Raw genomic sequence first — 144,179 nt, 5'->3', positions numbered from 1 at the left:
TTGTGGTTCTGACATGGATAGGCACTGTATGATGAGCAGAGAGGGCAGGCAGTCAGCCGGGCAAAGGTGGGTTCATCTAACTCCACTGCGTAGTAATGGAGGTCTTGTTGCCACGCCTAATGTATTTTAATATTTACATTCAAACACATTGTTCTGTCTTGCTGAGGATTTATATTTTGTTGGTGGTAGAGATGTAGTTACACTGCTATCAGCATGGAAACTGAGGAAACTAGGGCAGTATGGGCGCATAACCCATGTTACCCAATCCCTCCCCTCTGCGTGATAAAACAACATGGAGTTAGTATGATGATTGATGATGATTCAACTTTATTGTCATTACACAAGTACAGGTACAAGGCAACGAAATGTAGTTTAGGTCTAACCAGAAGTGCAATAGCAGTAAGTGCAGGATATACAGTGTAGTGCAATAAAGTATGGACAGAAGCTATCCTAAAAAAGTGTAAAAGTGCAGTGGAAAGTGATTGCATATTACAGTTAGAAGTACGGTGCAAAATGCAAACGTAAACCGTTTGTACTGTAAAGTATCGCAGACTACTTGAAGACTTGCCCAACTCAACGTTGATCCCCCCTCCCTCCCCAAACAGCTGAGCAGGGCTTGGGCAGGGTGTATTTAAAGCACGTACAAGGAAACAAACAAACGGCCTCCTGCAGCATTTTCCACTAATGTAGACTGATTTAATCAAATGGGATGTCAACATTTGCGAATCGGACATGTCCCTTATGGAAACATGGAACTGTGATACAAACATTTCTATTTTGTATAATCAATATAAAGTCAGTTTTGAATTGGGCTACGTCTGGACACGTAAACAAACATATTTTTTACTATTCCAGTAAATGCAATATAACCGGTAAACCGAGAAATGCAGTATAATTGTGTGAAATTAGTATTTACTGATGAATCAGGATATACACATTCCCTGTTAAAGTCAAGTACAGAACATAGTACTAAACTGTTACTAAGGAAACGGGAGCACTATGTCCTGCTGTGTCATGTGGTATCCTAGCTGATTTGTTATTGGTTCTCAAGTTCTGGCACATTGGAGGCGGGAGACGGAAGGATTGGAGAGAAGGTGGTGGTGGTGGTGGGGGTAGAAAAGCACAACGTGTGCTCTGTCGTCCCGACATGGGTGGTGTAGGGACGCGTGTCTTGGCTGCACGCGCCTCTCCCTGTATGGCTCCTCCTGTTACCCTCCTCTCAGTTTGGGTGGGAGGGGACAGTCTGCAGATATGACCAACGGTTTAGGAGAGGATTGAATAAAGGGATTAAGGGAGATGATTACTTATTTGATTCATTTTTCCTGACTTCAGATATCCCTCAGCGAATGAGTCAAACCTGTAGTCCTAGCACCGAAACACAGACTTTCAGACTAGACTGCCGAGCCAGCACTTATTGTCGTGTTTTTTTCTTTCTTTCTTGCCTGGGTTAGCCAACCAGCTCTTCAAGAAGTTACACTTCCTTGTTTCCATTCTTACAAATTGCTTTAAAATGGTCAGAGATTTAATGAAACAAGGAACTCGAGTGTTTTAGGCAAGGAGATTTTCAGGAGGGGTGTAAAGACTTGATTGTGCCTGCATATAGTTATGCTTACTTTGACTAGTCCTTTCTTGAAAAAATACATTCTCTCTCAAACCAAAGAAGCTTTCTAATTTTCCCTTGGAAATTATTGAACATTGGCTGACCTAGTTACTGTCATCTTAAGGCCCGTTAAAATGGCGGTGTTTGTGAGCCCGAGTACACATTGTGTTAGTGCTACTGACTCTTTGGCTCAAGCTTGGGAAACCGTAGAGATCTAGGCTCCTCCCTCCTACTCTTTCTCTCTCCAAGTTCTCCTTGTCTCCCTCCCTCCAGCCTGTCTCACTTTGAACTCCTGAGCCACATGAGCACTGAGCACATGGCTAGCCTGAGCCTCGTGACGTCACCCCCCCTCTCCCCCGCCCAGCCCTGGAAGAACCCTGGCTAAGCCACAGCTCCCAGAGCACCAACTGAAGGGAAGAGAACACAGCCATGAACACAAAGCTTGGTTTACTCAACTCAACTTAATATGTTTGTGCCCCTGTCAACCTGTTTGAAAAGATTCATTTTGCAGATTGCTTTGAATTCACTTGGCCAAGGGACAACATCTCTGCTCATTGTCCTCCATTGTGTACAGAAATCATAGGATTTGGAGGCTTTCCTTTCTCTTCTTCAAACCGAAGTCCTCAGTCTGGACTTTTCAAAAGGTTGTACATTTTCATAAGTGGTTGCTGTGAAGTAGGTTACTGATTTACCCCAGCAAGGAGTGGGCTTCAACAATATACGGCCTTATTTGAGACAGGTTTTGATTTGTGCCAAGACCCCACAGAGCTTCAGTAACATAATACCATTTTATTGAATCTCCATGGCTAGTAGTTCAGCCTACAGTGCAACTACTAGTCGTTTTCCCACAAAGGTTGCCTTATCAAAGTCAGTCACGAGACACGGGTCGCAAGTACCACTTTTTCCAAAACCCAAACATATGGATTTTACATCAAATGAGAGCTTTTGCATCTACCATTGTCCAACCACTCTTCAGTTCCTTGAAGAGATCTGTCGCAGCAGGCATATTAAGGTTTAATTTAATGTGAGGGGCTTTCACTGTACCCAGACAGTGAGCACGGTGACCACTTAGGTCTCAGATACTTTTAACTGTTCAAAGCACTTTAGCTACTTGACAGAGTTTAGCTACTTGACAGAGTTGTTGTCAGCACACTCCTTTTGGCTAAAGTCTGGGTCAGGATAACCATGTAGGATAAATGACAGAAATAATATATTATAGGACAGTTAGCCTTCATCTAGTGGAAGCTAACAAATACATCTCATAGAAAATGGCTCTCAGTCTGATTCTTCTAAAGTCTGCCTATTATTGCCATGGCAGAATAATCTGAAGTTCCTATTACAGCCACCGGCACAGCGAGGAGACAAGGGTTTACGGTTACAAAGCAGCACAAATGGCATTCATAAGATCTCTGTCCTTAAGGCCAATTGGCTCCGCAGAGTAGCATGTCTGCAACGTGGCCACTTCTTAACATTAGCCTAGCGCAGTCTGCTCTGTGTTGCACAAGTGAGTCAGTGGGTGAGTGCAGCCTGCTTTCCTTCCCTCCCCTGCTTGGTTTCCTCGCTCTGCAGGGCCATGTGCTCAGCACTCGCATTGCGTGTGACATGCCTGCGTCTTGTTTACCTACCTCACACGTTGCCATGCTCTACTTTCTTACACAGAACAGAGCCCAGGCGGGTATAGTGCAGTTGACGTGTTTCTGGTTTATCTCAATATCGGTCCTCTAATGAAATGTTCATGGTTGACTTCTGCCTTTGACTAGTTTCAGGTGTAACTACTTGCTCGGTATCGAAGTAGCCTGGGTGTGTGTGTGTGTGTGCATGCGTGTGTATATATACATTTACACTGCTTCCTTAAAAGAGCATTTGCCAGCCGTTGTAGCGTGTTCGTTGTAGAAGAGTTCAGTGGGTCTCAGTGTTTGTGGAGCATGGCTCCCTCCCTCAGACTATGACTCATAGTCCCAGGCATGCACAGCTGTGGCAGGAGCGCCGGATGCTGCAGCATGTGGGCAAGGACAGAGCAGTCAGCAACGTGTGGAACACAGAGAGGACTTGCTTTCCTTGTGTTCTGTTGCACCAGATAATTGAGAAAGAATCCAAACCGGCTCCTGTCAAACGTGTCTGTTCTACCACCATTACAGCTGGTGCGTTGGGACAACATGCGCGTCACCATATAAGGTTGCCAAGGAAACAATGGTGTTTTTCAGCTGTTGCCTTGACAACAAAAGGGGGACTCCGATATTTCATTTGATTAGACAAAGATGCTGCTGTGACAAACCTGAAAGTAAAGTGGTGTGCCTCAAGTGGATCTGATTGGAGCACAGCTCTACAGGCAATCTTTAGAGGTTTATGTAGTTTAACTTCACGCACGAAGGGCTAAACCTGTCACACCACCATCGTGGTTGTATTTCTTACAGACATTATTGCGCACTGTTGTTGTTTGGTGAATGAGGATTGTGTAATCACCTACGGTTTCATCAGCTAATCCAACCTATATAGTACAACCTACATAGTGAATGTATCGTAGCCTGTTGGAAGTTGTTTCTTTTCATTCAAGACAACTGGTTGAGGAGATCAGGCATGGAGATTAGCCATGGTTAGCCCAGCCATCTGATGCAGGGAAGACGGCTGTGTTTGTGTGACTGGAATCACACCAGGGACCGTTTAGCGTAGGGTTTGCGTGATTGACGGAATTGCAGAACAGGTCGTAATCCTGGATGAAGGTTGGAGGCAGGCGCAGAATTAAACAGGCCGCTTATAATCACCTATTTATACTTCTACACAATGTAGCAAATTCAAACATATGGTATGCAGACTTGTACTTGTATAAAGTGCTACATTAGACATGGCTGCATAAACAAAAACAGGAAGTCCAGCCTTTGAGCATGCAGTTTTATTGCTCATTGTGTTACTCTGTGTCTAGATACTGTGTTGGATTGGGCAATGATCTCTCTACACAGTAAAAAGAAAAGAAAAAAGGTTAGGCTTTTGCATCCTATTGGTTGACATGCTAAGTAGTGCTTGAATTTACCAAGCTGATTTAGTCCCTTATATAGTCCGTTTTATAGACTATCATTTTGCTGGCATTGGTGACTGTGCAAGATGTATATGAATCTCCACAACGGCATGTTTGAACCCTATTCTTTAATTGTGTTACTGCTGGCCTGCCCACACCTGCCTGTTTGGTGCTCCTGGGTCAGCTGACTAGTGAGGGGAAACTGGGTCACAGCTCCTGCCTGGCAGCACCTCCCTCTTCCCCTGCTTTACTCCTTCCTGCTCCGACCATGGCCCTGGGTTGCGCAATCTCTCTGATCTTAATTCAACTTTAAAACATGATTAGCAAAACATTAATACTTAATTCGTAAAAGTGTATAAAAATATGGAATTAATTGTATCTTGCTGTTTTAGAAACAACTTCTCAAGCAGTGACAGAAGCAGCCCTGTGTTTTAGTGTTGAATATGTTTGTCCTTGTTTGAGGACTGTACAGATGGGGTTATTTCATGTTGACACATGGGCTGTGTGTAGGCTTGATCATTTTGAAATAAAACGCACCAGTGTGGCATTCTACAGTGGGACATCCACCTCCTCAGATTACGGATGTTATGAGGGCATTTTCTCTCCAGTTCTTTGGAACGTCTTGGTTGTTATCCAAGGCCATGTAGGAGGTGTGGCTCCTCCGTCATGTAAATGGGTAGATGAGCTTCTTTTGTGTTATCGGACAGATTTTTTTATTTTATTTTTCTCTCACGACCCAATAAGTCTTAAAATGCCTAATGCCGTAATTGGTTAAAATGTTTGATGTTAGGTGTGAGTTTTTTTTTCTTTCCTTGAGTTGTTTCTGTTTCTGGAAACAGAACCAGCTTTTGTTTTTGCACCAAACTCCAAAGAGGATTAAGATGAAACAGTCTGAGATTTACCATGTCTGTTTGGCAGGTTACTGACCCCACTTCTTTCCTCCATAAACAGACTTTGAAGCGGAAAGAGAAGGAGTACGAGCACGAAATGGAAAGGCTGGCACGGGAGAAGATCGCCACCCAACAGCGGCTCGCTGAGCTGAAGAACGAGCTGAGCCAATGGATGGACGTGATGGAGATCGACCGCGTTCTCAGACAGACCGTACAACCAGAGGACGACCAGGCTTCAACCTCGACTGCCTCAGGTACATAGCATGGCCCTACATGAGTTCATGGCCGACCAGTGAAATTCACTCCATGACAATTCATGGCAAACGTATTCCTGAAGGTAACTAACATCACTGTTCTTTACATGGCAGAGGGTGAAGAAGAAATCATGGAGGACGACATGGAAGATGAGCTTATGACAGAAGCTCCCACTGCCTTATCCACAGTGCCTCAAGCCATGCATTCAGAGCTGTGCAAGACTGTCACCCCAAACCCCACTACCTCCTCCATCATCAACACACACATTTCCATCCAGCACAAGGCGACCATACCCCAGCCTCAACTTCAGCCTCTGACCCTTCCCCAGTCACTCTCAGCCCACGCTACGCTGTCTGTCACAACTTCAGGTGTCCCTACCACCCCTATCCAGGCCCTTCTGCCTGCTCAAACACACATGGTCACCACACCCAGCCTCCAGCCCACCGTCATAGCCCACGCCGCGGCCTCCCACGCTTCTGTCATCCAGGCAGTCAGTCACGTCATCCAGGCAAGCGGTCACAAGCACTTTGCACACCTTGCCCCTTCGTCAAACTCCATGCCGATTAGTCACATCACAGTACACCCGGTGACCCACCTTGGCCAGCACATGCCCACCATCTACCCCCAACCTGTGGCTGTCACGCAGCCTGCCATGGTGAGCCACATTGCCCACACCCTTACCCATGCCCAGGTCAACGGCACAGCACCCAGCCAGCCTACTGCAGCCATCTTGGGCAAGCAGACAACAGTTGGCACACAGGTTGTGACCCACCACCAACAGCTGGTTAGCCAGACTGTTCTAAACCCTGTGACTATGCCCTCGTTCCCAGTCAGCACCCTTAAGCTAGCGTGAGCTGGTGGAGAAATGGTCCAGAAATGGAGACAGACCTCCAGTCATGTACAGTGGAGACAGACACCAGACCACACTGATGGAAATGAGCTTTGAGCTAAGAACTGGGGCGGGCTGGCAGGCAGACAAAAACAAGTCTTCGTACTTGTTCTACATCATAACCTAGTGGCATTACATCGTGTGACTCGGAACATTCCAAAAAGATACTTATCGGAAATTGTATTTGGTCTATATTTTTTATCATGTGAGGTGTTTAAAGAAAGTCTTTGTTCAGGTGTCAGGATGTGTTGAACTTTGTGATGTCCAGGGCCATCATGTTCATGCAAATTTGAATACAGGGCAGTGGGGGGAATTTAATTGAGGTTCACTTATTGGCCTCAACCCATATCTATAAAAAGATATACAGAAGCAAGATTAAATAACTTTTTTAATAAAAAAAACTGAATACATTCACTCACTACGGTCATTAAGTCTAACATGTAGACCGTGCATATCTATTCAATAAGGACAGTGATGTTGGGCATACCACTATTGGCACCTTTTGCCGCGTTACAGTGATGGACTCAAGGGAGGGGGCAGAAGGAGAGACGTGTGTCAGGATCAGTCGGCGCTCACACTGCCATGAAGGAGCACGTTGTGAATGTGATTTACAGTGACCTCCCCTTTTCCAGAAAGGCACATGGCTGTAGAGTGGAAGGTAAAACATGACCTGAACTCCTCTTTTATGGCCCTGCAGTGCCATGTGCCATTGCGGCGTACCACACAGATGCCCTCTGCTGTTAGAATAGCGTATGTTCACCCAGCAGGGATCAGAGCTACCGTGATGGTCTTGCTTGAGCTTAATGAGCAATCTGAACAGTTGGCTTGAGGCTGTGTTTAAGTCTAAATGAAATGTAGGAGCCAAAGCATTCTTTCAACCACAGATTTCTGATATTTCAGATATGTGAGCAAAAATGTGACTCAAAACCAGGATTAATTTGGCCAGATAGTCACAGAAAATTATATTTTGTGTGTTAACATCTAAAAGTAGATGTCTTGTTTTTCTGCATGTTTAATTATTGAGTTGGTTTATTGGTTGTCTTGTTGAAAGATGTCCCAGTTAGGAGTTGATTGTGTAGAAATGTAATGAATGTTATGGCTAATAATTGGGATATATAGAGAACAACTAATCTTGGTTTACTATGGTATGCTTTGTATACTACACGTTGGTGTGTGGCAGATGACTGTCTAGGGTCAGACAACCACATGCAGGGATGTACCTTTCTGTTACTGGAAATGATCTACCCAGAGGTTTTGTTCTAACTTGATTCAGCTTAACCTGCTAATGTTTCAAATACGGTGCATTAAATTGGGCCTAAATAGGGCCTAATACGTGGGTGCCCTGTGGTAGGGCCTAACACGCTCTTTTGTCTCATTCCCTTGAATAGAGTCGTCCAGTACTACAGGTTGTAATACTCATCCTACAAGCAGGACACAACCTCTGTGTTAGATCCGACTTGTAACTTTTTAAGCACTGTGATCTGCAACACAATGGCCCCTATTAAAAGCATAGCTAGTTTACAACTCAACAGTAAAACAAGCAAGAATATGACCTCGTACTTGCTCAGAATATATGTAATTTAAGTGTGCATCACAGGGTAGGACACAATGTAGATGTCATTCTCATGTCTCTGGTTTTAAGTATTTGATTTAGGTTATTTTGTCTGATCAATTTGATGTGTATGTACAGATGTTTGTATTTTAAGATTTGAATGTTTACGGTTTTTGCATGTAGCTTGGTAATTTCTATACCATTACCTTTTTCTTTTTTTTGGGAGGGGGGGGAGACCATGTACAGTACTGCATACTGGGGGCCACTTCACAGACCTCTATTCATATCGATTATTATATATATAAATATATATTTATATATAAAGTTGTTTTCCCTATGGAGAAAGTTGAATTTGTATATTGCCTGTATATTTTGGGCTGCATTTAAATATGTCAATTATGTATAAACAAAGAGGAAAAAACATTGAATACATGCTTAAGATACTTAATAAATCTTATTACATTTACAAAGCCAAGTCATTTTCTTACAGCCAATCCAGGTTAATGTGTGCGTATCGTCGCTCTCTCCTGCCTCTTCTCTACAGCCTCTTGACTCCTGTTCAAGTGGTGGTTGTGACGTTGGCCCAATCAGGAAACTTGTTCAGGTCAAACATCGCCGTACCCCAAGTGTTGAGGGCAATGTTGGCGGTCAGTACCCCGACTATGTTCAGAACAAACCCAGCCTTGGCCTGTTTTTAGTGAGAAGAACACTTGTAACTGCAATAGCACTACATGTTAACTGGGAGTGTGAGTATCTCACAATCGTAAACTGTTTGCATAAACGTTAGAAAATATCTAGTAAAATGATTTGTTTAAAAAGGGTAGAAGGTCAGAACCTTGTTTTTAGAGATATTGTCAAGAAGAAAAAAACGAATGAAAATATGACTAAGAAGAATATGTGATGCTTTAAGTTTAAGGATAAACCTTCGCGGAAGCAAATGTACATTGCCAATGCGCAAATTGGTCCTACCATGTCTTTGATTTTGAGGTTACTGTAGGAGAAGGCGATGGCATTAGGAGGTGTGGCCACGGGCAGCATGAAGGCCAGAGAGGCACAGATGGTGCAAGGCAGCATGACGTACAGAGGGTGCAACTTCATTGCAGTGGCCTGTGGAATGAACAAGGTCACACAAGGGTCCTAAATATTGAAATATGTATTGATGACATGCCATCTTAAACATGTGTGTTGTTTCCGTGGGCTCATTTTGTAAGTATGTGTGTGTACAGGTGTGCCGTCTCACCATGGAGGCAAGTACAGGGAGGATGAGGGATGTCGCAGCAACGTTACTGGAGCATTCAGTGATGATGGCCATGAGCAGGCTTACAACAAGGGCAATGGCAAAGGGAGGGAGGGCCTGCAAGGGCATCAGACTCTGCCCAAGCAACCTAGACAAGCCAGATGTCTATACACACAAAATATCCAACAAAGTTAGAATCAAAGGTTTACGCAGACCTCAGCATAATAGCAGGCATAACAGCTATATAGCTACATAACAGCAAGGCAAAATATGGTTATCATTGCATATGTTAGAGTAAGACTAAAACAAGGTAAAGAGACAGTAGTTCAGAAATGGTCTTGAATGGTTATTGATATGTGGCAGCAGGTTAGATACAGGTGGACGTACCTCACTGCCCTTAGCCAGTGCAAATCCTCCTCCCAATAGCAAGATAAGGTTCCATGGCATCTTCTTTTGGACTATGTCCCAGGTAATCAGGGTAGATGGGGCTTTGAGGGATATGCCTATGGGAATCAATGAAATGAAAGTGATGGGAGGCACTGATGTTTTATTATAGCGCTTGATGTTTTTGATCAAAGGAAAATGAGGTAATGAAGTAAAGTTCAATCTTTTTACACGGTCAGGGTTATATATGTTCTTTTGACACATACGGCCATTAAAAACACTGGTGCTGAAACACAAAATAGATTCATGACATGGCAAATGCATGGAAATATTTAGATAGTAACCCCTCCCCCCCACACACACAGTACACACCATCAACAAAGACATCCCCACATCTAGGCATCTGAGAGGGGATGATGAAGAACAGCACAGTTATGAATACGGACACTGTCGCATCAGTGACAAACCTGGAGATTGATCAAAAGACAGGGTTGTTCTGAAAAAAAAACCTGGACTCATTTTGGAACACTGATCAAGCTCTTTCTTCAGTAATGTAACACTCCAGTAATGTATTCCAAAATAAGTACTTTTTTAAAAGATTAAAATGTCCAGAAATCAGAAATTATTATGGATAAAAAGGATTGATCCCTCACGTTCTGTCTTTGTTGAAGAGGGCAGAACCCCAGCCAGGCATGAAACCAGGTTCCCTGGTGAGCCAGAGGAGAACCAACAGCACAAACAGCACCAGCACAGAGACCTCAGCGAAGCTCATGCTGCCCAGCTTCTTGTACTCCTTCTTCACCAGCTTCATTGCCACTTTGTCACAATCTTTGTTTGTGCCACAGCCAAAAGACTTCATGCTGCCATATAACAAAACAAACTTTGTTGTTTTGACCGCAACGGTAAAATTCTGGTTGCTATTATGTGATCAAGTTTGGTAGGCTTTGACTTACTTTATACCCAGGTATATGGATTTCAGCCACAACCATGACATCACTAGCATCAGTACCATGTTAGGGAAGGCAAATCCAAACCAGCTAGTAAAGTTGATTATGTCTCCATTATCTGGGAAGAGTCTGTAGGTGAAGGAGCATTATCTTCAGTGAACTGAACATCACATTATACTATAGTTGTATCCAACATGGTTAAACTACAAAATGTTGGAATCCTACCCGAAAAAAATATCTGATAAACTTATATGCTATTCTTGTTTTAACAAATATGGAGAAGGAGAAGCAGAAGTTGTTTGTAGTCGGATGGTTAAGATGAGATCTCGGGAATGGTTAGAAGTTACTTACTCATCAAACTGGCCCTTGAGGATGATGTTGGTGGGAGCTCCAGTGAGGGTGGCAGTACCTCCAATACTGGAAGCGTAACACACACTCAGACTCAGGCCTTTGGACAAATTCAGATACTTTTGCTCTCTCTTCAGCCTTCTCTGCTCTGCTTCTGGGCTCTCCTTAGTGCTCACTGTGGAGAGAGAACCAGTAGTTTAGGAGTCATTTGTGAGGACTAGAGCAATGGATGTCTTTTAACATAACCGTGTTTCTGACAACTTCACATGTTTTAAACATGACAAAGTTTCATGAGCATGCGTAGCAACACAAAAAGTATAACAAGTAATGATGTGCAAAGCAGAGGTCCTAAGTACTCTTCCAACTCTGACACATCAACATCTCTTAAATGTTTCTAACTATGAACTTGTTTTCATTTACAGCAGAGAGAAAATTATGGAAACGCTACCTGTTAGGATGAATTACAATTTGTGATTGGATATTTTCTTTGGTTTTATTTAAAGAAAGAACACAGATGAATTTATGACTGAAGTCATGAATTAAGTAAGTGTGATTCAGGCAGAAGTCTCTGGTTACTATGAGTCCTAAGGTCTCGCCTGAGGTTCTTGAAGCTTGGCCAATCCGCAAGAGATCAAGACTAACCCCATGGTTGCTGTATAGATCTGTATTTTAGATCTGTATTTCACTGGCAAAGGCCTGGATGTAGGAATGTGAGTGATGGCCCAGTGACTGTATGATGTAGATTGTAGTGAAGTTATTCCTACCCATATTGATGCTGCTGTCTTTAGGCTGGAACTCCTTGCTGGCCCGGTCTTCCGTGGTGTCGTCCATCTCGAAGGCCTGGTTCTCAAGGCCTTCAGGCCCAGCTTTGGAAGTCACCAGGTCCATCTCCCTCTCCTCCGCCTGGGCCTCTGTGTCAGAGAGCTGCTGCAGCACAGCGCTGGTAATGGGCAGCATCATGGCCGTGGAGGCTATGTTACTAATCCACATGGAGAGGAAGGCGGTGGTAACCATGAAGCCCATCATCAGACTGGGGAATGGACAGTAGAGGGGGAAGGTAAGATAAAAGGTGGAAAGATGGAGAGCAAAGTAGGACACAAAGAGATTGGAGAGGACAAAAATATTTTACATGTTCAGTACAAATCAGTTTGGTACAACAACAAGAGTATTAATTAATATGTTGCAGTTCAACATGCAAAAGGAGTATCAGATCAAGAGAGGGTCTCACAGAGCTGGTTTCACCCCCATCCCCAACAGCACCCGGAAAGCAATCCTTTTGTGTAGATTTGTGTGCTCCACAGCCATAGCCACCACCAACCCACCGATGCCCAGTACAGTGGAGTCCTTCATGTACTGGTTACACACCTACCCAGCAGGATAGAGTATGGGTGGTGTGAATACATTTTTCTATTTAATTCAAAATCAATATAAATTGATCAAAAGCTCTAACTTTAATTAGACTTCCTGAATTTACTCTGACGTGAATCTGACTCTATTCCCAAATATAGGCACAATATTATCACACGGATAAACCATAAAACTTAAAATATTAATGATTTGAGTGTGTCTCAAGAAGAGGATCAGAAATAATAAGATTTGCTTAGATGAGGCACACCTCACTTGACTCCATGATGCCCATCATGGGGAAGAGGATGACAGGCAGCAGGGCGGTGATTGCCAGGGGGATGCACTCTGTGCACCAGAACAGAGCCATCAGGATGATCACATAGCCACAGCGAGATTCCTGGAATGAAAGGAAATGGCTAATATTGGACTGCAGTATTTGTTCTTTCTATATCCCTCCGAAGGGTGGTTACATGTTTGTTTCACATCGTATCTAGATTTAGATATTAGAAGGAATTAAAAATATTCTTGTTTTCTGTCTGAGTCTCACACAAGCTTCTATGCTGACACTTCCTGGGATATAATCTCCTCATTCTTTTTACAATTGCTGTCTGTTAATTGACAATATTTATGAATATAGCTGGCCCTGGTCTTAATACTCTCTGCTGATCTGTCACTTGTCTCTGATTAATTTAACAGTATGATCAAATATAGTCGAGTGCCAACTTGTAACCCAATCAGCAAAATGTCCTTGTTATTTTATGGGAGTGATAAAATATGTTTCGCATTCAATCATATCACTTCAGAGCCATAAAACCAAATAACTTACTTGTATGTAGTATCTTAGAGCATGGATGTGCAGTTTTATTGCAATGGAGGGCAAAGTATCTGCTAAAATTCTTGTCTTGATGCAAAGTGTTCCTTTTACTGAGTATCAACATTCTATGAAAATTGTTCAAATGTAGCAGTCAACTGCTAAATGTAACAATTCATGGAATTCACGGAATCCATGTAAAGTTGTCCATGACTACAAGAATTACATGATTTAACAAATTGCGGGGTAGGTTGTAATTGTCAAATATATATAATTGTTTATATTATGTATTAATATAAGTGTTTTCTTCTAATATGTGAAATCAGGCAAACCTCTATACAGCCAAGGAGCAGACTCGTCATCCACACACACACACTTACAGTGTGTGTGCTCTTATCCAGAGCAGACGCTCTTATCCAGAGCGACTTACAGTAAGTACAGGGACATTCTCCCCGAGGCAAGTAGGGTGAAGTGCCTTGCCCAAGGACACAAGGTCATTTGGCACGGCCGGGAATCGAACTGGCAACCTTCTGATTACTAGCCCGTTTCCCTAACCACTCAGCCACCTGACTCCCACACCCACACTCAAACCCACACACGTATATTCTTACCATTCCAGGATTGACCAGTGGTAAAGGTAGAATAACCATGGGTGACAATAATATTATCAAATAATTCCGATACCTCCAGAGCCATCTGAGGAAGCCAGCCATGATCCCAGTCTTCTACTGATACTCCTGCACTTTGTTTTACAAGATAAATGGCCACACTATCACATTGTTCGAGTGAGAGACCAATAGATAAAGAGACTGAATTAAACATTAACTTTTTAGCTGGCAACATAACGTGTATTACCATTAGATAACACAATATATATTGATTGAGACAAAGATTCTATACATATTCCATTTTTATTATTGTATCACAACTCATCCAACTCAATCGATCTCTCCTATGAATTTATAAAGTTATTTATTACATAAATATATTCAAAAGTAGTTTGTCAACAAAAAGAAGTCTTTTTTATAAAATAAAACACAAAAACACCCCCTTTCATTCAGAATTGGACAGTCCCTTTGAGACTCAAAGATCAAATGAGTGCTCAAAGCAGGCTGAGAATTTGGCAAACGCTTTGAGGGAAACATCAAGCATGCAAATAAGAAACAGAAGACAGTGCTCTGTGGAGAGAACATTTATGCATTCAAAATGGGAAACAATATTTCAAATATCCTTTCAAGAAATGTAAACTTTTTGTAGTGGTTTTAAGTGATATTGAAAAATTGTACTTGTAGCTCAACCTTTTAAATTATTACCTTGACATCAATATACCCTTTTACTTAAAAATAGTTTGTATTAATAGGAAACTCCACACCACCAAAAACTGATACGACAAGCCTAAGTTAAAGGGTGAACTTTAACTTAAAATTGAGGGAAAATGAAAATTACATGTTTGCTTTCAGCACACCAGCCTCTTTTCTTCCCTTAGATAAATGCATATTATGCAAAATATGACGATATAAGCTTCTCACAGGTTCATGTTTATGAGGGTAAATCTTTGTGTCCACTAATGTCATCACCACCATCAAGAAGCAAGAAGGTATTCAAGAACTTACTTTCAAAACAATAGGCAAGCTTATTAAAGCTGCCCGGTTCTCATATACCAACTGGCCACAGGCAGAATTAGGGTCTCATCATAGTCGCAGTCTACCATCGGGATATATAACTTCTGTTATATTTTTATATGTATACTGATACATATATACAAATAAGACTGTTTACCTCCTCCTTTTGAGATTCTTCTCAGAAGAGTACGTAGCTTCAGGTAAATACATGAATACCCTGTAGAGAAAATTCTTGAACAGAAATGGGTCATTTTTCCAAAAACAACTCTCCTATCAAGCAGTTTATGATGGTATAATCAAAGAGCATACTGAAATGTTAATTTGGTATCTTATTCTTTTTTTTTTTTACCTTTTAAACAACAACAAAAAAAGATCCCATCATACTTAAGAAACGATTCTTGAGAGAATAAAACCTTGCATACGTTCAACTAACTAAGACAAGGAATTTTTCAGTTTTCTGTGCGATAATACAAATAAGAGCAATTATGTGATCCTGTAACAAAAATGTTTAAAAACCTAACATAATAGTAAAGAGAAAAAAATAATTACATTTTATCTGTAAATTCATCAATAATATCAACCTTCAAAAATAAAACACTCGAAAGGGGAAACTGTGCTTCAGACACTAAACTGAAAATATGTGTCTACTGTCAATCAACAACACGTCATTTCTTGCCTAGTGTACCCCACATGATACTGTAAAAGAAATATGAAGTCAAAACGTATCTGACACACAGATAAAATTGTCCATTCTGAAACACGATGACATGGAGGCAAGTGTCAACGTAGTGTTATCAAAAGGTTCAAAACACAAAATTACATAAATTGCAAAAATGTCTTCTTTTGTAGCTTCAGGAACAGGTTAGCTAATGGTGTTGTGCTCTCCTGCCTTGGCAGTAGTTTTCTTGAACAAGTGAAGAGACAGTAGAATAACCATGTTTTGGAAGCAGCACACTTTCATTTTATACTAGCCTCTTGTGATAGTTTGTGCCTCTAATATCTAATAGTAAAGATTAATGACAACTGTGAAGTGGAGGTCTATGTCAGGCAGGGAATACAATGTTTCTGAATTGGAATTGAGGGGGACTATGGGATTGTTTTCCCAGTTATTGGAAAAAGGAGGCATTTACATAGGGATGGGGGTTCTAGTGACCTGGGTTAATAGGCCTCTTTCTGAGTGTGCATCTGTTCCTGGATCTTCTGAAGCATCTCTTGCATTCGCCGTAACTGTGAAGGGAATAAAATATGGGATTAGTAAAACAAACTCCTGTTAAATATAACAATACAGTATTTACATAGTCTAATGAAAATAATTATCGTTTAAAAATGAAATTAAAAAACGGAATCTGCCTGGTGGAGTATGTCAACAGTGCAATGGGGCGGTCCAATCAATATATACATGTAAACTAATTACTGTTGCATGACCACACCTGCAACTCAACCGTATCCAATCACACCAAATGTGACAGCTCGGATCAATGTTAGTTTTGTCTGAAACACGTGTCATGACACAGATGTTTTGTGTCTGTTTCATGCAATTTTCTGTCTTATCGTGTTACTACTGACCTTAAAGTTCTTTAGCTACGACTGGATATTATTATAATATATGTACAGTAACTGTCAGTGAGGGGATAATAAATCGGCCATAGATATTAATTTAACCCAAAATATTTAATAAAATGCATTGAGAATTGCCATGTACAGTAGGCTACTGTTTGTGTGCATATAAATAGACATGTACAGTGCTGTTTATGTCAAACTGACTTACCTACCACACCTTCAAAATCCAAAATAACATTTGTGACAAACTTGTGTTTGCAAAGTTTTAATGATGGTTAAATACAGAAAATAAGAAAGCAACACTTTCTGTTATTTAGAAAAAATGCTTGTGGGGGAGGAAGGGGAAAATCTGTTGGATTGTGCTTGTACACTGTGGGTCATTGTGTGCCTATAATCCATTGATGAAACACATGTTAATGGTTTTTTTTCCTGCAACTGACATGAGAGCTGGATATCCTTACTCCAAATAAGTGTTTGTCTTTCAAGAGATTGTATCCATCATGCGTGACCCACAGCACTACTGCATGACTTTCGTATGACTGGGACAGGGCATTTTTGGGGGCTTGTAAAATCAGTAAACTAGCGGAACTGTTTACAATTTGCAGACAGTTCAAATAAATAAATAAATAAATAATGCCACGGATGATTCCATCAAGAAAGACTATTCTACCTAATGTGACCTTGTATATTCTGGTCCACTCCTACAAGGGTTTGAGGCTTACAGGGCTGTACCTTGACACTGGTCCCGATCTGAAAACATTTGACCTGTAAGATTGTGCTGGAAGCTGGTTGTAGCATTGCCTATCCAAACCTTTCAGATCTAACTAAACGTCTGGGGAGTGGGAGCTAGGAGGGAAGTGTTCGGACAAGCACTTCAGCCACATTTTTGGACATGACAACCAACCATTACAATGAACACAGAAAGCCCAAGAGTGAGTGATTGACAGCCTAGAAAGACTCAGGAGGCTACAGTCCTGTGTGTAAGCCAGGGTCAGAGTCCTGTGTCTAAGCCAGGGTCAGAGTGGGTGTCTGAGTGCTCATGTGAGTCGAGATGCTCTTGCTTGTGAGTGTTTTTGTGGTTGTGGTCCGAGTGACTGTGGTCCAGGTGTTGTACCTCTTCGTCTTTCTCTCGGATCAGCTTCTCTGTGTCTGTGTCCGCCACACCGGGTACCACAGGGATAGGGAAGTCTGTTCCACTCTCCCTGGTTAGCTTACTGCAGAGGCAGACACATTGTGTACAGGACATTCAAGTAGTTTAACATGTGTGATAGAGAGTCGCTGTGGTGCATGCTTGCATTACTGTAAGCGTTAGTCGGAATTCTAGGAGTGTGTGGGTGAGCGTGTGTGTGTTGGGGGTGGATGAGGGGCGTACTTGCGGTTGCGCTCCTTCACCACCATCCGGGTCATGCTCTGGATACACTGGGCTCTGTAGTTCTCATAGTGGGTCTCCCGTGTCACATCCTTCAGGTCCTGCATGTGTGTCCTCACCAGCATATTCCTCAGCTTGACAAAGTCACAGTGTCCAGAGTTTTCCACTGTTGAATGGGAGAAGGAATTTGTTAGAAGGTAGGTGGGTCTCATTGAAAAATACCCCTGATATGAAAATATAACGGACATGTTGGCTTTCATTAAAGCCAAACCATACACTACACTCGATTGCTCACATAATTCCAATGGTATATTATCACTTCATATTATTCTTCAAATGAATGTCCAGACAGTGGATTACCTTCCACTATGCCCCATGGGTAGAGACGCCCCCTCACTCTCTTTCCCTTGGCCTCCACCACAGTGTTGCTGCCAATCACAGCAAATGGGATGCTGTCCTGGAGGAGAGAAGGATCCGCAGAGATGGACGTAAGTGGATTTAGGGAAACAGATGTGTGATGCAGTGATGAAGAGCATGTCTGTTACCATTTCTCATGACCCAATGCCCTCCTTCCCCTTGGTCTCTTTGCTTCCTTCTCTGACATCCTGTATACTCTCCATCCATCCACCCCAGACAGCACCCCTAATGTACCACCATTTTAAAACATGAGATTGATAGATGTAGGAAGTAGCTGACTCTTCAAGGCTACGTAATCGTTAACATTGATGCAGTGGACATGTTATATTGCCCCCTGACAAACGAATCTCTTAACTAAGGAGTTATACCTCCATCTTATTGATTGATTACGTTTTGATTGTCTTTTCCGTGAACGTAACTTATTTTGTTTTCACAGGTCATTGAGCTTTTCTATGAGCGACCAAGGGTTTGAATGAATGTGGCATTATGTGCTGATTTAGCTAAGTCTGATCATACATGGAACCTCATACTGCTCTTAGAATCTAGATTGAAGGAAATGGCCCTGGATGATTCCGGTTGGGGTGAATCTGGTTTACCTTCAGTTCCTGATCCTGCTGCTTGAAGTCCTCATCCTCATCCGAGTCACAGTCAGGGAACTGGTAGATCTTGATCCCATACTGCTCTATCTCTTCTCGGATCTACAAGTCCGGATCAACGGAGGTGTAGAAAAGAGAGAGGAAAAGGGAGCAAGGTTGCAATATAATGCAATGAAGTGTGATTTTCTTCAGGTGTGTTATTTCAATAAAACACTGACATACTTGAATTGAGGATTGTGAACCCATACAGAAGTAGTCATGGAGTCCAAGGTGTCACAGAGGGAATCAAGTTTTCCCATAAACTGGATTACTTGTAGAGTGGTTGCATCATACCTTCATTTTCTTTTTCTTGACCTCAGTAGGGGTGAGTGTGTCTGCCTTTGCCAGTATAGGCACAATGTTGACTTTCTCATGCAGGGCTTTCATGAACTCCACATCCAGAGGTCTGAGACTGGAAGAGATGAACAAAAACCATTAAAACAGTCGCAGGGGTTACAGGGGTCAAATCAAATTGGAAAATGCCAAGACCGAAACAGCTATAGAAACATTGTGATAGTCCACACAATTTAATGATGACATAACGAAATGCATTTATAATTTGTCCATCCGTGGTTATCCTCACAGTGGCCAACAGAGGGAGCTCTGTCCATGTCTATCTGGCTTTGCAGCATCATAACTGTCCTAAAGACTTCCTCCCTCAATAAACAGTGGTGTGAAACGGAGCATTAACATAGACAAAAGTACTGCATTAGCAATCACCATGGTGATTGGAGGGAAAGGTTTGCATTGCACCAGATATAAATCTATCTATTGGTAAGTGAGGGTGGTGTCATGCAATGCCTGCTACATTAGGAACATATAGGGCCTCATGCAACCTTTATAGTACGTACTTGTATTCCTGTACTTTTTTGCACATTCATATTCAAGTTAAAATGTGCAAGAAGGACACAATTATTATGGGTCAGTTTGTATGTGAATATGGGAACGGTTAGGAAGCAAGTGGTCTATTTATCCTATTATATCCTTCTAGTTCAGATAGACTGACTAGTTATCCTGACTAATATGTTGCATTGCCTTAATCAGACCACCATTAGAGGCAATACCGTGAGAGGAGAACGACTGACAACTGATCAGTCTATTCACCTGCCAGTGAAAGTTTAACAGAGACTACAAGAAAAAGGGTTAGCATCACAGAATTAGCCTCTCAATCAATGCTGTACCCATGGCCGAACGGGGAGATAAAGTAGAGGCAGCAGTGCACACGGTTGTCTTGGATGTTCTTGCGGTTGAGGCCGCTTTCGTCCCTGAAGTACTGCTCAAACTGCTGGTCGATGTAGTCCGCCACCGACTTCCAGCTAGGGCGGGGGATACACAGAGACACACCAGCACTGAGGCAATGCAGGCAGACAGGCACCCTGCTAGTTGTTGTTATAGTAAAATCACAGAGCTATGGCTGAAACACTGTAGAAATGACACAAGTGATGTGACTGCAGAAATTGTGTAGTCCATGTGTATAGGCATTTTCCCTCGAGGACTGTGAATGAAAACCAATAATTTCACCATGATGAGTCGGTATCGGGAATTATGTAAAGTGCAATGAATTCAGAGTAAGGATTTTTGACATGTACCATTCAGTGTTGTTGACAGCATCTCCAAAACCTGGGGTGTCCACAATCGTAAGCTTGAGCTTGACACCTTTCTCCTCAATGTCCACTGTGTGCTTGGTGATCTCAACAGTCTGAGTGATCCGTTCTGGTCAAAACACACACACAGCGTGATGGCTACCAAAATACTAGAGCATCTTGGTAGCCAAGTTTGGACAAACGTCCCAAAGATTGCCTCACCTTCAGCATTGAGAAGCTTCCTGTCCTTGTAGAGGTCTGTGAGGAAGAGGCTATTGACGAGGGTGGACTTTCCCAGACCAGACTCTCCTTATACCAGAGTATGGAAAGGGAGAAAATGAATCAATGTGGGAATTAGCAGAATATCTAACTTGTTTCCCCTCCTTTCCCTCCTACTCACCTGCAACCATGAGGGTGAAGTCAAAGCCCTTTTTGACAGATTTGCGGTGCACCTGATTTGGAAGTGTGGCAAATCCTACATACTCCTTGTCTTGGTCCTGAAAAACAAAGACATACCATATTGATATCTCAGTGATTTCTGAAGGGAGACTGTACACTGAAGTTAAGTCACAAGTGAGTAGAAACTTGCACAAAACCATATGCAATTATATAAATTGTACAGAGTTCGAACAATGCAATGTTCCTTCAACATATTCACAACCCCAAACCAATTAAATTGTTAAAGCCAAATCCAAGTCAAAAGAAAAGCAAGCAAACAGTCTTGCTTGAATGAAAATATTTAGCAAACCAACAACATTTTGTGTAAACAAAGAAAAAAATGGAAAACTCATTTCATGAACCCATAGCCTTTCAACCTCCATGGTCAGATGTATGCAGTCATGCCAAACCAATATAGTCTCTCCTTATATCATGATATTACGCTAATGAAGGTCATACAGCAACAGCAGCCATACTAAAAGTCGTTTTCATCATTTCAAAGAAAAAATGCCAAAGTACAAGAAAAACAATTCAGTGTTGAGTTTATACTGCCTTCAAATTGACACTCAGTGGGTCATTTATGAAATAAATGCTGGGGCCTGAGATTACTTGGGGCGGGGGAGCTGCCAACTTATTGGAGGGTTTTCCCTCTCCTTGTCTCCTCAAAATGTCCCTGCAGTTACCTCGGACGTGTCGTACGGGTCAAAGCGGCCCCAGGGGCTCTTAGGCCTTGTAGGGCTGATAGGGGAAGACAGGTCATAGTCCAGATCGCCCAGCTGCAGTCTGGACTCTACACCTGGTTCTGGCTGTGCCCTGCCAGCCGTGGGTGGCCGCAAGAAGGTGGGCGTCCCAGGCGTATGGGGGTGGTCTTCCCCTTCCGCCTCCCGGTCCACTTGGTGCTCGTGGCCGGGATGGGGGTGGCCATGGCCCCCGTTCTGGTGGGGGTCTTGGAGGATGTTCTCCAGCTCTGAGTCTTCCGAGTGGCTTGAGTGCTGGGGGTGGACCAAGTGACGGTGCACAGGGATTGGGAAGGCAGTATAGAGAGATGGTGGTCAGGCAGGAAGGGATATTGAGATGGATGGAGGACAGGAGAAGATGGAACAGGAGAAACGGTAACAGGGGAGTACAAGGATGGAAAGAGAGAAGGATATATAGATTGTTTTGAGTGGTTAGAGACACTATTAACGTTGTAAAGGTAAGCTTTGAGGTTATACAAGTAAGAGAGATCATTAGTAGTATGAGTACATTAATAGGTGGGCCTAGGTACAGTATCAAGGGGGCGGAAGAGATCCAAAGAAACAGAAAGGAAAGAAGATACCGATTGACTCAACTTTAACATAACCCACAGAAACTGAAAATCTTTTCTGATGGGTTGATTTACGAGGTTCAAATGCAGCAGGAAGTAGATCCACGACTGGTGCTGTGCATCAAGCCAAAGCTCCACTTCCAGCTGAGATACTCACCCTGACCAACGCAGATTAAGCTAAACGAACCCGGACGCTTCAACTGCATTCTCGTAATTTAAATGACCTTTCTGACTTTGTTGGCAAAAGAAGGATATATCTGGTTGAAAGTGTATGGCTGGATAAAGGATTCTCTCTGCTAAGCAGTTTGAGCCATGGCAGATGCTGGAGAGGTGCAATTCAATTAAAAAGTAGCCAAGTCACAGATAAGGTATTTAATGGGCTGCACCATAAGGTCAAGAGGCATTGCCAGGATATTCACATTATTAATGTAACGTTTGAACACTGAACAAAATATAGATTTTTTTTTTCTTTCTGAATTTTGCAGAATTGTACCATGAACATTACCGCTTTTCTCTTCCTCTTCCCAAGCCACAAGAGGAAACCAACTGAATAACAATAGACAATACACACTATTCATGTGTTTAACAGCGTCGGTACATGTGAACGTACTTGCGTGTGCATGTTCTAGGTGGAGGCTCAAGTTACCAAAGGTATACTGGTTCCAAAATGCCTACAGGTTTCCCAGCTTGCTTCATACTAAATAATGCAGTGGCATTGAGAGGGCTAGAAGGCGATTCTGACTCCAGAGGACTAAAACAATTAGTCATTCAGGACAGCAAAGTATATAGGGCTCATATCTCTGTTCAATAATTACATTACGCTTTGTTGTGGAATTAAAGTGAGGCTACAAATGCACAGATACCTTTCTTTACTGCCTTCCAAACCCAATTTTACCAGACAAACCCACTTGTCTTTTCTTCAGTGAGCTGATAGTGAGCTGTAAGAGGTTTGGGGGAGGGGGGGGGGGGTTCTGGGGCATCTTCTGGGTACCTGCTCGGCTTCATGATCCCTGGTGTGGTCAGGGGACGGTGGGGCGGAGTCCTGCTCGTCTGAAGATGAGTTAACCTCATGGTCACTGTCCTCCATTGCCACTGGTGCTACAGTGCACTCTGCAATCTCCATCCAGAACGGAACATGCATTTGGAGTGGAGATGGAGGTGGGCAAGGACAGGGTGATGGGGGCGGTCAGGTGAGGGGAGGGGGCAAGGACAGGGTGATGGGGGCGGTGAGGGGAGGGGGCAAGGACAGGGTGATGGGGGCGGTCAGGTGAGGGGGCAAGGACAGGGTGATGGGGGCGGTGAGGGGAGGGGGCAAGGACAGGGTGATGGGGGCGGTGAGGGGAGGGGAGGGGGCAAGGACAGGGTGATGGGGGCGGTGAGGGGAGGGGGCAAGGACAGGGTGATGGGGGCGGTCAGGTGAGGGGAGGGGAGGGGGCAAGGACAGGGTGATGGGGGCGGTGAGGGGAGGGGGCAAAGACCAATTCAAGAAGTGGCAAAAGTGTGAGTGGAAATGGTAGAACAAGTGGAGGGGGGTGGGACAGAAAACCAAAAGAAAAACGAATAAATAAACCTGAAACAATGAATGACACAGACATCTGGATCCCTGGATTCTGCCATAGAAAATGTTTTGGTTTTGGAAGCCAGGATAAGGAAAAGGGCGGTTCACTTGAATAACACACAGAGTGACTGAGCGCTTCATAGTGGAAAGTGCTGAAAGAATTGTGGGGACCGGCCATCTGCCATTCCAGCCAAGCATAGTGTTTTGCATTTGTGCCGTCACAGTGTAGGTTAAATGATTTAATTCTTCCTTTTGGATGCTTGAAACACAGCGTTGTATACAATTTAAAGAGACATATGGATTCAGCTGCAGGTGTGTAACACACAGAATATTTAGTCGTTTGTCGTCATTCAAGGGAACAAAATTCAGTTTACTTTCAACCTTCTCTATTCATTTGATGCACTATTCTTCCTTAAATGTATTATGCAAGGATTCCCATGTAATCCGAACAAAGCTTTTCATGTTATCCCAACAAGGTTTTCAGAGTCATCCTCACAGCTTTAATTGCAAAAGGATTTTGTGCTTAGGGGCTGGAGGAAATTAATAGGTTGAAAGATTAGCGGGCCAATGACCTGTTTTTCTCGGCCATGACCAAACTACGTGATCAATGTTCAATCTATTCTGTAGTGCTGGACAGCCATGTGTCCCACTTCCGGAGGTAGTCAATAGAAGCCTTTGCCTACGCTGGTCCAAATATGGAGTGTTTGTCATCCAGAACAGACATTTACACATAATCCTGTACTTAAACACGGTTATATAGCCAATAATACACTGTTTTGACCAATCGTGTATTATTTTCAAGCTTGAGGGAAAACTTGGTCCCAATAAATACTGTCCCACTAGGTAGAATCCATCTTATCAGTAAAGAGAGAATAGCTACAGGATCAAATGAATACAAATTATAAATCAACTTCACTTAAAACAACAATATTATAAAATATTTTTAACAAACTGGTCCTGTATTTACAACACATTAGGCCTAACTCTAATTGAATATATCAACTATACATTTTTCCTAAATGGCAATGGAAAAACACATTTTCCACATGGTCCCTGAATACATTTTCCACAGGAATAAACTATACCTCCACCAAAAGATAACCTCACCTGCCTTCTTGTAGTACCTTGCCTGTGGTAACCTTTACAGACAGCCTGGAATTCTACCTCTGTGGAACCAATGTTTCAAGCCCTCCCCACGAGCCGGTGCGGGAGATGGCCAGAACCTTGTGCTTTTATATGGCCACCGACACCCCACCCCCCCCAACACCAGGACACAACGTCCTTCAGCCCCATTGAGCTCTCCCACTGCCCCGGGGAAAATCATCATGAGCATTGACACACCAATACGGTATCACACCATCCTTCGTTACTAAACCAATGCTGTGGCAGTAGCACCTACACATCATGGGGAGTGGTGCGTATAATAGTACATTACCACTGAGTTTTAAGTTCTCCATGAGTAAGCCAAAAGGACTAACTGGGTCATGTCATTATGTATTACACTATGATGGAGTGGACTCAACTGACCATCTCCCTAACGTTACACAGCAAAAATAAATAAATGAGGCCTAACTCAACAAAACCATAGTGACGATCACCTCAAAGCCCCGGCAATATTATGCATGACTGTGGTCAGGTAGGATTCTCATTTTACACTTATTTTTTTAGAGCCATTTCCCTTCACGCATAGCACTATTTCAGCTGTCAGGTTGCTGGAGTGTGTGATTATCTGTGGTATAAAAGTCTAAGGAGCATTCGAGCCACAACTGAGAGGGATTTAATATGAGTTTAAGGGATTTCACTGCAGACAGATCTCCCCCTTCCCTCGCCTGTGCTGGTTGCCAAATACAAAACATAGCCTCTCGAGTTCTTCATCCGACACTATGACACAGTCAAAAGGGAACATTTGAGACAGCATTAAACCACTTGTATGTCTACAGAAATGAGTGATTCTCACAGAATGCAACCCATCCCAGCACTAGATCTCATAGAATCCTCCAGCTCACCATCCAGACCAAAACAGGCACCAGATCCTTGAATATGTTGGTTTATTAAGGCTCAATCACTCTGTCTTGCACCACCAAGGTCTGCCTACAAGAATTATGTTCTAAATGTGAACCATGGCAACATCCAAAGAAAACGTAATTATATAGGCTACTAAGAATAAACTCAGATATTAATCTTTCTAGGGACCTATTATTGGAGAAAATAAGTGGGAAATTCTCATATGACTTTTTGTTAAAACACACTTTTGGGCTTTGATGTGTTTACTATGACTAAAATATAATTTGATAGTCACATGAAACACATCACTACTTTTACAAACATTCAGAGGTAGTAACCTCAAACTACATTTTGTAAGTGAGAATTGGTCAATTTATAAATCTAAAATACACTGTCATGAGCCACCCAACAACACTATCCATTTGTCAATAAGCTTACAGTGACTAGCTCAAGCTAACCATTGGAGGTAACTACGTTTGCTGCTTGGAGAATACACACTACAATCCCATTTAGACTTGAGGTCAACACCAGAGAGGAAAGACACTTGGATCAGACCACTCAGATTATTAACTGCTTTAGAAACTTCTAGAAACTTTAGAAACCACCTCTGCCTCGGACAATCCTCCTCTAGACAATGACATAACATGGATGACCTACCTCTGAAATATCAATGTAGTTGCTTCTTAATCTCACACATTGATTTGTGCAGCTAAAACACAGGAATTAAGTAGGCTAAATTACTTTCTCTAGATTGCACAGTAGAGGGCCTTCAGGGGCCTGAACCAGTTCATTAGGTAGGACTAATTGCTGCTTCTTTCACTGCCATTTATTCAGGGAAAAACAAATTAAACTTTGGTAAACGCCTGTGATTACCAATGAGATGAATAGACTACCATTTCTAACATTAATAGGGTATCGCCTCTATGCAACTAAAGATGAACAGATCATGGTACTCATGCTTTCAACTGAAACAAGCACACAGAGATAAAACAGTTGAAATGTAGTGGTGTTCAGACTATATAAACCTACTGGTTCAAGTCCAAGGTGGCAGACTGCTGTCAAAGTCCTTGAGCAGAGCACTTAACTGGAACTGCATCTTGGTGTAGAAAAAAGCACTGCAGAATGCTGCATTTTTCAAATGAAAAGCCAGCAATAGCCATTTCATTCAAAACCTGACCATCTAAGACATTATCTCATAACTACAGGAGTAGTGGACATGGAATGCCCTGTTTTTCATGTGCAAGTAGCTGGCAAGGTGAAAGCAACAACTTGCATATTACACACTACAAAAAGTTCGGAGGAATCAAATCATCTTTAATTAATTTTAATAACCTCTTTGAAGGGCATGTTGTGGGCCATTTCACATGCTTATTGAAGAGTGTTTACCTCTAGGGTAGCTTAAATCATCTCAAAGAGCCCATTGTAGACTTAGCATCAACTAGGCAGGAATGGGAAGCCATTATGGGAAGTGGGAAATGAGAGAGGAACTTTCTGAGGTACTTAAAGGTTGATGGTTTGCCAGAATTGGTCTCAGAGAAACAATTAAAGTAGGCTACATGAAACCAAATTCTATGTAAACAGCCATGCGGCTGGCAACAATACTCTGCTTTGTTAATGTTGGAACGCAGTTGCCAGTTATGAGTGCCACATTGCTGAGAGTAATGTGTAGCATGTATTGTATGCGGCACTTAGAGAACATCCACTTAGCTCTCTATGACATGGGAAATGCAACAGAGACAGCTGAGACAAAGTAACAGTCCAGTATTTTGCTATTGACACTTTGATGAAAGCTGATTTCAACATTAAGGAAGTCCTAAATGGCAGCATTATTTGTACCCTGGATACAATGATGATGGTACATGACTTTGCTTCTAGAGGGATCTGAACCACACTACACTATGGATGAACAGTCCTTTTAAGGAATGTACATTTCTCCCATTGTGAAGGAAACAAGTACTTCACAACATCCGTGTAAAACTCAAGCTTTGTTGTACTGAGAAGACAACACTGGGCCAACTCTTACCAGTACCTATGGAGTTTTTATCATGCACTTTTATTGAAGTGATGCTGACCATTCATCAACCCGCATTCAGCTTTCATGGTCAGAATCTGATTCCCAAGCTAGTTCCGTGTAGAATGTCAATGCGGTGGAATGCTAGGCTAGTGAGGGTTCCTTTTTGCTTACTGAATGGCAGGTGGTGAAGTGAGCATGTGTGCTCTGTGTGAATGCTGTAGTTGTTTAGATCAGTACAGCAGGGCCCTGTGTGAGGCTGCACAGAGAGAGAGAGAGAGAGAGAGAGAGAGAGAGAGAGAGAGAGAGAGAGAGAGAGAGAGAGAGAGAGAGAGAGAGAGAGAGAGAGAGAGAGAGAGAGAGAGAGAGAGAGAGAGAGAGAGAGAGAGAGAGAGAGAGAGAGAGAGAGAGAGAGAGAGAGAGAGAGAGAGACAGAGAGAGAAAGAGGAGAAGAGGCAGACATGCACATAGTGGTGCTATCATAGCACTACATAAACATACAGGGAAAGAAAGCTACACAAATACCATGTAGTGCTTCACTCAAACCCAGAGAAAAGCACCAACAGTGTGAACCCAGACACCTTCCCTCGAGATGACACGATGAAGAAGAGATAAAGAAAGACGACTCTCCATACACTCTGCTCCATTCAAGTACGATTCACTGAGATGAATTAGCAGCATATTCTTTAAGTGTAAAAACACTGTGTCTCTCTGCCCAATCATGTACTGCAGGCCTTGTGGTGCTGTCAATTACAGTCAAATGGTAACATGCAGACAGCCCCACTCTCCAAGACTGTGCACTCTCCCCACAGCATTAAACTCTTCCACCTGATCAATAGAAACATCTTAGAGAACCCAGACAGAATACAAACAATATTCATCAGACCACAGGCACACAGCTGGGGTGCCAAAGGCAATAAAACATGGCAACAACAAGCACCATGTGTTTGGAGTCATGGGAAACGGGCCATTCCTAGCACATCTCATTAAAGCCCAGTTGAGAGATATGTTGGCTGATGCAAAATAATGTTTGACCAGGAGAGTGTAAGCAGCCTGGTTTGTGTCCAGATGAATGGCTGACACTGTGTATTATCATGGTGCTGCATCACTGAAAGTCATTCACAGACATGTGTTCAGGGAAAACTTTGCAGTGAAAAAGCTCTATTAACTAGCCTGTAGGTTGGAGTAGAGAAGTAAACACCCGCAGACCATTACTTCAGACAAACACACAGTCGCTGTCACACTGCCTCAGACAAACACACACACACACACACAAGGGACAAACAGCTAAACACACAGGCCTACCTCCGAATCGCTGTTTGTTTCAGAGTTTGCTGCCATATTCTCCATTCAGGCCCGAATGGTATGCAAATAGATGCTGCCAATAAGACCAGACAAATAAAGAGGTGGACTAAATACTAATAATACTTGAGAGCTTCTCAGTCCTGCTGTTGCTTCCCCACTCCCAACAAGAGCTCATTATGGATTCCCTTTCTCCAGCCTCTCCTATCAAATGTCTTCAAATCTGCATAACCACATCCCTTCCTCTTGGGATGATGCTGAAATAGTCACACCTCTTGTCTGGATGCCATCATCTCTTGTGTGGCACATATTTGCATAACCCCACCCCTTCCCCAGTTCTGTCCATAGTAAGGCGAGTATGTAGATAAGATGCATCTGCGGCGGAGGCTGCTGCTGCTGCCAACGTTGTCTGTCCTTCCTCCAGGAGTCGGGAGAGGCGCCTGCTCGAATTTATTACAACATCTGCCTGTTGCCCTCTGTCCTCGTTTTGCAGAGCCACATCTGTGATCCCCAAAGCACATCCACTGCTACCACCACCCCGTTCCCATCAAAAGCATGTGGAAAATCATCAACGGTGAGCCTACACCTCTCTGGTTCCACTGCTGTGATCACGCTCTGGTGTCTCAGAGCTCATCCTCTGCAGCCTGCATGTGCTCAACACTCTGGCACTGTTCCCACACTCCCAACCCTCTGCCACCCCCCCCTCCCCTCCCCACGTCCAACCCCAGGCCTGTCAGCTGGTGGTACCAGGGCCAGAATGGCACTGCGACACAGCACTGGACAAGTTCTGCCAGTGTGTGTATGTGTGTGTGTACACATTACATGCATTTGTGAGGGAGACAGACTGTACGATGGAGACAGACTGTACGATGGAGACAGACTGTACGATGGAGAAAAAAACACAGATGTAGACAAATGCACTAAAGCTGCAAATCACCGTGAACATAGAAACATATACACACAAACTAAACTGGCTTAGTTTGTGTCACTGAAATGGGCCACAGTACAAAGGTTTCCCATAATCTGGCAGGGAGGCCACGCATGTCCACTAATAATCCTCATTCTTGGGGAATTAGGATTTTGAGATTATGCTATCCCCTTGTGGCTCGTGTAGAGCGATGGCTTTAGATTTAATGAATAGACACCATGGAAAGACGTGGTATTTTGTCCAATTTCCTATCCAGCCTTTCCCCCTGTCCTTTGTTAAAGGCAGACCAGGAGTGAACAGGAAGAAACAAGATCCTCAGTAACAGTCTCATACAGTAGGTTAACAAGTTCACTTAATCGTCCCTGGACTAAAACTGGCAAAGTAGGCTAAGTGGCACAGCTCCGCTTCTAATTTGATGGTGAGGAGCAATGAGCAAACAATTAAAAAAACTGTTAATAACTATATTAGAAATGACAAAACACTGTTCCCTAAGAGATGGTGATATACTTTTAGGGAGTTTTCTTATTACTTTGCAGACGAGTCACAGGACAGGAAAAGCCTTCACCCTTCTCAGACACATTGTGGGGTGTTTATTGTCAGACTAGGACTGGATCACTGTAAATCACTACCAGATCCAAATCTAAAACCCATAGGCTATGTTCCATTGCACAAAGCACATCATCTATGTAGAAAACCTGAGTATCTCTATGTATGGGCTGAAGGCAGAAAAGGATTCCATTCTATGTAGATACCAGTTTACACAGACTTGAGTAGAGTGCCCGGTTTCCTGTGGCAGGGTTGAGTACTTCCTGTTTGGAAAGATAGTGTCTGGTCAGAGGGTTCAAGGACCTCCTTAATAACCTGCTCTGCTGTTCCCTCATAAGGAACAGGTCATCAGGATTTTCTGAGGGGTCTGGTAGAGCCCAAGGGACGGATTTGAAACACACACCCGCTCTTTATAACACACACACACGGAAAACTAGACAAGACAAATGCGGTCTTTACAGCTCTGCGGAGGATATTCACGAACATAATTAAAAGGATACTGCCGTATCCTTCTTTACATTGTACAACAATCTGGCACAGGGCCAGAGGTGTCGTAATGGTCTCCCTAATAAACTTAACATAGAGATCTGAGCCAATGCTGGAATTCCCAAAGCCCCAAAACGGCTCCTGTCAGTTGCAGGCTCTCAGGAATCTGGTCTTCTAACTGGAATCCAAATAAAGATCAGCTATGAGGCAACGAGGGGCCAGTTTGGTGAGGTCCTAGCGAGTGTCCCTGGCAGCCTTAGGGACTGCACAGTGCATTGAGACATTTTCCATGATGACACACGCATTATCATCATCAACACCGTGCCCCATGGGGACCAAGAGCTATCTGGGGAGAGAGGGTGGCGCCATCTGGTGCCCTTGACAACAAACAGCTTTTCCGCCAGTGTCAGTGTACTCATCTTTACTCACACACTTGTGTGCTCTCCAAAAAAAACAAGTAATCTTGTTCAACAAAATTCTGAATCAAAAGGGAGTCGGTGGCTGAGCGGTTAGGGAATCGGGCTAGTAATCAGAAGGTTGCCGGTTCTATTCTCCGCCAGGCAAATGACGTTGTGTCCTTGGGCAAGGCACTTCACCCGACTTGCCTCGGGGGAATGTCCCTGTACTTACTGTAAGTCGCTCTGGATAAGAGCGTCTGCTAAATGACTAAATGTAAAACCATTGCCCTGCTATAGAGTACAACACACTGAGATAAAACATAACTGGACAAACTTTAGCTACACATGATCACATTCCTTGGCAAACAATTGCAATGCACATGCAGTAGAGGTCTTGCACTGCAAGCTCACAAAAACACATGAAGCACCGTAGTACACAAGGGCAACTGATCCCTCAAGCATGGGTCAGTCATGTGATGTGCGTGTCAGGCTAAAGCGGAACCTGAGAGGAATTCCAAATGCTTTGAGAGACCAAATTCATGAATTGCTAACAATTCACTTACAGAATACACCCTTCAACGTACACTTGTGTTGTTTTCAACTCGCATCCTTCAATGCACTGAACACTTTCCCTAGCGTCATAGTTGCTTCTCACTCAACCCCCTTATAAGCAGTGTGAAATAAATTTTGGGCCTATGTACAATGAATGTGTTTTAGGAGAAGTTTACAGTTGGTTAAGAAGCTTGATACAATGAATGTTGATTCAACTCCATTTGGTAGAGATGCCATTTGCAGTTTTATGACACCTAACTAGGAGACGTGAAGTCTAAGAGACGGGAAGTCTGGGTGACCTGAGAGAGTTCTTGTCACCTGGGGGGAAGAGACAGTTGGTCTGAAGACAATGTGGATTCAACTGTATTGTTCTAAGGATTTAACCAATGACAGAAGAGATTTGGTATAGCTGCATGTCTGTAGGATGGACCAATGACTTTTGAGAACTGTCGTATCTATAAAATGGTCTGTTGAAGAATGTTCTGGGGGGTTCAGGGCCATCAGCTGGGTAGTGCTGGTGGGCTGGATTCTCCCGGTTCCATTCTAGAATGCTAGATGGAGCTGTATAGAATTGTCTTTGTGTTATTGTCTTATGTTTGTGTGTCGATGATGTTATGTTGATAACGTTATGTTCAAATCTACGTCAAATAAACATTAACTCTGTACTTCACCCGACTTCAGCTTAAACGATTGATTCTCTCAAACTTCCACGACAGCAGTAACCTACCGGCTACCTCTGTGTGAAAGAATAACAAAGAGGCTCACAAAAGCGCTTAGTGGCGAGCCTACACTTCCTACACTTCCTCCTCCATTCACTTAAGGCCCTTTATCTGACCCAGCTAAGCGCTTCTGTTGGAACGAAGTGAAGAATTCCCTCTCTGCTTTGTTTTTTCCCCCCTCGAAGTGGCGGCGTGGTGAAACAATCGCCTTGTGAGGTTCTGGTGAGGAGGTGTTTCCGTGGCCAGTGGGCTTCAAGAAAGGAAGAGGCCATTGAAGATGTGGAGAGGTGGAGGGGAATATTCCTTATCTTAACTCCAAGCTCCAACACTCACATTCCAGTGGAAAAACTAAATGGGTGAGATGGATTTAACACTGGTGAACTACACATGGTTCATACGAAACGTTAATTGTATTTGTCATTTGTGTTTGCTGAGGGTATAAATACAGTAGTTCTGTGTGTCATCTACACAGAAATGGCTGATCAATAAACCACCAAAATCCAGAAACTCCACCACAGTCAAGGTGGTCTACTACCCAACCAGACCTCTGCTGTGTAGCAGCCTTGGCAGGTATCCCCGTTACTGGGCAGAGAAGGACGGTACAGACCCTGTCATCCATGGCTCCTCCAACCTCCGTAACATGTCACTACCCAGCTTGGGCTCTCTCCTGCCGGAACTCAGCCCACTGTGCTGGTGACCAAACACCGAGCCAAATTATACCTCTATGCACAAGAGCTGTGATTTCCAGCTATGCTAAAGGCTGTCTGGGACTTATTTTAGCCACTTAACATTAGCTGATGTCTCCTGTGGGAGCTACAAAGAAATGAACAAAGAAATGAACAAAGAATTTGCACATACACAACCATAGAAAACCATATGGCAAGTCTGACTATGCTATTCAATAATTTAATTGTTTGGTGTTGCTGCACAATTTCTGTTTCCCATCCTTTTTCCATGGTGACGGGTTAAGAAAATAACATCAGAGCAATCATTACTGCCCCATTAGCAGAGCCATATGGATGCTGGGCTGCTACTCTGTAGGTCCGCACAGCTATGCAGGTTTAAACCCTTTATCAAAAAGCATGATCCTGTTCAAGCAAATCCACACTCACGCTCCAGTCAAATGCCACTATGTCTTCATAAGTCAGGTAAAACATTCTTCAACTTAATTACAGACGTCAGAACAAAAGGTCTGTGCTTCCTTTTTATCTTAAATAATTGCCCCTCAATTATACTTAAAACTTTGACAGACCAGCTTTTCAGACTACTGGTTTTACCATTCGCCCCGTGCAATTACTCAAAGCGATTATCCCATCTATTGGATTTCAGTGACCCACAGATTGCTGTAAAATTGAGTTAGGTAATTGCTTTCTGATCCCCTCCAAAAAAGGCACCTATGTTTGAACCTGCAAGAAAAAGTCTTGGGTCTGCTGGGCCAAACCAGTTGGGAAGGGAGAACAATTTTGCAGATGACACCTGAGAAATGAAAAAGCACACCAGACAAAACAAGCTGAACATCTGTTGGGTAGTGAACTGCGTCTGCCCCTGTGAGAGACAGGTCAGTCTGCTGAGGTTTTCCCTCTGTTACACAGAACTCCAATCTGCCTGTCCATCTCTCTCATTATGTGAACATGAAACCACCTTGTGTGATTTCATGCTCCCTGAGGCCTTTTCAAAACGTAAAACGAGAGGACAGAGTCAATTAGGAGTGAATGATCACAGGAACAGTGTTGCCGTTGTACAGCGTTTGGACTGGACTTCCCGTCTTGGTCAGAAGCAGTTCTCATCTACAGTAATTAAACTGAAAAAAATTAGGTGATTAGACCCAGACATGAAGTAGCCTACTTTCTTAAACTACCAATGTTAGAAACTGTGGATGATGTTCTGAATACACAAAAAGCCACCAAGATACATGTTATGCAGAAAGCTTTATAGATCTTGAGAAGTCGTCATTTTGGAGGGAAATTGTATACTTATACGGTCACAGATCTTCAGATCTGGCAAGCTGCTTCATGTCAAAAGCCAACGTTTTCCTCAGCAACACATTATTGACACACAATAACTCACAACTCCCCCTAAATACGGCATAATGGGCCACTGGGCCAGCCAAACTGTGCAGCCAGCACTCTAAAAATGCTTTTCACGATCAGTATCTGTGTCTGCAGCAAAGTACCTCTGCAGGCAAGCACTACCGCCATTAAAAACAATTCCATTGCTGCTAAGGTGTGCTAAAAACTGCCCACTCATGAAAACAGCCTACTAGCTCAGCAGCACGTGCACACAAGCATGCTCACAAGCACACACACACACATAAGCCTAAAATTGTATGAGTCTACAAAGGAAATCCATCCTTATTTTTCCCATTCTGGATACGGTGTTGTCCTCGCATGTCATGGGTGTTCCATCCTTACACTGTATCCGCTCATCTATCATCTCATGATGTCATTAGAGAGAGCTGAGAGATGAACCCAGATCAGACGGCTGAGGGCCCAGGCAGGGCAGCAGAGGAACACAACACACTGCACCGGACAAGCTGAGCCATTAGGGAAACATTTTTCCAAATACTTTTGTTTTTCCAAATGAATTTTCTTTCCATGGTATTACAATGGCTAGTCTATAATTTTATTACATTGAACTATAAAAAAAAAGCAAAAACATAACAAATGTACCATAGCACCATTTGCAAGGTAAATACACTCGTATTACCACTTAAGTACTTACTAATGAATGGGACTTTAACGCCTGGTTGCGTTTTTGCATGGCACAGGACCTGGTACAGAACAACAAAGAACAAGGTCAATTGTCACTCTCGGATCCTGGCTGTGTCCTCCAGTTTAGCTATAGATTCAGCTAAGGATCACAGTCTCTCCATCATCCACTAGTTTACGATTAAGGACCCCTATTGCCCCTTGACAATATTTGTCTTATCCAACTCCTTGTCTACGCTAGTTGGATCTGGAGTAAATAGCATAACGAATATATAAATGATATAGGCAATCCATATTCCCATGTACAGCCTAGATCATGTAAAGGGGTCCTTAATTCATACGAGAACGAACAGGTCTCAACAGTAGACAATGATGGAAACAGCCAAGGTTGCCCGTTGCAGGCAGTTGTAGAGTTAAATAAACCCTTATGAAGTGGGAGCCCATCTTATAGAGTACTGCATAGAGGTTTAAATCAGAGGGGAACACCAAGCTGAAATCCAGGAAAAATCAATTACATTAACGATGCAAAGTTTAAATAAGCAGGCTTCGTATAAGTCAAAGTACCACCTAGTGTCCACCTTCTAAGTTTACTCTTGTTTAAAAGCAGTTTTTCATTCTGTCTGATATCTGACCCCTTGCTTCCTGTTGCTTCTCCTGGAGTGTCTGGGGTCATCTCCCTAGCGGCCTGCCAGTTCCAGTGGTCACCTCCCTGGTGGACGAAGGTCATGTTCCTAATGAGGCAACCGAGTGACATGCTGCACTATTCAACTTGGCTTTGGGCTCCTGTGATTGACAGTCTAGGCACCACAATAGAACCAGCCCTCCACTTCTATTGCCTTTATATTTGACAACAGCATCAGCAGGGCGATGCGAAATTTTAGTTATTTGGCATCCAAGCCTTTGTCAGGGGGCGATATATGTACATCTGGGCTTCACCTGTGACTAGAGCATAATTAAAAACATGTGGCCCTGGCTGTCGATGCGTTGTCTGATGAATGTGAGACTTTCGTTTTTGCGTGCACATTCTCAGGATTGCCATGCGTTTACATATTTACAGCAGCCTAATTATAAACCTGCTGCCGGATCCAATATAGGTTGAATACATAACTATGGGAGATGCTGAGCTGCACACCACCCATGTGCAGCTTGTAACCAGAGAAATACGCATTAATTACAGTAAGTGCCTCACTTCCGAACCGTCCAGGTAATTATACTGCATGGATCTATGGACTAATCCCACATCTGTACCAGCAGGCAATGAATGCCCACTGTGGGCACTCCTCTGCGGAAGGGCATTGCTGACCTAGCCTCTTATGTCTACTGGAGTGAATTGTCCACTTCCTCCTAATCTCTTGGCCCGTCTTCCCCATCATCTCAGTTTCCTGCTGTAAACACTCTGATCTCAGCCACTCCTCTAATCTTGGTCCACACAGTACACACACCAGAAAAGGCCATATGGAAGCAGCAAACCAACACGTGCCCCATAACACATGCATGGTGTTATACATTGACGACATCTGAACTTTCGACAGCATCTGATTCTCATCTATGCCCCTATTTTTTTTTTTAAGCTGACCTCGAACAGACTTCAAACACACAACCTCCCACAGTATGTACCAACCATAGTTTGTAGACCAGCAACCAGCTACCCTTCTAAGGAGGTACAGTTTAACACACACTCTAAACGCTTCCCGTGTCTGTTACAGCAAAGGCCCATATAACTAAACGACCAACAAAATGTTTAGTCTGTCATGTTGACCTTAGCCTCTGACCTTAACCATAAAGTCTATACTAAATTATACACTGTCGATGCCACATTATAAAACGTTTATTGTTTATTCCTACTGATACACAGAACATCCACAAAGATGGAGACAGACAGAAAGACAGAGAGACAGAAACCCAGACAGACAGGGGCAGGGAGGAAACCACAGAGATATCGTCTGGCTGAAATGTCACAGCGTTGTGTTGTGCCCTCTAATGAGCAAAGGAGGCGGGTTAAACTGTCCTTTACAGCTAGACTCTCCTCCAGCACAGCAACGCACCGTCCAAATCCTTCCCTCTGTCCATCGCAACACAAACGACACGCTACATGCACTTACCATGCTGCACTGCAGACAACACACACTCTTCTAAGTCACTAACAGGGACGATGAGCCAGACGCTCCAGGAATGTACCGATGAATGATCTGATATCTACAGCCTTTTTACAACTACATGCACCGTGCTACAGAAGGAGATACAGAAGATTACAAAAATTGAGCGAGGCACAGAGAGGAGGAGAGAGGAAGGGCAGAGAGAGAGAGAGCTCTGGTTAATGGGATCAAGCTTACCCCAGTACAATAGACTTCAGGAAATACCAGCAGGAGCTGAGAATAAAGTGGACACACAGCAGAATTGACACACACACACACACACACGCACACACACAACCCTTTGAGTATAAAGTTTAAGATCAAATGGTTCAGTCTTTATCCTGTAGAATCTATAGTGTCAAGAACTGGTGCCTTTGGTCAAGCTATTTTACAGCAGTGCAATGATATTAGTAACTGCCATAGTAGAAAGTTAGAAAATGTTAAACTAAGAAACCATTCTTCTAAAGAAAAAATATTAATCGATTACATTTTTATTGTGCCTCGTAAGATTAACCTAATCTTTAAAGGGCAGTTTGACCAACTGATGGAACACACTGACTGGGCCAGACTTGTGTCACTGGACCCCTCTGATGCATTGACCTCAACGTGGGCTACTGTGGCCTTGAATCTGGGCGAAGAGCTGTCACCTTTAGTTTGTTTAGCTAACTGGTACCCTAGAGAGACTGTGTTTGGGTACATTCAGTGGGGCATGATGGTATTTACTCAGCCTGGGCATCGCCTTGGTCCGTTACTGACACTCTGAGCAGAGCTGCAGCCTCGGGTCAGCACGACAACCCTGGCTTCCCATTCAGCAAATGTTGCATCCCATTCAGCAAATGAGACTGTTATTGTATTGGAGGTTGTAGCAGTTCGGTACTTTGTTGTATTACACATTTTATTGATGTATTCTGTAGTGGTTGTATTTAAACTGTAACACTGAATTAAATCAGTGAATGGCTCATGGAAAGAGATTGCATGAGTGAGACAGTTTTGTGGCAATGAGCACAGAGTTAATAAAGTTACCTAATGCACACCCGAAAGGGTGCCACATGATTCTTTAATAACACTCACTAATATCTCATTTATAGCCCCCACACATGCAGTACCAGCGCGATAATGAGAAGTGTTGAAGGGCATCAGCATGAAGGGAGGGGTGGGTGAGGATCCAGTCCTGATATCCAGCAGTTCATATACAGAACAATGTGACCTTTACACACCATGTGAAGTGAACATACACAATTAAAAAACTGAGGGGCTACCACAATATGACACAAGACAATCCACATGAAGTCCTCATGGTTAATCCATAAGAACAATGAGTGATTAATGCTCTGTGTGGTGCCTGAGCATCACTGTGGTAAATTCAATCAAGATGTTTCCTCTTTTCAGATATAGCATCTGATTCCACACATTTGATATAGGATGACCATTGCAAATGATGTTTAAGGTTATTTGGGAAAAAACATTTTGTTCCATTTCTATCAACAGAACACAAACGAACCCTCTGATACATTGTGCAACAATGTGAGATATAAAGTAGGACAAGAATGGACTCAGGCATTCAGCTCATTCAATGAAACTCTGTTTAGAAAAACAGTGATCCTTGATTCTTGGAATAAAGCTTCTTTTCCATAGAGTCAAATCAGCATTGGAGCAAAGAAGTTCACTCCACAACTTTTAACATCTAAATTAGTGAGACAAAACACAGTTAATATCGAGACCTTTTTTCTAGAGGCCACTCTGCTGCCAAGTGGACAGTGGCAGTGTCTGCCATGGAAGCTTTCATGGAAACTGACAATTCGACAGAGTGGAAAAGATTCCAGAATGACCGTGCTGCAAATTTGGGTCAGTGTGGCACCAAAGCGTGTGTATGCGTTTTGAAGAATATGAGAGAACAAATGCAGTATCCATAAGTATGAGAGGCTGGGGATGTCCGGGAGTAACAGTCGGCAAATATTATCAGGAAAATGTCTACACCCTAAAAACACACAAACTGCTGTGGATATGATTTAGGGAGAAGGAACATCCACTGGGGTACCATGTTGTGTTTCACTGTAGAGAACTCAGTCTCCTTTGCGGCATCTCAGTCTCAGTTCAAATCTCTGGCATCTTCTGCTTTATTCTCTCCTTTGAGAAAGAAAGAGAGGGCAGAGAGAGAGAGAGAGGCAGAGAGAGAGAGAGAGACAGAGAGAGAGAGAGAGAGAGGCAGAGAGACAGAGAGAGACAGAGAGAGGCAGAGAGACAGAGAGAGAGGCAGAGAGACAGAGAGAGAGAGAGGCAGAGAGAGAGGCAGAGAGAGAGAGAGAGAGGCAGAGAGACAGAGAGAGAGACAGAGAGGCAGAGACAGAGAGAGAGAGGCAGTGAGAGAGAGGCAGAGAGAGAGAGACAGAGAGAGAGAGGCAGAGAGAGAGCTCAATGAAAGATGCACTCGAGTGTCACACAAAATCAGGCGCTGGCCCTTCGTGCCTACAGGGATTAGCTGTCACAGTGCAACAGTGGTGTACAGTGTGACAGAAGAGAGGGGCGAGAGAGAATGTAGATAAAGGAGAAAGTGAGACTGGGAGAAAAAGGAAGAAAAGAAAAGTGACAAAGACACTTGGAGAAGGACATTAGGAGACAAAAAGTGTATTATAACTGTGCTTGTAGGCAGTTGTTTGGTTCAGCTTCTCAACCAACCCTCCATGGGTGAGAAAGAGCACACAAGATTACAGGCACCATCAGCCTGGGGATGAGAAGAGAGTAGTAATCATAGCAGAGAGACAAAGAGATGGAGGGAGTGGGCGTATTGAGCGACCCTGCACAGCTCAGAATCAGCCATGATGTATACAGCATTCCCATATGAAGCCAAAAGAAAGTGGAGGTTGTACATCTGACAATGTATTAATACGCTTCCATTGCATATGTCAGAGTAATATTGTATTCATACTAACCATACAGTATGGAGTTTAAATGGCAGACAGACAGATGTTGACTGTACTTAAATCCCTTGTGATCCAAATGGCAGATTTGCTAAACAATGTAGGCCTAACGTGTGTCAACACAAAGGATTACAGTTTATGCAGGGGTATAATTTTATCCCAAGCAACAAACTAACAAATATTTACACCAGACTGAGTAACATGCCCTTTTAATGTTCCATGTTCGTTTATAAATGTGAAGCCAAAACTGCAACATGTTGTACAGTATAATTACCAACCCTCTGTGAATCAACCACCAAAAGGACACAGATTTGGAAGGTCAAAATGGAAGCTCCCTCCCATCTGATGCAAACAGATGATCACCCGTGAGCCTACACATTATCGGGCTTGGAGGGGGGATTGTGGAGAGTAAACTGGGAGTCTGGGCTACAGTGAACTGTTAACAGACAGACAGTTTGTGACTTGCCCTAATCTGTTTTTTAGGGGTTCAGGGCAGGCCATCTGTGACAGAAGGGACGACACAGCCCTCAGAGACAGATAAAACATGGTTTGATAAGGAGAGGTCTGGATCAGCCTTGCTCCATGGCAGAAAGAATGGTTGTATATGTGCGCTCACGCGCCTGTGTATGCATTCATAAAAGTACCCGTCTAAACCAATTTCAAAATCAGGGGCCAAGTTCTCATATACAAACTGCCTAGTTGTGTGCTTGTCTCTCTGTCTGCATAGGAGAACTCCAAGTTATTGTAAGTACAGGAGACTGCTGACAAAGCAGAGTTTGCCTTATTAGTGCAACACTGTTTGGGGCCAGAGACATGAAGCAATATTCCAGTCTCAGCCATCAGGGAAGCATATCAACTGAACCACAACTATTTTAGGGGAGAAATAAATGAAATACCATATTACCTTTAGCTTTAAATTCATGGCCCATGAGCAAAGGCCAGTGAAAATGAGTGCCTTAAGATCTGATGGTGTCTGGTCTGTTTTTCTTTCCGTTATTAAAATGAAATGGATTTTAACAAGCTTTTTTTGGACAGTTTAAAGGGATTAAGTTGGTCAACATTTATGATTTTCAAGTCCAGATCTCTGTCAGAATTCCTTGCCACCAGACAGTGGAAACTGCCACAGGGCATACACTGTGATGAAACACAAAACATGGTTACTGGACAAAGAATAATTGGGGATAGTTTGGGAGCAAAAGCATTGAGAAGAATATTCCAGCCTGGGTCTCCTGTTCATGTGACCTTACAACATATGGGTCCTTCTGTAGCAAGAGGTCAGATGACACTAGGTTGTGAGGATTCGGCTGGACTTGGAATTTACATTCTTAACGTGCGACGGAAAAACCTAAGAAAGTCTTAAGCATAGGGACTACTTAAAACATCTAAGCATATTTTGTGAGTTCCAAGCCCACTAAGGTTACTCCATTTGCTAATAAATGCACTCACAAGGGACATCTCAATCACTTGGAAATCTTTCTATGTTTTAAGGCCTCTCTACAGGCATCAGTGAGACACACCCCCCACACACTTTTAAAGCTCCACTCGTGTGAAAGTATTACTTCATTTTAGTCTTTTGATAATCACATGGGGTAGTAGGCTGAAGTCTTTTCCACTAGATTTAAAACTGAAAGTACAAAAAGAGTTGGAGAATTGTAAGTACAGTTATGGAGTTGGGCTACTGACTGGTAGCTAGCTACCTCTTCTGTGGGATTTCAGTTTAAACCGTTTGAATTCCTTTTGTATTTCTGCCACAAAGCTACAGTAGAGGAAAAAACAAACAAAAATGTCAATTCATCATAAGAGGGACTTTTCCTTCTTACTCCCTTCTGGAATTGGAGCAGGAATCTGATTGCTGACCTCCGTCTGGATTCTCAGGCTAACTCTATTAATAGCCCAGACGCTAGCTAGTGCAAGACTCCCAAGCAAGCAAGCAAGCAAGGGCCCACTGCCCACTGCACCCAGCCCTGGCTCCAGCAGGCTGAAAAACAGACCAATTGCATCTGACTCCCAATGTGCTCCATATGCTTCTTTACCATCATACTTGCTTAGCTGTAATGCTGTTGCTGAAACGCATAGGTGTGATGGAAGTTTACTACACCAAAATCAATATTGTGATATATAAAATCACACATGTAGTTTTAGTGATGTGTCCGTGGGGATGGACACCCCGCGTTCTTCCATCTCTCCATTTTAAACTCTGCAGAATCACAATGTTTTTCTCAACAAAATGGTATATTGGGAGCGTGACAGAGTACAAGAATCCTTCAATCTCCTCTCATGGTAATACTTGAGAGGGGCACCCCTCCTGGCATGAAGCCCAGGGAAAACTGGGCAGCACTGGGAGACAGAGATACTGTTCTCCCTGATCAGACTGTCCATTCAGAGTGGAAGACGTGAGCTATTGTCCTGCAAAAGCTGAACAACTTCACAACAACAAAACCCTGAAACCTCTTTTGGGAACATTCACGGAAGCTGGTTCCAATGCTAACAGAAGCCACTGTAAATCACTAAAACTTGGCCATCATGTAGCATAACATCAACAATAACTATAGCCAGACTCACAAAGGATGTTTTTGAACCAGTGAAACTTCCAAACCGCTATAAAACATAAATCTCCCGCATGTTATTATAAATGAAGAGGATGTTTCAGCTTCCTGGTACCACACAGGAATCTTGGAGATTAGTTGGTAGGGAGCTTGCTTTGCATAGTTGTGTGCGTGTGGTTAAACACCCTTAGTGTTTGTGTGCATGTCGTGTTATGCAATGTCAGCCATTCGTTCTCTCCAGGCCCAGTTATTCTGGAACCATTCCAAGAGAGAACAATGCTATAATAAAATGGGTTTGTTTTAAACTGTCTGCCATCTGCCATTTCCAATAAACATGTCATCAAAACTACGTCTTAAGGGAAGTCCTAAATCAGTGTCATACTCCAATACAGTACTCTTAAGGTCGATGTGACAAATATTGGGCCTGCACAGTCTGACATTAGGTCCAATTTTCCATCCTCCAATGGGATTTGTAATCAGATCCAATGTCTGTGGTTTGGGCCACCGTCTACCTCCAGGGTACTCTCTAAACTGGTTGCATTCCAAGGTTACATAAATATGGTGTGTAGACGTGCTGCACAAGAGGGCAGGTGCCAGTCTGCTGTTACTGTGGCAGTAATAGAACAGGTGGAGCGGAGTCTGCATTCCTAAATAGGGTAGGGAGCGAGAGAAGGGAGGAGAGGAGGGCCAGCACTGCAGTAAGATGCTTAGGGCATTACCTTTACTGGTTTTACCTCAAGGAAAAACCCTCATTCCCATTTTGTAGTGAAAGAATAAGCATGGGGGCATTCCATTTACTTAAATTCCAGTTTCTTAAAAATCCATCATAAAAATCAATTTACAAGTCTGAAGCTGGGTATTAATCTAAAAGGAGTTGTACTAAGTGTTACCAAGTGAGCATGCATTTGTTAATTTACCAAATTAACAGTGACTTGTTACAGGAGCTGGCACGGATAGTATTGTAAGCATCATAAGCAGTTTGAGTATTACTTAAAAGCCAAGTCAAAAGCGTGACAGACAGATGAGACCTGAACTAATTGTGCTGTTGGGACTGACCCTGAGTCTTCTCCTCTGGCTTCTCAGGATGTAGACAAGTTCAGGTCAACTGATCCAACAGACAGACAACCTATTTTCCAACACTCGCACAGGCAGACACACGAAACCTTGAGCATCAACAGCAGGGCTGCCCCTGAGGTAAACTTGGAGTTTTGTGACGTAAACCAGTCTACTTATCCAACTGTTCATCTCCACTCCACTGCTTCTTTGCAAAGAGTGTGTGTTTGTGTGTGACATAGAAAGAGAAAATTCAAGAGAGGGATTCAAGTTTTGCTATTATTTTCTTAATCTGTTAACTTGAATTTGTGAAGGGAAGGGTATGCTTTGCATAAAGTCTCCTTGGAATAAGTTTCTTCACTGTGTAGGATTTAAGGGACTTACAAGTCGGGGGTGTTTGAAAAGCTCTCTCACTGATCATCCTTCACTACTTGCTTAGAGCATCCACACATTTCTTTAACAAATACTGCAGTTATTGTGTTATCTTCCAGGCCAATCCCTGAAGTGATGCAGAACAAAATCCATACATGATGAATCAATGCTCTCAGCAATATGATTGCAAATTGCTTGTGAATCAAATGGGCATTAGGACAGTAACCGAGTTATGATGTGATCCTAGGCACGGACGAATACTCTTTTTCTCCAGACAGTATACCCTCCAACAAATGAAAAGCTATAGCAATGTTGGATGTAGTTTATAGTGAGCGGCAGACATTCCTTGCATCAATACAGGAATTTAACATAGGCGCCAAAGTTCATTGGAAGGCAATTTGGACTCATGCTGAAGTGACATTTGGAGGACAGAGATTGATCCGTATACTAAAATACTGGATGGAATGAACACCATGTTTAGTATGTCACGTAAGAATTGCCCATGGCAATGTCTGGTAGTCTTCAACGCTAACGGATGTTTTTCTTGCTCCCCTAAAATGACCAGAAGTCTATAAAGAGATGGGAAGAGGTTTACCTACAGTAAAAATAAGGAAGTCATTAGTTAATTATAGTAGGTAAATGGTAGGGTAGGTCTTTAAAAAAAAAGAAAAGAAAAACATAATGGGCATCCTCTAACTTTTGTGCCACACACAAATGCAGACACACTTCTGTTGTGATGATGGCATGTGTAATTAGCTACAGTATACCTCACACAGCATAAGAACAATGGAGCAACCAAGGACACCAGTGAGTACAGAACCTAAATGAGCATCCTGTTCTGCCAGTCTCATTGTGCAGAACCAGGAGCCCAGTGTGTGTGTGTGTGTGTGTGAGTCAGAGTGTGAGTAAGAGAGAGAGAGAGAGCGAGAGAGGAGATGAGTTTCTCAGATCACCAGTGATGAAGGTGGGTACCCTACCAAGAAAAAAAAAAAGAAGAAAAAAAATAAATAAATACCGAATCCAGGAGCCACACACACCATTTGTGGTCAAGGGTTTTGCTACCGGATAAAAGTAAAGGTCAAAACACCACAGGCATTGGTGTTTGTGAGGAAAGAAAATGAAAGGAATCGAGGAAGGAGAGGGAGAAGAAGGAAAGGGAGAAGGAAGAGAAGGAGACAGGTTCATGGTTTGGGGTCCCAGGAAGAAAGAACCACGCGTTCTCTTTGAACCTTCAATGAGACACAGATGTTGGTGTTCACCCCTCTCCTCCATCCTCTGCTCTCAATCACACGTTTCCCAAATGGCCCAGACCCTACTTGAACGCAAACTCCCTTCAGACTAACACTCTCGTCCACACAGAGATCAAACAAATCGAAGATTCATTGATGTAGAGTCCCACTGTCAATTCAACAGTTGAACATCTCACTAATAAAACCACAGGCCACTTATGTTTAGAAAAATCGAATGAACTTCTTTCTCAAAACAGATTAGCCTACATATATACGGAGCGTCTATGAATTGTTGTTGATACATGCAGCCATCATGACTACCTGAACACCAGTCAGGTACAAACAACAATAGAATGGAATAGCCACTAAAGTTAACTAACAACCACCAGATTGAGCCTGGGGACCTCTCGCACACAAAGCTAGAATCATACCACTAGATTATATACAGTACTTATAAAAATACACAAACATATACTATGATATACTGTAGATAGCTCACACAGTGACAACAGATATTAAACAGTAATTTCAATAAAACATGATCAGAGTTCCAAGTGATGCATTCTCGTTTCAATAAAACTCTACATACTTGCTACTGGACTTGTATAAACATTGAACAGCACAAACAGTGACAGGGTATTTATCTAAATGAGTGATCTAGGTCATTACACCAAAATAACAGTAAACGTTGTGTGTGATAAACCAACTGTTGAAAGAGGAAGGACATAGCTGGGACGATGCCAATGCTGCATTAACTTACAATCCACGGTGACTTAACCTCTGGATTCATATTCATGAAGGTATTTACAAATAATGGCGAGACTAGCTTGTGGTTTGGGTGTCTGATGTCAGGCCTCGGTTTTATAGTAGATTGTGTGTGCATGCATGCATGCGTGTGTGTGTGTGTGTGTGTGTGGGGGGGGGGGGGGGTAGAGATACAGTATCACATTATCTCACGAAAGTGGGAAGGGGGAAGGGTGTGCATGGGAATAGGGCACGCTCTGTGTACAGTCTGTAAACTGTGGGGTTAGATCCATCACACGTGTGTGGTGACCAGGTGCAGTTTTATGAGCCGTCTGTGTGTGAAAAAGTGAATGTGTCTGAGTTTGTGACACTAGTTAGACATGCAATAAGGCACAAGAGTGCACCATTCAGTTCCAGTGGCCTGATCCCGGCTAGTAAGTTCACACTTCTCACTGTATCCAACTGAGGATGTGTCATGAATGTCATGTTTATCACCTGTGTGTTTCCAGTGTGTGTGTGTGTGTGTGTGTGTGTGTCTGCATGAGTGTGTATAAATATCACAATGGGGTGCTGGTGCTGAATTTGGCAGCAAGGCCCTGGAGTGTCTGTGTCTAAAGGACAGGGAGTGGAGGATGGCGACGTGAAGGAAATTACGTTTCAAAGGGCCGTTGTTCAAAGGGCAGGAAATATTCAGGGAACAGATCACATGCACAGGCTGCTTTGACCACCATTGCATGTCAAAAGGGCTGAGACTCGGCACGATGGGATACACCCGCTCGTCTGCAGCTGGGCTGGACTCAAAGGACATATCCGGTCACTCGTGTCAACAACAAATGTGCACACTAACCCAACCTGCAAATCAGCCCTGCACGGTTGTAACTGTGTGTTGCACCCACACATCAAGTTCACGATCACAACAGTACACCCATTTAGCAATATCACATTGTAATACCCATGTGGGTGAACTACAAGTGCAAGTGGCACAATGCCTCCTACTTCTCCCTCAGTCACATTCCTACACACGCACAGTGACGCCTGCACACTTAGTGCTCCTGCGCTGTCTCCATCTGTCATCGTGTCGCAGCACGCTACCGCATTCCACGCTTCAGTTCCACAGAGCACCTTAAATCAGGCTGTCTGTGGAAGTGTGTCTGCTGGGGCTGTCTGATGCCCTGGTACGGGAGGGGATGGTGGTGCGATTCAGTAACACCAGTTGTTGTTTGGGTCCATTAGTGACAAGGTGGAACGCTGGTGTGTGCCGTTTTGGACGTCGCATTCCTTGTGATCTTGATACTCTTGTGTTTGTGGACTATGGGCTTCCAGGCCATAATCAAGTGTGGTTCTGGTTCATTTTTCCTCGCATTTCTGATAAACTCATGCTGCCTTGACCTCTATGGTGATTTTCTCCATCTCCACCTCTACTCCAACTGCTCTGTGATATTCCGTTGCTCAACCCTCCTCACCCCTTAACTCCTGCCCATCTTCTCATCCTCCCAATCCCCCTCTCAGCCTTCTCCTCATCCCCTTCTCCATCCTCCACTTCAGACCCTTCTTTTCTTCTCCGCCCTTCTTATCCATCGCTCTCGCTTCTCCTCTTGGCGCGTCTGGTATTTCCTCCCGCTGGCTTGGTACATCATGGGAGCATCTGGAAGTGTTTAAGGGCGCATCTGCAGCTGGGGAGCGTTAGCCCTTGTTGTGCTGGTTCTGGACGCAGTCCGTCACCTCGTCTCAGGTCCGGTTCAGAGGTATCACACTTGGGTCTACCTTTCAGTTAGAGGTTTTGAGGAATATGAAAAACAAGTATTAGGATGAAAACTGTTACAGGCTAATGTTGGATCAATAAAGCGATCCCAGATCCAGAGAACATGTACAGCACCATGACTCAGGTTAGCTACGCTACGCTGACAGACGCATCTGTCCAAGACAGCCCCTGTCTGAGCCCAGTCACTGGCCCATCCATTCTTATATCCATCCATGTCACACAGAGGCATGGTGGGAAAAAATTGCTAAAGCCTGTGGTGACAGGAGACTGAGTTTATATCCATTATAGGGAATGTTACTGGATTCCAAACGGACAGGCTGAGTATTGGCTATAGCACTACCTCTCATACCATTCAAGATTTAAATTTGCTACTCTGTTTGCCCGATATGGTTGTCTGATTTTGTGCTAAAGGAGTAGTAGCTCATGGTTGGATTTGATATCGAATGTTAAAATCTATCTCAGCCTTGACCAGTGTAATGAGTGTCTCTCTCTGCAGCTCCCATCATCACCACCAGATCCCAAAAACAAGTCAACATATGTCACCGGGATAATCTCTGCAGAGGGAAGCAGACACGTCTTAAGACACATGGGGACAAGATTGACCACTCGACACATTTTGGTTTAAAGGGGATTGGATCTTTTAATCCTCTTGACCTTGATTGATAGACCACAACCAGCTCTCAGAGCTGTCACTGTTTTGAGGGTTGGTGGCACAGAACAAGAGGCCTCTGTGGTTCAGCCCTGTTGGTGCCCTGCTGGCTGGGTGCTAGAACTGCAGTGGGGGCCATGGGAACCAGGACTGTGGGTATTTATAGCCAGGGCCCCTCTGATGGTGGAGTAAGGGGAGGGGTGGGGGGCTTGGCAAGGGGCCACTTCTTTGGGGGTTCAGAAGAATGTCCGGGTAACCCTCTTACCAAAAGCCTAGGGAATGTGGGGATGGAGGTTGGGAGACTAGCACAGGGCTGACGTGGAACATCTGTGAAGCTAGAGACCGAGCCCATGGGCTCAGAGGGTCTAGTGAGCAGGCCCAGTCAGAATAGGAAGGAAGTGCTGAATGCAGGAAGGGAGGCCATAGAAACTATTGGCTTAAGCCTTTAAAAGAACATTCTTAAAAAAGTTATAGCCTACAGTTGGACTAATGTTTCCTAAGAAACTCAGCATCGACATCAACCCTGAGGTGATCATTAGTGTCACCTCTCATTACCAAGGGTTACTGCCATTGACTTTATTGGCCTTGTTAATCCACCCTGGCCTCCCACACTCTCCAGCTATGGCAAGATAGTAAGATAAGAACAGGGTATTTATTTGACGCTTTATTTATTTAAACACTTACTGTATATTCCGTCCTGTCATTCTTTGCTTCTTCCCCCTACACACAGTGTCCATAAAGACAACCATGGCTGTCACAGCTGATCGTTGCATTTCTCTCATCTCCCTAACTCAATTGTTTCCCCCCCACATCAAACTGGGAAAGCCCCAAGGGGGACTGTCACCAATCCAGCCACCAGCACCTCGGTGTCTGACACTATCCACAACACTGGGTCATAGTCACACGCTGCATTTCCCCAGAGTTGAGAGAATTAAGCCCGGGTACATCTTTGCCAGAGAATAACACAAAACGACAGGTTGTGTTACTCTGACAGCCCTGATACACCACCCTCTTAGAACCCCCAAAGCCTGGTACAGAAGAATGACTCCATTGTTTGTATTTGATAGTCTGATTTAGAGTGAGATTTAGTAAGATAATGTAATAGATGCTAGAATTACAGTTTTGGAAATGAACTGTGATGCTTATTATGTTTACTTCAGATGCAGTGTAGCAAAGCATCAAAAGAGATATCAAGTGGAATCCTATTCAGCAGCTTGCGTGGCTGTGACATTTTCACACTTCTATTCATGGTGGCCATGACACAGGTTTGCAGCTGCCAATCAAAAGAAATGCCAGGGCGTGTCTGCAGGGTGTTTACACACACGCACACACACAAAAGCCAAAGAGGGAAACAAACACAGCCACTAAGGAGAAAAGGCAAAAAGACTAGCAGGACACACTACAGTTGCTAGCCTGCTAGCTAATAGGCTAATAAAGTCCAACTATAGCCTCCCTGCACCCTGGCCACAGTGGCAGGCACCAATTGAAGGCGAGGGAGCTAATGGCTAGTTGAGCAAAAGCCACAGAGGAATGCACAAACGTGGGGGGGACAGCAACCTGGGATTCTCATAGGCCTATACCAGGAGACAGCCTGTATCCCTGCTCCTTCAGAGACAGTGAGGAGATCTGTGGTCAGACTCCCTAGGCTTCTGTGCCCGGAGCTGGCACAGCCCTCGGCCAGTGCAACATCCCTCGATGTGTGCATGTATGTGAGTGTGTTTCTTGTGTCTTTTTTTAAACTAAAGAGAGGAAACCACTGCCACCCTCTTACTACACCACACCCCAGAGTCCGGCATGCGCTATAGCCACGGATGAGTGTGTTTACACAGAAGAGTACGCAAGCTGCAGACTTGGTACCTAGATTGAGATACCAAGACAAAGCTTCAAGGCCTAGCCATGGGTGTGTTCAACCGCATTCACAAGACTGGAGACAATAGTAAAAACCTCAATGATAACATGTCATCTCACTTTGTCATAAGAAGACTGCGCAACTCAGTAACTAACTCCCTGGCTCTCTGGAGTCTATGACGGGATCCCTTTGAGAATTCCGCATGAGACGTACCCCCCCCCCCCCCCCTCCTTACACACCCCAGCTTTGTCACGGAGTTTAGGAATTCTGCTGCTGAGGAAGGAACAGAGCTGTCACACCCATACGGATCCCTCCCCTGGCCCCTCCCCAACTGGTAAGACTGCTGTGGGTTGTGTTTGGAAACAACTAAACATCACCCCCCACCTCCCCCTTCATCCCTCCAAGCCCCCAGACCAAACACAGCTGTGGAGCCACTGGACCTCGATGACAACATCCAGAAGGGGAGGGGAGGGGTGGAGACGGATGGCTTTGACACTGAGGTGAGAGGGTGGCTACTGGTATGACTGGTGTGTGTGCATATTTTAGAGAAAGGGAGTGAGTGTGTGTGTGATAATTCATTAGATGTCGCCGCGGGTAAGACTTAGTGTGACAAAAGGTTCAGGATTGTGAGAAGGTTATTAAAACCATCTATACACGCACACTGTTGACAGACAACAAGCCTTGTATATGTACACACACACACACCCTCTAAGTGCAGAGGAGTCTAAATTAAACCTGGTACACCTGCAGCAGGCTGTTCTCAGATGTCACTGAGCGTGGGACATAAAACAAGAAGATCTGGATCAAGCATGAAGACCACACAGCATTTTTGCCACGTCAGGTATGTGCAGACTCCCCTGGGCCTCACAACAAACATCAGTTATCCGCCTTACCACTTTCACTGACAAGCACAACTCTGTTCAGTACCACAATATTTGAATTTGAGGTAATCTTGCATCCAGTGACCTACGGTAAGGACTATGTACCCCACTCAGTGACCCCTATCACCCGCCATGATTAAACCAAGACCGCCGATTGCAGCCAACATTGTCTTCTGTGCATACAGTAGGAGGCTAAGGAAAAGAATGTTGCATTACCTCGTCATCTGGTCAGAGGAACAATGGATGGCAGAGAGGAGCGGAAGATGGTTCCAGTGTGTCAACGGAGGTCAACGGAGACATAGGAAGAAAACAGTTCTAATTATTTACAACATTCGGTAGACACACACAAGCTGACATTCCATCAAATTCAGAGATGACCTACGGTAACAACATATGTATGGAATCACACACGGCTCAGTAAATACGAGTGAGGTTTCACACCTGTGAGCTTTGGCCCTAATTGAGAGAAAAACGATAATAATCTGTGGTGGATTGATGGGATATTAATCTGTGTATAATCTGGCACTGGATTTAACAAACCCTGTTAGAATGTGGTCACAGCAGGAAAAAGAACAGTTTCTTTAGAACAGTTGAAGATGAATACCAGGTTATGGCAGCAACATGTTATCATTCATAATACTGATGTAGTTCAGGTTCTTGTACAGCCTGGTTCATAGCCAACCCAAGCGAGACAAAATCATCTTTTTTATGCTTATCAACTGTACAGAGTCTCAATGTCTGAGAAAGCAGCTGTTTTTGTGTCTATAAAAAGCAACTGGTTGTTGAATGATGACAACATGTGTGTGTGTGTGTGTGTGTGTGTGTGTGTGTGTGTGTATGCTTGCTCTTGAGAATGTGTCAGAGGTTTACAACACATCTTTAAATTGTACATGTGTGTATTTGCAACATATTGCATGCATGTCTGTGTGTGTTTGTGAGTGTAAAAGTAAGTCTTCACATGCTTGCATGTGTTCTGTTCTTGTGCATGCTTGTGAATGGTATGTAAAAAGGGGCAGTGGCTTCTGACATATTTCTAGATTTAGGCTGCGTGCCAGTGACATCAACCCATACGATTCTGAGCCTTCTCAGAAAATGTGGTCTGACTGAAAACGGGGCAGAGGGCTGCTCATGTCAGCTTACCTGTCAGAGTTTGCAGTAGACAGAGGGAGGGGGGGGGGGGGCAATTTGGGACTGGAATGAGGAGATTCCAAATCCCACCATCATTTAGTCCTATCTGAAATGCAGCATAGTTGACCTCCTGCCCAATCCAGTTTCCCTCAATTATCCTCATAGCGGATGTAGCTATACACTGCATAGTTTGAAAGGCACCCAAAAGTCACTCAAAAGGCTTCAATACCATTTATATTCATCCCTTAAATGCAGAATATGTAAGACCCTTAAAACCAAGGCTCTCTCAAAGGACAGACAGAAAACCGTTAATTAAAAGACAGGACACACACAGTCCTCACTGCTTTACTGCACTGTAATGGCTAGCCTTCTTAATTTTTTGTGTGGTTCTTCTCTTGACCTACATGCAGTCTCTTTTACCCAGGCTGCTGTTAGGGAAGCCACAGCGGTCTGGGAAGGCTATGCCTCTCCCCCACGGTGCGTCCGCTGAAGAATGTCCACCGCTAGCCGCTGCAACAGGGCGGATGGTCAACACTGCTTACGTCTCCCACAACTGGTTGTTTTCCCAGCTGGACTTCAGAGAGAAGTCGCATCCTCGACTTTAGCCTCCTACGGTTGGCGTTGTCGTGTTGGGTTAGGGCCATGGTTTATTTGGTTTATTTTTCTTGTGTGACAGACAAACATGTCGCTTGATTACTATATGGGTTGAGAAAGCCTCATTAGACAGGCCTAGATTCCAATTGAGACAATAAGGACAGCAGTTAAAAAATGTATAGAATGGACCCAAATTAGAACTTTGTTCTGAGTAATAGAAATTTGAGATGTAATGGTATATTTGCAAAAAGTACTAAATAGCAAAGAAGTGCATGGCTACACATCAAGGGACTCCAAGTTTACAGGAGGATTAGGCCTGACTAATTCAACTTGCTGCACTGGAGCAAAACAGTACTATCAGCTGACTGTGTTGTCTTGATTTAAAGCACATCTAAAACAACTAAAGGCATAGATTCCACACACACACACTTAATCTTGGGTTGCAAGTCTGTAACCGTACCTCTGAACACGATGTGTCTAAATTAGAAGTTGTGTCTACAGTTTTTTTGTGCATGTGTGTGTGGCCAGTGATGTCAAGGCATTGGCTTCTGTTAAAGGTTCAGCCCCTGCATGTGCTAGGAAGCAACACAAGAAAGATGCAGAGAACAGCAGACAGGTATGCAGTACGAGTTCAGTCTAAATCCAGTCTCTCATCTACATCCATCTACAATGCTCCACTCCCCTTCCCATGACAACAGTCTGGAGCTGCCAGATGTTTCCCAGCCATGGCATCAGGAGTTTACAGATCAAACTCAAACAGATCAAGTTAAGGGCATATAAGGACACATTCAAGCTGATGCATCACAGAAAACTCCTGTAATGAGTTACTGTCCAGATGATTGGGCAGGACAGTCAATACCAGCAAGCCTGTCAATCACTCAAAATATATGCTATTCCTCAGACAGAAGAAGCCATTTTCTGGAATCAAGCTAACCAGTTAAACAGACAATACTACCGAGTGGATGTAGAAAGGGTGTGTGTCTAAATGTCAGGGAGTGCTCTTGTCTGGAGACTGGGAGTGTTAGACATGAGCTGCCTGTTGGTGGATAGATTAGCCCTATAGCTGCAGGCAAGCATAGCACTACACCTATGGTAAGGTCAGCAGGCAAAAAATGTAAGCCTGTCATAGATGATGTGTCTTTGGCCATCTTGGGGAAGCAGTGGACCTAATTGTCGACTGTTTGTTAAGTAGGCCTACAAGACGATGTTGTATAGGCTATTGCCAGTTCTTCCACTAAAGAAATTCTGCTACTTTGGCTATTTGAATATGATGGTCAATTCGGTACCTTCAGTAAGCCACAATGCAAAGAATGCTCTGTTTTAAGTTACAAATGAATATTAATTTAGTGGACATCAGTTCGAGATCGGATGACATCAATGACAGAGGTTTGTATGCTATAGCCAACATAAAACTGCCTGACATTACAGCATGATAAACTAGCGGTAAATGTAAACTTTGTTTCATGCAGTTTTTTAAATGATACTCCGATCAAATAGATTTGACATTATACCCAGTGAAAGTATCCCCCTTCTAGTCAATACCTCGATTTTGTCATCCATCGCTTCCATTTCAAAATAGTCATACAGTGTAATGACTGACAGCGTAATTCTTGCATAACTACAGAATTGCACTGCAATTGAAGCTAAACCCTACGCTTCCCCCGTGGCTGTCCCGTTACTTTTGGTGCTACTCTCTCCGTTCATCCACAGTCGTCTACATCCACATCTACATCTACATCCTCGGCTCAGTCTGTAGTCAATCAATACAATCGTGCTTCTTTCGTTAGTTTGTTAATTTGTTAAACTGTAGCCTAGTGTGGATGCTTTATTTAGATATTGGCATGACACTGTCCTTTGAAAGAACCAAACGTCCAGGTGTATTATTGAAAAATAATGCCGCCCCTTCACCGCCAATGAGAGATAACACGCACGAGACACGCAGAAAAGCTGTAGGCCGGTGATTCAATTTCTAATTAACGCCATCACCTGCATTGAGAATTAACAGAATTTAGCATTGCCTACTCACCGTGGTTGAACATTGCAGACCTAAACCGGTTGTTGGTTAAAGAATTTTCCATTTCGTAAAGTTTCTTCTTAACTCGTAGTCTTAAAACGCTATACCCGGACTCCTATTCAAGTAGGGTAAAATTGAGTGTATTCCCGTCTCAGTAATATTCACGACCAAACATGAAAGGCTTGCTTGAAGATATTTCGAGAAAGTGGTCCCGCTTCAGTCTCTATCTTTTCTGTATCCCTACTCTAACAGTGCGACCACACTGACTACGCCTCCTCTCTGAGTGAGGATTTTAAACGGTGCACCGTTCAGAAGCAAAAACTCCTGCTAGATTTACATGACGTCACGAAGCACAGCCTGCACCACCGTCGGAATGAAAACAATCGCACATGGATGCGCAGGGTGGATAGGAAGGTCACGTGTGCTTGGGACATTTTCAAACATACATATTTTGGGGGTATCCTTGTTTACTCTAACAATTTTCCAGCCTTTATTCACTATTTAGGCTATAAATGTCTGCGAATAGGTCTAACTGTTGGATAAGCCCCTATCTGCGTATCCAACAGTAAACATGTAGCTTATTAGGTCTAAACAATGTGTCTTATTATGTATGTGGATATTGTGTACAATATTCAATTAAAATGCATATTGCTATGCAAATAAATCAAAGTCATGAATTGATTTAAGGAGCAACAGTTTTATTCCAGCTGCAATGAAATACAGTCGTCTCCTTGGATTCTCAATGTTCACGTTCAAGATTAAAGTGCAGAATTGTTTTCACAGCTTGTGTAAAAAATAAAATAAAATAAAAAAAGAATCATAATCCTAAATTATGAAAAATGACAATGGAGGTCAGGAAATATAAATAGAACAAGAGGAAAATTTCATAAAACATATCAGCAACGATATTAAATCCTTTCTTCGGGTTTGAGCTAGTGATACAAAATCAGTTCAAAACAAATACCTTTTAGAGTCGTTGGCAAGGCTAGCTTTGAAACAAAGGCACAGCATTGTTCAGAGGTACGATCCTTTGCAAAGAAGTGCTGACATTCTCATCATCTACGCATCCGTACAAACACGTAACATGCTTGGCATGGCCTGGACAAGAGATGGACTCATGGCTAAGTGATATACATGCCCCGCTGACAACCACATTATGTGTAAAAGGGATTTTTTTTATCCAAAAGAATGCATGCTCATTGGAGACATTCTGCTTATCATACTGTTGTTGAATATTTTCGCGGCATAGAATAAAGTGTAAAGACCCTCCTATTTATTAAACCCTGAGCCAAAAGTATCCGGTCTACCATGAAGTCAATGTTGAGTAAGATGACAGTGGTCTAACAGTGGCCGAAACCCTTTCCTGACATCGAACGGTGAAGTGAAGCAATGAAAAGGACACGCAAACATCATTTGCTAATGACCTGACTGTAGGTAGCAGGCACACCAGGCTTGGACGTTGAACTCTCTGTAGCCTACTGTGGCAAACTGGAAGCAGTTAGGGGTGGTTTCCAGATTGGCAATACAGTAGGATACTGGAGCACTTTTGGAATAGCGAGCTTCAATCCATGAAGATGCTTGATGTTAAAATATAACCTGCTGTTTACAAATTCAGGCAACGACAAGCCATGGATTTCACCCTCTTCTCTAAAATCTAATTTCCATTGGCCTGCAGTTGTAGCTGCAGTCCATAACATGTGCTCCTAAATCTGATACAGTGATTCACATGCCACCAATATGGAAGCGCACATGTAGGCTAAGGAAGATAAGAGACTTTCTTTCTTCTCTTTCAACATTTAAATCCTAAAATGGCTGCCTAACTCTCCAGTTTGCCATGTAGATAATACATTTCCCAGGACCCTAAAATGCAAAGGCTCTATCAGTGACTTGCATATCAACTTGAACCAAAACCAATCACAAGTAGGCCTAACCCAAAAGAGAAAAATAAAAACAATGGCTGCAGATATAGCCATTTTGTAATATAGTGCATATCAAAGTAGCCTACTTAAATCTATACTGAAAGATTTAAGTGGTTTCATATCAAGAGACGCTGTGTTTTTCTTTCTCTTTCAGCCCCTTGCTCTCTGTACACTTTATGTTATTTTTTTGTATTTTTTTGCCTGTTTTTTATACAGTATTTAGCAATAACTTTTGTTTTATAACCTAAAACAATAGGTTGGGTTGGTAGCAGTGGTTACACACCTAGCCAGTACACCATGCAGCTCATATTACAGTGGAAAAGGAGCAATAGGTGATAGACAGACATATAAAGTAAATGAGTTTGATACTGTAAGCAGAACGCGGAAGGGATATAAAGATAGAATGAGTTAAAGACTGATTAGACATTATAAGACAACTATTTTTCTTCAGGGCCATAGAGCACAGAATGTTATGCACAACGACAGACTGAAACAGACATATTTACAGCTAACAGTTTTTTGAGTGTAAACAGTGGATATTCCAAAAGGGAGCTCCACATGGCAAGAGAAATACATTGTCATACACCAGACACATTAACTGGGCACTTATCTACACTGCCTGATCAGAATGGGACTATGAAAATCTAGGATCCAGGCTAGTTAATGCCCTATGAGAATAGAAAGTCCTCAAAACTCAAGAGAGAATTATTTGAGCCTGGGACTCTAACACTTGCATTTGATGCTCTGAAAAATACCTGCCAATTTTCATCTAGCTACTTGATTCTGTGTTAAGCTAATTGATGTTAAGGCTTTAAGCCGCAGAGGGGGAACTATACGTTTAGATGACACTCTTAAAACCATACAAAAGCTTGATTTTCGAGATTGAATTGAACACACACCAGAATGCTAACAAGAGCGCCAGCATGACTTTAACATGCACGTTTTGTGGTACATACATGTCCCCAGCATAATCAGCTACTGCCTGGCTATTATTTTTTTCTTTTCCTTTTTCATTATCTGTCCTTTATTTCAACATTAGCCCAATAAAAATATAGCAATGTGTAGCATACGTATACAAAATATGTCTGTACATTTACAATATTTAAAACATTTACAATATCACCAGCTAGTATATACATAGGTATGAGCTTGAGTACATGAGATTTCACCCCAACTCAAGTGTGATAAATGAGAGGAACAGGCTCACATGAATTGGGAAAATGTACCAAAGTTATGAAAAACGTGTACCTCAAAGTCAAATCAGTGCTACACATGGTGAGAGAGAGCGACACAGCACACAGAAGGCAGAAGAACCACAGAAATACGGACTCCGTTTTTGGTGTGACCAGTAAGAGTTGAGAGGGAGACCAGTTACAAGATTCAGCAAAACTATCTACGGTCATGCAGTTTTAAAGGAGAAAAGAAAAATAAGTTTGAAAACCTAAAAAACTTTGCTCCATTATATATTACATTTGGACTGTGCGTGAAGTCTCAAGTTATGTGTTCTGCGTCACGTAAAAAGGGTCCTTTTCCTTAGCATTTCAAAAGCGGTTTCAAAACAACAAACCAAAACCAAACCGAATCAGTCACACAGAGGAACACTTGCAAACACACAACGCACAAATACTCTGCAGGGACGCCGAGACAAAGGCATTGCTTTGCTGAGGCCACTGAATCTGCTTGGACATCATATTTGTAAGCTTAACAATTGCGAAAAATCTCTGGCTTTTGATTCCAGATTTGATGACTTGATTTGGGATTTCAAAGCTGAGACTGATTGCAGCAATGTTTTACAGCATACTCAAGCTATGGTAGTGAAATGTATTTCTTGGTTTAAGTTGAATGAGTGCAATTCACACTTGTGTTTTTAACACCTCCGTTCACCCCTGAGTCTATAGACCTTGCCAGTCTATACCAGCCCATGCCAGCTCATGCCCACTCTGGCCAACCTGGCATGCAGAGGTACTGACAGATCCTGACACCCCCTTTTGGGCATTTCAATGTATACACTCTATTGCCCAAGGTAGGCACTACACTCCCTAATGCCTGCCACAACATGGCACCTCTCCTTTAGCCCACCCTTGAAGGGTTAGCAGCAGCTCGTCTGCTCTGGCTCCCCGGTGCTACTCAGGCTGCTCAGGGTGAGGGTGCAGGCCGTTCTCTGCCCGCACTGCCACCTTGGTGTGGTTTTCCCAGAATGCCTTGTGCATCTTGTCCAGTTCAGACACGATGGGGAGGCGCATCTCCAGGTGCATCTTCAGGTTCTCCAGCCACTCCTCTAGCTTGGTGAATGCGGGGCTGTGGAGAGACCAACCAATCAGAAAGCCTTTCTTGATATTTAATAGCAGTGAGATCACTAACACTGTATTGTCTTTGTTGAAGTACGGTATGAACTTCCAACACCGATACAATATGCCCCACAGTGTGCTATAACATAGTAGGACCTAGTAAAAAAAAAGTACCTGTAGCCTCCAGATGCTACGTTTTTTTTGGTCTCACCGTTTCTCAGCGTCAAGGTCACAGCACAGCGCAGCCATGGGGAAGAAGGCCGGTGGACAGTTAGCGGGACAGAAGTGCTCCAGAAAGCCTGACACGTTCAGCCCAAAGTCCCCAGCCCTGGGTAGGTAGTCAGGGTCTGCATTCACCCGGCCGATGATCTGGGTGGGGAGAGACAAACAGGTCAGGGCCAGGGGTTAAAAGCAATGGGCAGAGTAAGTAAGTATTTTTGTGTAGTCATTAAGAATGACGAAAATAATCAGATTGTTGGAAATGTGCTTTACTAACAAAGCTAGCAGATGTGGGGGTCAGATGGCTGAGCGGTTAGGGAGTCGGGCTAGTAATCCGAAGGTTGCCAGTTCGATTCCCGGTCATGCAAACTGACGTTGTGTCCTTGGGCAAGGCACTTCACCCTACTTCCCTCGGGGGGAATGTCCCTGTACTTACTGTAAGTCGCTCTGGATAAGAGCGTCTGCTAAATGACTAAATGTAAATGTAATGATATTGATTCTAACAATAAATGAGGCATGACATAGTTGAATCATTAGCAATTAAACAATGCTACTAATGACTCATTTCATAGCAATGCCAAGCTAGAACGTAATTTACGTAAGGCCAGGAAACTCACTACAACAAAGGAGAGCGTGAATCCCTTCTTAACAGGATCAGCCTCAATTCAGATACATAGATGAACCACCAGAACACATAGCAAAATATTCTACCCAGACCACCACAAACCTCCCCTCTCAGTCAGTGGAACGGCCACATAAAGAGAAGGCCTCTTTCTCCTCTCTAATCCCAGATGCTTTTGGAGTCTCCGACTAATGATGTCCATGTGGAGAGGCTACAGCGATATTTTAAGCATTTTAACAGAGCCAGAGCCAGTTGAAGCATGATAGTTACCATGCTGCTGAAGTTCTCAAACACTCACACTCAGACGAGCACGTTCAGATTTCCAAGACTTGGAATATAATCAATAATTATTCTGGGTTTATTTCCACATTAGAGTTGTCAGGACCGCTCACCTCACACAGCATGATGCCGAAAGAGAAGATGTCCACCTTTTCGTCGTAGCTCTTTCCTGTGTGGGAGAACGTTGCATAGGAAAATGTGAGGCAATTGACGCTTTGAGGGTACCTCCGTGATGTGGGTTACAAAGAATGTTAGTATGACATTTTTGTGAGGAATCTGATCTCTTTAAAGACACGCTGAGTAATTGAGCGGCAATTCATAGTTATAGCAGGTCAACTCTGGGATGCTGCTGCTGCCTTCTAACCGAGAAAAACACTGTATGCACACACACATATACACACACACAGAACCTTAACAAACAAATACACATTCAACACACAACCCACCATGGATCATCTCAGGGGCCATCCAGTAGGGGTTCCCCACCACGGTATATCTCTTCCTGCGGTCAGGTTTCTTGAGGCCCTGGAGTTTCCCTGACAACAACTTGTCTTGGTTCTTGTCCTCCACCATGAGTCGGGCCAGGCCGAAGTCTGCCACCACCACGCTGTTGTTCTACAGGAACAGATGAGGGGAGAGTCAAAGATATGATCCACCACTCTTAGCAGCGGATACAGGGATTGAGAGACAGTGGAGTATTTTACATCTAACAGCAGAATAAAGCTGTGTCAGTAATAAAAAAAAAAACACATTTATAAAAGTTTGAGTAATCCCAGATGACATTGTGTGTGTATATTTGTGAAGGAGAGAAAGAGAGAGAGAGACAGACAGAAAAATAGATAATTTTCATATCTATGTAGACTTTAAAACATACAGCGGAGAGTACTGTCTCAAACATTTCAACACTAAAACAAATACTTCCACAGCCCTTTAGGCTGAACATGGTATAATCAAAGCTTTTCGGTTTTCTGACATCAGCTGTAACAAATTCGTCAAACATCATCTGTTTTCACAACCTTAGGTGTGGAAGTTTATTCTATTCTACATTGTTGAACTCATACGCCTGCGGTTGTTCATATCTACTGTCATGTACCCAGACAAAGGCTTCTCTGTCTCTCTGGATTAGGAATCCCTCCACCTCTTTCACTGTCAGATGTCTGTCATCAAGAGACAAACCTACAGTATGTCATCTGGACGGACAGGTGCACTGTCTAAATCCTCAAAGAAAACACACAAACTTAACAGACTCCATATTATCTCTCTTTCTATTACACACTAACACGCACAGATACACACTTAAATGCTTGCACACACACTTCACGTCCTCAGCTCTCACCTCTCGGACCAAACAGTTGTGTGAGTTCAGGTCTCGGTGGATTATGTTCATGGAATGCAGATATGCCTTTTGATGGTGAAGAGCAAGGGAGGAAGAAAAGAGGAAAGAAAGGAGATTTAGAAAATAGAAGTCAGGTTTAAATCTCAATCTTAAATCCCTGAACAGACTTGTAGTGTTTCTCTCTCTGTATCAAACACTTGGCATTCACAAAGCATGTTCTCTAATCCATAGTCATGTGCAGCATTAATCACAAAGCCTAAACCAAAAGGCTGCACTCTGACAACCCAATTCATGCTGTCATTGTTTCGTAGGGGGGAATTCTGCAGAGCCTAAGATGAATGCTCTTGTTGCACCTCCCCTATATGTTCACTAGGGGGCATAATGAGGTTAATATTACTGCAGAGTGGATGAATCACTGCACTGCAGGTCCTGTGTCTGGTTTTGGGGGTGCGTTCACTTGGGGCAGTGTTTTTTTCTTACTGTCCTTTTTTTGTATTATTTGGGAGTCGGGTCATTTACTCACCATGCCCGCAGCAATGTCCTTGGCAAAGCTCACTCTCTGGTTCCATGGATAATTACTGTCCTGCTCAGATATAAATTAGAGAAAAGATTTAACAAAAAATGACAAATTAATGTTTCACTAATTAACAACTTTGAATTCTTGAAGTCTTATAGACACACAGGGACACACACATTCACCAAACTGACCACACACACAAGCCGTCTCAAACCAACGGAGGCACAAGTAACAGACAACTCAAACAGCCAAAATGGTCTTACCATTTTCTTGATGATTTCCCTCAAAGTGCCTCCTTTAATGTACTCAGCTATGAAGTTGAGCCTCTTGTCTTTGTAGAGGACCCCAATGAACTTGAGTACATTGGGGTGTTCCAGACAGCGCATGACCTTAACCTGGTGGGTGGAAGATGCACACTGTTAAACAGAACTTGACTCTCGACACCACTGACATACTCTGAGCTTATCATAATTGACCATTGTTTTGTTTTGAGGTTTCAGCAAGCATTGAGGAGTAACACAATGAGCTGGCCAAGTGTATTACAGAGTGTAGGGTACTGGCCACCATTGTCAGTCTTGGTGGATATTCAGGGTCAGGATGACCACAAAGTGCAGTTTATGAAATATAATGTAATGTTTGAATCACAGGCTTGCGTTTCCACTTAAAACATAAAAGTGTCCCCACCCTCATTGGGTTACCGTATGAGAATGAGAGGACCGTTCATCCTATGAGCAAACAAACAAACATACCCTCTGACCGCCCAACCCCTCTGCCCATCACACACAGTTATTCTCAACCCAAACACACCCAACGTCTGCTTCGACTCATACCGTTAACCCTCTTAAGCCTCCACACATTCCAGCAGGTTCTCCTTCTAGGCTGTGGCTAGCTTACTCCAGCTCTTGAGGAAACACCAAGGGCAACGAGGGAAGCATGTTCACGCTTCTAACTCCTGTAATAACTCTGCCAGCCATAAAGAATAAGAAGACCTCCCACTGGCAAACAACTGCAAGAATGTTGGGGTGAGGTTTTATTACTGTAAGGTTTATTAGAAGCCTGTCTCACACCAATTATCAGGGAAGGGCTCAGTTCAGCTCATAAAGTAATCAGACACAAACAGACTGGGGAGCCTGTTTTTCTAACTCTAGCTTTTGATGCTTGGTCTCAGGATAGACATCCGGCTGTTTGGGTCTGGTGTCCATTTCAAATTGCAGACCAGCAGAGTGTAGGCTGTCCATTTCTTCTCCTCTGTTTTCCTCTCCCAAAAAAAAAATCATTCCGCAAGCAATACCAATAACAATTCTGTATCTTCCCTGATTATCAAGTCAACGTAATGACAGGGCAGAGAGACATCGTGTGTGCTTTAAGATGAGAGGAAATTAGTCTGACCTACAATAATAGACTTTTAGGAATGTCCGTGCCTCAGACCAGGAGGTCCCACATACACTTCATGATCTAAACGTCCACTCCCACTAATGACTGACTTCACTTAAACCAGACAGACACTCCCCCTAGATTGTAGATAGATAGTAGGCCATGGAAGGACAGAAAAATGTGGGCACTGATCTTGGGCCATGAGTCACGACCAGTCAGGCAGAGATGTCTGACAGAAACAGATATGCAATGCCTTGGGAGGGAGACTCAATCATCAATGAAAGTCACAAAGTCATTCTTCAGGTTTGAGGAAGCTGACAAAGTTACCCTGGCAACAGCAAATGATGGGAGCTTACGAAAGAAGCACCGGTTACAAACATTTATGGAAGTAGTCACTCACCTCCTTGAGGAATGTCAGCTGTGTTTCATCATCAAAGCGAATCAACTCCTTCATCACCATCACCTCGCCTGTCTCTCGGTGTGTCACCTGGAAAACACACACAGTGATCTTATCATCCTGTTCCATCATGAAGCACAACCGATCAGCATGTAAGTAAAAAATGTCCAGAAGTCGGTTCTCCCTTCTGCCTAATGCACACATAATTGTTCCCTACTTGAGTGACTCTTCCCAACAAACTTAATTACAGTATGCTCATCACAAATGTGCCACAATGGTGCCCCCTTCTGACTGCTTGATTGCATGCAGTATAATACCCTCTGGGATTGAGACAGGATTTTGGACTTAATTGCTCCCATCCATCAGCTGTACCTTGATGGCCTGTCCGAAGCAGCCTTTTCCCAGCACCTCTCCGTGGATGAGGTCAGAAGGTCGGAAAATCCGGTGCATCCGATTGGATACGACACGGAGAGACTCTGAGCGATTTATGTCTTTCCTCTGTGAGAGAGGGGATACCGCATTGCTGGAGCAAGGAGACTTATCAATGCTGTAACTCCTCCTGGTGACAGAGAGAGAGAGAGAGAGAGAGAGAGAGAGAGAGAGAGAGAGAGAGAGAGGACACACAGAGACTTCCTCTGTCAGACAGTATCAGCAACAGGCAGCCATATTTACTTCATGGTGTTAAATGCATCTGTCAACCCTGTCATAAAGCATCGCTCCAGCAATTAGCTCCTTAATGGAGCTAATTAGACCCAGCATCAGGGTCTGGCAGGGTATGGCAAGGCATCAGTGAGATAATCAAACATTTACACATGTACACTTATCACTCCTTTTGAGATAACCACTGAACATGTGACCCAGCTTGTATATCTTTTAATTCAACTATTCAAACATAGAATGGAATATGCTTTTTTTAAATTCCAAGATAAATGTGTTAAAATGCAAGACAAATGTGATTCAAAACACAAATAAACAATCTCTGCTCTAAACTGTGGTAGTCTTATTCCTCTACTGTGTGTGACTTCATGTACGTTACGTCATTCTGGTCCTTACGTGATCATTCGTGAGCGCAGGTTGCTGATGTCTGGGTTGGGGGGCTGCGTGATGGGCAGGATGGGGCTTGGCCCCTCGGACAGGGGCGTGCGGAGGGGCCCGTCCACCTGCTCCTGCCCCTGATCATGGGGGTCGTGCTCGATGGTCAGCTGCAGCAGCCGGCTGGTCTCCTGAATAAGGAGGTCGATCTGAGGCAGAGGAGAGTCAACATTAGCACAATGAATGGTTATTTGGTATCGTAGTATGACTTACTGTAGAGCACTTAATATGGCACTAGCATGTGTAGCATGCTAATGCTAAGTTCGATAGCTGCTGAAGATAAAGAGGAGGTTGTTACCTCATCCAGAGGAACATTGTGGATGGGCGTGCCGTTAATCTCAAGGATCCTGTCTCCAACATGGATGGTGTTCTTCACATCAGGGCTTATACACTCAGGGTCCACCCTGAGGAGGGGCACAGGGAACCAACATCAGTCACCTAACAAAATACATCTGGTGCAAATGATGGTCAATATTCTAATATAGTAGATTACAATCAGGACTGTGTCACATCCTTTTGATTATAAAGGTTTTGCGATGGGATTCATTTTCAATTAATAAAAAACGTTATCTACCTCTGACCAGCTTTTCATTTCCTTGTCAATTGATACATTTAATAAGATAAAGTCCCCACCCCAAACCCACACCACAAACAAATCAGTCTGCAGTTGCTAGTTGCCTGTTAGTGCTCTGGCCGCTCCACCTTTGAAAGGCTCGGCGGGTGCGTACTCACTGGGACACTCTGACGGTGGGGCAGTTTTCGGGGCTGTAGCCGTTGGGGCTGACCGGCTGGTCGATGGCCACCGAGATGCCCCGCTTCCCGTCAGTGGAGGCCGGGATGGACACGAGGGTCACGGTATGAGGGATCCTGGAGCACGGGGAGTCTGGCAGCGACACCGGGGTCACGATGGTGTGGTAGTAACAGTGACCGCTGAGGGGAAAGAGGGGACCAAGTGGAACAAAACCTGTGTTACTCATGAGTCATGGTAGGGACCCGACAAAGACTGTTGCTGTCGTTTATTTGCTTTATGACCTTAAACAATCCATCGTTCTGATTATTGCGTCACATTCCATGAATGGATGTAAAGTGACTTAACATTTATAGGGCGAGTCAATCTATAGTCAAACACATCCCTACAGACACTGATGGACAATGGCTGCTTTGTGAGTTTCCATCCCTTCAGCCTCGTGTCACTGTGTCTACCCAGGGTCTGTTCCTAGTTCTGCCTCCGGGCCACAGGGATCACGCTACAGAACAATGATACTCAGGCAAACAGCCTGATTCTACTGAGAAGATACAGACCTTTAAGCAGGGAATGTTCTGAGCAAACTGTACTGTACTATGCCCAGCTTGAGGATGAATGAGAAAAGCCTGTGTATTAATTGTGTGTGTGCGCCAGAGACAACAGACTGTGCTTGTAGGGGGAGAGAGCATAAAATGATACGAACGTGGTGTGAACTTTGTGTGAGCGAGTGTGCCACCAACTCCTCTTTTTCAAGACAACATCCCCAGAAAACACACAACCTGAGAGGCGCTTATTATATTATATCCCAGCTGAACGTGCCTGATTCCACCTGCAGGTGGATCACAGACTTCCTGTCTGACAGGAAGCAGTGCGTTAAGCCGGTGCTGATGGACTCCCGGTCCATCAGCACCGGATCACCTCAGGGCTGCGTCCTTTCTCCTCTGCTCTTCTCCCTGTACACCAACAGTTGCACCTCCAGTCATCCGTCCGTCAAACTCCTGAAGTTTGCGGACGACACCACCCTTATTGGGCTCATCTCTGGTGGAGACGAGTCTGATTATAGGTGGGAAGCGGCCAACCTGGTGACCTGGTGCAGCCAGAACAACTTAGAGCTCAATGCTCTTAAGACAGTGGAGATGGTTGTGGACTTCAGGAGGAACACAGCCCCACTCACCCCCATCACCCTGTGTGACTCCCCAGTCAACACTGTGGAGTCCTTCCGCTTCCTGGGCACTATCCTCTCCCAGGACCTCAAGTGGGAACTGAACATCAGCTCCCTCATCAAGAAAGCACAACAGAGGATGGACTTGTACTTGTACAAGAGCAGACTGCAGCGTATCATCCGCACTGCTGAGAAGGTGATTGGCTGCAATCTGCCTACCCTCGAGGACCTGCACACCTCGAGGACCCTGAGGCGAGCGAGGAAGATTGTGGCCGACTCCTCCCACCCTGGACACTCCCTGTTTCAGTCACTCCCCTCCGGCAGAAGGCTGCAGTCCATCAGGACCAATACCTCACGCCACAAAAACAGTTTCTTCCCTTCCGCTGTTGGCCTCTTCAACAAGGCCAAGGGACCACACTGACTCTAATGACTTCTTGCTTAAAACACACTGCTTTTTGCACTGCATTACAAAATGGTATCTTGTACATTTGTATTTTTTGTAATATTTGTATTTTTGTATTTTTATATTGTAATTTACGGCAACTTATATTTTATTTTATTGTATATTTAATTCTATTCTAATCCCACTTAGTACTGCTAGTTTATGTACCCTTAGTATAGATAGTCCACATATTTAAATTTTAGGTATATGTTTATTGTATGTACCTTCCTGCCAAAGCAAATTCCTTGTCTGTGCAAACTTTCATGGCGAATAAATCCCATTCTGATTCTGATATCCATCTTGGCTGCGTTTTGTCTGCTCACCAGTAGAGTTTGGACCTCTCCACCAGGGCGTACGTGTCTCCGTCCCCGATAAAGGCTCTGCAGTTGAGACAGGTGAAGCATTCTGGGTGATACTTCTGTTCCCCTGCGACCTGCAGAAAAAAACAGAGAAGGAGGGGTTAAAGGTCAGATAAACAACGTCATCAGAACAACAAAGAATATTCTAAAATTAGGACAAGATCCAGGGTAAGAGAAGGTTTATGGGGACTGGGGAGTATTTTTAGTTCAATCACAAGCAGGCTGACTTGGCAGATATCTAAGGGCACTTCTTGGCCAGGAGTATACTGTATACAAGTCATCTCATCTCATGATCTCAGTCATCGGCAGCTCAAATTGAGTCAGAGAAGAAAACTGAATTATGGGCCGAAACAGAGCAGGAAACGACGGATTAACTGAAAAGATCAACAGCTGTTGATAATGGTTGAGAATATCTGTGGACTTGCTGTTGGCTCAGCTGCTAGCAACAAAAGTTCTGTAGTATTGTGTAAAGTATAGGCCATGTCTAACAGAAACTCTTTATCAAAATACAACTAGGGTCTCGCTACTTAATCTTCAAGGCTCCAGCCTTTCAGTTTTTTTCAACCACACTCCCTGATCTATGGCCCCAGCAGAGGTTCAACCTTGTGACCTATAGAGGTTCTTAAAGACCAGAGGTTGAAGACCTGCAAATAAAACCCTCCAGTATCCTACAATCCATTGGGGTTTTCTCTTGCTCTGTTATTCCCTGCAGTGGAGGGATTTGGGGGGGGGCACTCAGAACCGCAACAATCTGCAATTCTAATTCTCCATGTTCAAGAGGGGGTTGGAGGTGTGAGATGGGAAGAGTCTTAAGGAACAAAAGAAGGACCCATGAAATATGGTGTGTGTGTGTGGAGGGGGGGGGTGTGTGCAAGGTGATATGCTTATTGGGTTCAATTTGGAGGAATTTAATTTATTCAGAAACAAATAAAGATGGCTTTCAACAAAACAGCTATGGAAAGGTAAAGAAAGGGAACATTCTGGTGCATCTCCCTTAATGTGAGTAATAGGCCAAACGGTCTGAAAGAAATCAAAGAGCAAATGCAAAACTAAAAGCTCAATCCTTTAAAACAAACCATAGGGAATAGACCAGAGGTAAAAACAGGAAAAAAGAGCAATCAATAAAATCTATGTCTGTATCCTTCTGTCTGCCTATCCCTTCGGGGAGCGCTCCCATGGCAACCACTGAGAACACACACACCGAGAGCACCTCCGGGCAACTTGGGGGAAGTCAGTCGAACATGCACATTCATTAATCAATTAATATGTAATTAATCTGGTCACGTCCCTCAGGCTATTTAGAGAAGGATGTGTCTAAAACCCTCCATCTGTGCATCCCCTCATGTGGCCAAATACTCTACCAGATAAAGAGATAGACAAAGAGGCAGACAGGAGAGCAGAGGAGAGGGGAAGAGACATAGAAAGATTTACTTTCTGATCTGTTTGCTTGTGAGGCAGAGACGGTTTGTAGAAGACAGAGAAAGACAGTGGAGAGAGAAGAGAGAAAGACAGTGGAGAGAGAAGAGAGAAAGACAGTGTATAGAGAAGAGAGAAAGACAGCGTATAGAGAGTGAGGAACAGAGTGATAGAAAGAAAACAAGAACAAGAGAGACAGCGAGCAAGACTTCCTGACCTGCATCTGTACCTTGAAGTCCCTTCCTGTATACATACAGCACAGAGGTCAGGACAGAAACAGAGAGAAAGAAACAGAGAGAGAGACAGAGAGAGAGAGAGAGAGAGAGACAGACAGACAGACAGACAGAGAGACAGAGGGCCCGATCTTGCACCCAGCGCAATTGACTTTGTCAACGACGCAAGTATCATTCCTAGTTTGCACTCGACGCAAAGCGGACTTTTCCCTCCACAGACGCACGTCGAAATGACCTTGCGCTCCCGTGGGCGGTTCAGCGAAAAAGGAGGCGTGTTCCGGCGCAAACGTTCCCTGGTGCTATTTTGCAGTTTCCGAAAAACAATTCCGCCACTGACCAGGAAAAACGTGGTCTAAAGTCAATGGCGCATTATTCAGATGCTATTTTAAGGGCGCAAGCTTGGTCCGTGCACTCTGCTGGCGAGGCCAGGGTCTTCTTTCTGCGAAGCTACGTTACATTGTTTTGATTTATGGCGTGTTACATTTCTTCAATGTTTATAAAAAGATTTTCATGAGAAATCTCCATGTATGTGAACATGATTTTTAACAATTGTGGCAATTTTCTCCCACGCCTGTTTAACCGAAGCTAATTTGGGTGGGTTTTGTTCTCCCATCTCCATCAGAATCAGAATTCGGTTTATTCGCCATGTAGCCTATGTTACACAAACACGGAATTTACTGTGGCAGGAAGGTGCAAACAATAAACATATACGGGTCTTAAATTAAGTAAAAAAGTACAATAGTTAAACTAATTCCAAGAACTAAACAATTTAAAAAATTAAATATAGGGTAGGCTATATAAAAATAAGAATTTGAATGAGCAGCATGAGCGGGCAATTTAGTGCAATGAGAAAACTGCTCTGCCTTTCCCATACAATGTCACTTATCTATCTGTTACGGCCCTGACTAGAACGTCGGTCTCCTTGGCTGTGAACCGCTCCTGGCGTGCGCCTGACAAATCCGCCGTTATAATAGCAATCCACCATGGAACAAGCGCTGTTCTTAAAGGGAATGTGAGATGACGCTCTGATTGGTTTATTGCACGTTACGCCCGAACCACACCCATTAGTAATGTAGCTACTTCGGACCTACCCATTTTAGATTTGCGCCAGGCGCAAAGTCATTTATCCCGCCGGCAAAATAGCAACCGAGCCGGAGTCCCGCCCATAAAGTTACTTGCGCTTTGCGTTTTGATACTTGCGTTTCAGATCGTCAAAATAGGGGGGAGAGAGAGAAATGAGAAGGTATGGGCTGTATCATTTGGTCTGTATTGCAGCAAAGACATGAGGAGACACAGCAGGCGACTTCTCCCTTTTTTAATTGGAGTTGGATTATGAAAGTAAAGCTGTAAACAGCTATTACTGGCAGACATGCTTACAGCTAGTAAAGATCATGGGTAAACAAACAGCACATCAAAGTACAGGGGGGGGGCAAGACTGCAATAGAGACATCAGAGTGAGTGATGTTTTCAGGGATTTTATATGGTATTGCAAGTCTAGCTTCTTTTGTCAAAACTTGGCATACTAATAAAGATATATATGTGGGCCACCTCAGAGAGGAGAGGACTGCACGTAAAGGAAAAAAAGACCCTCCACCCCCCGCACGCCCACCATGGCTGCCATTTGCTGTCCCCCGCCCTCACCCTCCCGAAAGGCTCACTGCAAACACGCACACACCCACACTTCACCCCGACCACAACTGACAACCAACAGCTGCTGGTGCACACGCACTAAGAAGAGACTCACACATCAAAGGCTTCAGGGGAAGAGAGAGAGGACTTCGAAAAAGACTGAGAGAATGAAAGTGAGAGATGTATAGAGGGAGAGAACATAAAATAGATAATAACAAGTGTTTATGTATCAATGCAGAATACATCCTACACCAATACGTATTGTTTACATTTTGTTGAAACTCTTAAAATGTTGCATCAGACCTACAGACAGAAAAATGAAAAGTTTGGAAGGTTTGTGAAATGTTTCTTTAAAACAGTGATACTGCAGCACATTGTTTATCCGTATCTGATTCCTGTTTCAGTAAGAATACAGTGTGTGTGTGTGCACACGTAAGTGTGTACTGGTCATGTGGTGCACAGGGGCCCTTTACTTAACACAAACCAAATCATAAGCACATGTTTCTCTGAGGATGACTGAGGGGGGCGGATAGTACTTTCCGAGGCGAATGGGGTCAGGTCGCCATGACGAAGCATCTGGAAACAGCATGTGGGACTGTTACCATGCCAAACAGGGGACGGTGACATCTTTAGTGAGACCCTATAATGAACGCAGTAACCATCAGAGGCTTTTGAGAACAGACAGTTGTATAGCAAATTTGTGAAAACTAATTTGTATCTATCTCAAATTGAACCTATTTTGTAAGGCTTTATAAAATGATACTGTGCACGGCAACCTTTTTTCTAGTTTCTTTGTCTTTTGTTTTCAGTATTTTTTCTTCATTTGAGAGAATGCAGTCAAAGATGTTGTCTTGTACAATGACTCCCCACTTTCCCTACCTCTTTACAGTTGAACAGGGTGATCTGCTTCAATAACCAAATGATTGCAAAAAATGTCCTTGAAGTTCAGGCTACAAAAAGTTATAGACACAAATTAATGGGTGACGACAGTACAACTGTAATCTAATACGGTTTGGAATATCTCTAACATGTCATTCAAAGGTTGGGGAAATGTTATAACCCAAGATGCATTACTAAGATGAGGCAAGGTGGAGAATCTATTACGGTTAGTTGTGTGTGTCAGTTTGTGTGTGTCAGTGCTTGTTTCCAGTGTTGACCGTGGAATGTGAATGACCACTATTGGCCCAATTAGGGAAATGTATGACTTACCCAAGTGTCACAAGTTCTTCAGTTTCTTAAAAAACACTCAATGAGAGGTACTCTCAACGTAATCTTTCAGTAGCAAATACTTCCATTTAGTCTAACCAAGGAAACATCAACTTTGCCACCTAATTTATTTTAGTTTCCTTAATGAACTGTCAAAGAAAGATAATGGGTCAACATTAGTTTCTTGCTGATACTATAGGCTGTAATGCAATGTTGTGTTTGTGTGTGTGTGTGTGTGTCTGTGCAAAAGGAGACTGTAAACACCACACACAGAATGTCCACTGATGTCAATTGTCTCTATGCAAACAATAACCAGACCCCTGACATCACACCTACGAGGACAGACGTGTAACACTGATATCATGCTAACACCTTGATATGATGACGCTCTCTCTTTACCAGCTTGGGTGGGTGTAACTAAGTTATGGGAGACCTGGAGTTGATCAAATATGGATTTGATCCCATTGAATTGAATTCAATTAAACATGTATTTTCTTAATCTAATGAGACATTACTTCTAAATCAATAGCTACAAAGCTAGTTTACTACTACTATACTCACAAGTTGACATATTATGTACAAGAAAACACTCAAAACACTGATCATTTCAGCAGTGTGTGCACTGTGGCAATTTTACAGTTCCCATAAAGGGAGGGGAATTCCACATCCAATGCCATTTGTGCCATTTTAGGACTCAAATCTCTTGTAGAAATGACAGATGGAAGATATACTTGCCTGGAACTCAAACAGAACTGCTGCCTTAAATCCTTTGGCTTCATCCGAAACCTGAACTTAATAGTTTGGAGCATGGGGAAGCTTGTAGAGCTTGTAGAATTGAAGAGGATAATAATCTCAGATTTCAATAATCAAGGTTGGCTCTTCCTGCCAGGCTACCTATTCTTGTGAAAGGGCCTTTATTATATGGATCTTAATTTGGAACCAGGGCAAATATAATTTAAGCCACAGACAAAGGAAAATAATGAGTGAGAGAGAGAGTAAACCAGTAAAACAGTGGGTCGTATTGACGCTTGTTCAGTGGGAAAACCCCCTCTGCCACTTACAGTATGACAATGCCTGAGCTTTGGCGCTGTCGCTAATAGATTCAGCATGATTCCTCAAACTTCCACAATAAGAGCTTCCATTGGAAGGGTTCGTTTCCGGCTCAGACACAGAGGAGCTACTGTACTGTCTCTCTATGTCAGCTGTGTTGTACTGAAAAGGTAGAGAGGGCCACAGTACCATCGTCATTTCAGGCATTAGCTATCCATCTTTGATGGATCCATAGCTTGCCTTAGAGCATACTTAATCTAGGGTAGGAACTGGACTAAAATAGGATTTATAAAAAAACATGCCCAGCTCATTACTTTTTCATGAAATCAAAAATTGAAAGATGTCTTTAGAGCAATGCCTGCAACCTCTGCAACCTTTGCAATACAAAGATACTGTAGATGGATAATTGTACCTCAAATTCTACAGTACACTTCTATAATAACGCATAAGAGAGAAACATTTTTAGATTGAGAGGGGAGTAATATAAAACAAATACAAGATGAAGAAGCAGCAGCCGGCCAGCCCACTTGAGACTCCCTCCCTGAATGTCTGCTTGGTTGCCTGTCTCTGCCGGCCGGCTAACCGGGAGACCGTTTCCCCCCATAACCTAAGGATAAGAGAGACCCTTACCTTCTTGTCTCTTCTCCACAGCCTGAGACAGCAGAAGCCCCAGAAAAACAAGTCTCCCACCATGACAGTGTTGCCTTGCAGTTCTCAGCCAAGACTAGTTCATTTTACACCACTGTCAAAACAAAACAGTGGCAGCAGCCAAAATGAGAGAGCGAGGAAGAGAGAGCGAGAGGGAGGAGAGTTGCCCACGCCTCTGCCGCTGAGCTAATTTCTGAAACGATATCACTGCTCTTCTTCCCCCTCCCCTCTCCTCCCCACCACTCCCTTGCTCCGACAAGCGGCAGCAGCTTTCTCTCTCGCTCTCATTTTCAATGACCTCATTGTTTCCGGCTTGGCCACACCCACCCATGTGCCTGCTGGCACTCTCTCTGATATATTGCAGACCCCTCCCCACCCCATCCTCCTTCTCCTCCCCCTTTCTCTTAGTTCCCCCATCCTCCTCTATACCCCAAACATTTCTAAACCCTCATCAAAGCTCAGGCAAGGATGACAGGGAATCACATTTAATCCTCTGAAATGTGGAAAAAAAAGGACTAACCAAGCCCTCACATGACCATGTCACCTCATACGGCTACATTTCAAAGAAAGGCTTTGGGAAAGAACATAATTTAGCATTTAAAGCATGCTAACCAAAAAGGAAGTTAAATATAACCAACCGCAACCAACACCCATTTCTTACACCCATTTTTTAAATAACATAACATGTTATGTATAACAAAACATAATAGCAAATATCAAATGTAAAATACAATATAAAATCATCACCCTCAATATAAAATGATAGTCAGTAAATTAGGGGACAAGCAAACGCATACCCCAAACCATAAAACACCATCTAAAGGGATTATGTCCTTCTACTCAGAGAATCTTTAAGGATGTGTTTTCTTTCTGAACCAGTCCGCTGTGTGCACTGTAACAGAGATCTTAATCAATGTTTTCCGGCAGACTGACTGTCCCGCTCTCCTATTAACTTCCTCCCCCCACCTCTTTATCTCTTCCTCCCTCCGTCTCTCCCATACCAGCTGCTGCTGGGGGCATCTGACTCGACAGATATTAATAGTGTCAGACAGTGGCGTCCATTGGCACTGGCTGTTAGGCCTTATATCAAAAACACGCAGATAATTTTGAGAGAGCCAGGCTGGCCGCAAGACAACAGAAAACAGGTCTTGCAAGGTTGGGAGTCATGGCGCATTTGTGTTTAATAGGTGGTCACGGTCAAACAGCTAACCCGACAATCTACAGTATCACTGGAGTTAGCGACCAGTTCAACTAGCTATAAACTGAGCAAGCAGTCAGTACAGTGGGGCCTGTGTTAGACTGTTGGTCAGCTTTAATAACTTTCTGATCATAGTCAAATGACAGTAAAAGCTACCAAACTGTCTCAATCAATGCCATGTTCAAACGTGAACCAGGTACTTTTTTTTTATACAGCCAGAAAGATGTGGAGATTGTTGAAATATGATCCTTTACTTGCTTAACTTCCCTCTCTGCGTGGTTAAGCCGACAGTGTGACAAAGTATCAAGGGACCATTACATGACCGTCTTCTTGGAAGGAGTGATGAGGCAGAGACACACAATGTGCTGGGGGGGTTCTCTGGCTCCAGTTACCAAGTGCAGGTTTCAGATGCTAACAAGGACTGCCTTCTGAGAATTACACACTTACAGCGTGAGGGGAAGTTTCACCATTAATAACTTTCCTTCCAGGTAGTTTCCAACAAAGAGGAACTTCTGATAAGTTTAAAGAAACTGCTTTCAATTTCAGTATAGGGCATGAATGTGCATGTGACACCAAAAAAATCCACTTTATGATGGTCATGATGCATCTGAAGTAAAATAAAATAATTAAAACAAAATACAACAGCGAGTGTCACTCTTAGGGGGCACTCGGGGACATTCTCAAGAGTGCGTACCACTAAGGCTAAGTCCTAATGCCTGGTCTCGGTTTACCAAACTCAAATCCAACAACAACCGTGTCTCTTTCCCAACACTCCTTACAGTCTTATCTGATCCAGCCAATGCAGACAGCTACAGTATCAGACATTAACATAAACACCCTTAACTCCCACTGAGGAATGTGCTGTCTCACACAAGTGGGAGTTATAAGATGTTTCTAAACCAGGACTTTACTTAAGTTGCTTAAGATGGAAGGGCCTTGTCATTTCAGATTCAAACGTCATCACAAATCTTGAGAATATTTCCATGTCTCAATGCCTAGAAGAATAGTGGACACAGGACATTTCAGAAGTACAAACTGAAAAAGAACATAGCTACTGGGGTTCATTAATAGTCAGCAGGTAGGCAACTTTGAGGATTCAATTAGTGCTGCTGGCCCAGTATCAAGCTTATAAATCACCTTTCGTAGGTGTAATGCATCACTGGACCTCCCTACAGGCCTCGACGCAGAGCTATTCAAGGTTGGAGATGTCAACACACAACCCAGAGAGGGGGCAAACGGTTGAGAGCAGACAAGCCCTGAGTCTTAGAACAGATGAACCTTTCGTAGGTTCTTCATCAACAGTACATGAATAAGGATTGACCCCATGAACACGAAAACAACACACACATTTTACAGAACGTATTAGCTAAGTTACTGCACAAAGATATACTGTAGCCAAACAAGTAAAAAGCTGAAGTGGGATGACGCTAATGAAAAAGCACTCTGTTGTCTCTCTGTTCATTCTGCTCTGCCGCTGCTCCCTAATCGATTTAACATTTCAATCAGCAGGCTGAGTCATGCCCACATTGCATCACATTGTTTTGGAATGTTTTTGCTGAACAGGATCCAAGGACCGAAACAGTACCCTCTTTCACTCACTCCGGACGCTGAAATGGAGTCTGCTTTTTCTTCCTGGCGTGGTGCCAAGGAGCAGCGTAGGACAGTTCGACGGCGCCACACACCTTGCGTGCTGCGATGACGAGGCCCAGGGTGGTCGAACTTCATCTGACCCCACACGTCCTCAACGCGACTGGTCTGACGTCCTTACATGATAAAGATTGGGTGACTGTCACAAACTGACGAGGTCGCGGCCGCCAATCAAACTCCGAGGGGACGGGGACCTATAAATCCTCGGCAGAGAGGACGCCGGTAAGGTGGCCAGCCGGGCGCTGTCTTTTAGCTCACTCATTTACTTGAACTCCTCTGGCCTGGCGGCTTCATTACTGAGATTGCACTGCAGAGGGCAGGTTGTGGGCAGATTGTAAATGACACAGCCACACAAACACATGCGGATTTGCGCTTACTTTAAACACACATAAACGTCAAAGTGTGGTGGATATAGAAAAGGACACATGCCATACACGTACTGTCAGGGAATAAGAGAGTGGGTTTGATGCATTCCCTTTGAGAGGTGTGTGGCTGAAAAGTATGATAGATGCCTCACAAGTAGAGCAGTGTGTGTGTGTGTGTGTGTGTGTGTGTGTTTGTGTGATTATGCTTGTGTGTGAAATATACCACCACGCATTGGCGAAAGACAGTCCCTGATTTTGAGAAAAAGAGTAATTTAGTTATTTTCAGAGACAGAGGTCAGTGAGGGGAAGTGACCTTTCTTCACACGATGACAAGAAGCCATCTTTAACCAGGAGAGATGTGCCACATGACTAAATAGCATCTTAGTTGTTATTGAATAATTAAAGAATCAATGGATAACCTAGTTATGATATCCCGAGTTTATTTTTATTCTTTATCCTCAACTACCCAATCTTTGAACCCCCAAACAACTCTGCATGCAGCCTGACCACAATTATGATGTGTCCCCTGGTATCAAAGTCATTATCATGTCAAAGATACAGAAAACAAGCTAAGGACCAACCCTTTGTACACAATTCCTGAGGAAATTCAGAAAGTTAGCTTAGAGATCATACTGTACAGTAGCTTAAACAAGAGTCTGCATTTCAGAAATAATTTTCTGTCTATGAAATTTTGGACTCATGTCTATTATCTTAGCACAGAGGCTAGATCTAGGCATCTAGATTTTCCTTGGCGCTGCTACAGAAACTGCTTTGCAATACAAAAGGACCTATTTCCATCTCTAATATACTTGGCTACTCTGAGGCCCACCACTCCACAATAAACATTCATTCACTGCAATATTTTACACTTCACGCTTCACAATCAAAATTGACAATTTGGCTTCAAACGATTTTACACTGAGAAATGATACTCGGTGCGTACATTTCACCTCATAATTAACATTTCATACGTGCTAGAATCACTTTTTCTTTTCGTGAATATTTTATGCAAAGCAGATGGAAAGGTGTGCTGTCGATGCAAAGCAGGTGCATTTCCAAGCACTCTGCTTTGTATTTCTATTGTATCACCTGTCAATATTAACTGTACAATTCTGGTCTGGGCAAGAACAGACTGGGAGTTGTGAGACTCCACAAGCATGCAGTCTAAATCACATAGACAATATTACTGTACATTTGGCGGCTTATCAAGATATAAGGACGGAAATTCTTATTCATGGTTAAAAGTTAATAGACAAATATCCGTGCTTCCAATCCACACCACTGTGTGCCAACCATCCAATACTTTGGGCCCGATCTTGCACCCAGCGCAATTGACTTTGTCAACGACGCAAGTATCATTCCTAGTTTGCACTCGACGCAAAGCGGACTTTTCCCTCCACAGACGCACGTCGAAATGACCTTGCGCTCCCGTGGGCGGTTCAGCGAAAAAGGAGGCGTGTTCCGGCGCAAACGTTCCCTGGTGCTATTTTGCAGTTTCCGAAAAACAATTCCGCCACTGACCAGGAAAAACGTGGTCTAAAGTCAATGGCGCATTATTCAGATGCTATTTTAAGGGCGCAAGCTTGGTCCGTGCACACTGCTGGCGAGGCCAGGGTCTTCTTTCTGCGAAGCTACGTTACATTGTTTTGATTTATGGCGTGTTACATTTCTTCAATGTTTATAAAAAGATTTTCATGAGAAATCTGTATGTATGTGAACATGATTTGTAACAATTGTGGCAATTTTCTCCCACGCCTGTTTAACCGAAGCTAATTTGGATGGGTTTCTTCTCCCTTCTCCATCAGAATCAGAATTCTGTTTATTCGCCATGTAGCCTATGTTACACAAACACGGAATTTACTGTGGCAGGAAGGTGCAAACAGTAAACATATACAGGTCTTAAATTAAGTAAAAAGTACAATAGTTAAACTAATTCCAAGAACTAAACAATTAAAAAAATAAAATAGGGTAGGCTATATAAAAATAAGAATAAGAATTTGAATGAGCAGCATGAGCGGGCAATTTAGTCCAATGAGAAAACTGCTCTGCCTTTCCCATACAATGTCACTTATCTATCTGTTACGGCCCTGACTAGAACGTCAGTCTCCTTGGCTGTGAACCGCTCCTGGCGTGCGCCTGGCAAATCCGCCGTTATAATAGCAATCCGCCATGGAACAAGCGCTGCTCTTAAAGGGAATGTGAGATGATGCTCTGATTGGTTTATTGCACGTTACGCCCAAACCACACCCATTAGTAATGTAGCTACTTCGGACCTACCCATTTTAGATTTGCGCCAGCCGCAAAGTCATTTATCCCGCCGGCAAAATAGCAACCGAGCCGGAGTCCCGCCCACAAAGTTACTTGCGCTTTGCGTTTTGATACTTGCGTTTCAGATCGTCAAAATAGGGGGGTTTAAGTAGAAGTCTGATCATGTCTTCATACGTCATCAGCATTTTTTCTCACCTACTCTGGTCTTCTTAAGTAAGGAGGGCCCTTTCACTAGTCACCTGTAAACCAACCTGAGAAAGCGGTGTCATGCATGAGGGTTCAGTTTCCGCTGTGTGTGTGTGTGTGCGTGTGTGTGCATGTTGTGGAGGAAAACGTATCTGCCATGTGTAACATTAGCCCTGTCTATGACAGTGGAAAGTGGAAGGTGAGGACAGATCAGGGTTCTAGTTTGTTTGGCGGAGGGGCCCTCTTACCATGATCAGGCCAGTGGTGATGGGGTCATTGCAGCCGTGGCACAGCTCACCGAACTTGGCCCAGTAGTCTTTCTTACAGAAGAGCCGGCCCTCCTTCTCATAGTACCAGTGGGATAGGGAAGCACTGCACTCACAACATCTGACAGGGAACCAATAAGAACAGAGGCAAATGTTAGAGACATATGTTGGTCAAATTAAGCAGAAGTAGAATATGATTGTTATTCTGTCACAGATACAAAAGGGAAAATGTTTAAAGAACGTGGAGGAAAGGTTGATGTGGCTTTTCTACAATCACCTGTAGGTGCATCCTTAAAACAAAGCGTTATAACGGAACTCAAAAACGACAATAACACATTTAAGGGGCCTGAAAGTTCAGTCCAGTTTCATCACTGCAGGTTGCTGTCACACCCCCACAAAGATGTCAAGAAGCAGTGAGAAAATACAGAAAACACAACACAATGACCAAACCTTGAAATAACATGGCGTAAGGACCTGAGCACAGACATATTCACACAATTACTAGTACTCTAAACACTACACCCATTAAAATTACACACGATTCCCACCGACTTGATCTTAGGAAAAAAGAGGATTAACACTGTGACTGATGATGATCCATGTTGTTAAGTTTGATCCTATCTCCAATGGACCATTTTATCCTGTAAAAGATGAATGGAATGATGAGCAAGCCTATTGGGAACGGATGACCACAGATGTGACCACCTGACTGGGGCACTGTATGAGGTAGATCTGTATAGTATGAGGTATATCTGAGGTATATATTTCATGTTTACACAAGACAGATTAATTACATCAGCCCCTCCAACCTGTGTATGAAATAAGGACAGGAGTGAAAGCATAGCTTAATGGGTGTCCAGTATACAGTAGACTACAGCTATGTGTGTGTACTACATGTCGGTGTGTGTGAGTCCTCCTCTATCTGAGGCAGCGATGACTAACCCAGTGTCTCCAGTCTCTCCAAGTGGAACCTCGTCAGTCAGTGTGGGTCTCCCTCACCCCCCCAACTCCCCCTCACCCCCCACCTCCCCCTCACCCCCCCAACTCCCCCTCACCCCCCCACCTCACCCCCCCAACTCCCCCTCACCCCCCCACCTCCCCCTCACCCCCCCAACTCCCCCTCACCCCCCCACCTCCCCCTCACCCCACTCGTGCTTATAAAAATAGTGAGGATCGATAGGAGGAAACCAAGGAGACGGCTGGAAGTCCGTCCCCATCTGCTGCCTGTGGACCTTGTGTTCAGCCCGGGGCGGGCCAATGGGGAGGGAGCGGGGTAAAGTATGAGGGAGGCTGGGGATAATTAAGTGTCATATGACACTTTGGGGGTCAGAGGTCACAAGGTTGCGGAAAGTGAGATCTGTAGATCCTGCAAGTATCATCAATCATCTTTTGAGTTTTCCAAGAACTATCTGCACTGTGCAATGTGCTTGCATGGGACTTGCTCAGAGACACACAGCAGTCCCTTAATATTATTAAGAGTGCTTGATACTTAGTTAGTGAAACAGCATTTAGAGGCTGGGCTTTTCATGTGGTTGTAGACGGAAGTGGGTCAAGGGTAGTGAGGGGACACACCCTGTCATCTCAGCAGGCCAGCCAGGGAGCCTTGCCGTGTCATCTCAGCCCTGAAAGGCTGCTCACTGCAGCAGGCCTCCTGCTGTGGCAAAGTCATACCTGGGGCTGTTTCACACACACACACACACACACACACACACACACACACACAAGCAAGCGCACACACAAGCAAGAACACACACACACACAAGCAAGCACACACACAGAAATATACATAAGGAACCAAGCACACATGCACACACAATCTCCTATAAAATAGTAGCGGAATATCAATTGTGTGAGTGAATGCATGACTGATTTAAGATGAACCACTGCTGTTACTGATTAACCATTAAGAATCATTTCAATAAAATGGAAGGTATGCCAAGATGGTCAGGATAGTTTTTATTATTCAGTCAAACACTTTTTTGAGTTTCATTCTTTTGAGAGCTACCATGCGTGTATCCATATGTCTTTATGTGTATGACTGTATGCATGTGTGTGTATGTTTGCGTGCTTGTGCGTGTTTGGGCATGTAAGAGGATTATCTAGTTTGAATGACTCCAAGAGAGGCTTGTCTTTCATGTAACCATTGGCTACCACTCCTAAAAGCACTGATTGGAAAACCATGGCCTTTCCCTGAGTTTTCCAATTTTACTACAAAATACAGAAAAGATCGACAGAACTTGCATGACTGCATGTACCTCAGATACATCGCAAAACCATTAGCCCGCACTAAGTAAATACAAATGTTCACACATGTTCATCTCTGAAACTACAGATAAACCACAATGGACATAGAGATTATGATTATGGATGTATGTGGTGGTTTGTGTGGTGGAGACACAAGACTAGGTGCTCAGTGCTGCAGCTGCATGCGCCAAGCATCAAAATAATTCTGCTCTCAAACACTCAAGTACAGAAATGAATCAACAAGGGGCCCGATGAGGTCAAATTTGCATTCTACCCACCAAGTATGCAAAAACTGGACGGCTTCTCTAAAACCATAAAGACAGTGACTTACTAGAGGAGAAAGGGGAAACTGGAAGAGGAGCGAGAAGGAGGTTGACTAAAAGAACAGAGCGATAGGAGAAAAAGGATATGCAGGAGAGGAGCACAGCTGCAGGGATGGAAAGAGGGAGATGGAAAAGTGCAGCGAGGGGTGAGAAAAAGAGAGAGAGAGAATATATAAATCAAGAGCAATGAGGATCACAATCCAGACACCCAACAGTTGTAGATCCCAGGGGCACAGGGGTGACCAAAGAAGGGGGTGGGGGGGGGGGTTGTTAAACCTGGCCTCCCTTTTCACCCCTCTTTTCCCACATTGAATCAGTCAAAGTGCCTCAGAGACTAGCAATACAATTACACTAAAATAAGGTATGTTTGTAACCCTTCACTCCATGCTCCTTGACCATCCTCTGCCTCAGAGCCAGACACGTCAGGTCTGCCTCAGTGGAGACAGACAGACAGGCAGGCAGACAGGCAGGCAGAGCACTGATGAAAACAGTGCTTTAAAACCAGAAAAGGAATGATGTCACAGCCTGTCTGATGGAGTGACAACAATGGGGTAAAAAATAAGTTCTGCTATTTTATATAGATGGTGAAAGACAACATACACTGCCATCCACTGATTAGCACAGAATATAAACAAATATTTAATACTTAACCTTCTTAAGGCCGATTTATACTACTCCGACTCCGTTACGGACAGACAGACGGACGGAGTTGGACGGATTCGTTGAATTTATAGTACTCCGAAGGCTGTGGGTGCTGTAAGTCAGACCTAAATCCTTGGGAAAAATCTATGTGGTTTTTCTATTACTCATTATGTGCCCAATAGATTAAGTCATTAGGCTGTTGGAATGTAATTCAGTCTTAAAGGCTGTCTATCCAATTTATTATGTTTACATGGTTGACCAGGTCAATATTCAAAGTCAATACACAGAAGATGAATGTATAATATGATTGGCTTAAATCCATGGCTTGTATCAGGTTTGAAATATTATTCCCTAAGGAGATGTCACCAAAGATATAAGATTGGGTTACATAGTGTATTGATGAAGAAGGCAGAAATACACACACACACACACACACACACGTGCATACAAACATACATACACACACACATACAGTAAATGGATGCACACACACACTCTCACAAACACAATATCCATTTAAGCAGGGTCCTCCCTTATTTCTCAGAAAGGTCTGGTGAGTTTCAGACTGAGCTAACATCCACATCTGGTTTACCAGTGCCCCCCCAGGGATGAGGCCAGGGACCTTTCCCACAGAAACCAAACCTGTGCCACATCCGACACCCCCTCACAGTATTTAGTACACCATGCAGTTCCTATGAACAAAAACAACCAGTAAGAACAGAACATATTTGCTTAAAGAGGCAGAGCAGTGTATTGCATTTTCCATTTGCAGATAATAATGAACACACCTGACAACAGACATCAGTCTACTCGCTCAACAGTAATGATTTTAGCAGGGTGTACTTCCAAGAAGGTCTTCCTCCCATTGCCTGTGTATCGAATACTGTACCACCCTGACTCTGATGGAGGTTGTGCGATGACGTGAGAGATCAGTGGAGGAAGTGTTCTCTGTCCTAGGTGGAGCGCGGAGGAAAGGAAGAGGACTCCGCCAGAGAGGCGGTGACAGCATGCCAGGGTGACTCATTCAAGCGGCAACATCCAGCAGAAGGCCGATATCTCTTCTCTCATTCCTTTTTCTTTCTCTTTCTGTCTCACACACATACACACACCACAAAATACACTGTAGGATGAGTCTCATCCATGTCAAACCGTCAATCACATGTCTAATTTAAATATATATGTATAAATATATATGTCAGAAATACAGTAAAGTCCTTGGGATTGATCACTCAATATTCTATAATTCAGTCAATTTGAATCAGGAAAAAAAGACATCATTTTAGGAAGCATATTGACTATGAAAAAAATAATTAGATTTCTGTATAAGTGGTCTATTTGTCTGTCTACAAATCCATAATGCTATTCATCTCAGTACTATATAGAGCTTGTTGTTGTTGTTGCTGATGATGTTGTTGTTCTGCTGTCAGTGGGCACCCAAGCTCCAAGGAGGTCCAGAGTGAAACCCACACCAAGCATGTGACTGCTGTGAAGAAATAATATGACCTTTAGGAACCAAGAGAGAGAGCAAGAGAGAGAAAGAGAGAACGAGAGTGAGGGTGGGTAGGGGGAGAGAGGAGAGAGTGTTGGGGGGGCAGGGCAGGGGCTCAGGACTGTTTAAAGAGCTGTTGGAAACCAGATGAGGGAAGCACGCGGAGAGGGATAACCCTCTCCTCCTAGCCAGTAGACATCCCTGTGACTCCCCCCTGTGGAAGGCAACACTCACACAGGAATGGGAGGGGGGGGGGGGTATTCCCAGAACAGTGCCAAGAAAACTTTCTTCAAGAAACAAAGGTGAACTGGGGAAATGGAGTCCAAGACAGAGACAGACTGAGCCTCGGCCTCAGGGGTCTGACAAACTGTCAGGCTGGTCATAATACAGGTATATTTCATTCTCATTTTTGTTGAGAATGAGAGGTTTCACTACTGGTCCTAGAACTAAAGACATCCTACAAGGCTGTATAGCGCCTGCCCTGGGTAACAACAAAGCTACACTCAAAGAGGGGGACATTTCCCTTCATTACAGTCTCCCCCACCAACCCCCCACCCCCCTACACAGAAATTCCGAGCCTATGATGTCATCCGCTCCAGCTAAAAAGAAACATTACCTCATCCTCCTTGTGGCCCCTCCCCATTGGGCAGCTTCAAACTCTCTCGGGGCATCCCATGGCCAATCAGATGCGGACACACCTCCCTCACCCCTCTCCCTCCCCTTCGCCTCATCAAAAGCAAGCTCAGCAAGGCTTGTGCCGGCATTAACCCCTCGAGTGCCTCGAGTGTTGGCATGTTGTCGGCACTTCCCAAGAACAAAAAGAGAGCTACAGAGCATGGCCATATTGATGCAGTGAGAAAAAAAACTGACCCACAGTAACCCTCCCTGACTGAGCTCTTCAGATGGCTGCTAAATGGGGGCCTTTGTTGTCTACGGAAAACAGTTTGTTTGTGTTTTAGCACCATGCATAATATTCAGCAGGGGCGAAGCAGGTATGGAGGGAGCTAGATAGCAATCATTGAAGCGGCCCTCAATAGTGTGGATGCCGGCAGTTTCCTTTGTTGCTCGCTAAGCCCTGACTGACTGGCTTTCAGCACGTCTATGCACATTCTGTCTGGGGCCGGACACAGACTGAGAATGCTGGGTCTCACACGTTGCGACCACTGATAAACAAGTGGTGTTACTGTTCTCTCCATCGATGGCCCACCATGGTCCTCTGTCATACAGTTCTGGTGAGAGCCAACGGAAGCTCAGCTCAGCGTCACAAACCTGTGGAGACCTAGATGTGTGGCATGAACTGATGTGTCCGCTGCTGTAAAAAGGGTGTATTGTTGGAGGTCATGCATTATTTAAGTTCAGAGTCGGATCAAATAGGCTAATTATCCAAATGGAAGAGAGTGACACATCTAGATGTAGGCATGGAGGGGTTTCAGAGATACTTTATCATATTGAGATATAGTAGCTGAAATGTAAGTTCATTTACGTAAGTGTGATAAAAGAATTGTAAGCTGGGCCAAAGGTTGGTGGTAATTTTAATGGATAGATACTTATTCAAAGATTTACATTTCATCTTTGTAAATGCCAACTGAGGTAAATGTTGGAAAGACACATACAGTCCTACTAAAATGTAATTCTAAAGAGCACAGAATCTAGTAAGTGATAACCTGGCCAGTGACCTCAGTCTTTCGGTAATACCCATGAACAAAGTGAGTTGCTGAACTCATTTTAAGGAAATCCTTTTAAGAAGCTTTAAACTCATTAGCAAACTCCATAGTAGCCACATTCCTTCACTTAATATTAGCCTTATGTAGGGCAAACAAAGCCCCTAAGATCACGGGGACAAGCCAGAAGTAAATCACAACATGAACTACAGGCTAGAGCCTGCTAGAATTCGGGGGGGAAAATGGGAGAGGTGTCTCTGACCTCTATGAGCAGCTGAAGGACAAGGGGAGAAAAACAGGGGTGGAGGAGGAGAAGAACGAAGGAGAGAACAGGGAAGCAATATTGCCCCGTCCATCATCCCTCCATCCCCCTTAAACAGTCTCTGCCAAACAAATCCACCCTGAACAACAATTCATTAACGCAGCGCAGCCGTCTGCTCCGCCAGGACAAAGATGAAACAGTGAGTCAAGGATGTGAAATGAAAGAAATAAACGAGGAGATTTAATCCCATCAATACAGGGATGTTAAGTTCCCTGGCTGATCAGGCCGCCAGCCACCTGCCAATCACAAGCCCACATAGCTACGCTACCCGGTTCTGCTTTTCATTGTCAACTACAGTAGCAGCTGGATATTAAGGGTAATCTGCTTTGATGGGAACAGACATACCTGAGACCAAGCACAGGAAAAGCTGTTGCTTCATCAGATTGAATCACACAGCATGTGAACTTCTGTCCATGGCTGGCTAGTCTGCATAACGTTTTTATAAAGTATTGGTATACTGCAACACCAACTGATTCCCACATCTGTATAGTACAGTCATGGCCAAAAGTATTGGGAGCGAGATACATTTTGTGTTTGCAAAGCTTGCTGGGCCTTGGCATAAAATGACTGCTAACACAATTTCAGTAAGTCATATCATTAGCACAGGGGAAAGTGTGAACTAGTTCTAGCCAGGTGAAATCACTCTATCATTCTGATTGGATTTTAAGAGCAGATTGACTGCTGTAAAAGAGGGGACTATTTGCATATATTGAAAATGTTCGCCCCCAAAAAGCTTTAAAAAAAATGAAATGTGCCTTATTGTATTCCAGTATTCTGCATGTGAAATCATTTTCCTCAAATACTGAACCAGCAAACTCTTCAAAACACATTTGTCATTGCCAAAACTTGTGGACACGACTGTACACGCAAGTATGACATAAGCTGTAAGCTTACACTTTGAATGACAATTCAGTGTCCTGAACATACCAAATAAGCTGCACGGTTCACCATTGGGATCTATAAAACCATGGAAAACACAATTTACAGCTTTCTTTTTAAGAGGGGCAACTTTCGAAGAACAATTTCTCCAAGATTGGTTGCCTGGCATTAAGCAACATGCCTATCTACTGACACACAAGGCATAAACATGTAACAAAGAGAGCAAGCTTAGACTGAACACAGAGGGGAATGTGTTTACCACAAGCACCAAAATGGTTGCACAAAAAAACTAAACTAAATCCTGCTGTGGGGTGTAGGGAATCTATAATACTCCATAACTAGTGCCCTATTTACTGCAAAAGACAAAACAACAATACAGCTCACACTGCTATTACCTCCAATCAAGGTGTACATGCTCTGAAGATTCTTTTCAGACCCCCTTGCTGGGCAATGCAAATTGGACAGGAAATGTTAGCTTGGTATCTCTCATACACACTGACAGAGTACAAACGGAAGCTGCAAATGTCAGTGCAGTATGTTTCTCAAGCTGGAAGTTGCTGTCAAATAGAGGGGGGGGGGGATAAGTCCAGTTAGGATCAAAGTCGCCTGTCAGAAACTAGAGAGACAGCCAAACTGAGGAGGAGCTTTGTGACAAGTGTGTACGAGTGTGTGCACACTTCTCCTGAACCAGACTAAACAGACAAGAAGGCAAACACAGTGCATAACGGTAAACACCTATGCTGGGAACTACGCGGCCAAAAGACACGGCCAAAAGACACAGCCAAAACATAACCTGCTAACATAAAGTATATATACTGGAAGTTACAGCCTTTTATTACTCGACCGAATGATGAACTAAATGAAGGAAGTAAAACTGGGACTGGCCTCACACCCAGTCTAACTCATTAACTGTCACTCTCAGGAAATCATAGTAGTTAAGAGAACATGACCAGCTTTCTACACGGTAGCACACAGTTCCTTTCAGTTCCACAGTGTGTAAAAGCAACAACACAACAGTAAAGTTCAGACACTAAAGAACTCCTATAATAGTTCCACCATTATTCAATTACAATGTTGGAAACGGCAAGCAACAGGGTGGATATTTCTTATGAGTATGATAGACTACAAGCATCCAAGCTCATGGCTCATAATCAAGAAGCAAACTTACTTCTTTCCCCTGATGCGGTTCCTATAGCGTTGGTCCCTTCGCGACATGTCTCCCATGAGAGAGAGGGCCTTATTGTGACACCCAGGAAGCAAACTCATGTTAGTGGCACCACGGTACAGAGCTAGAGGAGTAAAGAGCAGCTAAACCTCCACACACCACCACCACCACCAGTGACACAACCCTGAATGCGTCTCTCCGCCCTCCCCCCATCCTCTTTCTGTCCGTTTCTCTTTTCGCTGCAGCTGCATTTGGGGGCCTCTTGTTTTTTTCATTTGCTTTCCACTGGTTTCCGGTCCTTTGCCCTCGCTCTCAGCTTCCTTTGGGAGCGGTCGCGACCCCATAACATCACAGCCCTGCCCTTTCCTTCTCCTCATTCCTCCCTCCTGCCCTCAGTCCCCCTCGCTTTACCAGCATATACCATCATGCTGCAGCAGAATCAGGGAACCTCCATATCTGTAACCTGTTCTACACATTTCCTATACTACATGATACTGCCCACTTCACTGATGCATCAACTCCGCTAGCAAACGGAAGAGCTAATTTCCTGATTCGATCCTTTCAACCTACTTTCATTGTTTCCGTATCAGTTTACCAACCTTATTCGAGGACTCTGATATTCTCCTTTGCGAGGATTTAATCTGTGTCTCCTCAGCACATCAGACGAGGGGTTAGGCCGAGGCAGCATTTTCTTCAAAACATTAAAAGAAGGAAAATAAGGAAGAAAAACGTCTACTTTTGAAGATTCAAGATCTTTTTGAAGGAGCCTTTTTTTTCCCCCTCAAAGTTCAAACCAGATTTGAATGAAAGCGTATTTGTATCTTCGGAGCACTGGAATAGTCCTGAGGATGGTAACTGAGCTGATCTCCTGTATACCTCTCCCAGTTGGTTTCCTGATTACGGATCACCCAACGCAGTTTTGCTGTTGCTCTGGATTCTCAGTTCCCATCTGAAACACTTGAAATCCCCCTACTCTCATAGAGGAAGTCAACACTTTTGCATCTCTGTCACGACACCCCAGGTGACTGAAAATCCGAACCCTGTACAATTACTTCTCAAGCCATGATTAGTCCTGCTGTCTAGGGATGTGTACCACTGTTAACCGTTAGCATGAGATTGTTACTGTACCATACTACGTACAACATTAGCACTGTGGCACAGTCGATGACATAGAGGGGTATCTTGAACCCTCTTTTCTACAGGAACACCTGCACTCCTTCTCTTGGCATGCTGCCAGTTTTACTAAGCTGTGTTTTTTCTTCTTGACTGCATATGTGCTGACTCATTGTGGCTGTCAAACTGCACACAATCCTCTTTCACAAGAAAAATCATTTTCTCTATCCACAAACTTCTTCAAAAGCCATACAGCCTTGTGTGAACTAAGCGTTTATCTAGGTAATTGTACAGTAACAGAATGCTATACGCGCCTTTGTAATTTTTCTTGTAGCTTTAAGTCTTACCTCTTAGTAAAGAAAGCCTATGTTCCCCTATCGAAGTAGCATCTTATTCATAATGCAGTGTTTTTTTCAGAGGAGACATCCTAGCTGCAGATATGAGTCAGGGTGTAGCCACAGCAGAGGCAGAGAGGAATGTGTCAAAAGAATCTCTTATCGACGAGGGCAGTCGGAGACTGAGCTTTTGGTGCTTGACCTTGAGAAACACGTCTTTCTTTCTGTCCTAAGATTCTACAGTGTGTGTCTATTCTGTTGCAAAATCTCTCCCATCTTCAGCCAGTACACGATTAACAATTTAACTTAATGCATGACTCACATCCTGTGATCCAAGTGTGAGTATGATCCATGTGAAACATGTAGCACCATGCAGAGGTAAGCAACATGCACACTATAGCAACAGTGAATACTTTTAATGACTTGCAGAATTACCAAATTGCTGAGACTAGAACCTGCTATCCATTTGTTAGCCCTTAGGGGCTGGAGAGCGAGTGGGCCAAGGTGTTCACAGGACCAGAGCCAGTTAACGACGTAAGACAGAAGACCTGCATCTGCACTGTACTGCAGCAAGAAAAACCTGCAGACCTGAAGCACAGGGGTTGGGCACCAAAATCAACAAGTAAAATGATGCTTGTTAAAAGCATCGACAATTTAGGCCTAACTGCTGCCTATAGAAGAACTGACTACTATGTGGAGATGTCTGCTCTTTTCAAGCAAAAGTTACAGAGGGGATAAACATTATATCATGCAGTTTTTTCACCTGATATAATGTGTATCCCCTCTGTAACCTTTGCTGTCTACCAGATGAGTTACAGAGGGGATACACATTATATCAGGCCGTTTTTCACCTGATATAATGTGTACCCCCTCTCCTAACATGCAAAGAGTCTGTCCTGCCATCATGTGTGTTCTTTTCTGTGTTCTTTTGGTCACAATGAACAACCTGATAATTTGTAGATTAGGGGTGGAACAATATATCTTGGAACAATATATCGCAATACTACATTTTTACAATATGTATCGTAGAGTTATGGCAATATTTTTACAATATGACATCCGTTTGATCCTATTGGTTGAGCTACCAGCGTGCGACCGACTCTGCACCTGCATCATGCGTGCATTCATTGCATTCACATAAATCTTTTGAACTTATTTTAAACAGAAATCTAAATATCGTGATACGTATTGTATCGTACACCCAGTATCGTGATACGTATTGTATCGTGAGCTGAGTGTATCATTACACCCCTAATTAGGAGTACTAAGGAGCATATCTAAGAAGCATATAAAAACAGCAATTTGAGAAGAATCCTTCCAGCATAATTTAATTCCATCAGCCCTTGTCCAACTGGCCGAGTGCAGAGTGCGTAAACTAAACTCTATCATTGATGTTCGTGAGTGTGGTTATAAATAAATTGCCTTAATAGCTTTTTATCCGTTAAGCAAAAAACAAATAAAGCAAAAATAACTTTCTAAATGCACCTACTAGCTGGGTTCAGGGAGTACTTAGTCAACTTCCCATGGTGCTTGCTTGAGTGCAGGGTTGACAGGGTCCAGCCTCACACTGTCAGAGTCCGAAGGGCAACCGACCAATAGGAGCCCGTCAGAGTATTTTCCCATGAAGCCTCTATTGCTGCCATTCTTTGAAAACAGGACATATACTTTCACCCCTGGGAATGACAATTTTCTACAATTAACTCTGTGCTTCTCTCTCTACCCCATTGTTCTACCTTTTCATTTTGACTGCTTTAACTGCTATCCCTGCAATAAGTGATTAGTTCGGAAGGAATATAAAATAGCGACTGAAGAGCCTTTTGCTCTTTCAATGTTAAGCCCATTTTTCCTGCATTGGTAGTAGGGACTAGGGGACGTGGGCAATTTTTTGCCAATTTTCCGTAGAAGTCACCAGCTGGAGAGAAAGCTGTTTTAACACCCCTTTACCCCACACCACCCTCATCCCCCCACCCCACCACCCACAATTTCCATGTAAATCCCCCTCCCCAAGGAATCTGGAACTGGGTCAGAAAACTATTACTTCCATTTTCCAGACAGGGAATTTTGTAACAGAAGGCTTCATGAGTTCAATCTGGGAAAGCTATAGCCATTTGGTATTGGCGATAATAATGGCCTTGGTATCTGTTTGACATTCAGTCTGTGCATACGGTATTAGTGGTTGACGGTATGCGGGGACAGAAGGAGGGTGAAGTGAAACCCTGCAGTCCCACACTGGGCTCAGGTGGATGACATCCAGCACTTGGTCATGTGAAAGAGTAACAACTTCTTCCCCTTCAAGACACACACCCACATGCAATAGAATATGCTTGCTTGAATATACTCTGCCAACAGTCACACCAGAGCGCAAACACGCAAAAGGCACACACACGCACACATTAAACACCCGCACAGAATTTAATACATAGCACACTACCCCCCTCTGGGCACCCAACAGAGTCCTTGGTTCATATCGAAGAGTGGCCAGATGTGGCTGTTTCATTGGCCCATCTGTACACTCTCACACCAAGACACTCACACACTCAGAGATAAAGACTCTTGCTTCCCATATTGTACGCATAGCATTAGCGGCGGATCAAATGCCACACACACGCGCACACACACACAGCGGACAAAAACCCCAATGCCTCCTCAACTCTCCCTAGTGACCCACATGTCCTTCTCAAATCCCCCCGTTTCTAAAGTCCAGCACTGAAAGTCTCTAATGCAATTCAAGCACTGAGGCCTGTGAAGTAACTTCCCCTGCACACAAAGGACCCAGAAGGATGTCCCCCACGAGGACAACCACGAGCTGGCCAACACAGAGCCCACGTCATGGAAAACCAAAATGGCTACATTATCACTTGAGATTTCAGAAAAATATTTCATTTTCAAAGAGATATAATAACAGATGCATGAAATGGCTACTGACAGAGTAATAATTCATCTCAATGAGATTTACTCTGAGTAAGAATAACTGATTTCATCTTTTGCCTGTGTTTGGAAAACCAGGTTAGACAGCCTGCAGAGGGAGGGAGGGACGAAGGGTGAGAGAGAGACGTGTTAAAGTGTGAAAGAGAGAGGGGGAGAGCGGGGAGGAACAGGGAGAAAGTGTGAAGAAAGAGGGAGGGGCTATTACATAAGAACAACAACAAAATCCTATTAATACACAGGAGCTCCCATGGGTTTTTTGGGAGGTTAAAAGACAAAAAAGCTGTGTCAGTTAATACATTCTCCGTGTCCTCTTAATTGGCTTATCAGTATTAACAACGGTTTTGCAATCAAAAGCGCAAACATCTTCCTCACCTTCATTGTCGTTCCATCAAATCTAGATCACTTGGCAGAGGTTGACACTGTAATGTCTCCACAGTATGTGCTGCTTTTACTCACAAGGGCATGGGTTTTTGGTGGGACCAGTTGTTAGGTAAATGTATCGGTCGACTAAAATGTAATCTCTGCTGGAGGGATAATAACCATTGGCTATTAAATTGGTCATTTAACATAGCTGGTTTAATTTACCACTACCAAACCAAACAATGATAAACACTAGCAGGATGAGCAAATTCACAAGCATCCTGTCATGTACAGTGCACAACAGTGCACAATGTAATTTACTTCAAACATCTCTCGCCACAATGTGTTTATTCATCTTCTGCCACGACATTGACAGAGAGCACTCTGGGAGATTTGAGATGGTAAACTAAATCAATGTGTCAGTTGTTTATGGTCCCAATCGGCAGTACTACTTGTCCACACATACAATAGTCTACACAAACGCGCGCGTGCGCACACACACACACACCCTAATAAGGTCACTTTGGGTGCAACTCACTGCCCCAAACTCCAATTCAGGAGACTAAACTTGTCTTAAACTCTTTACTCAGCACTAAAACTCCTACCATTCATAAACTGCTGGCAATGAGTAACAGCAATTGTCAGGGGAGCATACAGTAACAGGAGGCAAACTGAGAAAGGATTGAGACCAGTGGATGAATTAGCCATGAACCATCTGAGTTAGGACAGTCAAGTAAAAAATGACAGATTTCTAAAAGAGTGAGGCTCAGCAGCACTTATCTTCCTGTTTGTTGGTCATTTCTACACCGAACAATGATGGTGAGCAGACTGCAACCGATGACACAGTCCATATCACGCCTGTGGCGTGCTAATTGCTAACATTGGGTTGTTGAACCATTTACTGAGTATGATGTCAACCTTGAGGCTGTGTGTTGTCTTCTCACATTGAAAATGGGTCCAGACTCAAACAAAAAGGCATTCAGCAGACTCCTGTTAGTCAATCTAGAATTCTTCTCCCATGCAGGAATATAACTAATCGGCTGAATTGGAAACAGAGAGTTTGACTACAAGCCAAAAGTGTGTGTTATGAGAGAACTTCCAGGGGGTCACTGAGACTGGTATGAGGTTTCAGGGTTGAAATTGTGGTTTGTGTGTGCGTTTGTGTCTATATGTATGAAGTAGAAACCGAACTAGCACTGTATTATTGAATGAACTAGAGTGGTTGAAGAGAGTGGTACTGTAAGGGATGCTTTACAGAGCTGGTCCTAATTGATTTACACATCTTTCTCTCCCCATGTTCTCTTCTCTCTTCCACTTTTACCCTCAGCATGCACCTCTCTAATTCAATGAAAGTGGGGATCATTTGCGCAAACCGCAAGACTGCGTCACTGACGTTTTATGTATTTTCATTGAAGGATTTTCCTACCTAATTTGTCCACTCAAAGAATTATAATGGTGTATACTGCACAGTAAACTCAACAGACACTAAAGACACTGAGCTCACTTGCATGCCAAGATGAGTCATGTAGGTTTGGCACCAGTCTTTCCATCACAGTGACCAAAAAACAGCTGAGCAAACACAAGGCTTGATGGGATATTGAGAAATAAATAACAAATGACAGGAGAGCTTCTCACCCAAAAAATAAACTTGGGTCATGACCACAAACACAAAAACAAAGTGAACTCTTTTTTATGCTGTAAGCGAGTTATTTCCCTTTTCCCCTGAAATTTAGTTGAAGAAAAAGGAAAATAGGGAGAGTGGTTTCCTTTAAGCTATCCCAGACATTAAAGGGGTAGGTGACAAATTGATTGAAAAAGAAAACTGCACACGTGCACTTACCATGTTCAAAGACTACTCCTAAGCACACATCGATTTAGTCAGGCACTGCACTGTCTACTAAAGGCACAGTATTGTACAAGGTGCTGGGCTCACTCAGAGATTTGTTGGACATCTGAAAAGCCACTTGTTCAGTCCGTGTTAAATGAACTGACTAGGTCAGTGAGCATTCCTAGCTAGCTCAAGGGCAGATATCATGTTAGACTGGAACTCAAGGTTAACCGATGAGGGTAAAGTAAGCAGAATGGGTATGTGTTGGGTAAGAGTGAGGTTTTCACTGAATTATGAGCCTATGGTTGACAACACCAGTTGAGTAGGTATGCAGTGACAAATACATAAAAATGGAAGACTGTAACCCAGTTATAAGAATTGCCCACTTAAGGGTTACTGCTACACTCACTTGAAGCAGACTGTGTGCCAGTCAGTGTTGAGGGCCTGGAGGTACTGCTTGTCATAGATCCTCAGTCTGCATCCTGCGCACACGGGCAAGCTTCCGCCAGCTGAAGGACAAACACGCACACACAAACACAGAATAATATGGTACATTTATGGAAGAGGCCATCAACTAATTACACAAGTATAGAAGAAACGTTTCGTTTTGGTTTCATTTCAATGTATTTTAACCCCTTCACTAAATAATTGATCAGTACTGATGACATAGGTTCTTGCCAGTGGAACTATATCACTCCTAAATACATGATCTAAGGTTTTTTACTCCAATAACCATTTTCTTTGCAGTGTATAAAACTAAAGCTGGCTAGGGAGAAAAGTGAGTCAACTAGTGTCAATCAACAAAGTATCCGACATCTAAAAATAGTTTTCCTGAAATGACCAATTTTTCAGTTAGGCCTATGTTTGGTAATCAACATTGGCCCATCATGGATAACGGGACTATGGGACACTTTGAGTAATGTGGTAGTTTTCAGTGCTTGAAGTGTAGTGTTGTGCACCCTTTGCATCTTTTAATAGTGGTTGGTGGTTAGTACAGTAGGCCTATGTACTTTGTCAAATTAAAACAAAATGATGCAAATCAAGGAAGACATGGCTTAGCCCGATCACTGAACATTGTGCTCTGCTGTATGAAGTGCAAATATTAATTTGGACAATTGTATTTAAAGTTCTAAATGGAACAGTTCTAAAAGAAATAACTGCTGCAGTGCAGTGTACTTAAAATATTCTCAAATGAGAATTAAACATCCAACTGGAATTGCCATTCTGGCTCTCACCAACTAGCACTGGCTCATTTGCCTAATGGTTCAAAGAGACAGTCTTGCTGGAGTAGTTTTATTGATTTTCCAGACCAACATATCCAGTCTGCCCTAATGTCTTTGTCCACCATTATTGGTGCCTCTCTCTGACAGTTCTGGGCTCCCTGGTGACCAGTGATCCCTCACTAGTGCCAGATTGAGATCCATCACACCCTGACACACACAGAGTCAGCAGTCAGGAGTTAAGAGTTATCTATCATGTTCACTCAGTTCTGACAAATGGTGACAGTCAACCTTTGGGCTTGTATCAGTCTAGTCATAGACTTTGTGATTTTCAGAAAATACAAAATACAGTTGTTGAGTTTTTTTTATGGGAAAACAAAAACATAAACCTGAACCTAAAAATAACCAAAAGGTATTTTAGACAAGTTACATTTTATATTATAAAGAAATCAGCTATTCGAACTAAATGCTACTTAAACGAACTCATAAGGCCTACCTTACTTTTCACTGGAAACCTGCTGGCCAGAGTGACGACTGTGAATGACGACTGATTGCCTTTAGCAAGTGTTTCTCTTTTAAACTTTGGAAATTATTGTTATAAATTCACAAACGCTGTTGTTACGACATATCAATACAGTACAATGAATTGGGTAAGGGTTTGTTTGATATCGTTCATTTGAGATTTATTAGAGCAGCAGCCTCTTTCGTGTTATTATGCAGTGTTGTCAGTCTGAATGCTATCTCCGACAGAAAACCAGTTTGGGTTTTGCTGTACAACAAGGTTAAAGGGAACATTCGGAAGATAGTATGACATTGCCTCTTCTGACTCTCAATTATTAGGCTACTTGTACGAGGAATGAGAAAAATAATAGGTTATTAGCTGGAGCATCAAGTATTGAGATGCGCTTACTAAGCATCCCGCCCTGACACATGCCAGAAGACAACCGATGCTATTTATTTTTGTACAACTGCGTGGATAGATAAAACTTGAACTCACCTTCCTCCTCTCCCATGCGTTCGTCCTTCCAGGTACAACAGAGCAGCATCAACCTCATTCACTTTCCGACCCGGAGCTCCGTGAGAGCTCTGATGAACAGATAACCGGTCTCAGACTCCGACCACAGCCCAGCAGTCGTGAGAGTTGGTTACGTTTATCCTCGCTCACAGCTTGATACTGCCTTGGAGGATATGCGGCGATTCATTTGCAGAGGATGGGCCAATGAACCATTGAAGATGCTAGGGAATGGAATTTATAGGTTGGCCAAACGACAACAATCCCTGGAAAATGCATGAAAATTCGTCTGCGCAGCATACGCAGAGTTCAGAGGATGCGCAATGCACCCATTCTATAATCAGTAAACTTATGCTTAACTATTTGTATGTCTTAAATTCACCACTACTAGGTACACGAGCAGTCAATTACAATGACAATGTTGGTCAGATATATTTAGTATATTAACTATGAGAATATGAATTGGCATACCTTCAGTTCCAAAACGAATGGAACAATTAATAACTATCAAACTATAGTTTTATTACTATTTTATTATACTATTATTATTATTATTATTATTATAATGCCCTAATGTCAATGGCTATATAAACCAATCAAGGGGAACAACTGTTGACAAAGATATGCTTTTAACTAGCAAAGATTGTCCATAAAACAATTGAACATGTGAGACAATGAAGTATATTTTCCTTAAACATTTTATTTTGTTATTCAATAAAGCAAATAAATGCCAGGATTTCCGGAAATTTGTCACATGTGCGTTGTGGAAATAAAAAGTGCAAACCCCCACAATTCCTCCTTTTTGTTTAAATAAGATGAATAATGTCCCATGGCACAGAGGACACAATCTAAACCAGTACGGCTCACAGGCAGTTCATCAACAGCACCGATTATAAGAACCGAAGCGAGTGAGAGTCCAATTACAAAATACAGTACACATACAGGAAAGACGTGGGAGAATTTTGTAACAAAGCAGATATATTTTTGGTCAGTGGGCTTTCTTCAATATAAACGAATTCAATCCCATTGAAGCTCACCCCTACATCATGTAGAATATACACACAAACTCACACAAAAAGCTGTTATACAGTATTACAGTTCTCAAGAATGAATAAATGCATATGGAAAGCATGTCAAAAAATCATCATGACTGTTTTTGTCATATTTTAGAGAAGTCGTGATGATAACTTTGTAAGTATTGAATGGTACAAATACCTTTCAAATTTTAATGAGACAAATTGCAGTATGGGAAACTACAATGACTAAAGATATAATCTGACTAACATACTGTAGCCAAAAATACATTGGCACTTCATACATACATAATGTACAAACAACATATTAGTTATTTTTTATTTATTTTTACTGTGACATACTTTGAACTAAAAACACAAAAGAAATGGAGTAAAGACCAACACTATATGGATCATTACACAGCTAAAACCTACATGATGAATGTGTTATCGAACACATTTGGATTGTCATCATCTTACCATGTTCAAAGCTATAATGCTCTTCATACTCTACAAGTTTGGAAACATGGAGGTAAGGTTCTGAGGAATACTTAACCGTGGCACTTAAAATGAAAATTGGCAAAGTTACTGGTAACAGATGGGCAGCATGAAAACTACCCACTCTCCCTGCTGAAATCTACCCAGGGCTAGAAATAGCAGCAGTCATAATATGGATCCAGAGGCAGTCCTGAAAGTGGCCGAAGTTTATCAATACTTTTACATGCTTCTGGGAGCTCAACCCTTTGACTTATTAGTATCATGAATCCTTAACAGTGGAACATGCCGTATGTACAGTAGACACTACACTGGCGGCAGTGAGTCCACTGAGACTGCAGTGAGCGGGAGTTTTAAAATGACAACTGTCTGCATACAGAGGACCTCGCTGCCTGCTGGCACAGTCAAGTAAAGGAAGGGATTTGTTCACATTCTCGCAATATCTATGGAAACACACACACATACCCACATACAAGCACACAACATGCACATATACACTTTGTCCTATAACCCCACATAGACAGTGGTAAATATAGGAGGACTGTAGAGTACTACTGAATGGGGAGCATGACAGACATTATAACAGCCGATGAACAACCATTATAATGATAAAGGCACAATCTATAATACTGGTCACACCCAACGTGTGCACAAAGTCTGGGTTGGTAAAAAAACAATGCTTATGTCAAATAAGTACAAAATATCTTTCCATACCAATGGGGGAGTTTTGCATTTAAAATGTACATTCTAGATCCTGCAGTAGCACCAATGCTGCTTGAGGTCACTTTGCATCACGAGAGGTGTTCTACTTCCTCCTCCCACAGTATTTGCCTTGGCATCCAGGAACTCCTCCTGTAAGGTGCATATACATTAGGGGAGGATTGTTACAACTCACAAATTGTAATTTGGCAGCATTCAGTCGGTATGACTTTTACCGACTGGATGCTGAAAACTAACCTTTTCAAAAACATATATTTAAGCTCAAAACACGTGTTACCTAAACTGCAAACTCATTGACTTCATAGGGCATAGTTTGGGAGCATTTGGGATGAGAAATCAGTTGAACAAAATGCAACTACCTTGCTACCAAGAGTCAAATCAAATCAAATCAAATTTATTTGTATAGCCCTTTTTACACGCAAGCATGTCACAGAGGGCTCACAATAGATTCCTACCTCTATAGCCTCCTCCTCCAGCACCTCCTAGAAAGCTTTGGAGTGGTCCATATTTGGCAGCTTTGGCTGAAACAAATGTGGAGAAAAATGTTAGCAGTACTGTTACATGTTTGTGTCTTGGGAGGTGTTTCCACATCATTTGTATGTTAATGTTTCAAGTGCACTCATTAGTCAAGAGCATTTTGGCAAAGTCATTATAGCCACATGTGCTGAGTACAAGTATCCATTAATATTTGGGATTCGGGTGGATGATGGATTTTGCTCAGATATTTAAGGTGCCCTAAAGACCTATTACAATCTCCAAGTCACATAATGCTTTCTAAACTAGCTGGTGCAGTTATCTAAGAAACCATGTTTTCTCCTGAACTACTGTAATCCCACTGACAATAATCTTCCATGCTAAATAAAAAGAAGATTAAATGACGCTCCGCTCGCAATCTGCACTGACTAGCACTCAATGTTCTGTTACCCTAGTGTAATCTCCAAATAATCTGACACGAAAGTCAGTGAAGAAATGAGTGAATTTAGGACAGAGAGGAAACTGAGGTCAGTCACACATCAATTTGAAAACCTCGACAGAAAAATGTGATGTCATGTCTGGGTGGGTTTTTAAAATAGAAAACATTCATCAGTACCTTGTTGAGGAGTTAGAGGAGCTGTAGCACCGGCACCATACCCTACAATAAACAGACAAATTAGAGGGGTAGTAACATGAGGGTATTGGCCAAAGGACATTCATTTCTGACTGGTCCAGGAGGATTTTCTAAGGCCAAGAAGCTTGTTACAGTACTGACAGCCTAATATTACTTATAAACTAAAGAAACATTTCACATCATAGTTACTGCTGCTTTGTAACTAGTAATGTGTTTTCAGCCCACCGAATAATTCTCAGAAGTTAAGCATGCGTTTACAGCAGGTGTCATTTAAAAATCTTTGTTGTCAGATTAATAAACCATGTACTTGTTTGATAAGGAATAATGTAATATGAAACAATTTGGGCCTTTTCAATTTTAATATAAGAACAAACTGGCAGTTGCAGGTGATTTACTTTCTGCGTACAACATTTTGCTGCACTGAGTCACTGAGTCACATGAACAACGGATTTTGATGGAATGCGCAATTTAATTAAATGTAAAAATGGGAAACAATTGGCTACTAGAGGAACTAAAGGGAGGAAGAGGGTGAGAGAAAGGGTCCTCTATTCTTAAAACACTACATAAACAATTGGTCTTTACACGCTTTGAGAACCTACAATACGATAGGTTCCTCGTTCATAATTGGAGGAGCAGAAACAAAATCATGCATAGGGGAAGTTAGCGATTCTGAACAGTTTTGGTTGATTCCCCTCACTCAATATCTCAGTTGGTGTTAGCTCAGGTCCATTGGACTGTCAATGTTACCTGTCTGTTGGCAATTTGACAATAATCCACCTCCTGATCCATAAACAGTGAACATGGACAGTTAGGAACTCGTACATACAAGATGCCAAACATACAAGGTTTTAACATAATTCATCTTTCTAATGACTATTAGAGTGGCCTGCTGTCACATAGGAAGGGAAATATACTGTTTCTATTCTACTGGTTGAATGTTTACATACAGTAACTATATATACTGTATAGTATCAACTCAGCATAGACAGTTAGTAAAAAAAAATACTATGTTAGGAACAAATCCATCCAATCTTCATCCAGCAGACAATATAAATCTGTAGATTCAAACCACAAACTGTGAGGTACACTCTTTTTTTGTAGTTGAGGAAGGTGGTAACATTATGTTATCCCTTTGAGAACTGCTTTTTGCTCATCCCCTCCTGTTCCTATCTCTATGAAAAATGGCCCTCCTGAGTTGTCTCTGCAGCAGAGGTCATTGATTTATTGCACACTGCACAGACCTCTGGGCTCAATATACAAAACACGGTCTTCAGAGTTCACTATATAACACATAGTCCTGAGGGTTTACGACAGGACTGTGTCCTGTTCTCTCCGTCTCAAACCAACTATTACCAAAACTCTGTAAAATACACATTCATATCTACACCCTTCTCATAGGATAAACAAATCAAATAAATAAGAGTGCTGAAACAACAGATATGTGTTTACATAAAGAACACACAGTCCATCTGACTTGCATACAGGAAGTTTATGTTGTAAACCTTACCTGGGAATGCTTGTTGAGGGTAGCCTCCGCCGTAACCTGGTACTACCCCTGCCCCTACGATATCAACAACAAATTTATCAACAATGAGTTATACATAACAGTGCAAAAGACATAGCCATGGCCTGATTTTAAAGGGATGTATTTCCACATACTACAGTATGGGCAAAGCACTTACATGGATACAAGTTTATAACATGTATCAGGATTAAGGAGTCTCTGATTGGGCCACCATTGTGCGGTTCATTTGTATAGTATTTTTAGAAAAGTGGAAAAGTGTTTCGAACAGTATTTATGAGGGGCGCTCTTTCAGGGGCGAGCTTTAGACAAGTGGGAGGTGGATTACAGCTACAGACTGGCCATTTTGCTGGGGGCTGAGAGAGGGGAGAGAGGAGTCTGTACAGCCTGATAAGACTCTGCCCTCAATCAGAATGGAGACAGACAGGAAGAGGGGACTGTTATGATCCCAAACATGACTTGAAGGCCAACTGGTTCAAGCTTTGAGAATAAGATGATTTGACTATGTGCCTGGTTTGTGTTACTGTCTTAACAGAAGCACCAAAGTAATGCAGTGTGCATAATGACCAAATACCAGGAGGATGGTTTTGAAACAACCAGGGTGGAAATGAGAGTGTCTCTTACCTGGTTGGTATCCACCAGCAGCACCCAGATTACCATAGCCTAAGAAATGGAGGCAATGCTTTACCAAAGATGAACAATTTATACAATATTTCAGTGCTCATCAATAAAGCATTCACTGTACTTTTTACTGTTGTTTTTTGCTGTTTTGTGCATATCTACTATAAGAGTGACCCACTTCCACCAATTGTTTATGGTTTTACTCAACATTTTATCCATTCCAAAACAGCTGTGTTGTACTATCAGAACTGTTTGACATCTCTTTGACATCTAAAACTCTTTTCAATAGCATCATCATAGCATCATTCCTTGATCAGCACTCCCACTCTCACTGTACTTTTGGGTAGTACTTCATGGGCACAGATTTGTGTAGAGTCCTACATCCCCCCAGAGGATTGTGCAATCTTTAAACCATCACACTTTGATGTTGCACAAACCGTTTCTAGGTCCATTCTCTGACAGTAATCACCATCCACAGGGAATGAGTGTCCCATTTTTCTCATTCTTTTGTGTCTAGTCCAACAGTCCTTTTCATGGGAGGGCTCACTCCTGTTTTGATGTTACTAACTGATTAGGATGTGGAGTCATGTAAACACATGAACTATTACTATTCATACTGTATAATACTTCTCAGATTGATAGCTGGAAGGCAGCCTTAGTAGCAAAGGCACAATCTTTTTATGTGTTAGGCCTACAGTACTACAACTATAGCACTACCACTTCCGGGATAAGAAACATCTTATATTCTCATTGAAAAGTCATAGCAATTCAATAATAATTACCTGGTATTATCAATGTACTGTATGCTGCTGCAAAACACAGTATTAAACAAAATACTGCACATGTTTCATGTTGTCACTATTACCAAACTTGATGGGTTGTTATTGTGTTTTTACCTGGTTTGGGTGGTTTACCACCTGCTCCAGCTGCAGTTCCTGCTCCCAGCCCAACACCAGCAGGATATGCTGCACCTGAAACACCATACAAACAGAATGATGGAGTTAAATAGTCACTTTCTCATGTGACAACAACTCCACAATATCAACTCAATATGAAGATGTGACAGTATACTCTATTGTTCCAGAGGGTCCCACAGAAATGTGTTTAAAGGTCTCAAACATGCAAATGAAAGCAGTTTGTGAAACCTCCAGATCCCTGACCGAAACAAATCAAACAGCATGAAGAATATACCTCCAATAGCATACAGTCTGGTTAACAAACACAATGGGACAGGAGATTCCTGTTTGTTTCTGGAGGACTACACTTGGACAAGGGTGTGATCTCCCATGGGTCTGGTCTTTGATTGGACATTGAAGTTGGTGATGTAGTCTTGCTGTAATTTTGTTTACGGCACTGTGTCAGACAGCCCCCATATCAGCACTTTGCATGCCCCTTGAGCAGGAAGTACAGAAGGCTGGCATTTCCTGGACAACGGTCACTTTGTACCTTGATCTCTGGAAAATTGGTTTAAGAAACAAACCAAAACAAGCAAGTACACTTTTTTTCCTTCCTCCTCTTTCATACATACCCTGTCCATAATAACCTTGACCATATGGGTATCGTCCTGAATTATGAGGACAAAGAAAAAAGTAGTTTTATTCCTGAATTGACCTCACCGTTAGAGGGCACCAGTAATTGACTCAATTAACATTGGGTACAGTATATTTAAAAAGCGGGGCATTTGAGTTCACATACAGTATTATCAGGAAACAGATATAGGATGACTCAGAAACAGTGTAGTCGGTTTATCTCAATAATGCAACAGTGACATCATACCTGTCCCACCTCCAGCTGTCAGTGGAATGCCTGCTCCTCCTGGGACACCCCCTGCTCCTCCTGGGACACCCCCTGCTCCGCCCACTACTCCAGCCCCCGGAACACAGCAGCAAACACATGAGAAACATCTTCCATGACATATTCACTTTGAAATACACACAAATGTGGTCAGATGGATGCAAAAACAAAAACACGGACAAACCTGGAGGTTTCAGGGGCTTGGCACTAGGAAGTGTGCCAGCTCCAGTACCAGCACCGTAATAGGGACCTGAGACACAGACAGTAGTGTGTTACTATTAGACGAACAAACAGCTATGTTTCCAAACTGAAACCTAAGTGGTCGCTGGGTGTGAGAGATGTCTTCCCCCTTTTGATCTTCATGAAATGACAGCATAACACTGTGTAAAGGGCGGCAAGTGCAGATATTCATATTTTACTTACCCCCATAGCCACCATATGGATATCCTCCAGCACCTGTGAGGAAATATGAGCCATAAGTACTCTCAATTATGTTTGGGACTTCTGTTACTGTGGGTGGAGTTTAGCACCATCATACTGTAGGTTAAAGACGCAGTTTGTCATTTTTGCTTTAAGGACTGTATGATTCTCTGCCACAGTCTTGCTTCCACTCATTCGTAACCCTCATAACCTGAACCTGTGTGTATTTGCACACTAGCCATTTACAGCAGAATAGCCATAGGTGTGTGATTATCACATCCTGGCGGTATTTTATGAAAAAGCTGATTCTGTATTTCCCCTTGATATTGTTGTGTATGCACCTTTCCTAATATTGATTAATGCAGCACATCATCCATACCGGTGTGTTGGCAGGATGCATAATTGTGCTTTTATGGCTGTATAAAAATGATGACAAAACACTGAGGAGCATATGGACCTCTAACATACGAACAGCAGTATAGATCAACAGCACGGGAAGAGAAAGGAGGCGCTTGGGCATTTTTACTGCACCTACAGTAGAGTCATGATGCTGTGACCTGCTTCTGTCTCATACATACCCTGTCCATAATAACCTTGACCAAGATTTGGGTATCCCCGATACGGGTATCCCCCTGAATCATGATGACAAAGAAAAACACCTTTATTCCTGACCTATTTGCCACGATGTGATTAGCTTAACTAAATGTTAAAATGAGCTGATTTGTTCAAATGAACCTACGAAACTAAATGTTACTAGGAAGGTACTGTAGACATGCTGATAATTAAATTGCTTGGTCAGCCCCAGGTCAGTGACATGTGGTTTACCATACATAAACAGATAACGATCCAACGAATGGATGTCTGCAGGCAATTTTTTTCTGAACAGGAAATTGATGGTGCTATCTTACCGACCGAAAACAGCTATCCTAACCTTTTCCTACACTGCACAGTCCCCAGACCTACTGTACTTTGTGTGTCTACCATATATTGAACAGTACTTTAGGTGAATGGGCAAACCACTTCCATAAAAAAACAAAACATCAAAAATCTAAATATAAAATACCATGAAATGAAATCAGCTAGAAACAGGTAGCCTGACACAATATTTGAGCCTGTCAGCACTATGGATATGTAATTTGAATCTATTACCTTAAAGCAGAATTGTAACATAGTGTCTGTGTTTGACCTGCATTAGAAAAGGCTTATGGTGCCAGTCTTTGTATTTCAAGTGGATGAAAATCTATAAAGGCAATCAATAAATGTGCATCCCATTATATACAGTACATGGGATAAGAGTTTTTTATGTATACTTCTACATTGGGATGCTGATGTGTGAGATTATAATTAATAATAGCATTATTTGAATAATTTATGAAATATTGATTTGAGAATGTCATGGGTTTCTCACACCGATTAGTCAATACCTATAAATCAAATATATATGTCAAGTGTAGTGACAGTATAAACATGTAGCAGTTTTCTTTCAAATAATAAATAATATGCATTATATGTCATATCATAAATATGTGTATTGCACATTTTTTACTATTATAAATATTTACCTGCTCCTGGTGGTTTAGGTGCTTTCCCACCTGTACCAACTCCTACACCTAAAAACATATTTTTTTCCCATCAATCCACCTGAAGTCAGAGTATAGTACCTCTTAGCAGAGTATAGTACCTCTTAGCACACAAACAGCACACAGTGCTGTGAACACCATTTAATGCCCAAGTCAAAGTTAGATTTAGCACAATTAAATAACAAAAAAATATGATACATCCAGTTATTTGTTTGTATGTACTCAAATACATCTCAATTAAATTAACCACATAAAATAACAAAAACATATAAACATAAATCCTCTTACCACCGGGTTGCTGCACCCCTACGGCAACTACATGGAAGAAAAAAGAAAGTTGTCATCAGCAAACACAGTTAATCTATTGTATTGTCTAAATCAACAGTTTATTTGTTGAATCAATAAGTATCCATCTATAACGTGAAAGAGTTCAGAGGCGTACAGGTGTTGAGATTGCACTCACTAGGCAGGCCCTGGCCTGTGGTACCAACTGCAAATAGACAGAGTAGTATCAATCATACTAGTTTAGATTGTATTTGATATATTGGATTGACTTAGCTTTCAGACATTTAATGCTACTGAACCAATGCAACACTCTGGCAAAGAAAGTAAAGACCCAAGTCTGGTGTTGGTGTCAACATTGTGCTTACCACCAGAGGGAGCTGCAACTCCTGCTCCGCCTACACAGAGACACAGACACACACAAACACACACACAGACACAAACAAACATTATTCCCTGAGTTAGACCATATTCTTTGAGAAAACAGAAGTATGGAAACAGAAAAAAATACAGAAATTTCCCATACCAACACTTGTTCCAGCTGCAACAGATAACCAGCAACACATGTTACAGTGAATCAATGTGTTTTTGTATTGTTCCATTTTATGACTGATTACTGTTTTTCAACAACTTACCACTTGGTTGAAGAACTCCAGCACCAACTGCAAATAAGATTTGGATATATTTGTAATCCATCAGAAATATATATATATATATATATATTTGTTTTTCTCCATAATTCACAAACAAGTGTACTTACCACCAGGTTGGACACCTGAAAAAACAGGTGAAAAGCAAAGAAAACATTGACAATTAGAGTTATATTACAACCACATTCAGAAGCAGTAGGTAAGTAGTTCTACACAACATTAAGAAATTATTTAGGCACTGTTAGTGTTTACAAACACTGTATTGACACAATTAATGACTGAATGAACACACAAATGAATGATAGAACGAATGAATGAACAAAACAGTACAACAGTTAACATACAGTGACATGTAGAAAATCTGGACAAAACCACTATTATTCTAAAGCAGGGACAATATACTGCCAAGGATATAGTGTAATTTCTTATTTTACTCTTGGTTGGAAATTTAGGACAAGTGAGCCTGACACTTTGAAAAGTAGACCTCAGATCAAATATAAAATATGATCTCCTGCTGTAGATTTTATGAAAGAAAAGGTCATGAAAGAAATGGAAAAGTGAAGGTGTAAACTGTAGTAAACCAAACACCATCTCTGCAAACAGTTCTTATTTTGAAGGAAGAAAATGATCAGTTATATCAGTTTATATATAATCCAGTGTTGAACTAAGAAGGAGCGGGCACTTATCAAGCGCAGAAAGCTTCAGGTTAGTATAAGGAAAGGCGGGTACCCTGATGATATCAGTGACACATTATTAGAGGTGAGTTGCCTATAAACAAGATATTTACAATTATAGGTGTTATAGCTCAACTTCTGAATATATTCTCAACATTGTGAACATGCACAAATGTGCAATTCTATTGAATTAACTGTGTAGAATCAATGTTCACAAACATATCTATACTGTTTTGAAATATGCACATAAGCATGAAGGGCTCAAATTATATTGAAGACAAAATGTATAGCTCACGCTTTCAAAATAAAGTGCCACCATATATCAAGGGGTGTTTAAGGGTTGTTCATGCAAACACAGCATGTCTTACTGGGCTCTGGGGCCTCTGGGGCCGTGCCATTTGAGGCAATAGGTGCCGGTCCTGCCAAAAGACAACAGTTTCCAGTTTCATTCATTGCAGTTAAAAGAGAGCGCAATGTGGGGAAACTAGCAAAGGCAGAAAACATTAGGGACCATGGCACTGCCGTTTCAGAGGGAAGTAAGCTAGGGGGAAATTAGATATTGCACCATGGGAAAAAGTAGAGCTAGCGGAACAGAAATCATGTAGATTTGTTTTGGGGTATTGGGGAGAAGGGAGTGGGAGCACAGTGGGCAGAGGACTTATGGTATCATTGCCTTTTGATAACCCAAAGGTTGAGTGCATGAACCAGACAGCAGTGGTAACAGTAGAGGGGGTTAGCTTGAATGCTAAGCTCCTGTCTATTGTTGTTCATTCTTGATGAGGTCTGCTGCAAAGATATCTGTTAGAAAGCAACCAACTGGCATACTTAGAAACATATTTTTACAGTATACAAGTAATAGGTTGGGATGTACAAACGACATAATGTGTTTTTAAGAAAGGATTTTTGTTTTAAAGAACTACTGTTTATAATAGATAATTTACCTGGCTTAAGCCCAGAAGGTTCTAGAGTTGGAATTTTATCTGTAGAAAAGATAGATTGATCACAAATGTACATGTCAGTACTGTATTTATTATAAAAAATATATGAAAGGTGAAATTACCAATTTACCTGGTTTACCAGCAAAAGGGACCCCTGTGCCAGTTGGTGCACCCCCTGCAGTGTCACCTCGACCATCACCCACACCTGCCCCAGGTGTGGCCACTGGCACTGGAACACCCACTCCACCAATGCCTGCTCCCTCTGGCACGCCTGAGGGGCACAAGGTGAGGAAGACAGGTAGACAGAGCAGGTGTAAAAGTGTATGTGGCCATACACTTTCACATTTCTTATATACATTTTGTATATATATATATATATATATAAGATACAGCTGAAACTATTTTTGTGTTGTGGAAAGATCATGGAAAGTATATGTACAGACTGGCTGGCTGGCTGGCATTGACATACTAGTTTAAAGAAATATGATACTGTACATACATACCATATTTGGGCGGTTTAACTCCACCAGGATATCCTATAACGTTTAAAAAAAGGGACTTATTCACACTTATGCAAAGATGTGAAACCAATGAGGAAAGGCACATGCTTCTTTGGGATGCAAATAACTAATAATATCGTGACTGGATTCCAGTCAGCATTCTTATGTATTCTTTTTCCTCAAACACACAATGTACCGCTTTCTAGGTTTACACCCTTGGTACAGCTAAATTAATTTTCAGTTTATACACAGTTTAGTAGCTTTTAAAGATCCACCTCCAGCTCCTGCCCCTGGAACCACCCCTGCTCCTCCCAGTCCCCCAGCTCCTGGCCCTGTCCCTGCTCCTCCTGGAACACCTATGGCCAAAAGAGGACATAAATATACAGTATTTGTATATTTATATCTCAAGATGTACCTACCAAGGTTCTGTATGTGGTCTAAATTACACATACCATACTTAGCAGCTTTGGCTGCAGCAGAATATCCTAAAAACACAAAAATTGAGTGTGTAAATCGATTTTTGCTAAAAAGACAAATGGCATTACAACTGTTTTGCATCTTGGGCCATCTTGGGCCTTGCGCCTGGGTCTATACGCAAACATTAGAAAAGCAAATGATGTCGTGCTACTGTACAATTAAATAGCCATAATTGTGACCATGATTTACCTCCGGTTCCTACCCCTCCAGCCCCAGTCCCAGGCACTGTTCCTGCTCCTCCCAGTCCTCCAGCCCCTGCCACTGCTCCCCCAGGAACTCCTGTGGCAGGAGTGAGGTATGATTAGACCTTTAGTTAAACATGAGCACATCATTACAGTATGGATAATTGAATGTATCTGTCATCCCTACAGTGTTAACATGATGCAGTTTTATTTACCATATTTGGCAGCTTTGGCAGCAGCTGAATATCCTGATTAGGAAAAAAGTTCAAAGAGACATACTTACTGAATGTATTCAGGTTAATCAACTTTACCTCTTGTCTTTATAGCCAAACAGAAAGATGTGTTCTATTTATCTGCATCCTATCTGTAAAATATACCTATTATTCATTGTATTCCCCACCACTATCTCTTCAGAGGTAAAAACAATGAGGATTTACCTCCAGCTCCTGGTACAAGCCCTCCTGCTCCTCCCAGTCCTCCAGCACCTAGCCCTGCTCCTGCTCCTCCAGGAACTCCTGTGGCAGGAGAGTTAGGCATGTTTAGAGTATTAGTTAAACATGAACACATCAGTACTGTATAGTTAATGTACTGGTGTCAACACTGCAGTACAAACAGGTTTAAACTTTTACATACCATATTTAGCAGCTTTGGCAGCAGCTGAATATCCTGAATAAAAAAAAGTTGTAAAATATCTTATTATATAAACAACAGATGTACATCTGATACACCTGAATACATTCAGTAAATTCAGTCATTCAGGTTTGTCAATTGTACCTCTATTGTTTATAGCCAAACACGATGTGTTCTGTTTATCTGTATATATAACGTATAACTATCTCTATAAATCATTGTATTTCCCAAATTCTATAACTTTAGAGATAAAACAAATACCATGGTCAACACTATGATTTACCTCCAGCTCCTGGTACAAGCCCTCCTGCTCCTCCCAGTCCTCCAGCACCTAGCCCTGCTCCTGCTCCTCCAGGAACTCCTGTGGCAGGAGAGTTAGGTTTGACTATTAGAACACACAGTGTTAGTACAGTACAGTGTTAGTACAGTATAGTTAATTTACTGGTGTCATCACTAGAGTAACATACCATATTTAGCAGCTTTGGCAGCCGCTGAGTATCCTGAATTAGAAATTAAAGTAATAAGAGACCTTCCAACTTAATGTAAAAAGGTTTATGAACTGCATCTCTAATGCTTATTTTCTGTGATGTGCCAAACAGGATGCAACTTTAGGTATAATGTACCTCTATTTAAGACCATGGTCGAAATTATACATTACCTCCAGCTCCTGGGACAAGCCCTCCTGCCCCTCCCACTCCTCCAACACCTGGACCAGCTCCTGCACCTCCAGGGACTCCTACACCAGTACAATAAAATAATGGATTTTTTTATCTTTACAAAACTTCAAACTTTCTAAGAGTTACAGTGTATCACTGTACTGTAGGCCATTGAGTACATTCTTACCGTACTTAGGTGGTTTTGCTCCAGCACCAGCACCATAACCATAGCCTACAAAACAGCACATTGTCAGGACCTTCGTCCTTGTCTTATTTGGGCTAGTTATGTGAGTTTGCTGGTTTGAAGTTAACCTCTGCCGTTTGAAAGGTGGCACACTCACCTCCGTATCCACCCCCTGGTGCCGCCCCTGCTCCACCAGCCCCTCCTGGTACACCTAGACAGTCAGAACACGTATGTATGTATATGTATGTATGTATGTATGTATGTATGTATGTATGTATGTATGTATGTATGTATGTATGTGAATGTGAAAGTATGTCATGTGAATATATCAACATATATGAATGTCAGCTATGCTTTCTAATGTACTGAAAATTATTTTTATTTTGTACCATATTTAGGAGGCTTGGCACCACCTGCACCACCTGCACCACCTGCGTAGGCTGCGAAAAAGAAGAAAGCTTACAGATAAGATATGAAATACATCATTAACTATAATTTCATGACCGATATGCCGCAAACACCCAAACAAATTCCCTTGAAAATGGGAGTCATATTCTCACAAGTTGAAATTGCTTGCATGGATATATGTAGATTTTAGCCTGGGATGACATTAAGAGTCTTCAAAAATCAGATGCTTACATCCGTATCCTGGGACAGTCCCTGGTACCCATCCAGTCCCCGCAGCAGCACCCCCACCTGGGATTCCACCTGCTCCACCTGGCCCTAGAGATGAATCAATCACAATGGTAAAAAGGACAGTATAAGATACAGGAAGACTTCAGTTAGAATGTCAATAAAATATTATAATGATAGGCGTAGATCTGCTGTAATTTCCAACTATTGGGCAATATATTGTGAAATAACCAAGCAGCCATACCATATTTTAAAGCCTTAGCACCACCTGGGTACCCTGAAAGTTTTTGAGAAAGATGTCAACAGAATGCAATCATTCCCTGTTTAGTATGATGATGCATGCGTGGCTACCACAGTGCTGTAGCAACAAGAAGTCTGAAGTCATTGTAATCTGATATTAGTAAAGGTAAGCATTTAAGTATTATAACAGTATAATACTGTATGTAGAGTACAGTATAAAGCTCCATGGATTACCTCCAGCCCCACCAGGAACCCCTGCTCCTCCCAGTCCTCCAGCACCTAGCCCTGCCCCTGCTCCCCCAGGAACTCCTGTCAAGATTGTGAGATTGTTTGTTGATCTTCAATATATTTAGTCACACTTCTTTTGTTCTTTTAGTGTAATCTAAGGGTATAAATGAGTAATCGTACCGTATTTGGGAGGTTTAACCCCAGCCCCCCCTGGCACCCCTCCAAAGCCCCCCTGTCCTGCACCACCTGGGACCCCTCCAAAGCCCCCCTGTCCTGCACCACCTGGGACCCCTCCAAAGCCCCCCTGTCCTGCACCACCTGGGACCCCTCCAAAGCCCCCCTGTCCTGCACCACCTGGGACACCTAAGCAGAAAGATCCAGAGCTTTATTGTGCAGTCAATCATATATTTATTTTTGACAGTCAATTTGGTTTCAAAAAGGAAATCTTACCAAACCTAGAAGGTATCCCACCACCTCCGTACCCTGTACATGTAGATGGGGGAAAAAACCAGAGTCAGCACCCCAACAGAATCCCATCCAGCACCAGCCAAGTCATGCCATCAATTCACAGCACCCTTCTCTAACATCCCAAGCCTGGCCTTGGATATCCTGCACCTGGCAAGCTGTATCCACTACCACCTGCTGGTGGAACACCTGCAGCCCCTTGACACACACAGGGCAGCTCGAGATTTTATAAATTGATTATACAAACACTTTTAAATATGGAGAGACAAATGTAAGAGATTTAAGCTAGTTTAAATCAAGGGAAGTAAAAAATATTCGATTTGGACTCATTCTGTTTGGTAGATCCATGCAGTACAGCTTAGTTTAACAAACGGTCAAAGCTAGATCAGTGCTTATTGGCAACTGCCATTAGATCTATACTGCTTGTGGCCTTGCTTGAGTTTTTGACAAATCACGATGAGTTGGCAAGTTTAGCTTTTAAAATGAGGAGGGGAGAAGGATGATTTATTGGAAGGACTTTACCTCCAGGTAATACTCCACCATAACCACCCAGAGTCCCAGTGCCTGTTCCCCCAGGGACACCTTCAGAAATATATTTAAATAATACTGTAAGTGTTTATGCTGTATACAGTAGTTTGTACAGTACTGTGTAGAGCTTGTCAGAATGTCAACAAAATACTCTATATGTACCATATTTAGCAGCTTTTGCCGCAGCAGAATATCCTGCAACAAAAAAGGACAAAAATCATCCCCCATAGGGATATCGTTTACAGCTAATTAGTACCATAACAGTACCAATACTTCAAATCAAATCAATTCAATCACATTAAACACAATAATATCTGTGTGACAGAGTAACATAGTTTTTTCCAGAGGGAAGAACATGTAAGACAATGGACAACATTGTCCAGGGAGTCAGATGGCAGAGCGGTTAGGGAATCGGGCTATTAATCAGAAGGTTGCCGGTTCGTGCCAAAATGACGTTGTGTCCTTGGGCAAGGCACTTCACCCTACTTGCATCAGGGGAATGTCCCGGTACTTACTGTAAGTTGCTCTGGATAAGAGCGTCTGCTAAATGACTACATGTAACATGTTGTGTTACCTCCTTGCCCTGCCCCAGGTAATCCTCCTGCTCCTCCAGCCACCACTCCAGCTCCTGGCAAGCCTTTCAGAGATCAAAACATCAATTAAGGTTGGATGAGATACGATTAGATGCCAACATGCATCCGAATAAGGCACTTCACTAATAACATCTATGATGTAAAACTACATTTTGTAATTGAATAATTAACAATAAGAGTAATGTCGCATCTCCAGATGAAATATATACATTATAATATATCATATATTCAAAATGTATTTAGTTCAGGCAAATATATATTCAGTTATCTGACATGGCTAAAATTGAAAATAATTCATTGTTAACCTCCACCCCATGGTCCTCCTTGAACTCCACCTTGAACTCCTCCTTGAACTCCTCCTTGAACACCACCACCTGGGCCACCTTCAAAACAGATGTTTTATTAACAGAGTCTACAGTATGCTACTCTGATAGACCTTCTCCATGCACTTAAATAAACTGCTCTGTCTACCTTGAGGAAAACTTTGCGCAGGGTTATGAACTGGCTTACTTTATCCCTTATCTTGGGTTTTACATTTGCAGTGTAGTTCTGCAAACAATTATTCAAAAGATGCGTAACGTCAGTCTAGTCTCAGAAGCCTTACTGTATGTTAATGTAATATTTACCATATTTAGCAGCTTTAGCCTGCGCCTGGGAGATACCTTGTGTGCCCACCCCTATAGATGGTGAAGAAAGCTTAGACAAAGGAGTGCAGTTTTGCAGTGAGCCTATGTATTTATGTGTGCATGTGTGTATTCCTCACATACATACCAGTTCCAACAGGGTAGCCTGGCCTGGACCCAGGACCCCCTTTCCCTCCTGGAAGACCTACTCCACCACCAAAGCCCCCATAACCTGAAACAGGGAGGGGGGCGATGAAGCACGTTTCTGTTTCATTCTACTTCTTCCAAATACACACACACACACACACACACACAAACAGAAATACTCAGTGATTCACATGTGGAAATGAAATTTTTACCAAAGGGAAGTTTGCCTCCTCCAGGTTTTGCTCCATAGCCTCCTGTGGAGATTAAACAGGCAAACAACATTAGTAAAGCAGACAAGCGCCGTATGAGTCTGACAGTATCCAGATTTAACTCTGATCATTATTCAAAATTTAAAAATAAATTGAGTGTAGCTTAGATGGTCAACAACCTTCTTGCGTGCTCTCTGGAATTCAGTTATACCAAATACCAAATATTGTTTTTGAATGGCATCCATTAAATAGACTGATTACTCAATTGTTCAAAGCTAATTTGGGTGTCAGATCCACTCAAATAAATGAAACCACATAATTGCATACCATTACATTCTGCAGTAAATGTTAACATGTCTTGTGGGTTAGAGAGTATGTGTAATTGTCAAGATTTGAGCCAAGTAGGTCACAGCTAAAGCAAGTTTGGTATTGTGGTTCATTGGCTCAATAATTGTAAAAATATATAAATTACTTGTTTCAAACAAACCCAATTTTTTTTATTTAACATTTATCAGAATAACCTGACTGTCAACAAACCTTGAAATATTCACTTAACAAAGGTATAGAAATGCAATATGTTCAACTGTTTAAAAAAAAAAACATATTCACAGGTATGCGTAGAAAGTTCAAAAGCGCAAGGAGACAGCGCTCAAACTGATCTAAATGTATGAGAAAAAGGAGGACGCTTGGTGGATCCACTTAATCCGCTCAGATCTTTTGTGAGAATGACAGCAGATCTGAGTGTGGTCCAAGGAGAGTTTTAACCTACAGCTGTATCTGGCAGAGTGGCACTCTTCCCTGCAAGGGACCATATATTTACAAAGCCAAAATTAATAAGGGTGTTGCAAATTGACCATTTTGGGATGTTGTTTTAGAGATGTTATGTTTCATTGTGTTTTGTAACATAGACTTTGGCATTAACTACTGTGATACACAGTGCACTTCTTGTCCATAACCATCTGCTGCACTCAGTATATGCACCTGTGTACATTGCAATGGATAAAATATTCTATTAAATGAGTATGTGTAAATTAACATCTCACATGCAAATGCACATTGAGAAGGTGGTCTTATGAAGAGAATGGGTTTGAATCAGCAAGATGACAGCTTACAACTAGGCAACAGCAAGAGTTTAGTGGGTTACATTTCTGTGGTGACAATCGTTCTTGATTGTGTTTGAAGCAACTAATGTTTGGCGCAAAAAGTAGAGGGGTTCTAATTTTGAGGTCTTCAAATGTTTTTATCAACAATATTTACAGCATAGACTAAAATGAACTCTCAGGGGTACATCCCACAGGGCCTCAAAAAGAGAACGCCTCTATCATCCCCAGCCAAATCTCAAGACAAACCCACCATACACAACCTCAGGGGAATACCCATAGAAGCGCCCGTTCATGTGAGCATTCATGTGCCCATTCACCAGGCCATTCAAATGACCGTTCATGTGGTTGTAAGGGGAGTAAGACTGCCTGTGCACTGAAGGGAAAGATACTGAAAAGCATGATCAAAAGTATTAAAAACATACCAGTTGGTCCACGCAATAGGGGTCTTTTCAACACTGGGATCTAACTTTTCCGGAATTATAAAGGTATAGATGTTGCTTGAATGATAAACATCCGAAATGACGATGACAATTGACATGTCATACATGATGTGATAATGTAACATTGGATACCTTGTGCTTTGGGTGATTTGAGTGGATATCCATGGAACACTCCTGGTTGCATTGGTCCTCCGTACCCATATCCTGAAGCAACAACATTCACAAATTAACAACATCAAGTTATCTCCCTTTTGAACAGGAGCTTTATAAGCAAAGTTGGCAAGGTTTTACCAAAACAAAAGGGGCACCCCTACCTGGTCCTCCTGGCCCTCCCTGCCCACCACCAGGCACTGCAGAGGCAAATTATCAGATAAATACATTAAAAACATGAGGTGCTGCAATACAATACTGTAGATGGATGGATGCAAACCAGCCAAATAAATAGGCCTTGTGTTTTTCAAATTTTGAAACATGACTCATGGTTGGTTGTCTTTGGTTAATCAATGCTTTATATTGTCAGATGTATATACATCACCAAAGGGAATGAAGGATGGAATATTTTATTTAAAAAACAATAAACGTTGGGATTTACATGATTTTGTGTTGAGGCCAGTCCCAGTGGCCACTCCAGGCAGAACCCCACGACCACCAAACCCTGCAGACATCAGGAACACGTTCAACACTATTTGACATGTACAGTGTACGGTGTACAGTGTATGCAATGCTTCCCATAATGACAAGCTGAATTGCAGGTGTGATTGAAAATAGAATTCAGGGTAGGTCTGAGAATTTGACACACCTGTTCCTGGCACCACTCCACCTTGGTAAAGTCCAGGGACACCAACCCCTACAAGAGGGAATTAGTTGCAAGTTATTTTAACTTGGCTACCAACACTATGCACACATAGACACACGGATGCACTCATAATATTCTGTCAGTGTCTTACACACACCTGGCACTTTTGAAGCTTTTTTCCCTGCCCCTCCAAGCCCTCCTCCAGGTAAACCAGTCTGAGGAAAGACTGGTGCTGACAGATGAAGATAAAGGTCAGACTCAGTAACCTATTATGAAAGTATTGTGCACAAGACTGGTAAAGACAAAGAGGATAACCCCCTGTACAGTGTTGTGCTACAGTGCTGAAGGTCTTACCTCCTGCAGGAACAGAAGCTCCGCCTCCTGCTCCCCCAGGCCCCCCACCTCCACCCAGCACGGTCCCTCCAGTGCCGACTCCTGCAAACACACACACGGCTCCAAAAATTAAAAAAAAATACCAAAACTGATGGGTTCATTTATCTGTCTGTGTTTACAATCCCTAGGTATGTAGTGATGAATTACTATCACTTAAATGTGAGTGCCTTGATTTTGGTGACCTTCCGCGACTAATGACAATACTGTAATACATATTGGAGAACATCTGACATGTAGTTACAAAACATGAACATAACAGGGACCTGTGGAGCTCCTGGTTCTCCTTGCACAGCTATGAAAATGCCAGTGTGTGAAACAAGCTAATCTGCCCTCCCCCCTTTTGGTTTGTTAACAGCATAGTGCTCAAAAGCCAAATGACCAGCACTAATCTAACCAAATCAATATGCATGGCATTTGCCTTGCTTCATCACATGCCTAATTTCCTTGGCCATGAACTGGAACAGGAAATGAGCTGTCAGCTCTGCTGCAAAGGGATCTTGGCAAGGGAATCAAAAACCGTTTCACTTTATTTGTTTAACCTTTTCTTTCTATCTTCAACCTGGCTCTCAGCAAAACATGCATTGCAGTGAGATATAGACAAGGTTTGGCAACATCATGGAGAGGAATGTTGTGTTGTGTGGGGGGGAGTTATAGAATTGGCAGTTTTTTGGAACGTCTTGAAAAGAGTAATGATAATGGTTGCACAAGAGTTGTTTCATTTAGAGTCTTGGGGGCTGCCAACTAATACTTACATATGAGTCAGTCAGGATGACCTCAACTGAATACATGTTGAATACTCTAAACTAGCCTGAATGAAAATCATACACATCTACACTAAAAGCACACTGAGGTCAGGATTAACTTTTGGCCACACTATCCTGTGCAAGGTAATCTAAAATATTTCAATACCTGTCAGTCTGCCCAATATTTTTTTTAATAGCAAATTTGTTTTAAATGTATAAGGCTGTTTATGCCCAAAGCATGCATGCAAAGCTCTTTTGTTTAGAGCTTTTTATAATTTATTGTAATAGGTTAGCCAAGATTTCTGTTTGTCTTACCTCCTTTGGGTGGTTTTGGACCCTTGCCACCTACGCCTAGAAAACAAGCATTTCAAGAATGTTAAAGAACTGGATGCTGTTTGGTGGAATTGCATTCCTTGCCTTCTGTATGTCCTGGATAGAGGAAGGTATGAGCGTTAGATCATCCAGTCTTGGGTGTCAGTGAGACTAACAGTGCTGCTCACCTAGACTTGGCTGCAGTCCACCAGTAGGAAGTCCTGCTCCACCGTACCCTGAATTAAAGACAAGAAGCTGGTCAATGAGGATTCAAGTTTCTCTTGATGCATATCATGGTCATGGCCGAACATCCATGTAAACATTCAAAATAATACTGGCAGTTTATGACTAAGATATTAGTTAAATTACTGTGAAGGTCGTTCAATTACTGAGATGGTAGTTAATTATGGAGATGATAAGTAAGTGAGTGAATTGTTAAATCTATACCTGGCTGTAAACCACCTCCAGGCAGCACACTACCTCCATAACCTGAAAGGAGACCAAAATATCAACCTTAATCCAATGTAAAAAAATAAATAAAAATAGCAATGCCCATTGGAGGCCATACCTGGTTTGGGACCCTTTTGTCCACCGGCTCCAGCCCCTGGGAAGAATCCTCCAGCTCTACCTCCATATCCACCGTAGCCACCATAACCAGCTGAGAACAACAGAAACAAGAGGAAAAGTCATCAGCACACAGTTCTGTGACAATGCAGCAGTGCTAACATATTATTGTGATATCATAGCTTTAGCAGAACTGGGAGCCCATAAAGGAAAAGGCCACACTTCACCTCCAGGCTGGGCTTGAGGGTATCCGCCAGGCTGGGCTTGAGGGTATCCGCCAGGCTGGGCTTGAGGGTATCCGCCAGGCTGGGCTTGAGGGTATCCGCCTCCAAGGCCTCCTGCTCCTAATGCGGGACCACCAGCTCCTCCATAAGGCCCAGCCCCGAGTCCACCGGCTCCCAGGTTTCCGTAGCCTCAGAAGATGGAAGGAGGATGGGAGGGAAAGAAAAAGAGAGCAAGAGAGACAGCGAGGGAGAGAGTCAATAGAGTAAGAGAGAGAGAGCGAGAGAGAGAGAGAGAGAGAGAGAGAGAGAGAGAGAGAGAGAGAGAGAGAGAGAGAGAGAGAAAGAGAGAGAGAAAGAGAGAAAGAGAGAAAGAGAGAGAGAGAGAACACAACTGCACTGACTGGAATTGGCTTAGGTGTCAAAACATTGAGTCTTCTGTTTTTTGTCTTCTGCAAGTGGGAATGACAGGCAATGTGCCAAGTTCCAGGTCCACTTCTGGGCCCTGCTATAGTACCTACATACCTGTAAAGGGATATCATGATCAAGATTATGAAAGAATTCATGACAAAATTAATTATAGACTAAGAGGTGGGTTCTGCCACTGTGTCTGCAGTACATTACATCTACTCTATCTATAAGGCTTGCTTATATTTTTCAAACTTGGTTTAGAACTTGTATTACAATGTCTTTATAGTCTCACTCCACCATGTGTTTTTTTATTTTGGTCCATAGGTCTTCTGTGGTCATGTGTTTCCGGCTGACTGCTCCAGTAGAGGGAGCACTTTGGTCACTTAGCATCAGACAACCGTAGCTATTCCTTGATGACTTCAACGGCTACAGATCTTTGCAATTCTCAGTATGTCTTTGAGAAGAAAAACGTCTTCTTTCCACATGGTAGTGATACATAAATTAAGTCATATCCCAGCTTGGGTTTCTGCTCGCTGACAAGAACAGCAGTAGACAAAGAAGAAGGAGAAGAAAAATAGAAAAAAAAACAGGGAGGGGAAGTGTGGAAAGACTTCTAATGCCACCTTTGCCTCTTTGTATCTTGACCGTGCTTAATCTGCCAGTGACCTGTGTATAAACCCTTATAGACCTATCCATTGATTTACAGGCAGCGAGAGCCAAAGAAAACTACAAATAATCCGTCCTTATGAACTGGAACAAAATAGTGACGAGACACCCATGCCCTGGGTGGTGATGATTCAATAAAGCACATTCCTGCGGTAATTGAATAATTATTTTCTAGCACGATGAAGCATGACCAAAACATGCCTGAGATAGCCAAGAGGCACAACCTGGATTCAGCTGGTGGAAAACGTACGTATGGTGTTAGAGAGGATGGAGACAAAGGTTGCTGCTTCTGTTCAGTAAACACAACCATTGCAGAGCCCAGGGGAACTCTGTAGGAGAGCTGCACAGTGTAAGCCTCTGTAAACTCTGTAGAATTGTTCTGTCAGCCATGCAGAAGGCTCTGCTCTGGGTTTTCCAAGTTAGATGACATCAGGTTTTCAAGAGACCTCAACTGGTTCGTTGGAGACTGATATCTGGGGCTTTGTTCTTTAGTCTTTTCAACAGCTAAGCAGTATGAGATATTGGGGGAGGATGACCAAGTAAGAGAAACCTGATGAACAAGGGAAAAGTGAGGACAGAAGGAGAGAGCGGTGCTGAAGAGACAACTGTCTATAAGGTGAAGGCAGCCATACTGGGAGAGGCTGTGGAATGCTCGGGGAGAATTGAAGGATGGAAGTGTGGGGTTTCTTTCCACAGTCAAAACAGGGCATCGGTCCTGCCAAGGCCATGGTGCGGTCAGCAAAAGCCCAGACTCTAAGCTCACCGTAGCCGGTAATCCATCTTCTAAGCATCCTCCTCTTCCTCCACCATTGCCCAATCCTCCGCAAACTGACCTTGTAGCAATAACAAAAACGTCCAACTCGAAATAAGATTGATATATACTGTATTTTGGGATGGATCTTAAGGAGAGGGGGTGGGGGGACTCCCCTTACAGTATCCACCAACGGAGTAAACACAGAGGTGATGACGGGATGAAACAATTGAATTGACAAGATAAGGTCATTTGTCAGCTAAACGGTACACTCCCTAGGTCTCTGCTTTCTGAGAGACAGCCAGTCTAACTCAGCACTCTCCTCTTTTTCTAGCTTGAAATCCCAGGAGACTGAAGACCGACACAAGGAGTAATGGAATGTCTCACTGGCTGCTCAGTGAGAGAAGCACAGGTCAGTCTGAGGTTGTTTTGTGGGTGTGTGTGTGTATCTGGCTGTGTGTATCTGTCTGTGTGCAAATATCGTGTCATGTCTGTGTGAGCGTGTGCGTCAGTGTGAGTACAACAGATATGTGTGTGAGTGTTCAGTGTGAGTTCTGTGTGTGGTTGGGCTGTTCCATTCATCACTCCAGCCCACCTTTGCGCTCAGTGAAGTCCTGTCGGTCTTAGCCACACTCGGGGTTGACCACCATCTGCAGTGCTGTGCTGTCCTGTCCAAAACCAGCACACCCAAGCCCAACTGAGAGTCGTATATGTGTGTATGCATGTGTGTTTGTGTGTGTTTGTCTGATCCATCGGCAGACTCTCAAACCAGGTTCAAAGACCAGAGACCGTAAAGAAGTCGCTGCAGGAATTAATTTTCTCTGGCATCAACATCACTAGACACAGTTTCAATAAAACACCCACAAGAGAAATGCGAAAGTCATGCTTTTCAGGGTCAACGCAAGAGGACACACTAACATGCTCTAGACTATTGCTGGTTGGCACCTCTCCATTAATTGTATCATTGATACGAGCTCTTACAAAAGCCCTTTGTTTTCATATGTACCCAGACCTATCAGCTCAAACAAGCAGGCCTTTCTTTGAGTCCTATTATTACAGTAAGTCAGTTCACACAAACAGGCCTGTCTTAGCTCACACGTTAGTTTTTGGAAGCTCATGCGGACGTTGTTGGTTGTAATGATTTGCACACATGGAAACTCTGTGCCCTTGACCTCGAAATAGAAACAAGCTTGTTTTACTTTGGTGCCGATGCCGTTGTTCAGTCAATAGCCTCGCTGATTACTGACAGGTGGTTGATTTATGCAAGTAAAAATGGCCGCTGTTTGTCTCTTTGACACGAAGGCCATAGACAGACAGTAGGGATAATCTAAACCAAAGCACCTTTGGACAAAGAGTGACATTTTGAAAAGGTCAGACACTTTCAACACAAATACTATATTACATAGGGGAGAGAAATTACTGATGTTTCACTCCAATGCATCACATTTTCCTTCCACTTGCAACTGTGCAGTGTCACAAGGGTGATGGTTGATGACGAATTTCCATTCATAAAGGTCCTGCAGCTTTTACAGCTGTGCTCTGTGACAAGTGCACCTGAAGGTCTCTGAGGTGAAATCCAGTAAAGTGCACCTACAATTAAAGTTTTGAATGAGCAACGCGCCTTTAAACAATGATTAAATTTTTAGGGCAAATTATGTTCAGTAGAAACTTGTTCATTGTACACTGCCAAGGACTTTGTGTTGGTAGAAAACATGTAAGGAAAATATGGGCCAGTAGTTGGAAAGAACATTTGAGGTCATTTGAGGTCATGGTTTCAGTAGTATCTCTCATGTCTGGTTGAATTTAGAGTAAAACAAGGCAGGGTTATTGCAAACGTTGTCCTTTACTTTCCTTCTTTCTGCCATTCTCCCTGTTCTCCCTTGTTCCTTCTCTTGCTCTCTTTCAGTCTGGGTCACATGGATTCAATGCATCGAACTTGAGGTGTTAAAAGGAACATACAGAATAAGCCAATTGAGAGGAGACTCTCTCTGTCTCTCTCTCTGTCTCTCTCCCTTCCTCGTGACCAGCTGGGCCTGTTGAAGGGTTTAATTTAAGAGAGCGAAGAATTCCATGGCAGGCATCCACAGCAACTGAATGCAGAGGAGGTGAAAGCAGACCAGGGATTAGAACTCTGGAACGGCCCAAAAAACTCTGGAACCTTCTCTTTTCTAGCTCTGATGGAGATATGGTTCAACTGGCAAAAATGACAAGATTTGGATATGGGGGAGTCATGGTTGATTATGATTGATTGATTGATTGATTGTTAAGAAGTCAATCAAAGCTAAAATATTTTCAGTTGATCTAACACGTACTGTTAGTGCTTCAATTTATGTCCTACTGAAAGCCTCAACACCTCATCAGTCCTTGAATAGTCATAATTACACTCTTCACAATCCTGACAGATGACTACATGGGTATCAGATGAACAAGTCGCTGGGGTTCCAAGTTCTTTTTGTTCAATGCATTCTTACAGAGTAGCACACAAAGAGTTGGACAGATGGTGACGTTAAAGCTGGAAGATGTATTACCCAGAGATGATTCCACATTGCGTGAGACAATCAGACACGCCTGATCTCCTCTCCTCCTCCCTCTGTGGTGACCTCCCTAATCCCTTGTCACTTTCAGGTTTTCCCAAGCCATCAGTCTCTGCACATGCTTGAAAAGTCGACTTCTGCTCATGTTGGACTGATAAAACAGACACAAACACATTCCCTCTGGCTGGTGAGAACAACTCAGCCTAATCAGGGAGCCCTTTGTTCTTTCCATCTTCCTTTCTGACATGGCCAGACAGAGGTACTGTATTGGAGCTTTGGACCCTGCCAGGCGACCCCTGAATGCATGCCTTTCAGGGAGTTTGGCATGAAACAAACAAGGCTACGGTTCCATGAGCTTTCACTCAATTTGTGTCTGCAACTGTGGACCAGGGTCAAGATCGAATAAATGAAATGAAAATTGGAATGGAGGGAGTAGTTTGGCCCGCCTACAGTATCTGCTGCACTTGACTTGACACAGTCAATGACTTTATTCACTTACTTTCAGATGGGGTAGGATCATTTACTTCAGAATTGAGGTCTGCTTGTTTTGTTTACGTTGCTGCAGACTTAGGTGCTTAAACCTGACAGGGACGACATTTGTTCACGTACAAACCAGGACGTGAGTGCATAAATAAAAAAAAGAAGTGAACTGACACACTTCGAGGAGGCAAACAGCTCTACTGAATGTCTCCAATTTACGGGGCCGCTGTAAAACGATCCATTGCACTAATGTGGATTACAGCAGTGCCACCGGGCCAAGCGTGGCCCTGCCCAGTGACGTATCCTGCTGTCGGACTCCCACCGAGCCTCCCACCGAGCCTCTCACCGAGCCTCTCACCGAGCCTCTCACCGAGCCTCTCACCGAGCCTCTCACCGAGCCTCTCACCGAGCCTCTCACCGAGCCTCTCACCGAGCCTACACATCTCCACAAGACCATCTGTATCACATGCCTTGCTACACGTGCTTCCACGCCCCCAAAAAATTGTTAAATGCTGTTGATTGCAATGACACACATTCATACTGTGCGCATCATAATGTGTCCAGTTTGGTATGATGTCACTGTTTATGTAACAATCACTATGGTGTGGGACATGTTACACTGTTGCCTTCAAATGAACCACACTGACAAAGCTGCAGATCTGCAGGAGAAGATTCTATTGGTCCACTTTTTCATCCTATTCCAAAGGAATGCTACAGTTGCTCTGCCAACATCAAATCTCTCAGTAGAGACCCATCTCTCATTCTGTGGACAAAGGTTGGCATGCAACACACACCTACAAACACCAAAGTATGTGTAGCCGTGGCCACACATATGCTTCTAATGTAGATTTTTACACACAAGTTTATATACATACAACCAGAACCACAAACCAAACCCACAATCAGACAAGCATTTTACATGCAGCCATGGTACATGTACTACACCAACCACACACCCACACTTACCACAAATACCCATACCATTTCTGTCCATTATTTATTATGTCTTTAGGAGAGCAATGGTGCATATCATGCACACAGACAAAAACTGTCAATAAAGGATCCAGTGCTCATGGTGTGTAAAGCTGGTGATGCATGTAACATCTCACAGATGGTCCACATATGCATTTCAGTGTCTGTCTTCTGAATAGTTTTCTGACAAGTCAGGGTTGAGACATTAAACAGGTCAGTGTCTCTGAAGGAACACTGGGCATGTGTGTGTGTGTGCATTTCTTAAGAGACTTTTGGTCTCAGTGAGAGTTCAGAGTTCCACATTCATTACAAAACAGTGTGATCACAGGGTCACAGGCATCTCCCTATGTTAAACACATGACGGACAGTGTGCCGGTGCCTTAACTGGGGGAACACATTATTATCTACACATTAGTGTGGGTTAAGGTTGAAAATGAAACCCAAAATTTCCACAAGCACTTCAAGCAGCAGGTGTGGACCATGCTCACACAGCTAGTGCAGAAAAAAGTCGGCAATGATGTCATATCTTTTAGGTAGACATACCAACATGGGCATCAGAATCAAATCCAACCCCATCATTTAATAGTATGTCATATAATATGATACACTCCACATTCTGACATGATACGATGCCAATGAATCTGATCAGGAAGGGGACCGATTTTACCCGTGAGCCCACTACAGCCTTTCCAGGGATGATTTGGTAACGTGTGACATGGGAAGGAAACGAGAGGGGAGATATTTCTCCATCTCTACAAAAACAATACTTGGGCTTTGGGTGCCAGATGGACGTGGAGAGTGTTCTCTGCTCCAGACCTGGCAGGCTGAGCAGGGGAGAGGCTGGGGGCCCGAGCCAGGGGATGCCTCATCACTGGACCCATTTAGGGATAGAAACATGACCGTGAGAACATGGTCAGTAGAACATGTTTTTTGAGAGCGAAAAGTAGAAAAAAAAAACACCTCATCCTAAATATAACCCAGTTTAATTGGTGTACATTTTATGTTATTTAACATGTCATGCATGTATGTGTTTCAGTTTTTTCCCCCAAGGCCAGTAGTGCAACATATAACACATTCTCAATCTTCCCTCTCAAGGGTGGAATTTTCTTATTTGGTGGTCTCTCCGCATCAAATCTCTTATCTTATCTCGCCTGACACTGTGATGAAATCGTGATCGTTACGATCATTCCAAGTTTAAGTTGTGAAACTTATATGCAGTGTTCTTTAACAGCTACTTAGAAACTTGAGAACTAATTGGAAGCAACTTCTGGAATCCATTCTAAAATGGCTCTCCTCCAAATGGGACCGGACAGCGAGGAAACATTCACAACGACAACAAACAGCCTTAACGAACTGAGACGAGGGGATAACGTGTAGGTCTCGGTCCTCTGGTACGAGAATGTTTGGAGGGATGTGTGTGTGTGTGTGCGGAGGGGGGGGGGTTCAGTGGGGATGTTGTCAGACTGGACTCTGATGCCTGGGAGGATGGGTCATCATGTACCATCAGAGCCAGCTACGTGTCCCCAAACACTAAACCACGCAGCAAGCACACCAAATGACACTGAGAGACCCACACACCCATAAAAGCATATCAAGTAAACATACAAAATACAAACACACTTTCGTCTCTGTGACAGGTCTGATCCCTGCTGATAAGAAACACGTGTCTGGCGAGACAAGTCCTTGCTGCTTCCCAACTCATCTGCTTTTGGCTGATCACCTCATCCCTGACTCATTCTTTGTGTCTCCGTCTCTTCATTTCACTTTCTCTTCTTCAAACTTCAGGCCAGTGTAATATCCTCTATTGTTTTATCGCAATTCTCTCCCTCTGGCACTATTGTCTCTCTATCCCCCTGATTCACTTTTCTGTTATGTGGCCTTTATTTCAAAACCTCTCTTTCCTCTTCCTGTTATGAAACTTGCCATTGAGAGGATGACCTCCTCTTATGTGGTATAAAAACATTGTCACCTTGGGCAAATTGGTGGGTCTTGTTTTTTAAATGCCAGGAAGACGGTTATGCAACATACCTCCCTATTGTTCTGCTTGTAATAATTCAACAATATGGTTACAAGAGCCAAATGTTTGTTGAAATCCTTCTATACTCATGCAGTAGACCAGATTTGTGTGTCTACAGCTCAGCCTTGACGTGCTCAGAGAGTTGAGAGTAGATTTTTAAACAGGTATGGATGCTATCCAACCACTGACACATCCAACTCTTATCTAAAAAGTATCATTTTTGCATCACTTGCTGAAACAGCTAGCACGGTGAGTGGGGAATAACAATAAGATATTTCTTATTATGCAGTATCCCTGCTAACTGTTAGTGACAAGAGGTTATTCCCATAAAGCCTAACATTTGTCCAAAAACAAGCTGCTCTGTCCAGGTTTGGCAGAGAACAAGGTCCTTAGTCTGTCCTCGTTTGAGGGAGGACAAGAGACCAGCTGAATTCTCTTGGAGAACGTTGCCTTCTCTGGTACTGACTCCCCTATGAACGTGGACACTGACAGGATTCATGATTAGTTTAGCATTTACAAGGCCTGGCATGAGTCTGCCACGTCACTTTGATCACCAGCTGCTGTTCTCTGTAATGGGCCGTGGTATACATCTGTGCACCACTGCTTCCTTCGTCCTCGAGACAGGTTTGGGTGAAAGAGATACACATGCCAATGCTACAGGTGCCTCTGTAAAAGCCTGTTTGCACGTCTGTTGCAATGGAATCCTCTTTAAATAGATTTATAGGGAAGGGGGTGACCTTTACCTACATGTTGGCAGTATTCGATTCCATTAGACTTGTCCCTGTCTGGCCTATTAGCCAAATGTCAGATTTAGCACATCAGCTAATTGACATGCTGTAGATGGATCCAAGCTGCCTGTGTGAGAGCTCTCAACTGATGAAATGTTGAATTGTATTTGTAATGGAAACATCATCACTGGGTGTAGAAAGGTGCTTGGGTTCCAGCCTAAGGGCCTTTGAGTGAAAAAATACACTGTGTCCAAATCTGGAAAGCTTCAGTCAACACCCAGTTGTTGGAATGGAAATATCCCATCTGAGAAGTCACCTTGCATAAAAATCCCCCACTGAATGGACAAATCAAGATGTAGAGTGGAACGTGTTCTGCTGTTATTGTGACTACCGATCTCCTTTCTTTCTCTCCTTCTTTCAAATGGACGAGTAACCTTAGCTGACCTTAAATGGTTCCAGTCAAAAGATGTTAAGTTTTTTTCCTGTGTAAGGTGTGGTCATTCGTGTTACAGAGATTTATTGAGTTACAAGACCCAAGTTGCTGCATTTCTAAAAGGATTGGGAGCTTTCTGTGACACGCTCTTTGTTTCTTTTCCTTAATCTAATTTCTGCCATGGAACCTCGGGTCGACAGAGAGAAAACCATAGCACGAACAAAAGCCAGGCCGTTATTTCCCAAGCTGTGCTCTGCTGACCCCAGCCAACATCAACTTCCCTCTAATATCCCACGTAAGGACGCTTCTACAAAGCAGCTCATGGAAACTCAATGACTTTTTAGAGAAGGGGGGGGGGGGGGGAAGTGTGAGGGGTACTCTGCAAGGAGCCACATCTTATCTTCGGTTAAAACGATGAATGTGCTTTCTTATCTTTCCCGCCACATAGTGGTAGCCTAGATGGAAAGGTCTGATGTAGGAAATCAAAGATTGGCTGAGCATGGCTAATGTGCTAATACAGTGCACACTGAAATAGAGCATAAAACAATATTTACAGTATGGTATCAGAGATGACGGCAGTGCACTGTTTCAATGAGGAGGCTTCCAGACATTGTGATATTGTGAGTGCCTAACATTACAAAAACATTCATCAGTGCGTTAGCACCATTGTTTGGCGGGTGATGATGGGAGTTTGTATTCTGCCAATCATCACTCAGTCCAGAACCGCAAAACAGGAGTGGCAGGGTCTCCCTTTTCCTCATCAATGGAATGCATCGCTCACACCCAAACAGGACATCCCAAACAGATGCCAGATTGGTGTGAGTGAACCGTGATGAAAATAAAGGGATGACGAGGTGATGTTGGTGACGGCCCAGCCGAGGGGCTGTTGCTGCTGCGCTACCCACCAACCTACCCAGAATGTACTTAACTGCACTCTGGTCTACACAGTTCAACCCACTTCACCTACATCACAGCCAGATATCATCATGATTTCCTTCCTGATATAACACTTCAATAAGGTGCTCCAGATACAATGTGCATGGTTTTTCCTCGTTGGGTGCATAACAGGATGCTTGAGCTTATTGCAGCGTCTTGCACTCTACAATATCTGCCACCTGCACTACATACTGTATACAGTATTGAATCCTAGACAGCGATAGCAGACTCTTCTGTACCCTGAGTAATGGAAACCAATGCTAGAGCCAACTGTACACGGTGAGCAGCAACTTTAAAGACTTACCAGGTTTGGGGGCCTTTCCACCAGCCCCTGTTGGACAGAGCAAACAGAGTAAAAAATCAAGTTCTCATTAAACATACTTTCTCTGAGTCCACAAGTTCATGCAATCATGAGCACCATTGTGTGTATTAAAAAAGCAGTGAATATTGTCCGAAAAGTCCTTGGAAGTACCACTCACCAACTCCAAGCCCCCCGGCTCCTAAACCACCCGCCCCGACACCTCCAGGGAGTGCACCGCCAGTACCAACACCTCGCCCTGCATAGCCTCCTGCTAGAACGACAGCACAGGTCAAATACACCCCCTACTTCCACCTCATCATCATCATCATGAGTTATCAGCTTGTAAGACTTCTCTCACTCTATAGCCAATGTCTAATACTGCTACGTGGCCATGTTAGGCTTTTATAGGTGTGAAACAACAATCTGTAAGAGAGTCTAATGCCTGCACACCTCATAATAGCACCTAGTAAACTGTCTTAATGACAGTGGTTGGGCCTGAACACTATACTTTGACCCACAACAATGTCATTACTATCGTCGTAACGGAGGTATTCTTAGTTTGTCGCGGCCAGAAATAGTTAGAACCCCCACCATCTGTTCAACTCTGGTGACTAAACCGTTACCAAAAGCCATTCTGCAGATGTAGACAAAATGTTGCCAAAATGCTGCCCATTCCAGCAGTATGTAAAACAGCTCAAGTGTGGAGAGTAACAGTAGTTAATGTGGTTTCCTGGTCAAGCGCACAGTGAAGGGCATGTATGTGCAGTGCTGAGTGCATCTGCTATATCTATACCCACTTCAGTCTATTTTGAGTAGAACAGAATGGTAAACTCTCTGTTTAAGCCCTGTGAGAAATATTGAACTTTGCCAACAGAGATTGTTTGAAATAGTGATACACTTAATTTACTATTGTAAAGTTTATCAAATTGATCTACTGATTGTGGTCAACATAAGCACACAAAACATCCCAGATTTCTTCCACAGTTGCAATTTCACTAACACACACTCTTGAAAGTAAATTATATCTACTATAAGAAAGGACAAGTTACAGTATACAGTTATGACAGTTACTTGTCAAGTGTTTTCTACTCACCTCCTGTTTTTGCTGGTTTGTATCCCACTGGGACACCAGCAGCTCCTTGTAAAACAACAGACAAAGAGTTATGTTACATAGCATGCGTAACCATCTTTGAATGAAGCTTCCAAAATCCTCCGTCCTGAATACCGATGTAGATCATCTGCTCACTCTGGGTTTGTTGAGTGGTGGAGCTGCTGAGATATCGTTACACCAGGACCACATGGGTAGCCCAGGGGGGCCTGCATCTCTAAATCTTTGCTGTTACAAAACACCTTTGGAAGTGTTAAGAGCTTGGCATTGGAACATTTACATTGTATTTCAACCTGATTTATGGCCTCATGTTGCTGAAGATCACCACTAGGGCTCATCCAGATGGAACGTTGGGAAACAGTACCCCACAATGGAAAAACAAAAAAGAAAAGGATGAAAAAATGTAAAGGAATGACCAGGATATATGGTTCAGACTTTGACAGTAATGGTTTGTGGCACACATGAGTAAGACGTTTCGGACCATTGCAAACGCTGGGCTCAGTGTGCCCATTTGGTGCCGGAGGTGTGTGCTTCAACTGTCCGGATGGCTGTTAAATATTTTACACGTTCAACACCAGTGAAACCAAAAAGCCACAGCCTTTAGTGGGTTTAGAGTGGGATAACTATGTTGTCAGTTGGTCTGTGGTTCAGACAGAGACATTTTGTACAGTACAGGGCAAACTGCTGTCTTGTGTATTGCCTGTATTTTCTATCTATGCTGAAGGGGATTCTAACCCTAATGTTCTAAGGTTCTAACTTTTGTACCCGTGCCTAAGAAATCCAACTGGAGTGTCAAAATGGATAGTTGTCACCAGAAACACAACTCATAAAATGCAAAAAAAATATTATATAACCTAAATAATAAATATAATAATAATAATAATAAATATCTATGTACAATAATTGATGTACATTTCTGTACTGGGGACATGCTGGAGAAGGATAAGAATGCCATGTTACCTGGATAGAGGCCAGCGCCTGGTCTAGCACCTCCAGCTTCGATTCCAGTCCCAGCCGGCACATACACACCTGCAAGCACAGAAAACATGGATGTTCTGGCTTTTTTATGGCCCTCAAGTGAATCTACTTCCAAAGTCAAGTCTGGTCCCAAAGTATCAACCGAAGTCTATAGCCCCCAGTGGAACTGTGTGGTCTTCATGGACAATCCATTAAACAGACTGGTTTCACCAACCTTACCTCAAACAAGCGGTTAGAGAATCGGGCTAGTAACCAGAAGGTCGCTGGTTCGATTCCCGGCCATGCCACATGACGTTGTGTCCTTGGGCAAGGCACTTCACCCTACTTGCCTCGGTACTTACTGTAAGTCGCTCTGGATAAGAGCGTCTGCTAAATGACTAAATGTAAATGTAATGTAAATGATACAAATTCCCCCTTCAGATAGAGAGCGAGACACAACCAAGGATCGAGGCAACAAGGAACTGGAGCAATGTCGGAGTGCAGGAGAGTTCCTGGTGTTAAAAAGAGCGCCCTGGCTGTAAAGTAGGAGTGTCAAGACTGCGTGACATGATGGTGGTGCTGACTGACAGTGCTAAGGTCTCGGAGTCTCTGGCATGAACAAGCTTGGCCCGATTCTCTTGGCCCTCACCTTCATCCATCAACAACATCCCTTTGATGTAGGTGATCAGGAAACAATGGCAGTAAGAGCCATAGCCAGACTTTGCTTGTCTGATGGTCTGAGAAAAAAAAACATTTTGTTTTGATTCTGATGAGGTATTGCAGTTGGAAAGCCTCTTTCGCCAGGCCTGAACACAGCACCCCCCCCCCCCCCCCCCTGCCCCGTTCTCTCTTGATTGTTGGCCTCTTCTCCGAGCAATTCCTGAGATGGTCGTTCTGGATCCCAGACACAGTGGCCTCATGTGTGGAAGGAACAACAACAGAAACATAGAAGGGGAGGAGAGAGAGACAGAGAGAGAGGAGAGAGAGAGAGAGAGAGAGAGAGAGGAGAGACAGAGAGAGAGAGAGAGAGAGAGAGAGAGAGAGAGAGAGAGAGAGAGAGAGAGGAGAGACAGAGAGAGAGAGAGAGAGAGAGAGAGAGAGAGAGAGAGAGAGAGAGAGAGAGAGAGAGAGAGAGAGAGAGAGAGAGAGAGAACACTTGAGTTGTTCTGAGAGGACTTACATCCCTCCTATGGGACCGGTGAGCTCAGGCTGCAATTATAAAGTTATATTTTTGAAGGAAAAACCTGGTTTCTATCACAGAAACGTTGTGTACTGTAGTGAAGATTTTAAGATGATGAGGATTATGTTTAATGAGCATGACATGTGTTGGGAGGCCAACTAATTTAACATATCAAAGGCCTCAATGTGTTCCTTAGTTGGAGCACTGGGACTTGGGAGTGTTTTAGTATTTTGTTCACTGAGGGCAGCATCTGAAGGTAAAATCTATTTTACTGTCTGAGTTTGGTCATAGGAGGACATGAGGAGGGGTTCTATGGATATATTATGTTAAGATACAACAGAAGAAATACTTTGTAGTTGTGTTGTAAAGAAATACTAGGGAAGTGGAATATGTAAATAGAAAGAGAAAGTGTGTGCATGTGTGTCTGTTTAACCAGCATAATCAGGCCAGTCGGCTTCTATACTCATGGTGGAAAGATACTGTAAATCCACAAGCATTGATGCAGGGAGAGGTGAGCAAGGACACCCTATTTTTCCTAAATCCCCATAAGTCACACATCTAAAGCCGATTGGAAAAGAGAGGAAAATATTTGGTCTATCTGGTCTGTTTTTGTTTAGCATATTCTATTCTCAACCAAGGTCTGTGCCCAGCGGGATTTGTATGATTCATTGCAGCAATAGTGTTCCTTACATGTTTTTTATCCCGATGGTTTCATTTAGAAAACATCATGTTTAAGAGCACAAATGGCCGTTTTTGAGTGATAGTTTATTTGAAAGAGCATTGCAGATGTGTCCTTGGATAACAAATGACCTCATGGTTGAATTTGTGGACAGACGAATGAGAGGAAGCTCTCAAACTGTTTCTAATTGGGACAGTGAGAGAACTACAGTATGATGGAAGAGACAGTTTGGCCATTTACAGTTTGACCTTGTACACTCGACTACGGGCTAAGTGTTGAGAACTTGAACGACAAACACAAAGTTTGTTCCTTTCCAAAGAAAGGGAGCAATATAATAAAACGTATAATTCATGCTTCCTTGAAAGTATATTTACAGGCTAGTGTGTATGTTTGTGAAATAGTGTCAGTGTATGAGCGTATTGTGAGAGCGAGTGGCTGACAACCAAGTCAAAGCTGGCACTGTGTTTGGGGAAGGTTATGTGAGTGTATATAAAGTGCATGCAGACTCAGTTCATCCTTGCCCACAGTGGTTGGCAGCTGCAAGGCAGAGAATCCTGAGGTACAGTAAAGTCCCACTGTACCAGCGAGGCATTCGGTATTCTTCACTGCAGCCTGGCCAGGACTTCATTTCACAATCAAAGGGAGGATTTCCTGTCCCATGGTTGAGGAAGAGGGCACAGGGAGTGTTTGTCTGCTCCAATTGTTTCTACTTGTCAGAATCCTGTTGCAGCACAGCACTGTACCACACCATGGGGAGGTAACACAGGGAGCGCTGGGTTCATGTTGGCCTCTACTTAGTAACTTCACCTTTGCTGGGAATTTATTGGTTTCATATCATCTTATAATCAAATTAAAACAACTATCATTGTGTGGTGCTCATCCTACAGTGTGCGGATTCTCTTTGGTATGTATTGTATGCCAGCAGTCTTTAGCTGTATGTGGATTTGATTAATACAGGCAGGGTCGGACTGGCCGTCGGGAGAGTCGGGAGATTTCCCGAACGGCCGGTCATACGGCTGCGGCATAATGCAACAAAAAATATATATTATATACTAATAATACACGGCCGTGGGCCGGTCTGCGTTTCAAAGTCCCGGGCCGTTTTTCAGTCCCAGTCCAGACCTGAATACAGGGTAGGAATTTAGTAAGAATTTGATCAGTACAAGGTTTCAAAAACAAACACACAGTACCTAAACCTGTTGGTTTACATCCAACATGTATTTAGTCAGGGATGTTTTATACCTTGTTTTGGGATTTCTCAGTCGTTACATTGTTATTTTGTGTTTAGATTGGGACGTTTTATCCACCAAATGTTCACTAACAGACGGAGAGGATGTAGCCGCCAATGTTTAGTTTGCACATTTAAGTATTAGCCAGATGAATAAGCAACGACATGTTTACCTACTGATAGCTGGCAAAGATTTTTATTTGGTTCTTTCATTTGAGAATAATATCTATGCCGGAGACATATAGCCAGACCATACAAATCCAACATCTAACGGCTCAGTACAAATAAAAGTGGTCATTTGACAACTCGTTTTTAGTCTTGTATGGCCTGGGTTTATTGGAAATGTGTTAGCAAACACATTCACATTCTGGAACAACTAATGACTTTTAATGACTGAATGGCAAACATATTAGCTATTTATATGGAAGAACTTGTTTTTATGTCCACAATTTGTTCAAATGAAATGGATGGATTTTCCCCAATTAACTCCTTTGCTAACAACTGACAACCACTCTAAAGGCGTTGTTAGTGACATGATATATGGACCACAGTTACAGCAAGCTTGTGAGTAATGCTTTTCAAGACCCTTCACTGTGGGTGTCTAATAATTGGTCATTTTAACTGTATAATTAATTGCACAGGACGCACACGGAACATACGCACAAACACAGACACACAAGCAGACACGCACAAACACAGACACACAAGCTGACGCAGACACGCACACAAACACAGACACACAAGCAGACACGCACAAACACAGACACACAAGCAGACACAGACACACAAGCAGACACACAAGCAGACACAGACACACAAGCAGACGCAGACACACAAGCAGACACAGACCCACACATTGTGATTGCTGCATTCCCCACCCCTTGTGAAAGACTCAGCGTCATTACATTCGTGATCCCACACAGTCCCTTCTCTCCTTTGAACCTAGGAAATATATGTGATTTGTTCATTACCATCACCTAACCTTCCAGCATTGACCATCCATCTATCTATTCACTACGTCATTCCAAGCACAACCTGGAGTGGTGATCTAGTACAGAGGAGATCTAGTGCGGTGGAGAAGACTGCAGATTCTGGCACTTGTACATCGACCGTTGTCAGACTTGTGGCGTCTTGCCGACTTCTTGTCACCATTTTGCATTATATTTTCCAGAGCACAGAAAAGCAGAGGGGTCAAAGAAAGAGAAAAGAGACATTAGTAAATCAATCTGATAGCCTCCCCCGCCCGTCGTAGCTCCTCCACCTGTCCTTTCCCCAGTCAGGCCAAGGCCTCCATGCCTTCGCCTTCCTGACACATCTGCGTAGCAGAGCGGCAATGTGAGGTATGCAAAGTCAAATAAACAGACGACACACAGACGGCACTGTTATAAAAAGGGGGAGGTGAGATTCTGATCTAGTCGTCATCATCCCTCCATCTCCAGCCTTTCAGTATCTTGGCCAAGGCAGACCCACCAGGGGTTAACATGTGGTTGATCTCTATAGGATTCAGAAAAGTGTAAAAAAAACACCAACAGCTGCAAATTCCTCCTACGTGACGGATCAGAGATTTTGAATACTGTATGGTGCACTGAACATGACAGAAACGGTAACTGTGGATATGATACTTCTATGAAATCATTAAAAGGTATTTAAATATTATGTGTATTTTGACAGGATTCCAGGCATACTGTACATATGTTCTTTTGATCCTATTCCAGACACTTGAAGGAATTATTGCTTTAAGTGGAGTTAAATGACAAATGAATACAGGTCTGTGGGCAATCATAGTTCTTATTAATTAATGATAATAGGGACATTGTTGTCATGGGAATAAGAGATCAGTTACCTTATGAGTTCTATTGATATTGTTAAAACACAGGTCAGGAAGAGTGTTCCATATCGAGTGACATTCTTATTTGGAAGATTGCCAAATAGGGATTTTACTTTAAAATGACCATCCAAGGCTAAATTTAAAATAGCCTAAATCTAAAATAATATCATTTCAAATGTTCTCTGTGACATAAATCATCTCTTTTGACTGGATATAGGCATGTCTAGATTCACCCTGTACCCAGCAAGCACATGGGCCCTGCATTTAAGACACTTGACAAGGTATAAAGAATGCCCCAAATCTTTTTTCTGTGGAGACAACTCATTTTTAAAGGTTAAAAATATGTAGGCTGAACTTTGATTAACCACCATAGAATACTATGTATGTGAGCATGAGAAATAGTCCAATACATATTTGTATGTAATACCTGTGCTATTAACAAAACAAACATTTAATAGAATTCCAAGGTTTACATCACTGTTTTTAAACCTCAACTGAATCATGTATAAGACGCATTAACCCATGTTTATTAGAGAAACATCTATCACATGAATGTATAAAACGTATATATAAGAAGAGCGTGCAATTTTTTTCATGCCAGATGACTTTCATGGAACTGACGTAATGCATTTAATTGAAGGTTCCAATTGGTAGTTAGTCTTCAAGAGTGTTTTAGTCATGCCTATCACTATGCCTGCAGTGATAAAGGGACATAATGTTTATTTATTAGTTTGTTTGTTAACATATTTGTTTTTGTGTATTCATCCGCCTCTTGCTTGTAAAGAATGAATAACAACATACTGTAAGATTTCTTTCTTATGTTGCTCTTAATCTTGCTGTTTAAAAGCAGGACACCTGAGGAATAAGAAAAATATTTGTAAAAAAAAAAAAAGTGTTTCCTATAAGTGAAAAAAAATTTTTTTTACAGGGCTTTATGATAGTCATAAAACAAACACTGACAACCTGATCTGAATGTCTCACAGATGGAACGTTCTATAGGAGCCCGGGATCGGCAATGTAATTTTTACAAGGCCTGTTACTGTACTTCAGGATCTGTTGCCTAAGGGTTAATAGCAGACATGGGAGATCATGTAGTGACCGGTGGAGGGTCAGAAAGGCCCCATTCCTGAGAGGGCCTTGTCTCAGAGTATTGTCTCTTTGGGACAGTTCAGCTCACAATCTCATGAGGTCTGCTTGCCGAATAGCTGGAATGAATCATCTGGGCTAACGTGTTTCTTTTTTCAACACTTGGCACAGGTAGCCAACAGACCAAACATCTCCTGAGAGACACATGGTTTGACATTTACCCACAAACGATTACATGGGGAGATGCAAACCATGCAAGCAGGTCTCATTCCTTCGAATGGTCATGCCGTTGGATAGGCAGGCCGGTGCTGAAGTGTAAGTGTACAGCAGCGTTATGAGTGCCGTCATACAGGATACATTTGTAAAGGAAATAGGTTGCAACCAGAGCATCCGTGTTACATACACATAATACAACATAATAAAATGGGATGTGTGTGCACCATCATGCTACACCATGGATGTTTCCAGAACAGATCTTTTAAAATGTGTGGTCTTAAAGCTAATTATACATCCCAAACCTGTTCTGATTTTTAACACCTATAACAATAGATAGTGAAAACGGTGACTCTCGATTCATAACTAACTGGCCAGTGATCACTCTGCAGAACTATGGGTTCTGTTCTATATGTCCACATACATGACGGAAGCCCCTACACAACATGAACATCAGGCCTGGTTGCTAACAGCCAAACTTACAACCATCTTCCAAAGATGCCTCCATAAATTGTTTAAGTGAATCCAGCAATAAAGATTATGAGATCTATACTCTGCAATGAGATCTGATTACAGTACTTTTCCCTCCAGGTACTCCATGCAGTGCAGTCTAGCCCTGTGGTGTCACATTAATCCGAATAGCTGTTGCTGGCAATCCACCTAATAAAGGATGGGATTACTGCCAGAGTGGTGCTCAAAACATGTGCCTCCAATAAAGCCTCAAACAGCACTCAGAGATAATCAGATTGGGAGTCTACCAACCAGTGGGGCAACGCTGCAATTCAGAAAGTTTTGCCTGACATCCAGGTGTGCCACCGGATCTGCCATGATTTCATTCACCTTCAACTGTGGCCAGGGGAGTGTCACTGACGGCAACAATTAATGGATTAGATTCCTCTGAAGTCCAGGGACTGCCTGCCTTTTAGCCTGGCTAAAGCCAAAACAGGCAAACTGGCTTCCAGTGCTGCAAAAGAAAGTAATTCTTATGAGACTGGAAGGAACAGAGCTGTTATTTTCTTCTTTTGATCCTCTGCCGATTTCTGCTTGTCAGGCATGTGTCATTAACCGCTTTGGTCATAAAACAGAAACTAATGACTCTGGCATCAGTTAGTGAGTCCGTCATTTGGACCTCTGTACTAAAGCAACGGACATGGAGGCGTGAAAATGGAACAAAGTGAGATTCACTACACTCTTGACATTACGCATGTAAAAAGTGAACATGCTCTGATTACATTTGTGTGATGGAGCACAGAGGACAGGAGAGGAGAGCTGGAATTGTATTAATCTCGAGAAGTACGAGGAAACTAACCCACTTGGGTCTCGTCTCTACCTGCCTTGTGTTTAAGGTGAAGTTCAGTATGTGTGACAGCAGATTAAAGCCCCCCCCCCCCAAATTCAACTAATTAAAAAGTCTGTCAATGAATTACATCTTGTTCTCACTTTTTCAGTTAGAGATGCTGACTGAACAGGTTTGAAAACGACAGCTTTGCGGGAGAGGCCACTGAGTCCAAGTGGTCTTTTTTTTTTTTTTTTTTGATCAGGATAACATCCCGTTCACTGTATCCGTCTGACAGATGTTGTTTGTTTGTGGAATGCAAGGACGATCAGTCTCTCCCAAAGTAGGGCATAGGAACTGATGACACATTTGAGCATTACAGTACCTGCTGAAGGTTGCAGGGTCATATGACGAGAGACATATTTATTAACAAACCCCTTCCCCAACCTTCCCTCTTGCATCATAACTCACTGACACTTGGAGAAAGAAAAACATTCAGAAGAGACTTTTACCCTGGGAATCCATTTGGAGAGCATGTCCAGAGTACAAGCAACCTTTTCTCTATAAAACATTAAAAAAAAGGTGATTGGGTGTTAATAGGGTTCATGTTACTTGCAGATCATTTTCACTTCCTTGGACAAGGCTACTACATTTACATTTACATTTAGTCATTTAGCAGACGCTCTTATCCAGAGCGACTTACAGTAAGTACAGGGACATTCCCCCCGAGGCAAGTAGGGTGAAGTGCCTTGCCCAAGGACACAACGTCAGTTGGCATGACCGGGAATCGAACTGGCAACCTTTGGATTACTTACGATTTCCTCACCGCTCAGCCACCCTACTAGGTGGTTTCTCAACTATGTGCTCCCAGACACAGAAGGAGCTGGTTTCAGCACCCTGGGAAAGGGTGATATGGATGGGTTTTACGTTCACAAGAGATCAAAGTTGGTCTCCTAAGCCAATATTGATATTTGCTGGCTCTTTCGTATGCTGTAAATTCTGCCTGGGCTAGTCTTGACAGCTGAACGTAGATGTGTTCGTTTCCGTTATGGCAATTGGCTGACAGTTATAGTTGGTGCAAAGATGAGGGTGGAAAATGCTGCCATAGCAAAAAAAAGCAAAAGATCCTGAAATATAGCAGGTGCATTGCAGATGAATGAGGTATATGCAGACTTGTCAAAGTTCAGTCCAAAAAGGATTTTGAATCAAACTATCATGATGACTGATCACTACCTTAACTGTTGAGACTAATTGTTTAACTCAAATGTCTGGCGCACTACGTTTCTATTCTGTGTCTAAATAAAAAGCTCCATTAAAACTTCATCTGACATAGTTTGTGAGAATACTTACCAACAGCTGTGGAACAGATACATTAATGAGAGCCGGAAAAATTATTTTGAGCAAATAAATAAATCAGTAGAAAAGGACTGGCTGGGCTGAAAGAACCAAGTCCAGACCTTCATGCTTTCCAATTGAAGGCTAAACAACTGCAGTTGATCGTGGCCAAGGAACAGAACAAGAACAAAATCAAAACAGGGAGGGATGGAGAGAGAGTGAGCTAGAAGGAGAGAGTGGAAACTCAAAGCTCGAAGGACAGAGTGGAAAGCTTAACCCCCGTGCTGCCTTCGGGTCACATGACCCAAAGGTTCATAACGAACCATTGTTGTGTTTACCCAATTTTACCCAATACAAAAACAAATAAAAATAATTTTCTTTTAACCATTCCAATGTGGGGGGTCTGAGACAGCCCGACAGTTAAAAGAAAATGCTTCACTTTGTTTTTGTATGACGTAAATTTGTCGCAATACGACGTTGGGTCACAATGACTGATGGGTCAGAATGACCCGAAGATAACACAAGGGTTAAGAGCTAAAGGTACAACTTTCACCACGCACCCCTTCTCTCGACAAATAGATAAGCTAGACCTCAGATCCACATACATTACATGTGTCCCAGAAACAGCCCTGTGACTTCAGTAAGAGCCAAAGCTGTCGAGATAGAGCCCACACATGCTCAGATACACACTTCTGTCCACATGGGAGTTCATTATGAGTGATTCTATATGATGTAGCCGACTGGAAAGAGGAACCAGCTGGAGTCTTCTCTCTCTCTCTGACATGCTAGGAGATGAGACGGGGCTTTCAATTAAACTGTACAGAGCCTCCTCCAGTGCACTGCACAGTTCCTTGACTTAACACTGAGCCTGTTCTCACATGATTTAATATGTATGTGATTAGAAAAATTGAAAATCTAATCTTCCCATGAGAAATGTAGCTTTTCCATGATAACTAAGTCACAAAACCTTTTTGATGATTTTTTTTGTAAGTTTGTAACCTCTGTTGTGATAGTTACTTCTTGTTCATTATCAGATGCACAGATGCATTGTGGCTGCAGTGTTAATTAAATCTATTTGGACACTGAATCTACATTTACATTACATTTAGTCATTTAGCAGACGCTCTTATCCAGAGTGACTTACAGTAAGTACAGGGACATTCCCCTGAGGCAAGTAGGGTAAAGTGCCTTGGCCAAGGACACAACGTCATTTTGAACGGCCGGGATTCGAAACCGGCAACCATCTGATTGGTAGCGCGATTCCCTAACCGCTCAGCCATCTGACCCCCAATCTAAGGAAGGAATGCTCTCTAAAACACCACTGAGGAGCTCCACAGGAAAGAATATCTGGACTATATTAAGCCTCAACTACAAGAACACAGCACATGCAAATGTGGAGCAGATTACAATTGTGTTTCAAATTATGCAATGAAGTTTCTCATCTGCACTGTGATGGAATAGAATGTTTTGCGAACTGAAAGTGGAATGGAAAGTTTGACTGAAATGATGTTACTCACTTGGACACTTGTACAGAGGGTCAGATAGACTAAACATTCATCAATCATCCCAAGTGGTGGGTGACAATATTATAATCAAACTAATCCAATAATAAAACATCTACCAAATCACACAGGGGATCAGTTGTTCAAGTTATTCTTTTAATACCCTGCGTTTATAGGGAACCATGGGCATAAAGGCAATGTCAAACTAACCTTTATAGATGCATGGTTCCCCGAACATGAAATATTAAAATGTATATTAACACCAACACAAATGGATAAACAATTGACTGGACAGAACTCTGCACCTGTTCAGAAACTGCCAGAGGCAGATGTCACACAAAGGTTTAGTGAGTAGCACACTTACCTCCTTGAAGTGTGGGTTGAATCAGAACTAAGAAGAAGAATTTGTGGATGAGGGATAGAACCTTCCTGTTAGCCATCTCGTTTCAAAATACACCACCCCTCAGCTTATCGGCTGGTTTTATTCTCCTCTGGCTCCTTATTCTCCTTCCCAGCAAGCTAAATTCGTTTAAGATTTAAAAAAAAAGAAGAAAAAAAAGTAGAAAAACGACATGAGACAAGACGTAATTAGGAGAGGGCAAAGACTTTCTATGGATCACGTTGCTTTTTTCCCCCTCCTATGTCTGGTGTGGCTGTTTTTATTCTGGTCACTCCTGCCAACAGAGCAGACTCCAGAGAGCTGCCAAAAGAGAGGGAGAGAGAGAGGGGATGAGAGAAAGTGAAGAGAGAGAGAGAGAGAGAGGGAGAGAGAGAGAGAGAGAGAGAGAGAGAGAGAGAGAGAGAGAGAGAGAGAGGGGATGAGAGAAAGAGAAGAGAGAGAGAGTGAGGAGGGAGATAAAAAAAGACAGAGGGAACAGAATGAGAGGAAGTCTGTGTGTGTGTGTGTGTGTGTTTGTGAGAGAGATAGAAAGCGAGAGAGAGACCCCCTCCTTTCCACTCCACCTTATCCAGAAATTGTCTGCCAGACATTCGCAAGGATTGAGAGGACTTTATCTATTAAAGCATGAGAGAGAGAGAAAGAAATTCAACTAGTAACACAACTTGGGAAGTAACCTCTTTCCACCTCTGTTTCCTCCTCTTTATCCAAAATAAGTTTAAAATATTTTTCTGTAGCAGCTTTAATATTAAGCTGTTAACCTCAACACTGGAACCATGAAGAACAGTGAGATTTTGGTCAACT

The 144,179-nt window shown here is 42.9% G+C and overlaps 5 protein-coding genes across 13 annotated transcripts in view; 1 reads left to right on the top strand and 4 right to left on the bottom strand.

The window, feature by feature from the left end:
- Positions 1–6,640, top strand: part of mnta (MAX network transcriptional repressor a) — an 11,425-nt gene extending 4,785 nt beyond the window's left edge. For both annotated transcript variants that reach the window (XM_062472880.1, XM_062472879.1), the window contains 2 exons: positions 5,565–5,757; positions 5,872–6,640. In XM_062472880.1, coding sequence (XP_062328864.1) covers positions 5,565–5,757; positions 5,872–6,611 — 933 coding nt within the window. In that variant the 3' untranslated portion in view covers positions 6,612–6,640. The remainder of the gene's footprint in view (positions 1–5,564; positions 5,758–5,871) is intronic.
- Positions 6,641–8,406: 1,766 nt separating this feature from the next.
- On the bottom strand, positions 8,407–14,018 carry LOC134028953 (solute carrier family 13 member 2-like). Its single transcript, XM_062472881.1, has 12 exons — positions 13,885–14,018; positions 12,731–12,859; positions 12,344–12,480; positions 11,880–12,145; positions 11,119–11,290; positions 10,774–10,896; positions 10,474–10,680; positions 10,193–10,287; positions 9,824–9,939; positions 9,440–9,601; positions 9,169–9,306; positions 8,407–8,887 (listed from the first exon to the last, which is right to left on the bottom strand). The coding sequence occupies exons 1-12, from the start codon at positions 13,984–13,986 to the stop codon at positions 8,759–8,761; spliced, it is 1,776 nt and encodes a 591-aa protein (XP_062328865.1). The 5' UTR covers positions 13,987–14,018; the 3' UTR covers positions 8,407–8,758.
- A 147-nt stretch (positions 14,019–14,165) lies between these two features.
- Positions 14,166–29,229, bottom strand: septin4b (septin 4b). Of its 6 annotated transcripts, XM_062472585.1 has the most exons (13): positions 29,082–29,228; positions 23,195–23,320; positions 21,581–21,889; positions 20,860–20,956; positions 20,682–20,768; positions 20,466–20,589; positions 20,058–20,192; positions 19,171–19,288; positions 18,838–18,939; positions 18,185–18,281; positions 17,828–17,990; positions 17,570–17,669; positions 14,166–16,122 (listed from the first exon to the last, which is right to left on the bottom strand). In XM_062472585.1, the coding sequence occupies exons 1-13, from the start codon at positions 29,124–29,126 to the stop codon at positions 16,054–16,056; spliced, it is 1,572 nt and encodes a 523-aa protein (XP_062328569.1). In that variant the 5' UTR covers positions 29,127–29,228; the 3' UTR covers positions 14,166–16,053. The 6 variants fall into 6 exon arrangements, with proteins under 6 accessions (XP_062328569.1, XP_062328568.1, XP_062328572.1 ...); XM_062472584.1 differs by lacking the exon at positions 14,166–16,122 and having other exon boundaries at positions 16,534–17,669; positions 29,082–29,229; XM_062472588.1 differs by lacking the exons at positions 14,166–16,122; positions 29,082–29,228 and adding an exon at positions 24,869–24,955 and having other exon boundaries at positions 16,535–17,669; positions 23,195–23,313.
- A 26,737-nt stretch (positions 29,230–55,966) lies between these two features.
- Positions 55,967–97,833, bottom strand: limk1a (LIM domain kinase 1a). Of its 3 annotated transcripts, XM_062473559.1 has the most exons (16): positions 97,659–97,833; positions 95,851–95,950; positions 80,135–80,273; positions 68,005–68,114; positions 66,065–66,262; positions 65,631–65,736; positions 65,294–65,481; positions 64,613–64,799; positions 64,244–64,330; positions 62,733–62,864; positions 62,476–62,535; positions 61,953–62,018; positions 61,063–61,231; positions 60,730–60,785; positions 59,708–59,865; positions 55,967–59,506 (listed from the first exon to the last, which is right to left on the bottom strand). In XM_062473559.1, the coding sequence occupies exons 1-16, from the start codon at positions 97,714–97,716 to the stop codon at positions 59,332–59,334; spliced, it is 1,989 nt and encodes a 662-aa protein (XP_062329543.1). In that variant the 5' UTR covers positions 97,717–97,833; the 3' UTR covers positions 55,967–59,331. The 3 variants fall into 3 exon arrangements, with proteins under 3 accessions (XP_062329543.1, XP_062329544.1, XP_062329545.1); XM_062473560.1 differs by lacking the exons at positions 95,851–95,950; positions 97,659–97,833 and adding an exon at positions 88,881–89,064; XM_062473561.1 differs by lacking the exons at positions 80,135–80,273; positions 95,851–95,950; positions 97,659–97,833 and adding an exon at positions 74,205–74,432.
- A 2,018-nt stretch (positions 97,834–99,851) lies between these two features.
- Positions 99,852–143,621, bottom strand: elna (elastin a). The gene is made up of 59 exons (XM_062473452.1): positions 143,343–143,621; positions 132,655–132,723; positions 131,680–131,724; positions 130,765–130,854; positions 130,590–130,616; positions 120,364–120,549; positions 120,141–120,230; positions 120,020–120,061; positions 119,761–119,808; positions 119,576–119,611; positions 118,479–118,559; positions 118,282–118,356; positions 118,128–118,175; positions 117,921–117,983; positions 117,643–117,678; positions 117,461–117,532; positions 115,789–115,830; positions 115,578–115,661; positions 115,433–115,483; positions 115,112–115,189; positions 114,788–114,850; positions 114,376–114,408; positions 113,227–113,301; positions 112,997–113,029; positions 112,759–112,842; positions 112,509–112,559; positions 112,277–112,330; positions 112,123–112,167; positions 111,938–112,015; positions 111,747–111,779; positions 111,563–111,640; positions 111,283–111,315; positions 111,087–111,164; positions 110,865–110,897; positions 110,657–110,746; positions 110,443–110,475; positions 110,266–110,346; positions 109,994–110,026; positions 109,621–109,761; positions 109,494–109,532; positions 108,921–108,971; positions 107,989–108,003; positions 107,864–107,890; positions 107,755–107,769; positions 107,597–107,626; positions 107,389–107,436; positions 107,235–107,261; positions 106,929–106,976; positions 105,945–105,998; positions 105,370–105,402; positions 105,131–105,196; positions 104,929–105,012; positions 104,681–104,716; positions 104,049–104,123; positions 103,156–103,194; positions 102,517–102,570; positions 100,992–101,033; positions 100,357–100,422; positions 99,852–100,033 (listed from the first exon to the last, which is right to left on the bottom strand). Exons 1-59 carry the CDS (start codon positions 143,416–143,418, stop codon positions 99,987–99,989), a joined length of 3,384 nt encoding a protein of 1,127 aa, XP_062329436.1. The 5' UTR covers positions 143,419–143,621; the 3' UTR covers positions 99,852–99,986.
- Between the last annotated feature and the right edge of the window lie 558 nt (positions 143,622–144,179).

The sequence above is a fragment of the Osmerus eperlanus genome, chromosome 11 (assembly GCF_963692335.1).
Source record: "Osmerus eperlanus chromosome 11, fOsmEpe2.1, whole genome shotgun sequence".
Lineage (NCBI taxonomy): Eukaryota > Metazoa > Chordata > Actinopteri > Osmeriformes > Osmeridae > Osmerus > Osmerus eperlanus.
Note: the sequence above shows the minus strand (reverse complement) of the source record. Positions and strands in the feature narration are given on the sequence as shown.

Coding starts and splice junctions, on each gene's coding strand:
- LOC134028953 (XM_062472881.1), bottom strand. CDS start 13,986: ATGGCTGGCTTCCTCAGATGGCTCTGGAGGTATCGGAATTATTTGATA. Junction 9,602..9,823: donor CACTGGCTAAGGGCAGTGAG/GTACGTCCACCT, acceptor TTGTGTGTATAG/ACATCTGGCTTGTCTAGGTT. Junction 9,307..9,439: donor TCCCTGTACTTGCCTCCATG/GTGAGACGGCAC, acceptor TTCATTCCACAG/GCCACTGCAATGAAGTTGCA.
- septin4b (XM_062472584.1), bottom strand. CDS start 29,126: ATGGAGAATATGGCAGCAAACTCTGAAACAAACAGCGATTCGGAG. Junction 18,940..19,170: donor TCAAGAAAAAGAAAATGAAG/GTATGATGCAAC, acceptor CCGGACTTGTAG/ATCCGAGAAGAGATAGAGCA. Junction 17,670..17,827: donor GTGAAGGAGCGCAACCGCAA/GTACGCCCCTCA, acceptor CTGCCTCTGCAG/TAAGCTAACCAGGGAGAGTG.
- limk1a (XM_062473559.1), bottom strand. CDS start 97,716: ATGAGGTTGATGCTGCTCTGTTGTACCTGGAAGGACGAACGCATGGGA. Junction 66,263..68,004: donor GAGAGGTCCAAACTCTACTG/GTGAGCAGACAA, acceptor CTTTCCCCTCAG/CGGTCACTGTTACTACCACA. Junction 65,737..66,064: donor CCCACCGTCAGAGTGTCCCA/GTGAGTACGCAC, acceptor GCCCCTCCTCAG/GGTGGACCCTGAGTGTATAA.
- elna (XM_062473452.1), bottom strand. CDS start 143,418: ATGGCTAACAGGAAGGTTCTATCCCTCATCCACAAATTCTTCTTCTTA. Junction 119,612..119,760: donor TGGACTGCAGCCAAGTCTAG/GTGAGCAGCACT, acceptor CTTGTTTTCTAG/GCGTAGGTGGCAAGGGTCCA. Junction 118,357..118,478: donor AGCTTCTGTTCCTGCAGGAG/GTAAGACCTTCA, acceptor TTCATCTGTCAG/CACCAGTCTTTCCTCAGACT.